Source organism: Sinohyriopsis cumingii, chromosome 2, assembly GCF_028554795.1.
Source record: "Sinohyriopsis cumingii isolate HCF-2022 chromosome 2, ASM2855479v2, whole genome shotgun sequence".
Classification (NCBI taxonomy): domain Eukaryota; kingdom Metazoa; phylum Mollusca; class Bivalvia; order Unionida; family Unionidae; genus Sinohyriopsis; species Sinohyriopsis cumingii.
The window spans coordinates 144,112,281-144,256,459 of NC_142962.1; the positions used below are offsets into that span (position 1 = coordinate 144,112,281).

The following is a 144,179-nucleotide window of genomic DNA, read 5'->3' on the forward strand; positions in this document are numbered from 1 at the left end:
AATGTATGTACTACTAGGCAGTACTGTTCCTAATGTATGTACTTCTAGGCAGTACCGTTCTTAATTTATGTACTTCTAGGCAGTACTGTTCTTAATTTATGTACTTCTAGGCAGTACTGTTCCTAATGTATGTACTTCTAGGCAGTTCTGTTCTTAATTTATGTACTTCTAGGCAGTACTGTTCCTAATGTATGTACTTCTAGGCAGTACTGTTCTTAATGTATGTACTTCGAGGCAGTACTGTTCCTAATGTATGTACTACTAGGCAGTACTGTTCCTAATGTATGTACTTCTAGGCAGTACTGTTCCTAATGTATGTACATCTAGGCAGTACTGTTCTTAATTTATGTACTTCTAGGCAGTACTGTTCCTAATGTATGTACTTCTAGGCAGTACTGTTCTTAATTTATGTACTTCTAGGCAGTTATGTTCCTAATTTATGTACTTCTAGGCAGTACTGTTCCTAATGTATGTACTTCTAGGCAGTACTGTTCTTAATTTATGTACTTCTAGGCAGTACTGTTCCTAATGTATGTACTTCTAGGCAGTACTGTTCTTAATATATGTACTTCTAGGCAGTACTGTTCCTAATGTATGTACTACTAGGCAGTACTGTTCCTAATGTATGTACTTCTAGGCAGTACTGTTCCTAATGTATGTACTTCTAGGCAGTACTGTTCCTAATGTATGTACTTCTAGGCAGTACTGTTCCTAATGTATGTACTTCTAGGCAGTACTGTTCCTAATGTATGTACTTCTAGGCAGTACTGTTCTTAATTTATGTACTTCTAGGCAGTACTGTTCCTAATGTATGTACTTCTAGGCAGTACTGTTCTTAATTTATGTACTTCTAGGCAGTTATGTTCCTAATTTATGTACTTCTAGGCAGTACTGTTCCTAATGTATGTACTTCTAGGCAGTACTGTTCTTAATGTATGTACTTCTAGGCAGTACTGTTCCTAATGTATGTACTTCTAGGCAGTACTGTTCTTATAGGCAGTCCAAATTTATGTATTTCTAGGCAGTCCTAATTAATGTTGTCCTGTATGCAGTACCATACCCTCCTTTCAGCCTTGAATACAATCGTCTGTTATTTTGTATTGGCTTTGTATAGAACATTTCCTACTCAAATGCATTGTTTTAAAAACAGACTTTAAGCAATGATTTCTAATAAATACGACAATGTACGTACGATTTCTTGGAAGTCGCGCTGGAAGTTGTACTTGGCTGGGTGATGACCTTGAGTCAATCCTTGGGGTGCTCGATGGGTTCATCTGAAAGAAAATAATTATGTGTTCAGTCCGCCATTCAAGTCAGGTATATCCACAGGAAGAAGTGACCAGAAGGTTTGCGTTACAACAGATGTAGAATCAAGTAAATGAAAATTATGATTTTGTAAATATAGTGCACGCCAATGAATATCATTTGTGTTTTGAATGCAGGCTAGCACTCATTTAAATAAATGAAAATATAATTGCATATTGGTTTTGAATTGATCCGTAAATTTTGCTTTTAACGTTCATCATAGTACAAATGCCCGGACGTTGTGATACAATGAAATATTATAAGACTAGTAATTATGGTTGTGATACACCGAAGTGATGTAAAATTATTTATTATATCGGTTGTGACACATTAAAATGATATAAGATTTGCAATTACATATTGGTTCTTCTAATTTGTGTTTGATCGTGACTCACCAAATGTGGTCTGGGTATCTGTGGTCCAGATTTGAAAATATTATCATGGTCTGAAAATAAATTTTAAAAGAAAGAAAATGAATATAGGCACAAGTAATTAACTAACCATTAGATACTCAGACGAATATATATATAGAAGTTACATGGAATAATTCTGTCAGGAAATTTTTCATTAGATAAAACGACGAAAAGAAAGACAAAATAAAAAATGAATGTTAAAGGCAGTTGGATGAGTATAATATTATCGAGCTTACCAGGAACAGGTAACGAGGTAAAGGAATAATTATCACTACGTGAAGCTTATAAATCTTTTAAAAATGGACAGGATATACTTTATACAGCAAACAGACTTACATGATATAGGTAAAGGGAACCATAGATGGCATGAAATACAAAAGATAATTTAGAAATATGACAGGAATGTTATTAGATAGCGGACACTTTGGGGGCACTTAAACTAGTTTTCCTCACAGAGAGAGAGAGAGAGAGGGAGAGGGAGAGGGAGGAAGGGAGGGTGGTTGCATAAGAAAGTAAGAAACTCCCCTTATAATATTGAAAGAGAAAAAACTATACTTTTTCTTGAACAAATAGATCATATTGTACGTTCCATACCTTTTGATTTTACTTCAACAGGCGATATTGGATTATCCAAATATATGGGTTCTGAAAATGTGTAGAAAAAAGTTGTAAGTTCTAAAAGCATACATTTATAAATGAATTATATCCTGACAACGAAAATGAGAATTATATTTGCATTAGATACGAACATTACTGATCAATTTTGTTCTTTTAATGAAATAGTATATACAGTACAGTACGTGTGTTTCAGCTTTGAAACCATTTTCATATCCATTACAAACTTTAATCACTAATGGGTAACACCAAGCGTCTATCAATGCTATAATGTTCAAACCATTTCTACATTGTACTTATGTAATACTAGAGTAAAATTCTTCCAAAACAGCATTATCAAATAACGCGTTAGTATCTTACCCTATATTTTCTTTTGGATTTCAAGTAAAATTAAGAGACCGATTTCACACTAACAAATCAGTAATAAGGTCATCTTGCCCTTCAGAACGCGTGTCTTGAAGTTAGATAATGTATATTTACTTGGGTAAAAGTACTACTCAGCGTTAATCAGTCAATGAATGAATCTACGAATGACCCATTCTTCTCAGTGCAAATCAACGACTATGAAGAACGCTATTATTAAAAATGCAATTAACAATATTTGGCCTTATAACTATTATCATAAAATAATACACATAAAATATACATACATTATATATGTTTCGCATTATTTTTACTGTACTGTTACTGTTATTGCTATTATTATTATTATTATTGTTATTATTATTATTATTATTATTATTATTGTTATTATTATTATTATTATTATTATTATTATTGTTATTATTATTATTATTATTATTGTTATTGTTATTATTATTATTATAGCTATTATTATTATTATTATTGTTATTATTATTATTATTATTGTTATTATTATTATTATTATTGTTATTATTATTATTATTATTGTTATTGTTATTATTATTATTATTATTATTATTATTATTGTAGTAGTAGAAGTAGCTGTTGTTATTGTTGTAGTAGTAGTTTTATTATTAGTTGTATTCAGGTTCAAACAAGTGTAAAATCTCTCTTGCCGTCTCGTTTAGATAGGTTGGGAGATTGAAAAGACAGATTAATAACCTTTCACGCTATGCAGCTTCTTTGCTGATGATGAGCTGATTTCTTTTGCTTTCTAAAGCGACCAGGCATAGCGATAATACTTAACAGGCTGTATTATTTTAATATCTTAGCTCAAGCTCGACAATTTATCGATCTCGAAAATATTTATAATCTTTGGCTCTCGGAAGCTAGATGAGGGATCCATCTTAATGCACTAGTTATATCTTTAAAAAATATTTTCTGTTACGATCATTTACCACTGACTTGCAATGCTTATCAATATTTGGTGTCTTCTCTCATACGCCCCCACCCCCACCTCCCCCCAAAAAACAAATCGGGTAAAATGAGGCGTTAAAGTCTGTTGTCAATATTCATTAATATTATTATTATTATTATTGTTGTTGTTGTTCTTAGCAGCAGCAGTAGTATTATAAGTAGTAGTAGTAATAGCAGAAGCAGTCGTAGTACAGTGATGCTTTTTCGTTGTTGCTGTACTCGAATCATGCTAGAATTAGCATCGAAGTTAATGCTAAATAGTTTTTTTTAAAGCAATCAAGCAATATGTGTACTTACCCTTCTTGCTCTTTTGAAGATCCTTAAGAAAATACATTGTTATTGTAAATTTATTTTATAATGACATTATATAAATCATTCGAGATATTGATAATAAATAATTCAAAATCCTTTTTAGTAAGTTTTAGAAATTGTGTGGGTAAAATTAAAATCTTTAACTCTCTTGTGATGTAAATGTATGCTGAGAAACGAAAGAGGTGCTATCCTTAAATTGACTTGCTAGGGGGAAAGAAATAACAAAATAGAGTATGTTGTTGGAGATTCATATTGATAGACACGTTATAACACTATGATCCTATACCTTTTGGAATCATAAGCTGAAGTTATGTTTAAATTCTGTAACCTGATAGTGGAGCTGAACTTTAAATTCTGTAACCTGATAGCGGAAGACTTAAAAATATGCAACATGTATAGCGGGTTCCCTTTTTTGCAAACTACGATGCAGAGTTTCAGTTTGGATTCAATTATTATGTAAAAGTATGAAAACATGCTGGAATACAAATATATATGCCATATGTATAAAGCTAAAACTTTTAAGGTAGTACAAAGCAATCAAATAACCAAACTAAGAACATTAAATTATTTATCGGCGAGTGAGAAATAAATGATGACTATACATGATTTGCTTTATCACTACAATAAAATATATCGATAAACATTGATTTGAAAGATTGTCCTGGCCTTACCGAGAACATGTGGTCAAATCCTTCCTTCTCTGCTATCTGGTGCGGAAGCAATCCATCTTTGTTTTTGATCTTTAAGGCATGCTTTCCACCAGGAAGACTTACAAGTTTCATGCAGAATAGCTTGAGCCCATGCTTGGCACCAAAGTGTAACAGTGTAGGGAACTCATAAATTGAATCGGAATCTAAATAATAATAATAATAATAATAATAGTATGATAGGCATGTTGGAGTATTAATTAAGAACAGATAAGATAAAGACTCGTCTTTACAAATAATCGACTTTGTTAACTGTTTCTGTTTGCTTATCCATCACAGCTTCTAAATACGGTTCTAGTTTTCATTTTAATTGGATATACAGACACATTGGTTTCTGACTGTTATATTTTTCAGTTTTACGTCTGATTAAATTATAATAAATGTTTAGTAACTATTCACTCACAGGCATAACATACTCGTAGATTACCTCCAAATCTTTCCCAGTTAAGTTTGTCAAAGATGTGACTGACTGAGCTGGTGTTATTTAACAACAAATCAAGTAGCCCTCTGTCTAGATTCTCTCGAGTGGAGGGTGCAATATGAAGACACTGACAGAGAAGCTCGATGGGATTGATGACACTATGTAGAAGATTCGAGATCTCTTGAATTTGTGGTTCCACGCGCAGCACGGCTTTTCCAAAACTGATATCGTTGACGTACACCTCAATCTTTTGTTCACCAGGTTCTACATCTGAAAATGTTCATCACGTATAAAGATCAATCGTTGATGCTTTAATGATTTCATTGTAGAAAGTATGTTTATTAAAAAAATTTGTGTAGGTAGTATTAACCATTTTGAAAACAGAACACTTTTCTTTCAAGTTATTAAAGTATAATCATTTTTAAGACTTGAAAACATTAATGAAACTTAATATTTTGGTACATCAAGAAAGTGTGAAAATATTTTTAGATTTTGCAACATTAAGTAGTCAAGTCATTGCCAGCTATTTAAAGAAACATGTTCACTGTAATAATTAATTATATTGAAATATTGAACATTATTAATATTTCAAATTACCGCCAACAGTGAAGCTGTATGTCATAGGGTTCAACCGTTCTGCCACTACTTTCAGGCCGTCCCACTCCTGAATGACCTTGACATTTGAATCATCATTGGCCGGGTTGGTGAATACCAGGAGTAGCTGTTTGTGTGACTGTGGAATAAAACCCCATTTGATGTTTTGTATTACAGAAATTTGTCAGTTTGATATGTACTAATAGGCTTAAATGTTTTGGAAATGAATTGAGTATTAAAGTACTCTAAAGAGAAAAAATGACAATGTCTTATTTAAGCATATCAAGAGGATTTCAAACTTAAAAATCGAAAATAATCAACTTGTTTTAAGTGTTGAACTGGTAAAAAAGCCTTACGAGTGACAACGGTTACCAAAATTTACCCAAAAAAGCAAGTAGAGTTTTTACTATGGACAGTTTTGTAATATATCAATACATTACGTGATAGAATTTATAAAAACATATTGCAATTTAAAGCTTAACCATCCAAATAAATTTTCTATAATTTTTTTATGGTTCATTACTACTGGAGATATAAAATTCTACAAGAAAGAAATCATTAACGTGTTTTACCTTTACACCCTCACGCATCCAGACCCAAAACTTTTGCAGAGGAGGAGCTGGGGTCCAGCCTTCTGACCTTTCTACTATCTCCATTATTTCTATGCCAAGAGTGGAAAGACAGCTGTATTCCAGTATTTTCCATTTGTGAAAGTCCCTTATCCGTGACGACAAAAGCCCCGTAATTTCAGTCTTGGTCTTTTTCACTTGAAAAAGGAGTACGATGGAAAATTCTGGATTGGGGAATATTGTTTTCAAATCAAGCTTTTTCCTAGACTGGATGAAAGCATACGATTCAGGTGTCAAAAGCAATATAGAAACACCTGTGTTAGAAACAACTGCGGCATTTACATTTTGCAGTTCGCGGAGATAGAATTGCACGTTATATCTTCTTCTTGAAAAAAAATCTTTGATTAAGTGGGCACACTGTTCTCCATCGAATTGATAAAATATACTGTGAACAATGTCTTCGGACATAGTTGTATGCGATGACTATCTGGAATACAAGAGTGAGTAAAACTTGATTTTCTTGTCTTCTCTATATGAAATGGTTAAAACAGTTGTATGTCACGCAACATTAATGCACCAATATCAGAAGAAAAAAAAAACAACAGATGTAGTTTGTTTGAATGTGAGTGTACAATATTTGCATTATTACTCTTTCTCATTCTCATTGAACAAACATTAGGGAACTGCACAGATGAAACCTGAGTAACTGCGTAAATTTGCACCTGATACGGACAAATAAATACCGTAGGCACTAATTAGGAAAATGCATTTTTGTTTTTTGTTTAGAGCTGTATTAGTGCATTGTTGTGTATCTAAAACTGCATTTATTTACATATCACACAATTTCAGCTTCTATTCAAATGAACTCAAATTTATTTTTCAAACTACGGGGCTCATACAAGTAGTGAGTCTGACTTACGTTTTTCACTTCACAATTCACATCATTCATGAAATAAGAAATGAACAACATCAGATACAGTTTTCGCCATGAGACGAAGCTGGGACCCACAAAAGAATAGATCTTAGAACATTCTTCCTGATATTTTATTCTCTCTTTGAAACTTGTAATAGACAACTGTTCAGAGCAGTAATATCAAATAACAAAATCGACTACATTTATATGACTTATACAAATTATGTATAAATTATTGTTTGTCTTAAGAAAAAAATATTAAGTATTATTTTACATGTGATGGAGGGATTGTACTATCTCAGCAAATCAGAAGCTTTGCATAATTTTGAAACTTTTAAAGTCAGCCTACATGGTCACATGATATTATGACAACCGTTAACAATTGTTTCGAACATTGTACCTATCATAGCCCACTCACAATGATTTATTTCAGATATATGTCTATAGATAGAATGAGTAATCATAACCAGCACTTATTTTGCTGACAGAATGGTACAATAATAATAATAATAATAATAATAATAATAATAATAATAATGTTGGAGTTGAGGTTGTATTTATTGCTGTTGTAAATATTGACATTGACCCGTTTTAATGCTTTCACTTGATATTCGTCGTTCGTCCTTGCGTCAAATAAATAAATACAACGTACTTAAGAAGAACAGTCATAACACACATAGACAGGAGGTACTATTTCTTATTTGTCATCAAGCAGGTTATAAGCAAGCATCAAGCAAAATTGACTGTTAAGTCAAAATTGATAGACTTCTAAACATTGGAGCAGATTCAACAACATGCTTACATTTCAAACAGATTAATATGTTAGACGACGTTCATGTATGAAAGTATGTTTTAATAGTTTCAAAACTAGTGAAATATTTATCATCATTTTGTTCTAAAGTTTAAGAATTATGTTTGAGTAACCCTGTATTTAAATAACGCGAAGGCAGGAAGAAAGAACTGGTGAATATTTACCTTGATTGCTCTTGCGATCTGTGCTTGAGTTAAAATTGCTGGAGAGGTAGGCCTAATTCCGATCCACGAGTCAAGCTTAATAATGTTATTATGACATCACACGAAGGTTTATATAGGTGGTGAAACCTGAGATTTATCTCTTCCTTCACCTAGAAGGAAGTTATGGTACATACCGTAAAGATGTGTACTCGTTATTTTGTCGACAATTCACTTCAGTGAGTGGATCGGGCAGGTCAAGACTGTCATAAATAAGAACGGCTTATCACTCGCACATCTACAACGTACCTGAGTCGATTATAATCGCGTGATTGCATGCATTACTGTACACTGATATCTGAAATGCAGTATAGATTGAATTTTTAATGACACATTAATATAATTATTGTTTGAGTTACTCGTCGTTGAATGTTAGTGGTTTAAATGAAATGAAGAAATAGAAGCAGGATTTTAATTTGGTAAGAAAATAAAAGGCCGCCCTGCAAGCTATGTTTCAAGAAACATACAGTAAGAAAGTGTGTGAAAATATTTAGAATGATGAATGGGAGGGAAAATAAGATTTGTTCATGGAATAAAACATAGTAGAAGAATAATAATCCTGATTTCAAGTTTTCTGGAGGGTGATAGAGATATCAGTGGTATAATATTTTTATTTAAAAAATCATATTAATTGAAACATTCATTCATTTGCCTACCATATAGTCTCAAAATAATGATAACAAGTCCAATGTTATAGATACTCATAAAGTGCACCAGTAATAAGACGCTGATCTCACATAACAATATTGACAGTTGGTGATATGGATGTTAGTTTTCATGAAGTGAATAGCAGTGGTACTTAAATCAGACTACAGAGCGTTGTTGTATGAGTTGTTTTAGTTTTGTAAACAACTGATATACCGTATACCGCAAACACATTAGGGACGGGTTAATGTTCTGTGACAATGACATGACTTTTTTAAATCAAAGTTTCCTTCTGTCAGTAGCTGCAACAAATATCTTGCTCTGATTTATATCAAAATAACACCATATTATATCCGTTAGAGAAGTGAAAAACCTAATTAAACAAAGCAAAATATCGCCGATCGAGACAAAATCGTAGCGCCCCCCCCCCCCCCCCCCCCCCATCGATGGTCAATATTTTATATCAGATGAACTTGCTATGTATATGTTAATTGTTGTATAAGTTGTAATCTAAATACTGTAACTAAAGTAGGATGATTACGCTTACACTAGAGCTGGAGACATGTCATATATATTGTCCTGCATTTAGAGTGTTTATTGATAAAAAATAAGTATTTACAGTGAAGAGTAGTGTAGTGGGATACGCTAGCGACAACGGGAAATACATTACAGACTTTTTTAGCACACCCTGGGACGGTCTAGCGACAAGGGAATTGAACATGGGGAATATTGGGACTGTCTAGCGACAAGGGAAAGTGGCGTTGTTGTATAAGGTCAATAGAAATGGAACAGGTGAGGTGACGTCACGGTACTAAAGATTGGTAACAATGTGGCAAGGGACTGACCTCAATCGGGTCAAACAGCAAACAGTGATGGGGGTAGCGGGTAAGTTCATCTAGCTCAGCGGGTGGCGGGTAAGTTCAGCTTATTCAGCGGGTAGTAGGTGGCGGGTAAGTTCAGTTAGTTCAGTGGGTAGGGGTGGCGGGTAAGTTCAGCTAGTTCATAAACTATACCATTAAAACAGCGCTTGGCGGGGGCGAGACTGGTGATGCACATAACGTCCTTATAGACAGAGACATAGAAATATCGAATCTATGTTGGGGTTTGGACCTAGACAAGGAAATCCCAGTCAAAGGGTTACATTATTTGTCTCCCCACGAGGACAGTTGCATCTACATCGATCGCCTGGGTCACTGTTACCCTAAAATAGAAGGAGACCGTTTTGGAGCCTGGAGAGAAGAGCACTCCGACGACAAAATTCTAAGTTTTGCTAGTGGCGGTCCCAAACATTACCGGAACAAACAAGGAGAAGTGCACACCGAGTGTAAAGTGAAAGGAATGACTCTCAATTATCGCACCAGTCGAGTGGTGAACTTTGGCGTGCTGAAAAAAGCTTTGCAGTCTGGACAGGATGGAAACTTTAAAGTGACCACTTACGAACCACACAAGATTGTTCGTTTATCCACACACCAAATTGTCAATCGGCCTTTGAAAAAGTGTATCAAATCGTGTACCATAAACGTGTTCGGCTTCCCAACCACTTCGCTTTACCGTACGGTCACGTCGATATTGGTCAGCATATAAAAACGGACAACGTCCAAGACCAATAGTTCATTGTAACTACCAAGACCAAGCGAGAAAGATGAATACCTTTAAACAGACACCATTTAAGTTCGGCGATTTTCAAGTGAAGTGTGATGCCGAGCCTTGCGATGAGAGCAATGCCGTACGCTGTTAAATCAGGGATTCAGTACCACATCATGGGAACTTTGCTATGACTACTACTACTACTACTACCATGCCTACCACGGATGGTGATGCTGTGCGTGTCAAACCTGACGGATGCGAAAGCGATGCCACTCGTTATCGTGGACTGTTTACTGTTTTTCATGGTGGATGTCAACCTCCACGCGAGACCATGCGTCTACCACCCTACACATGTCATCCACAAATGAGCAAACTCCTGCGGAGATCACCGTACCCTCATCGAAACGAGCATGTAAAAGACGAATATTCGTTATCTGTGCATTCGCCTGAATACTGCAACTTTGAAAGTCGATTCCAAACATTCCAAGGAAAATGGCCTAACTATCTGGGAGGACTTACCCCCCAACGAGATTTAGACGTTTTTGATTATTAAGTCATATGCTTGCGTGGTATGGAATTCAGCGGGTGAGGACACGTTTAACGACACAGTCTGACAGCAGATGACGATCCTAACAATGTGGGCTTTAATGACCATCGAAAAAAATCCTCCATGGACGTAGTTTAGAACTGTTGAATCGTTTGCATTTGGACATGTGGTTGCAAGAAAAGTATTTGCTGAACGGGGTGGATATCCGCCTGAGACTGAATCGTAGCACTGCCGCTTTCCATTTGATGGCCCATATCAACAAATACAAAAGCATCATCTAAGAAACCAGGCTCTACATGTGAAAGTGTTACCTAAAGTGGGAAACATCAGTCACACTTTGAGCAGAACGACTGCCAAGTATCCGATACGACGTGTGGAAATGAAAACTTTCACCATTCCCACTGGACAGCGATTAATGATCAAAGATCATCTGTTCCAGGGACAATTACCCAAGAGTTTCATCATTGGCATCGTCAAGAATTCAGCCTTTAACGGACTTCACAGTGAAAATCCTTTCGAGTTTAAGCATTAAAACGTGACCAAGATAGAAGTCAGTCGCGATGGCAGGACACTGTGTACCAGACCCTTTGAACCTAAGTTTGGTGATAAGAATTACTTGAGATCGTACTTGTCCCTGTACGAAGCCACCGGACCTATGATGATTATGCAGGAGGTTATGTTTTGCGGGCTTTTGATTTCACTCCAGACCAAGGCAGCGACGCGGGCCATTTCTACCCTATAAAATCCGGCCCAATTCGTGTTGAACTTCAATTTGCAAATCCTCTATCCCCAGATAACACAGTGAACGTCATTCTGTATGCCGAATACGATATAAATCAACAGTTTGAGAGAAGTCATTCTCGACTGTTAGAAACTATGGAAGCCAGTAATCCCTCTTTCAGTAGTGGACAATCTATGGAAATGGAATGGGAGGAATTGATCAAAAAAGATTGCTATGATGTCAAAACGATCATCCCAGTCAAATTCAACAAATGTCTGATGCTGAGTCAAGAAGAAAAATTGAACGAGTATCTGGACGAAGCTTGGAGTCTCATCTCAGAAGAAGCCGTGTTGCATCAGTGGTATAAAGACTTGCGTGATCATTTCTCTCCTCCAATTAATGCCTCTAGAGATCCATCACGTCGAAGCTCTCTTGGCTCAGAGTGCGGAGACGAAACGAAGAAACAGTTATTTGTCAGACATTTTCAATCAAAAAGTTAGAATTGAATTGATGACTTATCAATACATGTGAAAAACCCCACAATAAACAACAAAACAACACAAAATGGATACCTGGGAACTTTATTACCTTTTGAACCACAGTTAGTACACGGCTTCTTGGAATCCAGTCGTGTGTGCTAAAGATGAACTGCTTCATCGCAAACCTGGAGACCATCAATCTTATGTCATCAACACGGACGACAGTCATCTCCCAGGATCCCACTGGGTAGCCGTCTACTTTCCCCGTGATGGTTGTATGGAGTATTTTGATTCGTATGAATTGCCACCTTTGGAGGACGACATCATCACTTTATGAGAAGAAATGCTCAGACGACACGATTCAATTATGTGAAGTTACAAGGCACAAATCCCATGCTGTGTGGACAATAATGTGCGTATTTTCTTCATCAACGCAGCATTGGATATTCTTTAGAACATTTAGTGACTTATTTTGATCGTCACTCTTCTAGAAACGATTACAAAGTAGATCGATGGTTTTGTGACCATTATGGTTATCTTTTGTCTTTAGCTAGGAAACGTAATGTACATCAATGGCCCAATGACTTTCATCAGTGGAAGTCTAGCTTCACTTCACAACTTTGTCAACCTTGTCAAAAATAGTTTATTATTTGAAAAATGTTTGTTTGTTTGTTTGTTTGTTAATTCTTAATTGTTCGTTGTTAGTTATTTGATTAAAAATGTGTTTTGAAAAAATTGTGTCTGTCGTTTGTTTTCAATTTTTATCATGATACATGCTCATTGACTCCTATCTATCCCTCACCCTCAAATCAAACTATCATAGCGTTCCGACTCTAAATATTGTAGGGATGTTTTCTATCGCATCCGCGCTTGAACCGCGTAAAGAGAAGTAGTCTCCAGTCAAACTCCAATATTAATCCAACATTCGAAAATATCATAAGTTTTATACACGAATCCAATCTAATCAAAAATATCTAAGAAAGTAAATCAAAGACCAGTCAAAAATATTACAAATCACTGTTTGGGAATTATGACGGCCGGCTTGGTCTCGTGGGTTCACAGACTGACACAGCCGTTCATAGCCCGAATAATAAAAACCAGTTAAGAACGAATCTAATAAAAAATATAAAAAAATTTACAAAATCACTGTTTGGGAATTATGAAGGCCTGCTAGGTCTCGTGGGTTCACAGACTGACACAGACGTCCATAGCCCGAATAATAAAAACCAATTAAGGACGAATATTACAAAATCACTGTTTGGAAATTATGACGGCCTGCTAGGTCTCGTGGGTTCACAGACTGACACAGCCGTTCATAGCCCGAATAAAAAAAACCAATTAAGGCCACAAAAAAATTAAATAGGAAAATAGGAATTAATTAAAACAGGACTACATAATAACATACAAACAACCATAAAACAAGTTTTCACTCGAAACCAATAAGATAAGGAATCAAAATAAATAAGGAATTCAAGACGAAAATTTAAAAAAAAACAAAAAAAAAAAAACAAAAGTTTAAAAAATTAAAAAAAAAACAAATTACAAAATTTAAAAAAAATATTTTTTTATTTTTTATCTATACTGCCTTCCTGCTCTACTCTTAACCGTTTCCATGTCTCTTAAAGAACATCTGGAATGAAAATTAGCACCTCTACGAAATCACTCACACAAACCCATGGTGACAGCCATCAACAAATACCTAGAGTTACCGACAGGACCAAAGCCAGATTGTATAAGGTGGTCTTGAACCCAGACCATCAGGATCGTCCACACTAAAACAGATTAGGAACAAAACGACCCCAAATTATCAATATATAAGGTGGTCTAAACTCCAAAGACTGTCAGATTCCGCAGCACAAGGCTGCAAAATAAAAAAGCTCTCTGCATAAGGAAGTATAACCCCAAATTAACACATATAAGGTAGTCTAAAACCCAACGACCATCAGATCCAGCAGCACAAAGCTGCAACGAAAACAGCACTAATTAGAATACTAAGACCCTAAAAACCAATACCAATCAAGATGGTCCCAAATACCCAAGACCATCAGGGCCCGCTACACATGGTGGCAACATCAAAACCCATGGCTGTCAACCTGGCCATCTATCTTTAATCTACTCTAAAACAGCACAGAGTTATCCTCCAAACTATGCGGGACGACACTTTTAGAACTATACCCTGGAGCTTAAAAACGCCAAAACTGTGCCACAAACCGCCTCACGATCCATGAGCCTCTTCCTCCTCTACCACGACCGGACATAAAACATCACGCGTGCAGTGCACGCCCCCATAGCCAAATGCACGAGTGAGTGTTGGGTCCAATCCCACTCGTCTCAATCAGCAAAGCAATGCAACCTTAGCAATGTGTGCGTGCTGGGTCCAATCCCACTCACCTCGGCCATACATCCAGATCGCTAGGAACTAAATAGTACCTCGATCTGACGGCCTAATTAATAAGTGTTCCATGAACATTTAAAAGCCTGGGGGATGTGGCTCTCCTTCCTTCCCCCAGGGGTAATTAAATAGCACGCTGTGCGTGCATTAAACAGTGATACATGTTCCATTGGAGCGAAAATCACTTTAATCCAACTAAGTAAGTAAGTCTGACCATTGGTGAAAACACAAGTAGCAATGACGGTAGTAACAGGACAATTCCGAATGTCAGAACGGATAGCCCCCTTAACTTTCATACCATCTTTGGACAGTTTACATCCAGCCGCATCTCGTGTTTAATTATCCAACGACCATTGGACGTGATTTCGCACATACCAGGCGACGATCGCACAGTTACATATACAGCTACTACGCCAGGCCGTGATAAATATACGGAAACAGAAGCGATTATCGTAACTTTTCAAATTCCTTCACCCATACAATGCAACGCAAGACTGACTAATCGGGGCACACCAGCAAACATCACATCCCAAACAAACGTACCAAACCCTAAGCAGCCTGGAAATGCTAAACTTGTCTCCCAACAGGATAAACCCCATGAAAATTGCTTTCAATTATAACTCAATGGCATGCATAGAACGGTTATCATCGGAAATATCCACCCCTCTTACATTAGATATCGGATCACCAAACAAAATGGGATATAATAAAACACTTCCAGACTTACCAGAATTACCAGACTTACCAAAAAACCAGTCAACGCCAGCACGACTCTCTCACTCAACTGAACCACATACTCTCACCCCTTATTCAACGTCCAACCCACACCCGTCATCACCAAATATTTCATCCCAATTAATTTTCCTCCGCAGTGTTTGTCTCCATTACTCCCGTCACCCCGCTAATCACTAAAACCCACAGATAAGCTACATAATACATTCCCCAAACCCTCCCAATACCACCAAGAACCAGGGTAGGAATGACGAACAAAACCTAATGTCTCACATACCACCATTACCACAAGGCAAAAACCAGGACGAACATACAAACAACTCCAAAACAAAGTGCAAAACTAACTCCAGGGCAAAAAGAATCCACTCTAGCCAAATACCAGGTCCCTCCAAGGAAATATGTATTGAAGATATATATAATATACCAGGAACAGAAGAGGAGCGAACTAGCCAAATCATACATATGCTATCACCTGCTAAGAGGAAGACTACATCACCAGCCGAGAAAACATACAAAAGAAAGGGCAAGACACCAATGAATGGAATACTCAAAGGGAAGAAGACCAAAACAGAAAACTCCAAAAAAAAACAAAAAACAAAACAGCGAACAAAAGAGTAAAGGGGAACGCCATAACCCAAAATCACAAGCAGCAAATACTACGAAAGAATGAATTAAACAAAGGACGGAAAATGACGACTAAACTATAAGAGGACTCCAACAGGGAAAAAGTCAATATTGCAGTAAAGAAAACACGATATTCATCACTTGTGGCAGCTCTAAAAGTATCAACATCAGCAACAGAAGCCTAGCATCAATCTTGACGAAAACGTACTCAGGAGCCTTTGAAATCATCAGATCAAGAATAAATTATATAATAGTCAGATGCAACACCCTCAGACAGTTGGAAAAATACATGGAAATCCAACAAATTGGACCAATCCAAGTTAAAAGTAACCAGATATAATGCGCTCACACCAAGCCCCTCGAGCAAGACCCAGCAGGACACGACCAAGAACAAAGTAAAGGAACAAAAGACTGATGTAACTTCAACAACAAAGACCAGACCGACCCAAACAAATGTATGGAAACCTACTGTAGCCTATAAGAAGGTCATACGAAGTACAACTCACATAGCAATAATAACCTCACCCGAGAGTTAATAACCCAAGGAGCCGACATCTCCAGGGCTTCCAGGTTTAGGACCAGTCTCGGACAAATGTCAACAAAAATACTATTGAAATTCAACACAGCCCCACCATTACTTGTCTACTTCCATGGTTATTCTTACCCACTCCTAGAGTACATAAATAAGCCTCGCTTTTGCAGTAATTGCAAGGCATGGTGATATTACGCTAACCAGTGTAAAAATAGGAACCGTTGTGATACCTGTGGCGGTAGCCACACTAGCAAATTAACATTCACAGGCCAGAAATGTGCCAATTGCAACGGACCCCATCACCCCATCTCCAAGGACTACCAGTATACCAGGAGAGAAGATGAAATAATCCTACTCATGAATGAACATAAATTATCATAAGAAAAAGCAAAAGCTTCAACGCACCTGCAAAATACCTCGCAGGTAAAGGAGCTAGCGCTACAACGCTCTGCTATCCCTAACCCTAACCCCATCCGTACCCAGGCCCAACCCAATTCCCCAAAACAGTTGACAAAGGGTCACTCCTCCTTGCCCTGAAACAATAATAGGAAACAGGTAAAAGACCCATTAAAAAATGAAAGCAATGCTAATACCAATGCCATCAAGCCAACCAACCCTGACATATCAACCTTTATTCAGGAGGTACGAACTCAAGCAAAAAGAGAGATTGTAGACAAACCAATGACGAGCAATGCAAGTAACAAAGGCAAAAGCAATGCAGATAACATGAGACCTCCCTCCTCTGAGGTCTTCTCACATACCACCATTATATACTATCTAAGGGACCTACTGAAGGGAATTACACATCTATCTCAGAACCACCAGATACCACGTATCCCATTCTTTAAATCACTGTCAGACATAGTAGAGAAACACCTTGAATTTGCACACTAACATGACCTTTAGAATCTATTAAAAAATTATAACGACATGTAAATGGATACAATCACGAAGAACAAAGTGATAATTTGGCAGTTTAATAGCCGGCGATTAAACATTAACAAACCAAAATTAATGATCAAACTCCAACAATCCAAACATAAACCAGATATAATTTGTATCAAAGAAACTCTAATCCACCAAAATTCGAAACATATACCAAAAGCCCCAGGTTTTTCCACCAGTAAACTCACCATGAGAGATGATCGAAAAAAGGGGTGGCTTAGCCATCTTTGTCAGTGACTCTTGAGTATCAATCGATACTCATCCACAGTTGTCAATTTTCATGTGAAAATTTTACTATATATGACCCTGGCAAGTCACATGCTGTTTCCCCTCTCAAATGTGCCCAATTAACCAGCACAACGAGTGTGTATATGATATGTGGCGACTTCAACGCATATAGTAAAAGATGCAGTGGAAATTATCAAAACAAGAGAGGCTTATTGATTGAAGAATCGGTCCTTAACAACAACCTAGTCAAACTAAATGACGGTACCAAAACCAGAATCTCACCAGAGGATGGTTCTTTATCAGCAATTGATCTAACAATTTGAACACCCAAATTAGCATCTATGACTAATCGGGAAGTAGATAGAGAATCCACATTGGGTAGCGACCACTTTCCTATACCTATCACTACAAACCTTACAAATCCAGTCGCCACCTCCTCAAAAGTACCCAAAGGGAGACTCGACAAAGCTGCCTGGCATACATTCAATACCATACTTACCGGTATAACTATAGCCAATTTACGATAGATGCAACCAAAATATCCTTGAAGCGAGAAATGCAGCCGCCACTCAAAGCATCCCCATTAATGGAACTGAGAACAGACCTAATACAAAACAACCCATTCCATGGTGGAATGACGACTGCATAAGTATAATCAAGGAGAAAAAGAAAGACCTCAATACATTTCATCATACAGGACAATCGACAGACTGCATTGTCCAAAACCAAAGAAAAACAAGCGAAAACTATTATAAAAAAGCAAAAGAAGCATCTTGGCAAAAATATTGCTCCACCCTTGAAATAAAGCAATGCAATTCCAAACAGGTCTGGAACAAAAAAAAAGCAATGCGACGTAACAGTAGTAACAGTATCCCAAATGTGAAAGGTGCATCAACCAACAAAGAAAAAGCTGAACATATAGCAAAATACTTCGCCGGAATGAGCAAGAACGATAACCACTCTGCACAATTCCAAGCACACACAGCAACAGTAGAGTGTAAGTATCCCAATCTCTTTACTGACCTAGACTCCAGGACTTCTTCTCTTAACGACCTTTTCACCTTAGATGAATGGAGATCAGCCCTCAGAAACAAGAAATCCACATCTCCAGGAGGAGGCAACCTAGGATATGAAATATACAAATCGTTCCACCCAATATTGAAGGAATCATACTAGACATGATTAATCAATCATGGCAGACAGGAAAAATACCCGAATAATGGAAACAGGTTATAGTTATTCCGATCCTAAAAGCTGGTAAAGACCCAACAGAACTATCATCCTACAGAAAATCTCTCTCACAGATACAATATGTAAGGTGATGGAGACAACGATAAACAACAGACTTAAACATCACCTGGAAGGTAACAATCTTCTCTCAAAAACTGAAAGTGGCTTCCGAAATAAAAGATTCACTCTGGACCAGCTAATAAGGCTTGAGTCTCGCATTAAACTAGCTTTCAGTGCTAAACGAAAATGTGATCGACATATCATAGCATTCGTTTTAGACCTTGAGAAAGCCTTTGATTTAGTTTGGACGGATGGTCCCATCGCCAAATTGAATCACTATGGAATCAACGGCCAAATGAACAAATGGATCAAAACCTTCTTAAAAGATAGACATATTAGAACTAGAATAGTGGATAAATATTCAGAAGAATATGTATTGAAAATGCCCCCCCCCCCCAGGAAGTGTCTTAAGCCCGACCCTATATAATATCATGATCAACGGCTTAGAACGCTCTGTCGACCTCAGTAAAATCAATATATCGCAATTTTCTGACGACAGTGGCGTATGGAAAACGGGCAACCATAGGATGCACGCTGTACTCGATTCACAAAACAGTGAATCGTAAGATCAAAGCACCGTCAACAAGCAACAAACATCATCAACGGATCATAAACCGAATCAAAACACTAAAAACCCTACTTGCAGGTAGTATGGGGAAATAGGTACTGGCTATTTGAGGAAATGGAGCAAAATGCCCCAATTGCAATTATGATGAAGACCTCCTGCATGTATTCAATATATGCTCGAGATATAGAGAACCAAGGAAAAAACTAACCAGCATGGTTCGGAAAATCGGCTCTTCATGTACATACACCGAATTACTATACCAAAATAAACATAACCCAAACCAAACTAATGAGGCCGTATTAATCTTCATCAAGGGGACTGATAAAACTGGAACGATCTAAACCTGCCCATTATATTCAGACCGGTGTGAAAATTCATTTGATAAACTGACTATACCCTATACACCCACATAGTACCCATCTTATTCAGCCCTAACACCCAACTGCTAATTTCAATTATTGAAACAGGTGGGGAAGTGGGTGCGGAGGTAGTATACGGTTTACCGCCTAAGTAGGGGTGTGCACCGCAAAACGAGCCACTGTGGGTGAATCGAAAAGCAATGCAGTAGAGCGACAGGCGGAAAAGTAGGTCATTTCCCAATCCTCATTTACTAAACAACTGGTAGCGTCACCACCGGACACCTCTCTTGGTACGACTGAGTGGGGAATTAGGTGCGGGGGTAAAATACGGTTTAGCGCCCATGTATGGGGGTGTACCGCCAAGCGTAGGCTGATGCTGCACCTGCACCTATCACCCACTACGGCACCCTAGGTAGTTCGGATGTATGACCGGCTAAGCAATGCAATAGGTGATTCATAGCCAATCCGCCATTAACACATATACTAACAATCTATATCTGCTCTCTACTCACACTTAAGGCATGATGGATCATTTAAATAGTAGGAATCAAATCTGGCCAATGAACTTAGACATTATAAGGTGGCTTAAACCCCAGCCATCAGGACCCGCTGTACAATGCTGCAACGATTTGACCAATAACATGTTAAACTTAACACAGGAACCTATGAATTAGATCTAAGAGGTGGCTAAAAGCCCAAAGCCACCAGGACCAGCTAAAAAATGTGGCACCCAAAATTACATAATTAGGAAATATGTCCCCAAAATTTAGAATTATAAGGTGGTTAAAATGCAGCCATCAGGCCACCCACACAAGACGGAAGAACCCACAATTAGAATATGATCCCCAAAATATTAATTGACGAAATAAATTCCCCTAACATAGACTAGGAGGGTCCATCATGTTACCTCATACAAACAGCACAAATAATGATTTTCCAAATTACAAATACGGCAAAACAACACCTTAAAACATTCGGAAAATGAGGAACAAAAGTAAACGATCCCGTATGTAAGGCGCATCACTGCCACTTAGTCCGACACACCCTTGCCACTGCCAGACATGAACTGTATGAGTGCATGTGGGCCATTCCCACTCACCATGAATCCCGTGAGACATCAATGTCTCGAATATCAGACTAATCAAATAGCACCTCTTAAGTGCATTAATGCATTGGGGGGAGTGACACCATTCCTTTCCCCTCGAAAAAGTTGATCAGTCCAAAACGGGGCATTAACCAGTCATACATGCCCGTATGGGCGCAAACAACTTAAATTAAAACGACCGACCGACCAGTCTGACCATCCATTGTTGACTCATCCTCATATGAAAATGTGTACAAGACTAGCCAAGGTGAACGCAACTTACGTGAATTTCCATCGTGTCAGGCAAAACCTGATACCAAAGCCTGAAGAGATACAGAATGTCCGAATGTTGAAAGTGACCGAAGGTTGAAAGTGACCGAAGACCTAATAGAAGAGCTCTTCAAAGAGGAAATCAAGAACGAACAAGAAAAATGGACTGAGAAGTACAGACTTCACAAGCAGAGAGAGCAGAGAGATCAGCAGCAACAGCAACAACAGCAGGAACCAGACAGATGTAGACACGAAAGAGTTCTCCTCTTTTCGAAGAAGCAGACCCAATCCTGTGGGAAAGACTGTCGCCAGACGGGAACGCAATCTTAGACGATAAAAGATTGCCATAACTCCTCGTCCACAAAATACAGCTCTTCAAAGAGGAAATCAAGAACGAACAAGAAAAATGGACTGAGAAGTACAGACTTCACAAGCAGAGAGAGCAGAGAGATCAGCAGCAACAGCAACAACAGCAGGAACCAGACAGATGTAGACACGAAAGAGTTCTCCTCTTTTCGAAGAAGCAGACCCAATCCTGTGGGAAAGACTGTCGCCAGACGGGGACGCAATCTTAGACGATAAAAGATTGCCATAACTCCTCGTCCACAAAATACAGCCCTTTTCAGGGCTACCCCAATACTCTAGGAAAGATATACTAATTAAATTGTCAATTGCATGTTAGTAAGTTAAAAAATAGAAGTGTGTCTATAAGCACGTCGTTTCCGTAGCTTATCAAAATATAGTCTGTATGTGTTTGTTTGTAGTTAATGTTTGTAGGTAAAAAGTAAGTGAGTGTTTCTTTTAGGTCCGCGCGTTCCATGTTTTTGTGATGATATTGGTCTTGTACGTTTCGATATCACGGAATGTTTTCCTTCACATGCGCGCTTCATAAATATAAAGCGAAAGCGTTCGTCAGTTTGGCTACCCGTCGTTGACCTGTCAACAGTGACAAAATGAGCATAATTTCAAAATTACTAGAACTTCAGATGCACTTGGAGTATGCCAGACGCCTCCTGGACGAGCTAGCCATGGCGGCCATTGCAGAAAGTGCAAGAATAGAAGAAAAGGAGGAGGAAAAGAAGACGGAAGAAGAGAAGGAATCGAAAACAACCACACTGCCTCACCTCATGTTGAGACCTCTGTGTGAGGTCAAGCCTGAGGTGAGGACACCTAAACAGTCACTACCAGTACCACAGCCACAAGGAGAACGTCAACAACAACCACATCCATAACTAATACCAGTACAGTACCAAGAGTATCTGTCCCCCAAACAGAAAACTGGGAGGAGGGGCTGTTGAGACAAGGACAGCATCCCCTGGTGTGGCATAGAAGAAGAGAGAGGGAACAATTCTTCAGAATCCTAGAAACTGAAGATTGGGATTTTGAAGCCACTCAAGAGGCCTCTGCGCTCCCAGCCACAACTGTGAATTCGGACAATGACTGGAGTAGACGATGTGTGTGAGGGGCCGGGCCTGGGGGTGTGTCACCATTAACTAGCTGAATCTGGAGTTTAAAAAACAGCCCTTCTCAGGACTAACCAAATCTCTAGAAAAGAGACTATTCAAGTTGCCGATTTGAGTGAGTGTGGAGCAGTGTGATTATTAAAACTCACTCATTTGCTGATATGATTGTGTGTGTGTGTCTGTGTGTGTGTGTGTGTGTTAGTATTAGCTGGCGTTCGTTTGTGTGGAGAGTAGATTTTGGGGTTTGTAAGCGTTCGTGTCGTTTGTGTGGATAGTTGATATTGTTGTTTTTTCTCCTTCCACTGTGTGGATAGCATATTTGGGTTTGTTTTTTCTCCTTCCCGTATATTGATAGTATATTTTTTTTCTCCTTCCCGTGTATGGATATTATATTTTGATTTTGTCGATAGTATATAATAGTTTTTTTTCTTCTTCCCATGTGTGGATAGTATATTAAGGGGTTTGTTTTTTCTCCTTTCTGTGTGTGGATAGTAGATAATATGTGAAGTGAGTGTAATGGATGCTTTCCTTCACGTTCGTGCTTGACATATATAAAGTCAAAGCATTCGTCGTTCGCGTCTCATTCCATTATTCCATTCCATTCCATCATTCAGCAAGAGGACGCCGACCAGGCAATATCGTAGAGCACTCTGTCTTGTCGTCCGCGTGGAGGCTATGAGATTTACAGTGAAGATAGCGGATAATGATGAGCCACCAGCCATACATGGACTAATTGGTTGCCCGGGACTGCCAGGAATAGTGCAGGAGCACCCTAGGAGATGTCAAAAGAAATAATCATAGCGCCGACCGCCATACGAAAGGGGAAGAGTTAGGAGCGATAAAGCGTGCTGCACATGGGTCATGACGAGCCATTGAAATAGCAACGAAAGGGAGCGTGGCAAATATAAATGTGCAAGCCGCTCGCGGAAACCTGTCTACTTACTTCGTCGGGTCTACACAGAGAAAATTGCTGAGACTTTATGTGTTTGAAGAGGCCACTTTGTGCTGCCCACAAGTGAAGGACATGCCAGACCGTGTACCAGTGGAGACCATATCCGGACACGCTGAGACATTCCTGAACTCGAGATGTATTGCCGAGTTACTTTCAAGTTGCCTGGTCGAATAATCCTGGTTTTCATTTTGGCTTGAGAACCTGTTTGATAATATTTATTTTAACAAGAAACCTAATTTGATTTGTTTCGTTACTGCCATCAAACTTTTATTCTCTTATTTTGACTTTACTGATTGGTATTTAATTAGGGTATTGAATGTATACTTTGTACACTAAATTCCAACTGTAGAATGGATAATTTTTCAACATTTCTGACTCATTTGATTTGAAAAATTACACATGTGGCTCACACATTATTGGAATTTTATTGTCCATTTACATAACTGGACTAGATTTGAAATAAGTATGGGCTGGCTTTTCTGGGAGTACACGACATCCACAGCTGGCTTGCCGAGTTCCTTGCCTTCCTTGCCTCTCTCGGACATCGTACATTGACGGAGATGTCGAACCATTTCCACCTGTAAAAAAAAAAACAGGTGTCCTGATGTGACGTCATCTCTGCCGACCAAATGTAGCGGACGTTACGTACTGCTTGGGTTGACACCAGGTGCGTTCAATCGCAGCTGAATACCAAAGTTTTAGTGCGTGTTGGGTTCATTCGCACTCATGGCGGCCCTACATTCAGGTCGTTAGGGACTAATTAATCCCACGACATGAAGGCCAAATTGATAAGTGTTCTTTGAACACATAAATGCCTGGGGGATGAGACACTAATTTCTTCCCACAGGATAAATGAAAGATCTTGCAGTGCAAGAATAAATCCGTCGTATATGCCCTGATGGGCGAAAACGACGTTAATCCAACTAGTCAGTCAGCCAGTCAGTCGTTCGCGCCATTCAACAATTTAAAAGTTGGTACTGGATGGTGGATGGAGCCTATATGATGGAAAGGCTTGCAGATGAATGGAAGTATCCAGGTAACCTAGACTTTGTGACCAGTCTGAAAGTAGCGAGAGATCTGGTACAAGGCATGATAGAGGAGGAAGTGGAAAAATTAAGAGGCTTCATTCTACCAAAGTATATGAGAGTGGGAAGCTTTAAGGAGGCACTTGATGATGTCATCAAAGTCAGGTGCTTTTTAGAAGACATTTTAAATTTGACAGAGTGGTCCTTTGTAAAGTGGGGATTTTATCAATTAAATGAAGCAGAAGAAATGATGAGAAACGTACTAAAAGAGGAGGTGAAGAAGATAAAATATAACTGGACAAAGTAGAGAAAGGACAAAGACAACATAAAGAAAAAATAGGACTTTGACAGACTAAATCAAAACTGGATGAAGGTGCAGGAAAAATTTAGATCAGTGGGACGTCCTGAATGGATGCCAGAGAAGGAAAAGAAGATGAAAAAAGGGATCATTGAGAAAGTGAGGAAATGATGAAAGAGCTGGAAAAAATAGAAGAAGAACACAAATGCCGTTTTCATGGCCACTCATATGACTCAAAAAGATTGGCTTTCTTGCCTAACAAATGTTTTAGTCTGATAGTTGTTTATGTTTGTATTTTGTATGTTGTATGTGTTATATATGTCTATGTCTCTGCCTATAAAGAAGGTATATGTCCCGCCAGTCCCGCCCGAGCCAAGCGCTGTTTTAGTGGTATAGTTTATGAACTAGCTGAACTTACACGCTACCTGCTGAACTTACCCCCCACCCGCTGAGCTAGCTGAACTTACCCGCTACCCCCAGTCACTGTGTGCTGTTTGGCCCGATTGAGGTCAGTCCCTTGCCACATTGTTACCAATCTTCAGTACCGTGACTTCACCTCACCTGTTCCATTCCTATCGTCCTTATACAACAACCCCACTTTCCCTTGTCGCTAGATAGTCCCAATATTCCCCAATGTTCAATTCCCCTTGTCGATAGACTATCCCAGGGTGTGCTAAAAAAGGTTGTTGCCAGACTTTCCAAGGGGGAGGGTCTGTAATGTATTTTCCCATTGTCGCTAAGGTACCCCACTACACTACTGTGAAGCTCATAATTTACAAGCTACAGTATTGATCAAATTGGCTGAGAAAATTTTAGCGCTATACTACTACTAATACTACTGCTACTACTACTATTACTATTACTACCACTACTAGTAATAATAAAATTTTAATGATAATAATGTGGACTTAGTACAGCGTTTTACATTTTTAGAAGCTCTCAGCGTTTAACAATATTAGATAACACATAAAAACACATACAAGGACAGGATCACAAAAAACAAATACGAAATTAAAAACAGAAAATATGCTGACAATAATTAAGGAAGTAAACAATTTTTAAGTTTTCAGGTTTGTTCCTATGTTCGAAATATGTATACCAACACCTAGGCAAGATTTTATCAGAGAGGGCCAGTAAACATAAAACACATGCTATCCAATGAGAACATATTTCGTGGATTTGAGAAATAATGTAAAATTCAAACAGAAAACAATTGCTTTCCTGAGAATCTTAGGATGAACTAAAGTCGTATAAAGAAATAGGTGAACGTAACATACATATGTGGCTCTAAAACGTTTTTGTGAAACACGTTCATATAACTTTTAGTTGGTATTGTTAAATAAAACTGAGTATTCATACTTAGATGGTTCTGGTCTCCCATGAGACACTTGTTGTTAAAGAATATTTTCGAAGGAGGGTTCCAGAGGGTAATTGATGTGATGAAAGGGTTGTGATTGGTGTAAGCAGTGAGGCTACCATGAGCTTGAGAGGACGTCACGTTGAATATTGTTAACAAAAAAGGAAGTGAAAGTTGTTTTATAGGTCTTTTATACAGACGAAAACGAGGATGGTGATTTGTAAACGAACAGTCATCCTTCTTGACACCAATCGTTAAATATAAATGTAAAAATATCAAAATTAGGGTGGCAAGGGTCAGAGAAAACTCGGACAGCAGTGGTCAATGCTTTGATTGGGCGGAATCGTTCTTTGCATTCCCCATTAGTTTTGACAAACTCTTTGTACATGTATTCCCGCAGTTCTAAAGTTAAACTAGGAATCATCTCCACTTCTAAAGTATCTGACATCAGGATCCTATTTTGAAATAAATGTGTTTTCATACACTACTGCTACATACATGATAGGGATGTGAGCTACAGAAACTTGTGAACATTCAAAGTAAAATGATAAAAATCCGCATGTTTCGTGTTATTCTTGCTCTGATAGTCATTGAATGTCTCCTTGAGTTGATTGTCATATTTTAGAATGTTACACTGATGACTCAGGTCAACACATTTGTCACGAAAGGGACTTGTAATATTCGGTTATTTTTTCAAATAAGATGTCCATAGGTAGAAAACACTGGCAATGATTCGCGAGCACTTTTCTATTCTTGGAATTATTTCATGCAATGTCGCTTGTAACTCAACTGACAAATATTCGTTTGCAAGTAAGGCAGTTAATTATTTCCTTTCGTTTAGAAAAGCAAGGTCTAGAACATAGGTCTCTCCACAATACATATGTTGCTTCCGACTGTACAATCCTTGATCACGTTTGTAGCAATAATATCCGCATCCAAGAAATGATGTGATTCTTGTCATACCCTCGAAATGAGCATGGTGGTGATAACCATGAATATATTTTTCCGTTGGAAAGTCCGGTCCTCGAAACCCGAAAGCTCTAAGAATAGATGGAGACTGTACTTTCAACGGTTAACGATGTGCCAGAACAACTTGAGAGAGAGAGAGAGAGAGAGGCAGACAGACAGACATACAGACAGAGAAAATGTACATTCATTCGATTTCTATTTGGAAATGTGGGAGACACAACATATCTCCCTTCCGGTTAGAGATTTGCTGACAACCGTTCGAAAATACACTTTCAATAAGATATAGAACTATTCGTCTCAAGATAGTAGGCAATATATCTGTTGTGTCTATCAGAAAAAATACTGGACTCCAGGATGTCCACAGTACCAAAGAAAATGAAACTAAGACAAGAGAAAAGAGACACAAACATAAATATAAATTTTATTAATATTGAGAAATTGGCATTCGTCTTCCGAGTTCGAAAGATAAAAGAGAACAATGAGACTGAGTCTTCTTCAGAAACAACAGAACAAGATCAATGCATGCAAGCGAAGAAATAAATAAAGGCGAGACAATCAGAGAATAACAGCAGGAGAAGAAGTGATGCCAGTGAAGACATTCAAAACAGAAATATGATGAAAGAAATATAAAAAGAAGTTTGTGATTTGATATGAAACTTCCTTGTGATTTTTATTGAAGAGAATATAATAATTATAAAATACGTAAGTGAATCCTTTTATTGATTTGTTCTTTATTATGGATCGGATCGTCACGAAGTCATACAGGCATATATTTTATAATGAAATGATTTGAAGTTTGTTTGAGCTGTCAAAACATTGAATACTATCTCCTTTATAGTAAAAATGGGTGGCAATGAAAACTGTCGTAAGTGTTTTCCACGTGGAATTCCTGCTCTAGATGTTGCTGTAGTGGCAGTAAAAGTGACTGCTGCTGTTGTTTGAGCCTCGTCGATGTATTCAAAGAAGGTTTAGAAAGACATAGATCATGCAATTTTCTCGTCATTCTGGCTAACAAAGTTCAATACGTGTTGGAGTGCTGACCCATTGTGTCAACTATTCTGAAGGCAATCCTGCAAAATGTGAATAAAAATCTAAAGTTTCATTTTCAGCATGCGATTTTAATCTAGATTTCCTAGTATATGTCAAGGCATCGTGGGAAATCAGTCGTTTTACATATTTAGCTTGTTGGAAGAGACGAATCTATGTAGAGAGAGAGAGAGTGATGAGGCCTTAAATGAGTCTTTGTCTATGGCCCGTCTGTTTGACGTTGTCTGAGAAGAACTGTGAAGCGATGTGGTAAGTATTAACTTTTTTGGTTATCCCACCAGCTCTTTTCATTATCCCACCACAACGGCTCTTTCCAGTAACACGCACATATCTTCAAGATCGATGAGAGCTACTGCACAGAGTTATTGCCATTCTATGTGTTTCATGTTATGTTTTTTCTGTGTATCCATCTATATAACTGTTCACAACCAAACTAAAACATGAAACCCCTTTCTATATCTTCTTGCGTGAAATAGAATGCTAGTGGGTATAATGCGTATATAAATATTACTAGTCTTAGTTTTGGGTGTGATGTTTGCGTATATGTAAACGTACACACCGCTACCCTCTTGAGTATAACAGTAGGTTTGGCTGATGTCGTCCATTATCATTTACATTTTACCGTTTTATTCGGTTAGTAGGTGTTGGGGTTTTGTTCGCGATAAACGGCGTCTTGGATGTTATATGTTGGATATTTCATAGCAAATAACTATATGGCGAATAGTAGAAAACTAAGTTTTGGACTGGATATTATATATCTAATTACTGATCAAATTACATGGCGTGTTCGATGGTTAATGTAGGGTATTAGATGCTTTGGATACATTGGGTGTTGGCTAGTAGATAGATAAATGATGGATGATGGATAGTAGATCACAAAATGCTGATAGCAGTTACTTATTGCACATAAAGATTTTTGTCTGCATCTTCGGCGTAATTTTATGGCTGTAATGTTGTAAAAATTCTCTAGAAAAACATGAAATCACGTTAATTATAACGCTGCATTTTCCATACAACCCTCAAGAGTCATCTAATATAAACTTGCGGCGTAATGTAAATTACCTTACAGCTCAGAAACATTTCAAATACTGAGGTCAACAAGTTCTAAAAATGTCACAGTATTATCCCAGTATTAAATTCCCAGAGAGCTCTCATGTGCCCGCCAATGACGACCTACGTTTTAATAATAATTCCTGTAGAACAATCAAGCGCAGTATATGACCGCGATAGTGCAGTACCTGTAGAGATGAAATACATCAGGCATATTGAATTTTGCATATATATCATAGAAACTAGATTAAGCATATCTTATTCACACGATGTATACTTTTAATAAGACTTTGCTACGCACTTCGTAAAGAAATCCGTTTGACATTGTGGTAAAATGTTAGAGAGAGAGAGAGAGAGAGAGAGAGAGAGGATGCACTATAACTGAATATAAAGGTTGGTGCTAGGTACTGCACATTATTTAATAAGCACACAACCATTGACAAAAATAATAATATTTATTAACGAGGAAGATTTGATCCAAGCAAACACTGTACTAAGAGGTAAAGATACATACCTCGTGATAAGATCCGGATTGACTAACAAGAAAACACGTAGTATATACTCCAAGGCTTTTAGGTGATCAATGTAAATAAAATAAAATAAATTGTTATGGTCATTATGAAGAATTGATTAGCAGTAATTAATTTAAATCCATTTTAAGTGGTAAAATGTCATCCAATTGTATGGCTGTCCTGTTCAAATTTAATCCGCGGCTCTTCGTGAAATGTTCCGAATGAAGTGCAATAGTACAAATTCCTGGTAAAGTTGTAAATTTCTGCTTTTCTACATGCTACGTGCATTGTGATTTACTCTTAAACGGTAAGAAACAATGAATATTCATAAACTATATCTCGTACCCCCACACATCCACGCACCCCGAAATATTCATATAGATGCATGTATCATTATGGGCGACGTGAATGAATATGGCTATATTGTCTTCGCAGACACAAATGTTACTTGCGACATCACAGCATATAAAAGAAATCCTTCAATAACAATAACAACTTCAATGGTTCAAGCAATGGTCAAAGTTGTCACTAAATCATTTCTTTACGTTAGATAATACTGAAATTATCTACATCATGAATTTGTTCAAGTTAATTTTTGTTGAAGATTACAGTGTGGTAAACACTTGACAGTGAAAATGGTGGTCACCCAACATGATTCGTTATATTAAGCATTAATGTGGTACGACCCTCTGGGTCATTTTTCTTATTGAATCCAATTTGGAATGGGCTGTTTTTATATGTTCTGTCTTTCTGTTATCGAGAGCTTTTACAGACATCTTGCATCATAGGGGCTTTTGATGAACAAAAGAAACATCAATGTATATTGAGCATGAAATACATTTAGAACAGTTTTTGATGCGTAGAATACGTAAAGGTATATTGCATATCATGCTGTTACCAAGATGAGGGAAGAATGAGTACAAGAAACGAATCGTATCATAAAGAAAAATATTGGAGTTTTACACGATGTTATCTAATGCCTCCATCGGATCGCATAACAACACAATCTTGTGCTTAAAAGCCTTTTAAACCGTTTTACATGTCGCAAAATAAACCAGCTTGACTCAAATTCACAATTAACCGGGGGTGAATATTCAATTTTCAATTTATTTATGATAGTCCTTATTTACTCAAAATGTCACTGTGGCCTCAGTGAGAGCTAACATTGCAGCCGCCATCTTGAAATGACGTCACTCTAGTTTCACAATTGTAGTCTGGCCTCGCTGGGAATATAAAATTGATGCACTAATTGTGGGTTCCAAAACTGTGCTGTGGATTCAATAGGAATCGTAATGAGAAAAACTGCATAAAGGTCTACTGACCAACACATATACTTGCTAACTAGGACTCCGTTTGGATTGACCGTCACACTTATTTACTTATTCACACAAATGGACAGATCAAAAACAAAGGGGATGAAGCAGAAGTGAAACCCTTAATAAACGAAACGAAATTTATCTCTATAACTTACCTACCATGCTTAAATGAGCAAAATTAAAACACCAATGAGTGTATAGCCACTATAATCTTAACAGCGAAGTGCAAAATGAGAAAAGGGTAGGGGTATGTACTCATTATACACACAAATACACATATGCTATTCTATCGTATTTATTCTGCTGGCGGAAGGAAACAAATTTGGTGGTTGACTGACCATATTGACATAATTTAGTTAGGGCTTGTTTTTATATATTTCAGTGCTGATTAGAGTTAGTAGAATATAACATAATAATAATAATAATGGGGACTTTATATAGCGCCTAATCTTTAGAAGCTCTAAGCGCTTTACAACATTAGACTACGCCTATAACTTAAAAAAAACATATATCATGATATTTGTGCAGAACACCATGAAATTCGAAAACATAAAAACATGCTGTAAATATTTAAGGTAGGGAACATTATTAGGTCTTTAAGTTTGTTCTTGCAGTCGAAATAAGTGAGGTTTAAGAGCACTCTTGAATGAGATCACCGTGTCTTTTTGTCTAAGTTCTGTGGGCAATTCATTCCACGTTGCTGGGCCCTGGTATGCAAAACAACGTTGTCCATATGACTTCGATTTTATAGTGGGAATAATGAGTATATGATTGTCTGAAGAGGAACGTAAATATCTTGTTGTGTACACATGTGTGTGGTCAGGTAGGTATGTTGGACTGGAGTCCGTCAGTGAAACGTAGCACAGAGAAGAAAATTTGAGTTTGATTCCGGATGGAATGGATAGCCAGTGTAGGGTACAGAGCAGCAGGGAGGTGTGTTCTGATCGTGGTACTCTAAGTATGATCCGAGCAGCTCTGTTTTGAACTTTTTGAAGTTTCTGAAGTAGATATTGAGATGAACCAGACATAACTGAGTTACAATAGTCCAGTCTTGAAAGTACTAATGAACATACATGTGTTTTAGTGGCATCAGCTGAAACATATTTTCGAATGGAGCTGATGCGTCTCAGCTCAAGATATGCAGCCTTGCATATGTTGATGACATGTTGGTGCAACGTGAGAGTAATGTCCAAACTGACACCTAGGTTTCGTACCGACTGTGTGAATTTAATGTTGGTCTTACTGATATATATTTTTTGAGGTAAAGAATGCGACTAAGAAAGTCTTTGTGTTGTGATCAGAATCAGAAAGTCTTATCATCATTCATCTGTAGCTTGTTACATGTCACCCATGATTTCACATCAGAAATGCACCACTCTACACCTTGGATGGTAGCATGAACATCAGTTGGATGGCTAGATTTGTATATTTTGTGTCATCAGCGTACAATTGGTGAGACACAGGATGATAATCTATGCCACTTGAGAGCGGCTGAGTGTATAGAATGAAGAGAACAGGTCCAAGAACACACCCCTGTGGAACGCCACAACATAGATTATCTGGGCTGGAGTGTATTCCATTTGCAGAAACAACTTATGTCCTGTTGACCAAGTAGGATTTGAACCACAGTAAGGCTGTATCATAAAAGCCAAATACATGCTGGAGACAGTGTAGTAATATATCATGGTCTATTGTGTAAAATGCTGCAGACAAATCAAGGAGGTTGAGGACTGTAATGTTTCCGCTATCCAAAGAAGAGAGAATGTCATTAACTGCTTTTAGAAGAGTAGTTTCAGTACTGCGGCAAGGGCGATATGTAGATTGTACATTGCTAAAAAGACTGTTTAAATTCAGATGATATGGAAGTTGGGATGGAACAACTTTTTCTATGAGTTTTATGTGAACGGGAGATTATAATCTGGGCGGTAGTTCTTTAAATCGCTATGGTCGAGTGTTGGTATCTTCAGCACAGGTTTTACAATGGCGGTTTTGTAAAATGATGCGAATTCTCCGGATGAGAGAGAGGTATTAATAACATCAGTTAGTGAAAGCAATACTGGATCTAAGCACTCAAGCAGCAGTGATGTTGGAATTGGATCAAGTTGACATGACTTTGGTGCAGTCTTCATCACGATTGTACGTACAAATCCACAGAGATAGGTTCAAATGCTGCTAATGGTTGCCGCTGAAATTTTCTATCCCATCTGTATGGTGACAAACAATTGAAATTGTATTGTCAAGCTTATCTCTAATGGATTGTACTTTGTCACGGAAGAAATTTGCAAACATGTCCAGAAGGTAGAGTAGAGAGAAGGTAGTTGGGAGTGGTGTACATTTGTTCCTTGACATTAGCTTGATAGTAATCTCGAAGAGCTCTTTGCAGCTGGAAGTTTCCATGGCTGAAATGAAGAATTTTGTTCATGAGAAATAGGTTTGTCTTAAATCTGGTGTAATATCATGATTTCTTATCTTTGCAATATTATTTGCAGGTTCCACCTTGTTCAACGTGTCCAATGTGTAAGTGTACAAAAGACATCCACATGTTGCGTAGAGACATTTGGAACCCAACTTTGCCCATAAACATTACTTGCCATTGTACTTGACTCTGTTTGAAATCGGAAGGCAATTTGGAACCAACACATTTCATACGACAGTCCTGCCGGATGATATGTGCTTGGTGGGGATTTAATATTCACTCCAAAACAAAGCAGCGCTGTGAGACATTTCCACCCAAGTCAACTTTGTGTGGAACTTCACTTTACAGTTGCTCTTTGTAAACACTGAGAACGTGATCTTGTATGCAGGATTTGACAATTCCTTTTAAATCAACGTTCTTGGAGAAGTAAATGTATGTAAAATTGTGCGTTTGCCATTCTTGTCATCCATCGTCACGCTAACAATTCGGAAGAAAATAAACCAGACCATTAGCTACAGATATGTCAAGCTCTTGTTCACATAATGAATGTAATTAGGCACATCCTAGACTGGCTTGAACAAATGGAATTATATTTCAACAACAAGGCTATCAACAGTGACTTTACGTCATTTAACCTGGAAACGTGTTGAAAAAGACTCTGAATAGGAAGAGGAAAAGACACAGAAGAATCATAACTGTTCATTCAATGCTAACAATGCCAGCAATAGTTTCGTCAACCACAACAGGAGCCAGGGGATTAGGAAAGTGAGGCTAACCAGTCTCGCATTTCCCTCTCCGTCTCAATTAACCAAACAGGTGGGGTCAATGGAACAGGATATGTGTTGCTTGCGCCCACTGATGGAGAGTGAATCTGAACAAAAAGTAAAAATACAAATAGAAACCTTTCCAAATCCCCAAGAAATTCAGATACTTCCCAATCCATGTTTTTCTGCATGCGTGCCTTTTGTCTTCAACTAAAATAACATAACAGATCCTCTAACTCCAAAGTATTCATCTCGTGTGATTGTCTCTCAGTGTGAGTCATGATAGGTTTGTGTGAAATGTGTCAGACTACATCTTGATTCTTAAAGCCACGTAACATGTCACTCTAGTTTTCTAGTCTGAAAATGACAATTGATAGCTCCTCCTGCATTCTTATTGGCTGATATAAAACACAACACGACTGAAATATCTGACATGCGTTTTCGAGGTGTATCGTTGATTCATTAAGAATAGCAATGTGGGAAAGTGAGCACAGACCATGAGCGTACTGTTAAGGTGGAAAAATTCATAGACCGCGTCGACCAAATGAAGATGAGTAAAGAAACATAGGAATTAAATAGAGAGTTACATAAAGAGGGTTTGGGATGACGAGAACGGGGACAGGGCAAAAATAAATAGTGAACAGGAGCAGCAATGCTAAACCAAAACTAGGTAGGGTCCAACAGAGGCTAAGGGAGATTTTTGAAGAACAAAACTGGGACGTATGTTTAACCTGCTTTGGGAGTATGGCCAGTATCGACAAAGTGTGGCAAATGAAATAAAGTATTAAAATCCTGCTGAGGCCTAATATCTATTTTGAGACCTGAGTGACATCATTCAAGATAGCAGCCATAATGCTAACTCCTGCTGAGGCAAAGGTAGCATATGACACGCACATACTACTGTTGGTGTAGATAAAAACATTCATAAGTAACTTGAGAATCGATTATTCACCCTTATTAACTGTGGATTGAAAACATACAGGTTTATTTTATGAGATGTCATAAAATGGTCCCCATAGTCGTAAATATAATATTCTGTTCCTATACAATCCGTCAGGATCATAAATAAATTTGTGTAATGCCGTCTATACTCGCATAACGTGCCGGACAGATCTGGGTCTGTGTAGTTTCTTTGGAGTACAAAATAGAATATTTAAAAATAGACTCTGATCAAAAGTCGCATTTTTCTACACGAGATCCGATTCTTTGATGTTTGCAATTTGATTGGGCTTATAAGAAAGTATACACGGTACTCTGAAAATATGAAATGACTCATCGGGTTAGATGTCCCGAGCAAAATCAGTTAGATATTCTGGCCCGGATGTTAGTACGACCTTTATGTGCAATAAACTTTTAGCCATTTTCATTTTGCATATGAAAACGTTATTTTAAATCTAATTTTAAGCTTCAAAAGTTGTGCATATTTCAAAAGGTCCTATCATGCAAAATACTAGTTCGAAGTTTCTCAAAATTCAGGTTGAAAGAATACAATAAAGAAATGATTGAAAAAGTCTCAACCAGCGCGTGATTCCGTTGGATTTAGTGAGATATATGATCTGTAGGGTCGTCCTACGTTAATACCAATTGCAACAACATATGTTCGGAGGATTGTACTTTTTTCACTTTCATATGCTTACTACAGTACAATTTTCACCTACAGTAACCTTTAACAAGTTCAAGGCGTAAATAATTTGTGTATTCTTCTAACTTAAATATCTGATTTTGTGATCTTTTTGGCCCTGGACTGAAAGCGCTAATGTAATTATCTTATTTCTGAAGAACCTTATTCACATATTGTGACGTTGCTTGTGGACTTTGTACTAATTTCCAGTAGTACTGCTATATTCTTGGATCTACGTGAGGACTATACACATTCATACATATCTCCCTTAATTACAGATGCAGCGATATGAATATTTCGTGGTGGTGGTGGCAGGATTTAGTTGGTGAATAGTGGTTCAGCTCTCGATTCTTCCTTGGTTTTTGTTTCACAGGTCAACGACAGTGCACCTAATATTTATGAACTATGTAGATAATCAGAAGGTTCTTCACCTAGGAATTAATACGCTGCTATTGAGCAGCATCAACTGATATACTTCACCTGATTTACAGGAAATTTGCACTATTATAATTTTATCAGGAACATGTAAATTAATAAGTTCCAGAGTAAGCCTTAGAAAAATAGTTCCTGCGGCTGAAATTTAGAAGAGAAAAATCAATCAATAAAACACAAAAAACCCACATGCTTACAATGCATGACATTATTTTTTGAAAAACTAACGTGGAAATGAAAAGTTATTGACGCACCAAACTCTTATTATCACTCAAATGCTAGAAGCGGCAAATTTTAATTTTATATAAAAATGTGGTTAGTTATAAAAAAAATTCCCTAGTTACCAACCTAATCATATGTTACATTAATATAATGTCCTTACAGAGGAATATATATATATATATATATATATATATATATATATATATATATATATATATATATATATATATATATATATATATATATATATATATATATATATATATATATATATATATATATATATATTCATATTCATATATATATTCATATATACATACTCTGTATGTATACATACATACATACATACATACATACATACATACAGAGTGGTGTAGACATTGGTGCAGTGCTAAAAATGAAGTGAGAGTACGAGAAGTGAGGAACTCGTATTAATTAGCTGGGGTGGGGGTAGAATGGCTAGCGTAAAAGATGTATGGAACGCGCGAAAATGTAAGGGAGCAATCTTATATGTATATATTGACCTCCTATTGAATTCGGTGTCTTCGTGCATGTCGTAAGAGGTCACCAGTGGAGGCAACCAGTTTACCAAGGTTTGTGTCCGGTGTCGTTGTAGGAATGGTAGCTTGCTAAATTTAAAGGTAGATGGTTGCCATTCCTATACAAAGCACTGTTTTGGCTTTAAAATCCGTTATATATTCTTCTTGGAACCATACAAAGAACAGCTTCTGATGGCAATGGCGAATGTCTATTGGGTAATGTTTCTTCTTAATTCAAATATATCACCCTAGGTAGACTTGACGCAAAACGTAATAAATGAGAGAAAATTTCCTTCCTACTGATATGCTGATAGGCTGGTGCATAACTGAGGTAACGAAATAATAGTACTGAGTTATGGGGAAAGTACAACAACACTCTAACCAGTAGCGTTCGACCTGATCTTTAAAGGATCTGGAATTATTCAACACGTGACTCTGAAGAGGAAACTGTACTGAGTCAGGGAAATTGCCAAGTGTTTTTCATATTGAACTCAGCATTGAAAATCAAACGTTAATCTAGCTATTACTATTTGTGGTCGCCAAAATACTCCACGGTGTAACATTTTGTTTGTCTTTGTCATTGGCTTATAAAGAGTAATTATAATGCTTTCTGTGATAACTTGTTTTTCTCTGAGTGATTTGTCGTTCTAGCCATGAAAGTATTTCAATACAAATCTCTCAGCTCTTCAAGAGATGTTCTGCGAGCTAGATATCTGGATGGCTGCTGTCAGAATAAGTTGTTCTAAAATCTTATAAGTTGCGCCAAATTATCTACATTGATAGAAGCTGTCTTCTGGAATATTCCATGAAACCCCTTTCTATACCTTCTTGCGTGAAATAGTATGCTAGTGGGTATAATGCGTATATAAATAGTACTGGTCTTTGTTTTGGGTGTGATGTTTGCGTGTATGCAAAAGTAAACACCGCTACCCTCTTGTATATAACAGTAGGTTAGGCTGATGTCATCCCCTTTCATTTACATTCTACCCTTTTCTTCGGTTAGTAGGTGATGGGGTTTTGGTCGCGACAAACGGCGTCTTGGATGTTATTTGTTGGGTATATGATAGCAAATAACTATATGGGGGATAAGAGATAACTAAGTCTTGGACTGGATAATATATAACTAATTACTGATCAAAATACATAGTGTGTTCGATGGTAAATATAGGGTATTAAATGCTTTGGCTACGTTGGGTGTTGGTTAGTATATGGATAGATGATGGGTAGTAGATCACAAAATGCTGATAGCAGTTACTTATTTCACATAAAATATCTGTATGAATCTTCGGCATAATTTTAAGGCTATAATGTTAAAAAATTCTCCAAAAAAGATGATTTCACCTTAATTATAACGCTGTATTTTCGTTACAACCCTCAAGAATCATCAAATATAAACTTGCGGCTTAATGTATATTCCCTTACAGCCCAGACACATTTTAATTACTGAGGTCAGCACTTCTAAATATGTCACAATATGCCCCCAGTATTAAATTCCTATAGAGCCCTCGTGTTCCCGCCAATGACGACCTACATTTTAATAATAATTCATGAAGAGCATTCAAGCGAAGCATATGACTGCGATAGTGCAGTACCTGTAGAGATGAAGAACATCAGGCATATTGAATTTTGCATATATATCATAGAAATTAAGCATATCGTATTCACACGATGTAGACATTTAATAAGACTTTCCTACGCACTTGGTAAAGAGATCCGTATTATATTGTGGTAAAATGTGTGTGTGTATGTGTGTGTGTGTGTGTGTGAGAGAGAGAGAGAGAGAGAGAGAGGATGCACTATATCTGAATATAAAGGTTGGTGCTAGGTACTGCACCTTATTTAATAAGCACACAATCATTGACAAAAATAATAATATCTATTAACGAGGAAGATTGGATCTAAATAAACACTGTACTAAGAGGTAAAGATACATACCTCGTCATAAGATCTGGATTGACTAACAAGTAAACACGCAGTATATACTCCAAGGAATTTTAGGCGATCAATGTAAATCAATTAAAATAACTTGTTATGGTCATTATGAAGAATTAATTAACAGTAATTAATATAAATCCATTTTAAGTGGTAAAATATCATCCAACTGTATAACTGTCATGTTCAAATTTAATCAACGGCTCTTCCTGAAAGGTTCCGGATAAAGTGCAATAGTATAAATTCCTGGTAAACTTGTAAATTGTTCCAATTCATGCTGTTTTAGGCTATTTTTCCTAGGCAACGAACTTTCTGCTTTTCTACATACTACATACATACTGCATAATGTGGTATGACCCTCTGGGTCATTTTTCTTATTGAATCTAATTTGGAATGGGTTGTTTTTATATGTTCTATCTTTCTTTCTATCATCGAGAGTTTTTTTATAGACATCTTGCATGATAGGGGCTTTTGATGAACGAAAGAAACATCATAGTATATTGAGCTTGAAATACATTTAGAACAGTTTTTGATGCGTAGAATAGGTAAAGGTATATTGCATATCATGATGTTACCAAGATGATGGAAGAATGAGTACGAGAAACGAATCGTATCATAAAGAAAAATATCGGAGTTTTACACGATGTTATCTAATGCCTCCATTGGATCGCATAGCAATACAATCTTGTGCTTAAAAGCCTTTTAAACCATTTGACATGTCGTAACATAAACCTGCTTGACCCAAATTTACAATTAATCGGGGTTGAATATTCAATTTTCAATTTATTTATGTTTGTGTTTATTTACTTAAAATGTAACTCTGGCCTCAATGAGAGTTACCATTACAGCCGCCATCTTGAAATGATGTCCCTAGTTTCACAATTGTAGTCTGGCCTCGTTGGGAATTTAAAATTGATGCACTAATTATGGGTTCCAAAATTGTGCTGTGGATTCAATAGGAATCGTAATGAGAAAAATTGCATAAAGGTCTACTGACCAACACATATGCTTGCTAACTAGGACACCGTTTGGATTGACCGTCGCACTTATTTACTTATTCACACAAATGGACAGATCAAAAACAAAGGGGATGAAGCAGAAGTGAAACCCTTAATAAACGAAACGAAAATGTTCTATATGTCTTACCAACCAAGTTCAAATGAGCAAAATTAACACACCAATGACCGATAGCCAGTAGAACCTTAGCAGCGAAGTGCGAGGAGAGAAAAGGGTAGGGGTATGTACTCAATACACAAACAAACATACATATAATAATAATAATAATAATAATGAGGACTTTGTAAAGCGCCTAATCTTTAGAAGCTCTAAGCGCTTTTCAACATTAGACAACACCCAAAAATTAAAAACCATATATAATGATATTATTACAGAAAATAAACACCATGAAATTAGAAGATATAAAAACATGCTGTAAATATTTAAGTTAGGGAACATTATTAGGTCCTTAAGTTTGTTCTTGCAGTCGAACTAAGTGAGTTTTGAGAGCACTCTTGAATGAGATCACGGTGTCTTTGTGCCTAAGTTCAGTGGGCAATTCATTCCACGTTGCTGGGCCCTGGTATGCAAAAGAACGTTGTCCATATGACTTCGTTTTTGTAGTGGGAATAATGAGTATACGATTGTATGAAGAGGAACGTAAATATCTTGCTGTTGTGTATACATGTGTGAGGTCAGGTAGGTATGTTGGAGTGGAGTCTGTCAGTGAAGCATAGCACAGAGAACAAGTTTTGTGTTTGATTCCGGATGGAATGGATAGCCAGTGTAGGGTACAGGTCAGCGGGCAGGTGTGTTCTCATCGTGGTACTTGAAATATGATACGAGCAGCTCTGTTTTGAACTTTTTGAAGTTTCTGAAGTAGATATTGAGATGAACCAGACATAATTGAGTTACAATAGTCCAGTCTTGAAAGTACTAATGAACATACATGTGTTTTAGTGGCATCAACTGAAAGATATTTTCGAATGGAGCTGATGCGTCTCAGCTCAAGATATGCAGCCTTGTATATGTTGATGACATGTTGGTGCAATGTGAGAGTACTGTCCAGACTGACACCTAGGTTTCGTACTGATTGTGTGAATTTAATGTTGGTGTTATTGATATATATTTTTTGAGGTAAAGAATGCGACTAAGAAAGTCTTTGTGTTGTGATCAGAATCGTCTTATCATCATTCATCTGTAGCTTGTTACATGTCATCCATGATTTCACATCAGAAAGGCACCTGTCTACACCTTGGATGGTAGCATGAACATCGGTTGGGTGGCTAGATTTGCATATTTGTGTGTCATCAGCGTACAAATATTTAGACACAGGATGATGATCTATGCCACTTGAGAGCGGCTGAGTGTATATAATGAAGAGAACAGGTCCAAGAACACACCCCTGTGGAACGCCACAACATAGATTATCTGGGCTGGAGTGTATTCCATTTGCAGAAACAATTTATGTCCTGTTGACCAAGTAGGATTTGAACCACAGTAAGGCTGTATCATAAATGCCAAATACATGCTGGAGACAGTGAAGTAATATATCATGGTCTATTGTGTAAAATGCTGCAGACAAATCAAGGAGGTTGAGGACTGTAATGTTTCCGCTATCCAAAGAAAAGAGAATGTCATTAACTGCTTTTAGAAGAGTAGCTTCAGTACTGTGGCAAGGGTGATATGCAGATCAAACATTGCTAAAAAGACTGTTTAAATTCAGATGATATACAAGTTGGGATAGAACAACCTTTTCTAAGAGTTTTATATGAACCGGAGATTATAAACTGGACGGTAGTTCTTTAAATCGTTATGGTCGAGTGTTGGTTTCTTCAGCAGAGGCTTTACAATGGCAGTTTTGAAAAATTGTGGGAATTCCCCGGATGAGAGAGAGGTATTAATAACATCAGTTAGTGAAAGCAATACTGGATCTAAGCACTCAAGCAGCAGTGATGTTGGAACTGGATCAAGTTCACATGACTCTTATGCACTCTTCATCACGATTGTACGTACTAATGCTGCTAATGGTTGCCGCTGAAATTCTGTATCCCAACTGTATGGTGACGACGAGTCAATTGCAATTGTATTGTCAAGCTTATTTCTAATGGATTGTACTTTGTCACGGAAACAATTTGCAAACATGTCCAGAGGGTCGACTAGAGAGAAGTTAGTTGGGAGTGGTGTACATTTGTTCCTTGACATTAGCTTGATAGTAATCTCGAAGAGCTCTTTGCAGCTGGAAGTTTCCATGGCTGAAATGAAGAATTTTGTTCGTGTGAAAAAGGTATGTCTTTTATTGAGTGTAATGTTATGATTACTGCTAATGTAGCAATTATTACTCCAGAGTATAATGACTTAACCATGGATTTGGTTCTTGGAAGTTTCTTATCTTTACAATATTGTTTGCAGGTTCCACCTTGTTCAACGTGTCCAAGGTGTAAGTACACAAAAGTCAGCAACATGCTGCGTAGAGAAAATTAGGAACCCAACTTTGCCCATAAGCAATACTTGTCATTTTACTTGACTCTGTTTGAAGTCAGAAGGCAATTTGGAACCAACACATTTCATACGACAGTCATGCAGGATGATATGTGCTTGGTGGGGATTTAATATTCACTCCAAACCAAATCAGCGCTTTGAACACTGAGAAGGTGATCTTGTATGCAGGATTTGATAATTCCTTTTAAATCAACATTCTGGGAGAAATAAATATATATAAAGTTGTGCGTTTGCCATTATTGTCATCCATCGTCACGCTAACAATTCGGAAGAAAATGAACCAGAACATTAGCTACAGATGTGTCCAGCTCTAGTTCACATTATGAGGGTAATGCACTTCCTGTACTGGCTTGAGGAAATGGAATTATATTTCAACAACAGGGCTATCAACAGGGATTTTATGTCATTTAACTGGAAACTTGTAGAAAAAGAGAAACGGAATAGGAAGAGGAACGGAAACAGAAGAATTATAACTGTTCCTTCAATGCCAACAATGCCAGCAACAGCTGCAACAACCACAACAGGAGCCAGGGGATTAGGAAAGTGAGGATAATCAGTCTCGCATTTCCCTCTCCGTCTCAATTAACCCAGCCGGTTTGGGTCAGTGGAATATCAAATTTACTGCTTGCGGCCTCTGCAGGAGAGTTAGTCTGAACAAAAAGAAAAAATAAAAATGTAAACCTTTCCGAATCCCAAAGAAACTCAGATAGTACTCAGTCCATGCTTTTCTGCATGCATACCTTTGTGTTCAACTATAATAACAAAGCAAATCCTCTAACACCAAAGTGCGTACATCTCGTGTGATTGTCTCTCAGTGTGAGTCATGATAGGTTTGTGTGAAATGTGTCAGACTACATCTTGATTCTTAAAGCCACGTAACATGTCATTCAGTTTTCTAACCTGAAAATGACAACTGATAGTTCCTTCTGCATTTTTATTGGGTGATATAAAACACAACATGACTGAAATATCTGACATGCGTTTTCGAGGTGTATCGTTGATTCATTAAGAATAGCAATGTGGGAAAGGGAGCACAGACCATGAGTGTACTGTTAGGGTGGAAACATTCATAGACTGGGTGGACCAAATGAAGATGAGTAAAAAAAAACATAGGAATTAATTAGAGAGTTACATAAAGAGGGTTTGGGATGAGGAGAACCGGGATAGGGCAAAATTAAATAGTGAACAGGAGCAGGAATGCTAAACCAAAACTAGGTAAGGTCCAACAGAGGATAAGGTAAATTTTTGAAGAACAAAACTGGGACGTATGTATAACCTGCTTTGGGAGTATGGCCAGTATCGACAAAGTGTGGCAAATGAAATAAAGTATTAAAATCCTGCTGAGGCCTAATATCTATTTTGAGACCTGAGTGACATCATTCAAGATAGCAGCCATAATGCTAACTCCTGCTGAGGCAAAGGTAGCATATGACACGCACATACTACTGTTGGTGTAGATAAAAACATTCATAAGTAACTTGAGAATCGATTATTAACCTTTATTAACTGTGAATTGAAACCATACAGGTTTATTTTATGAGATGTCATAAAATGGTCCCCATAGTGGTAAATATAACATTCTGTTCCTATACAATCCGCCAAGGCCATACTTAAATTTGTGTAATACCATCTATACTCGCATAACGTGCCGGGTAGATCTGGGTCTGTGCAGTTCCTTTGGAGTACACAGTATAATATTAAAAAAACAGACCCTGATAGGAAGGCGCATTTGATGTTTGCAGTTTGATTGGGCTTATAAGAAAGTATACACGGTACTCTGAAAATATGAAATGACTCATCGGGTTAGATGTACCGAGCAAAATCAATTAGATATTCTGGCCCGGATGTTAGTACGACCTTTATGTGCAATAAACTTTTAGCCATTTTCATTTTGCATATGAAAACGTTATTTTAAATTTTATTTTAGGCTTCAAGAGTTGTGCGTGTCTCAAAAGGTCCTATCATGCAAAATACTAGTTCGAAGTTTCTCAAGATTCAGGTTGAAAGAATACAATAAAGAAATGATTGAAAAAGTCTCATCCAGCGCGTGATTCCATTGGATTTAGTGAGATATATGATCTGTAGGGTCATCCTACGTTAATACCAATTGCAACAACACATGTTCGGAGGATTGTACTTTTCTCACTTTCATATGCTTACTACAGTACAATTTTCACCTACAGTTACCTTTAACAAGTTCAAGACGTAAATAATTTGTGTATTCTTCTAACTTAAATATCTGATTTTGTGACCTTGTTGACCCTGGACTGAAAGCGCTAATGTAATTATCTTATTTCTGAAGAACCTTATTCACATATTGTGACGTTGCTTGTGGACTTTGTACTAATTTCCAGTAGTACTCCTACATACTTGGATCTACGTGAGAACTACACACATTCATACATATCTCCCTTAATTACACATGGAGCAATATGAATATTTCTTCGTGGTAGCGGTGGTGGTAGGATTTAGTTGGTGAATAGTGGTTCAGCTCTCAATTCTTCCTTGAGTTTATTTTACAGGTCAACGACAGTGCACCTAATATTTATGAACTATGTAGATAATCAGAAGGTTCTTCATCTAGGAATTAATACGCTGCTATTGAGCAGCATCAACTGATATACTTCACCAGATTTACAGGAAATTTGCACTATTCCAATCCAGAGTAAACCTGAACGGCAAAGAAATGGAACTGAATGGTATTTTACCACTGAAAGATGTATTTATATTAATTACTGTTAATTATTGCTTCATAATGACCATACACATTTTTTAATTAAGTTTAGACTGATACTATGAAAGCCGTGGAGTATAATAAGTGTTTACTTGTCACAGTTCTTATCCAGGAGTACGTATCGTCACCTCTTCATACCGTCTATTAGATGAAATGATTGTGTGCGAAACTGTTCATTCCATAATACTGATCGTCCCCTCTCTCATATCACCTACATTTCTTTCACAAGGTGCGTAGGTAATAATAATAATGAGGACTTTGTATAGCCCCTAATGTTTAGAAGCTGTAAGCGCTTTACAAAAGTAGACAACACCTATAACATCAAAAATACATTATAATGATATGATTACAAAAGCAAACACTATGAAATTAGAAAACATAAAAAAATGCTGAGAATATTTAAGGTAGGAAACATTATTAGGTCTTTAAATTTGTACTTGCAGTCAAAATAAGTTAGTTTTGAGAGCACTCTTGAATGGGATCACTGTGTCTTTGTGTCTAAGTTCAGTGGGCAATTCAAGACCGATTTCGTCTAAAGCAAATGTGAACCAGTATTACCCGTTTGACCTATCGTGTGAGTAAGATCTGTTTAAACAAATTTATAGACTATTTATAAGTCAATACACCAAACATCATTCATCTGAACAGGTATTGCACAATCACAATGATATTTGGAGAAAATTTATCGCGCTCAACAAATATGTTATATTTTGGACATCAAAGGTAGCTCGTTGTCACGTTTAATAGCGTTGTCAATTATTTACTTCAAATCAAGCAATAAATCTGAACGTGTCAACTCTTCAGATAGATAAAAGCATGGATGAATGTTAAATTGATCCCAATATTTTGCTGCTTGCAAAATTTATCGCTAAAACGCATATGCCTTAGAAAAATAGTTATTGCTGCTAACATTAAGAAGAGAAATATAAAAAATAAAAAAAACAAAAACTCACGTTTTTACAGCGCGTGACATTATTTATTTTAAAACTAACGTGGGAATGAAAATTTTTTGAGGCATACAAATATCAAAATCTAGAAGCGGCAACATTTTAATTTTTTATTTAAAAATGTCGTTAGTTATGAAAAAAATTCACTAGTTACCAACCTCATCTATGGTGACATTAATATATTGTCAATACAGAGGAATATATATATATATATATATATATATATATATATATATATATATATATATATATATATATATATATATATATATATATACAATGATATAGACGTTGGTGTAGTGCTCAATAAAGAAAAGAAGTGACAGGACGCAATAGAGAAGTGAGGGAACTCATGTTAATCATTTGGAGTTGGGTACAATGGCTAACATCAAAAATTGTAGGGAACATGCAAAATTGTAAGGGAACACCCTTATATATATATATATATATATATATATATATATATACATATATATATATATATATATATATATATATATATATATATATATATATATATATGTGAGTTGCATAATTTCACTTATGCATTTTTATTGACCGCCCATTGAATTCGGTTGCTAGTAGAGGTAACCAGTTTACCAAGGTTTGTGTCCGGCGTCGTTGTAGGAAAGGTAGCTTGCTAAATTAGAGGTTGATGGTTTCCATTCCTATGCAAAGCACTATTTTGGCTCTAAAATCCGTTAAATATTCTTTCTGGAACCATGCAAAGAACAGCTTCTGATGGCAATAACTAGTGTCAATTGGGTATGGTTTCTACTTTATTCAAATATTTCACCCTAGGTAGACCTGACGTAAAAAATTCAACGTAATAAATGAGAGAAAATCTCCTTCGTACTGCTGTGATGATAGGCTAGTCCATAACTCAGGTGACGAAATAATAGTACTGAATTATGGGGAAAGTACAACAACACTCTAGCTAGTAGCGTTCGACCTGATCTTAAAAGGATCTGGAATTATTCAACCTGTGCCTTTGAAGAGGAAACTGTTCTGAGTCAGATAATTTGCCAAGAGTTCTTCATCATTGAACTCAGCATTGAAAATCAAACGTTAATCACTATTTGTGGTAGCCAAAATACTCCACGGTGTAAAATGTTGTCTGTCTTTGTCATTGGCTTATAAAGAGTAACTGTAATGCTCATTATGGCAACTTGTTTTTCTCTGAGTGATTTTTAGAGGTGACCATGAAGGTATTTCAGTACAAATCTCTCAGCTTTTCAAGATATGTTCTGCGGTCTAGATATCTACTATACTGTTGTTAGAATAAGATGTTCCAAAATCTTGTAAGTTAAACGAATCAATTCGCCAAATTATCTACACTGATAGAAGCTGTCTTCTGGAATATTCCAGTCGGCACCTTCATCCTAATCGCATATTTCTGTTTTAAACGTTCTTAACGCTTTAGCTAGTGGATAGATCATTGTGGTGCCTATTGTTTGCAATTGATTCTAAAATGTACTAAAAGAAATGTTTGAATTAAAGTTTTAGTACGCATAACTTTTAAATAGAAACAGAATACTATACCAATTTTGCTGTGAATTCATTATTGTTATAATTGAATCATTCGAGGGAAGACAGTAAATGGCCTCTTCTCTTGTCAAAATATGTACTGCCTTGAAGATGCAATCATATTTCGTGAACATTGTGTTTGCATTTTCATATTGTCAGTTTGGGCATATCCTGAAATGTTGTTAACCTATAACTGCATTTTCCATCCTGTCACTATTAGAATATCCTGCTTTGTTGCTAACCTATGTTTGCATTTTCCATCCTCTCAATTATAACACATCCCGCCATGTTGCTAACCTGCAATTGCATTTTCCATCCTGTCACATTTAGCATATCCTGCTAATTTGGCAACCTACAATTAAAAAAGTGATGTGCTGAACCATTTACGTTTCTCGCAATATGAAATGATCATGATCATGATGTTCACTACGATGATAATTATGAGAATGATAAGCACGATTACATCTCCACCTGCTATTAATAGTAACAATAATAACATCTAGGACGACACCATTATAAAAAAAACCCACTGGAAATGTAAGTTCATTTACGATTTAGACTTTAACAAGTACGCAAAATGACCCACAATTTAAATTTGGAAAACCTATCCAACTGAGACACATTGAAAAGATATATTATTGCTCGCATTAAAATCTAGGAAAAAACAATCTTTGATGTTGTTCACTTCAGTACATTGAAAGACAAAATATAGTAGCATACAGATAAAGTCAATTACCTTATCTGGGTATTTGTAATAACATCAATTTTCATCAGACCCAGAAAAAATATTTCGTACCAATTCAGAAATACGGACCATTATTTTAATATTGTTAAAGTTAATAGTTGTAAAGATATGCATGCAATTCGTAAGAATAATATATTAATAATTACATCAGGACTGAAACGAGGCTATATATTAAGTTCTAAACCAGAGATATGAAAACTAAAAGCAAAACTGTATTCAGAAGCAGTAGAGACTCTAAAATACAATGGTTTCAGTACACAAAATACTTCCCAGAATATTACATGTAAAAGGCTGTTCAAACAAACAAAATAAACAATCCATGAAGTTTTTGTAATGAAAAATATGAAAAGATTCAACGTTTGTTTTGGGAATACAGCCTTATTAATGAGTTTTCGTCAATCCTTTTTGCATACGTAATGCAAATACTGGATTACACATTATATTCTCAAGTAAGCAAAATCATTTGTCAGAACACAGATACAAGAATTTAGAGGCACTGAACTGTATAATTTATGTTGCTAAATAACACAAATATACAGCTAATATTAGAATAAATAAGCACTAAACTGTACAATGTGTTTTACTTATTATCACATGCATACAGCCAGTAAAACAGCGGATATATTGAATTACAAAGCCTGATTTAAATTTTAAAAATGTATTATCTCTCTGAATTCTCTATCTTAATCAATTTTGTTTTGAGATTCTACTAGAAATGGAGCAAATAAAGTAGAATGTTTCCCCAGAATAGAAATAATTTGTAAACAACAGCTGGTCACTCCATTAATCTTGCTCAGGCTAATTGCTTTCGCTTTAAAATAAACAAAACAACAAAAATATCATGTCTGTCTCACATATTTTCTTCATAACTTAATAATTATTGGATTTTTTTCTTCTTTTGTTTGTTTATATTAGATTTCGGATTACAGTGGATGTAAATTCGATGAACAGATTTGCAACCTAATAAGAAGTAAATTTCACCATACTCATTTTGCAAATGTTGATTCCAAGGTTCAGGAAACCTTGACAACGTACATATCTGGAGTGCCCCACCACCAAAATACCCCCGTCAAAGAAAATTAAGGCGCCTTTAAAACAAGAGGTTCACCCACATGACACATATAGAACCCCTCATAGTCTGCAATACAACACACGACTATAAATAACCATCCTTCCGTTTTGCAGAGTGGAATTGACTTCTAGGCATGACATGGTCTCGCTATATCTTGTTTGTTAAACCGTTGGAACAGCTTCGCTGGTTTCCATGTGTGCTAATTTGCATACTTTGTATTTTTACATACTTACGCCATCTCCTGACGAAGTGTCAATACAAATGTGTACAGTATGCAAACTTTTACATGCTAACGCAGAACAAAAAAAGATCTGCACAAGTCAATACTTTTAATAATGTATTAAAGTGTTTGTCCAGGGATTATACAGTTATCATCCTTTTGATCTCTAATAAGGTTTAATTTTGGACGATGAGCCTGTTTGTATATCTCTACGATGTTCTGTTCGCATTTTGTTTTGTCTCTGAATATATAGAATAATTTTTAAAAGTCTGTTTATCCTACGAACTATTGTACCAAGGCAAACTATGGGAAGAACGGTGATTGGCTATAGCCTTTATAAGTATTGTGTCTGGTCAAGATGTGGGAAGAATAGTCATTGGCTTTTTACTACAACGGATTGTGTCTAGTCAAGTTAAGGGAAGAATGGTTATTGGCTTTATACTACAAAGAATTGTGTCTAGGCAAGTTATGGGAAGAACGATGATTGGCTATATACTACAGAGGATTGTGTTAGGCAAGCTATGGGAAGAATGGTGATTGGCTATAACCTTTATAAGTATTGTGTCTGGTCAAGATGTGGGAAGAATGGTTATTGGCTTTATACTACAAAGGATTGTGTCTAGGCAAGTATAGGAAGAATGGTAATTGGCTATATACTACAAAGGAATGTGTCTAGGCAAGTTATGAGAAAAATAGTTCTTGGCTATATGCTACAAAGGATTGTGTCTAGGCAAGTTATGGGAAGAATGGTTCTTAGCTATATATTACAAAGGATTGTGTCTAGTCAAGGTATGGGAAGAATGATGAGTGGCTATATACTACAAAGGATTGTGTCTAGTCAAGGCATGGGAAGAATGATGAGTGGCTAGGCGGATGGGACGAATAGTGATTGGTTATATCCTACAAAATAATGCGTTTAGGAAGGTATGGGAAGAATGGTGATAGTTTATGTGGATGGACGTACTGGTCTCATACAATATTTCATTCTAACTGCAACATTCCAGATCTTAATTTGTGAATCTAGATTGTTCCAATCGAAACGAATGAAACAGCTTAGAGGGGATAATGCTTATGAATTATTGGAAGTGTATTCATAATGAGCACAGTCTATTCGTTCCAATTGTTAGAATTCACTCATTCCGGTTGTTAAAGTTCGCACGTTCCAATTGTTAAGATTCACTACGTTCTAGTTGTTAAGATTCACTACGTTCCAGTTGTTAAGATTCCAACATTCCAATTGTTAAGATTCACTACGTTCCAGCTGTTAAGATTCACACGTTCCAATTGTTAAGATTCACTACGTTCCAGCTGTTAAGATTCACACGTTACAACTGATAAGATTCACACGTTCCAATTGTTAAGATTCACTACGTTCCAGTTGTTAAGATTCACACGTTACAACTGATAAGATTCACACGTTCCAATTGTTAAAGATTCACTAAGTTTCAGTTGTTAAGATTCAAACGTTCCAATTGTTAAGATTCACACGATCGTATTGTGAATATTCACGTGATCTAGTTAAGTTTCACATGTTCCACTTGTTAAGATTCGCACGATCTAATTTTTAAGATTCACACGATCAAATATGTAAGATTCACACGATCCAACTGTTAAGATTCACACGTTTCAATTGTTAAGATTACTAAGTTCCAATTGTTAAGATACACACATACCAATTCTTAAGATTCACTAAGTTCCAGTAGTTAAGATTCACACGTTTCAATTGTTAAAATTAATACTTTTGTTCAGGACAGAACGATGTCTAATTTGACATTGCGTTGTAAATTTAGATCATCAGTGTTAGGTTCAGCTCTACGTCAAGGAACAAGTCGAGTGGACGTATAACCAGTACAAGTCGAATTCAAACGAGGTCAACTTGTGAATTTTTTTTTCATGTTTAATTTTCACAAGGCTCATGTCATCACATCCCTAACGTTTATGTGGCCCATGGATCTTGTAGTAAATCTGCTGAGGAACCTATATCTTATGGTACAGTTGAATTGTAGCTTGCTGACGGTCGGAATTGAACCGTGGAAATAACATTCCTTCCAATATTGGTGAGCGCATCTTGCACCCCAACAGCTATGAGGAAAAAATGTACACCGTGTCGGCAGCTGTCACAAATACGTCTGTAGCTTCTGTAAATGTTACAAACGCCGGTGATTCGCACATGTCATATTTACCGGTGATATTTGTATGCATAGCCCCATACTGCTGACATAAACTCCTGTAAATGTCAGAAACAAAGGTAAATAAACATCACATCTAGACATTCTGACACTTACTGGCGGTATAACACTTTCAATGTTATCAATATGTATCATAGACCCGTAAATGGCACATTTTTCATTAAAGGAAGAGTCTAAAAAGAGTTTTCACAAATTTCCGCCCTTCGCAGCTGGAGCAAAAGAAACGGAATGAATGCTAGTTCTACTGTCTTCTTGTTCTTCCTTACTGAATACTCTTGCACATGTAAACGTCAGCATTTGTCAATTATGTGTTTCCAAAATTCGAGGAAAACCTTTTTATTTTCAGGATTAAATGATGGGCAGAATTGAATTCATCCATAATATCGGAATTATTGTCCTTGAGTATCTCAGGATATGCCATAATTATGCTTATAATCAACTAAGATTTAATATGGTGTATTTTGCTTTCAACCGAATGCTCAAAAATGCTATGTAAAGAGAGTCTCATATGAAATCGAAGACAAGCGGATTCTGCGTGTATCTGGGATTAATGGTTTGTAGTATAATTATGGAGAGAACTAGACCAAACGGGAGACTCGCCGATTGTTCATAAAGTAATATTAACAAGAATGTAATACCTCACACAGATAATTAAAACAATTATAACAATACGCAATCACATATATTAAACATTTACACACAAAATAATAATGGACAAAAATACAGTATATTCAATACAACAGTGTTTATAAACGCGGTTTACTTATTTCATGAGATTACAATAGAAGAATATTTTTTAACTGAATGGAGTTAATGCCTGTTCAGTAACATATTTGAATGTGATAAAAGCGTGGTCAACGTTAGTTGTGTTTCATAATCACATACAAGAGAATAACCTTGCTGATTTGCTGATATCAAACAAAATGTGAAATCTAATATTTTTGAAAATATAATGGTTTAGAGAAAACTTTCAATGATGATAAAACAATGAAAAAAGAAACATCAGCCTTGATAGCAAACGTGATAAAATCGGGCAGTACGATGAAGAAATAAATGCCGTATTTCATGGGAATAAACATACGCATTTATATTACAATGAAGAAATTTATGCCGTATGTTATGTGAATAAATACACGCATTTCTATTTTTATAGCTTTAAAGCAAAGGGAGAAAGTGATGTTGCAACTTATTGTCTTGGATATAATAATGTTTGGCCTGCTGATAACGACTAAGGAAAGGTTATCAACCATGAAATATTCCCTGGATGTTATTAATGCAGTTTAAATGACCAAGAAAAAACCAGTATTTAAGACATCTTTTTCACCCTCCTGAGAGTCCAGCTACAATGAACTAATTGTTGAAACAAATTCAACAGGATAAAAAAGGCTCCGCTGTTGATTTTGCCAGACGTGATTTAAGAAAAATGTTTGCAATTTGTTTTGAATCCATATGGCACCGTGTTTCTAAATCTACATCACTTCCGTCGTCTTCTTATTCTTCCGTGTCAGACAGAACTGGTACAGTAACAAGTTTAATCAATCTGTCTAAAGAAGAGATCGGGATTAATTCCTTCTAAAACCCCGTTTTCTCGTCGTACATGGTCCTAGGTCAAACTAGCACGACGTCCATACCATAGGACTCATATCATAAAAGATCTTTGCACATGAATTGCCAAAGTTTATCTTGACAAGATGTTTTCATCAAAGAGATCTTCATGGCATCGTCATCGTCATCCTTACCCTTGTTGTCAAAAGACTCCTAAATATTCGGAAAAATTCGCCTATCCACCCCTTCGTTAAGCCAAATAGTCCGACGTGTAGTCGTTATTAACCAAAGTGAATGTACTACTGTAAGAAGAGATTATTCAAAAGGCTCTTAAAGAAATCATCGTAACTGCATTAAATATTGTTTAACGTGTTGAGAGGATCCGTTTGATTGACGAGGACACATAAACAGTGAATAGGATGGCAGCGTCACACGATGAACAAACAAATTCACAGCGATATAAACTCCAGTCGCTAAAACACACACATCAACATCGAGTCTGGTCGCCATGTTAACACCTACCATGTATCAAGTATCATCTTTATCAGAACTAGAGAAAAAGGAACTGAAATATTTTTTAAAAGGAAGTGGTCTCACCCATTGGGCTTGATATATTGATTTGAACCCCCTTAACCTCCTAAAATTGAGCAGGTGAACGTAGTCACAGCCATCGCCGTCGTCAACCTACCTTGGATAAAGGTTTCTTATTTCTAAAAACTAAGCAGTACAAAAACATATATACAACTAGACAGCATAATTGTTTCGTGTGACGGGACATGTCTTTGCACTCACACAGATATAAAATGGAAGATTTGAACATAGAAAAAATGTCACAGGAACAATTTACTTGCTACAGATGCAACGAGTGACAAAGAAGGATAGCGATATCTACAGTGTCAAAAACGTACATGACCAACGAACATGCAAAGTAGGAAAATATCGCATCAAAGAAGTGAAAATACACTGAAAGGTTTCTATTCTCGGATTACATAATCGCATGTCTTAGATTATAAACGAAGAATCCAAAGAAACAAAAACAGGAGCCACACTGACCAAAGCATCACAACAGCAATAATTGTATTGTGGTTCTCGAAGACAACAATCTTTTCGTAGTTAGTTTCAAAAGCAAATTAGCTGATCAGATAATATATTCAATGGAATCCTGCACCATCACCTTGTCATAAATGGTTTCAACGGCAGTTGTCACTGAGGAGCAATAGTAACAGCCTGGCGTGAAAAATACGCAATTTTCTGTTCAATGTGTATGATTCAGCTAGAGGACATAACAAGAGAATTACACATATAATCTAAGATGGTCGATTCTTTTTCTTTGTATACATCTATTTACGTTGCTTATAATATAAATAATTTAACATATCTCGATGGTCTTATTAACATAAACGACTGTACCATTTTCATGGTATACGAAAATGTATGGTTTTTGGTCGATTCAATGATAATGAAAACGACTGAAAACGATATTATGAAGAGAAATTGACAAAGCTACGATCAGGACCTGGCAAGGTGCATAATACAGGTACTGTAAATGTATAATTTGTGATCTATGGAAAGAAGTTTAATTGCATTTCAGATATTAGCAGATCATTGTCCATTGTTATCTTTTACACTTCCACGTGAATTTAGATTAACATTTCACTTGCAACAGCAACCGAAGTGATCCAAGGAAGAAGACACCAAAAAATACGAACTTGATTGCAGTTCAATACTAATACCTGTGAATTTATAGCTCAGCCGTTTAATTAAAGGAAAGGAAATGCCATTGCTTTCTTCTATGGCCACACCACTAAGTAGGAAAACACTGATGTAGCATCAAATATAAATTATCCAACGTCGTATTGAGTCTCACAGCATGAACTGTGAAGACTGATCTGATACAGTGCAAGAAGAGTGGACAATATATTCCTGAAAATTTGCACAACTCAGTAATATTATAAAGTCTCGGTAACTATTGAATGTGTGCCAAACATGCCTTATTAACAGGGTATTCAATTGGTGTAACGGTTTGTAGAATCTACACAATATTTCGTCGACGAATAACAAGTTAAGTAAGTGTTAACAATTTTATACTGACAATCTTTGCATATAACCTGACTTTGAGATGCACATATGATAACAAATTAGCAGTCATCAGTTATGCATTTAACATAGAGTATTGGATGATTCTGGAGTAAACATACATAAATATTTCATGCATGAAGTGTAAACATTGTATCGTCACAAGTGCGAAGCCACGAGTGACCGTCCTCTACTTCACGAGTAAAGTTAAAATGTTTCCGAAAGTCAACTAAAAATATCTCGGACTTTCTTTTCAAGTAAAACAGGAATATTTAGTCCTCTACTTGACCTTATATCACAATAAATATATCTTCTAATAAAAACAATTACCTGATGGAACATATCGCTCTAGAAGATTACAAAATAGTTATAACTAGAATATAAAATGTAGTAAGCACAATATCCTTGACTCGAGCATATTACTAATCCTAATAGTTAACCGGTAAACACAGAGAATATTTTATCTATGTATTTGTTGTTTACAGAATAAAAATAATCAATGATTCAGGTCAAGTGGAAAATGAACATGACTTTGGACTAGGGGTTACGTCATTAAAAGCATACAATTAAATAAATATTTATCAAAAAGATAAAATATTACACCATCCCTCATAAAGAAAAAGAAATATTTACGCAGTAAGGCTATGTTTTTACTTAGATATACATGTGATGAAAGATTACATAAGGTGAAATCTATTGAGTTATAGAAAGTATACATGAAACAGTATATTATTTATGTATACGTGAAAGTGCATCAGCAAAAAAACTGTCATTTCCCTAAACGTGCCTGATGTCATGTCACATCAAACTCCACCTTGATAATTTTTCTGACGTTTGCTTTTCATCTTACCAATGAAAGTAAGAAGGATTTGATCACTGAACACAATAATCAGAGAAGAAACTGAACTAATATACACTTCAAGGTTTTGCAATATCAGTATCAAAGCCAAACCTTTCTTCTCGACCGTTTAATAATTTATCTGGTGCTTATTTAATTGCTTAGAAAAATAACGCACTGGGTGATAAACACCATTTTTGTCTTCAACCATAACATCATTTGCACCAGCAGACATTTTAAATTTGGAGCTGATATAACTGGTTACTCTGAAGAATGACCATTGACTAATAAAAAAACCCTGATATTTTTCAGACTAATAAACATGGTTGTCGTACTCAGTTCAGCAATTACGGAAAACTTGAAACAAGATTTACCATAGTTTCCAGCCATTCAAACTGCTTCAATTCCTTTTTAATGATTGGCACAGGAAAATGTTAGATAGCCTTTACCTTAACATACATTGGTATAACTTGTCCACGTTCCACGATGTGTCCTAAAAATGTTACACAAGCACGGAAAAAATTCACTTATGGATATATTAGTTGTCAAATTTACATCAGTGAGCCTGTCAAAGTGTTTCCGAATTATGTTTGTCGTTGTAGACGATGACATCGTCGACGTAAGCATAACAATTATCTAGATCATATGTAAGCATATTCACCTTTTGGTGTTTCCCTGAGCTTTCCAATACTTTGATTTTATCCAGACGTTCTTTAGATTGTCCCATTTCTTTAACATTTTAAATACTTAACTGTGCTTGCAACTTTTAGTTCTATTTTTTTTCCACAATGGTGTACTGCTAAATAAAGAAGTGAGAGACCGCAATAAAGGAGTGGCGAAATGCGCAAAAAAGTAAGTGAGCTATGTTCCCACGCGTTTTAACAGCACTACACCTCTGTATTTATGATCCTATCAGTTCTGAAATCTTTACTGAATAAAAAATATTTTTAGTCATAGTTAAACACGTCTTTTACCTATTTATCTGGGTCAGCTGCTATTCAATATTTTGATGAAGAGATTAAAAACCAAGTAAGTTATCACGAACAATGTTAGCTTCCATCTTTTCAGTCATCATGTCCACCATATTGAAATATAATTAACATGCAAATATCTATTTCTCTTCTCCCACGTCCAATATTTCGTACACATTCGCAGATATATTAAATTCATTTAGAGATATATTACATTCATTTTCAAGTTTCTAAATTCTGGAGAATTTAAAATTGATTTCATAGGATTAAGGATCGTTTACAGTCTTTGGTTTCTACCTAGGACATAGTTCTGTAGTTCGTAATTCATTAGGAAAAATATTGATATAAGTTTCTTTTGTGTGTCTAATACCTAACTGATAAATAATGTTAACTATAACCTGTCCAACACCAATCCTTTACTTTTAGTTGTTTTGCTTGGTCTATAAAATGTGAAATATCTTTCAAAGCCATTATCAATTTCACGGCTATTTAATGTATTTAGAGGCTTCTCTGTTCTAGTGTAACAATTTACATATTCAATTTGCTCTCCCTCTCGCGTGGATCTCTTCCCACTTCAACTCAATAGGTTTCAATGCACTTTTACAGAACCAAATTGTTGCATTTGTCTAATGATGGTCTTCTACATATGTGACTTAGTGACAATGAAAATGAAGATCATTGAAGCATTTATTGCTGACACCATAAAATATGTACTTATTCAAAGAATTACGAAATTAACCTTTATGTCTTTCAGTGATAATTTTATTTAACTTTTGTTATTCAAACGTTTTATTTAGCTTATTTCATGTACAAAACGTTTTAAAGGGGTTGTTTGTTCTCGCATGTTTTTGGGATTGGTAAATAAAAATATCTACGTGATGATTTTGAGCTTTTCTAGGTAAAATGTTCAATAGTATATTTAACTATTTTGCAAGTATATTTAATAGAGAGAAAATTATAAACAATGCTTGTATTTGTTTGCTGTTAGCGTTTACGCACACATTTAATGTTGTTAGCAGTGTCGTGTCCCGAAACGGTTAGTACAAAACTATGCTGCACTTGTAATTAGTATTTGATTATAGTCTTGCCTTATTTCGACATGAATTGGTACTTTACTTCAGGTCTATCCACTGAAATATATACATTCTGTATCGTTTGAATAACTGAATTGGCATGAGGTTACTAGATATTTAAAAGAATGTTAACATGCAGACCGACTTGTTATAATGCTTTAAACAATAATCAAAAGTAGAAATACATTGCTAAAATGTAACTTTTTGGTGAAGAATGTGGGATGTCCGTCTCCCGTCGTTACACTACCACACCAACTCTCTCAATCTTCCCATATTCCATCACACCTGATCGCTCTCTCTCTCTCTCTCTCTCTCTCTCTCTCCAGATTACATACATTCTACATTCTCGATCGACCGAAAATTTGGCTTTTATTGTTTGAGCTTTTAAGATTAAATTAAATTCAATATTCAGTTTTTGTATTGTATGCCTTACGTCTTAGCGTGCAAAGTTGCTGTGCTTTGAGACACACCTCTCTTGTTTTCGATGTAATCAAACATGGCTTTCATTTTATCATGCACCTGACTCTTTTTCTGCAAATTCCTTGAAATGTAGTGACAGTGGGAGGGGTCAATTAATATAAGTCTACATAATGGCGAAGTATTGTAAATACAAGTTGATAACTACGGCACGTACATTAATCCTGTTGTGTGTGTGTGTATATATATATATATATATATATATATATATATATATATATATATATATATATATATATATATATAAGAAAGAATGGATGTATTGATTCGTTGGTTTTCTTGTAATAAGTAGGCTACAAATTTCTCAGTAAATGTTCCTACAAAGGTAGTTTTCATGTTGGTAGTTTCATAGCCCTCGCTTATTAATCTAGAAACATATTTTGTTTTTCACACAATTGGGGCATTTAGAGATTCTACAGCTAACGTGATTCGTAGCAATTTTTAGTTTGTGCTAAGTAAATGTTGCGAGTCTATTATCTTAAAATAAGTAACAGAAAAGAGTGAAGACAAAAAGCTATGCAACATTTAACAAAATAATTTATTTCCCTAGAATACAACGTGAAAAATGGAGAGAAAAAACCACTCGCGGTATTGCGAATTGAATCCAAAAATAATACAAGAATTTAAGACACAAGTAACAGTAATAAAAGGTTCTTTATGAAACTCATTTCAAGTCCCAAAGAGTTCCAATATTGAAGGAGATGACGTGTCTATTATAGCCTACGAAGTACTGATGTGTCAATAGTCTCTTGTTGAATTACATAAATATTATTACAGGTCTGAATTCAGTATTTTTAAAAAGTAACAGACAAACAATTAAATTGAATATACACAACATAAACATGTTCAATTAAAAGAAATGCTCAGGTGCAATTGATGAACGGAATGAAGCTACGGAACTATTTCGGCTTAGTGTGCCAAATAAATGTCTTTATTGTGCATATTATTAGGTGATCTGAACATACATGTGAGAAGTAACTATTGTAACATGTCAGGTTTAAACAGGTTTATGGTGTTTCTTTAGGTGCCTCAAAATCGCACTTCCTGATCGACATTGTGTGTATGTGGGAATTTTATTTTTTCAGAGATATCATATCAGTGCTCGTGTTTCATATCAGTTCATTCTGAAAGTGACCCAAATTCATTTCTGTAATGACATGTAAGATTATGGAAAAATTCTGAACAGATAGAACTGGATGTACGAATCTTGTAATATATCCAAATTGAATATTGCATATAATATAATACTTAGTTGTACAAAAAATGATAAAACTTAATAAAGCATCACCATAAGCAGGTTCTTGCATTGCAATAACAGTTTGATATATGCAGTCCTTTTATGATAATTAGCAAAAAGGTGGCGTAGGGGTGATAATTCTTTTACTAATGGCTTACATCATATTTATGTTCAGTGCAGGTATGGGGCAGAACGCATGTCGCAAAGTGAAAATGGAACACATTTGCCAAAAATTTGGGTACTTAGTGCAGTAGTAGTAGTAGTAGTAATATTAGTAGTAGTAGTAGTAGTAGCAGTAGCGGTTATACTTTAGCCATGGTAATTATGTTATGTTTGCTGGGCATTGTTATTTCGTTAATAAATTGTCTAGCGTTAACTGGATTCCATTCATTTTAAAGTACCTGGTTATACGAACTGCAACATTGTCATAACCATCATTTATTTGTTCGACTAGAATGAATATTTCGAATTTAGGTTTTGGAAAGAAACTTCCGCAAATTTCAAAACCAATAAGACCTTTCTCAGTCTGATATAACTACAGTCATTTAGCTTAATTCTACTATTGAAAGACCGTTATCAGTGTCATGTAATTAAAGGTATTAATCTCAGGTCTGCCATTGAAAGACCGTTACCAGTCTAATATAATTAGTGTTATTAAGCTCAACTCCACTATTGAAAGACTGTTACCAGTCTAACGTAATTAAAGTTATTAATCGTAGCTCTACTATCAAAAGAACGTTATCAGTCTGATGTAATCAAAGTTATTATCAACAATACTGCTCAGAGTAATTTTTTGAATTGAACGATATTGATTAATAACTTTTCATTGAATCATTTCGCAATAACATAAGATATAGCGTCTTATTTTGTTTCACCCGTGTTGCTTTCTTGCCCATCAAGTGTTCTAAAAGACAAGTTCAGGTTTAGCATTAGTTGTAAATGGCGATTCTTGGTTTATGCGTCTTACTTTTTTATACTATTGTTTATGCATTGTCTACTTCCTGAATTGGCAGGTATTAAGAAATGTACCTAAGAAAAGCAACGTGTTTGAGGTCATAGAACATAAAATTTGTATTTACCAACGCAGATCACCAGTACATGTTTTCATTTCATGTATCGTTTTCGAAGTTGTTGTCATCATCACAATTCATCATCATCATCATTATTACTCTTATGGGTTATTAGTATTGTTATTGTTGTTTACATGGGTTCAGTTCTGTGTATTCATTTACATCGTCTCAGTTCTGTGTATTCATTTACATCGTCTAATTTCTGTGTATTCATTTACATCGTCTCGGTTCAGTGTATTCATTTACATCGTCTCAGTTCTGTGTATTCATTTACATCGTCTCGGTTCAGTGTATTCATTTACATCAGCTCAGTTCTGTGTATTCATTTACATCGTCTCAGTTCTGTATACTCATTTACATCGTCTCAGTTCTGTGTATTCATTTACATCGTCTCGGTACAGTGTATTCATTTACATGGGTTCAGTTCTGTGTATTCATTTACATCGTCTCAGTTCTGTGTATTCATTTACATCGTCTAATTTCTGTGTATTCATTTACATCGTCTCGGTTCAGTGTATTCATTTACATCGTCTCAGTTCTGTGTATTCATTTACATCGGCTCAGTTCTGTGTATTCATTTACATCGTCTCAGTTCTGTGTATTCATTTACATCGTCTAATTTCTGTGTATTCATTTACATCGTCTCGGTTCAGTGTATTCATTTACATCGTCTCAGTTCTGTGTATTCATTTACATCGTCTCGGTTCAGTGTATTCATTTACATCAGCTCAGTTCTGTGTACTCATTTACATCGGCTCAGTTCAGTTCTGTGTATTCATTTATATCGGCTAAGTTCTGTGTACTCATTTACATTGGCTCAGTTCTGTGTACTCATTTACATAGACTCAGTCCTTTGTATTCATTTACATGGCCTCAGTTCTGTGTATTCATTTACATGGCCTCAGTTCTGTGTATTCATTTACATGGGCTCAGTTCTGTATATTCATTTACATGGGCTCAGTTCTGTATATTCATTTCCATCGGCTCAGTTCTGTGTATTCATTTACATCGGTTCAGTTCTGTCTACTCATTTACATCGGCTAAGTTATGTGTACTCATTTACAGCAGATTGAGAAAGGCTTCGATTGGTTTGCAGCTTGAGGGAGAAAGTGTTCTTGCTTGATTTAATATATAAGTAACCTAATTCAGGTGCTTGATGGCCATGAAATTGCTTGCATTAAATGTTGTATTAGCTAGCTTTCTAAACAATGGCAGGAGTTTACATTTACAAATGTCGCTTTAGTTTATTGGTAACATTTGACCAACGAGTTAAACAACCTGCCCAGCAAATCGGTTGTCCAATAAAACGAACTCCCAATAATGCGGACGCCCAGTAAAACAGACGCCCAACATAGGATTATTAAGATATTATCATGATAGTTATATAATGGATTGTGCATTTGTGTTCATGTTAACACGAGGGTCGATTATCATACAAATTTTATCATGGTACCACAATGATTTCGGGAAGACGAAATGCAAAGTGCATGAACATATTGGGGCACTGCAGATCTTTCCATAGATCTACACGAAATTGTTTTGGGTTAAGTCTTTAAGTTAACTGTTTCGTTTCACTGTCACATCAGTGTTTATCAAACGTGATTTGAAGGTACTTGTGTGGAGTCAGATTTTGACCTAAGTATATTTACAATCACGAAGAATTATTAATAATAATAATAATAATAATAATAATAATCTAAAGTGAAATCAATACTAGAAAGACTGCTGTGCACAATAATAATTCAAGGTAGTACTATATAAACTGTCGATATACGATCAATATTACCATGGTACGTTGTCAATCAACGCTTTTAAATATTTGTTATTACTATACGTGACTTGCATCTGCTAACCCACAGAAATACCTAACAACATATCCAAATGCAATTCCATAACTCTGTTGAATAATCCACAGTAATACCTAACAAATTATCCAAACGGAACTCCATAACTAGATTGGAACGAAAAGCAGCCTAACATTTGAACTGAACATGATTAATTGCCGTTATTTGCTGATAATGCACGAATATGTAAGAGTTGAAGTATTATATCAAAAATGCCTTACTAAGAATCTATGTCTAAACCTAGAGATTACTAGGGCTTTCTTCATTTTACCTCACATGCGACTGTAGTTTTAGTCATATACTATTCATTTTCTACATCATGAAAGCAATTATACAGAATCAATGTTAATTATCGGGGGTGTGTGTGTGTTGTGAGAGAGATTTTGATTTTTAACGTAGCTTTAACATTTTTTCAGTCATATTGCTGCGATATCTGCAATGTGGCAGTTTATAGGGATGTCTAGCACTGGGGCATCATGCCGCAGACATGTCGCATCATGTCCAAATCAGTCACATTATCCTGACACCAGGTCGACAAGTTCTAATACTAACCTCTTAATGCTGAGCGACTAGCGAGGCAGCTGTTGGTACACTTTTTGTAAGTCTCTGATATGACTCGGCTGGGGTTCGAAACCCGCGACCTCCTGCAGACGCCCTAAGCACTAGGCCACCGGTGCGGTCTAATTATCGGGTAATAAATAGCCGTATCGCAAAATATCACAAAAAGAAAGAAAAAAAAACTAATGCACTATCCATGACATGTGTACTAAATAATTTTATTTCATCAGGTTTTAATTCCTTCGCTAGCCCTCTATCTGTCATTCTGGTACTGGATTACATTTAAATTCATTCATTTTCATGGATGTTTGTACAAGTCAGAAGAATTAATCTAGTTGAATATATTAACAGTATCGCAAAATCGTGTTTTTCGTTGATAAATATTGTTTACCTTTTTAAAATTCGTATGAAATCTCATGATAGCTGTTGTTGTAACAATATGGGGGAAGCATAAATCTCATGGCAGATGCTATTGTAACAAAGAGCTTTCTAAAGTCAATATTCAATATAATAAGACAAAATGTGGTAAAGTATAAATTATTGTCCTTCGTTAATTTATTTTGAAAGTGTTTGTCTCAAAGTTCTAAGGCTAACACAACAGGTCAACAAACTAAATAACCCCCTTTGTAAAACGTGAGTCGTAAAGCTTATCTGCAAATCCTGTGCTCGTACTTTTGAAGAATTAACAGATTAATTAAAAAGCCGATGATTTTAATCTATAGTTAACAGCGACTGCACATCTGGCGATACAATTACCAAACTCTTAGCACTGTTAGCAACTGGTTAAGTAAGCAAGCATTCTCGTTTGGAAAACGTTTGGCATCAGTAGATGAACCGATCTAGGGTCTTATCGAAACCAACTGACGCATAGGTAATATCCGAGGGTGTTATTGAGGAACCGATCTGAGGTCGGATTGAAACCCATTGGTATATGAGATAATATCCAAGAGTGCTATTCAGGAACCGATCTGGGTCGGATGGAAACCCATTGACGTATCTGTAATCTCTGAGGGTTCTATTAAGGAATCTGATCTGGGGTCGGATGGAAACCCATTTAACTATTTGGTAATATCCGAGGGTGTTACAGAGGAACCGATCTGAAAACAGCGTTTGAGTGAACACGTTAATCCTGACAGGCGAGTCTGGGACCTATATGATTACTAGCTGAATGCCGTGTCTGCGCAGAGGTAAAGATGCACTATACTAGCACAGTGACAAACGCGATAAGGCACAAATAACAAACTTATGACCTGGGAAGGTTTGATACTTCACGAATCCACTCCGCCGGCTATTAGACTTCGCTGTAGATATGAACGTCCGTGCAATTCTAATGGCTATTGCACATGCATTCCACGAACTTATGCCCGCTCCGCGGATGATGTGTAAAGAAGGTCAGCTACCAAAGCTAGTTGGCCCCAGAGAATATAATATGTCATCTCCTGCTAATATTCCTGGGCAGCGGGAGTGACATAAATACCGACAGTACCGTGCTTATTCCGAGTTCGGCGTTGTTTCATCTAATCCGGAAGCTTCTTATAAGCAGCAATTCTTCCTGTATTTTTACCTTGCAGTCTCGGGTCATTTGCTAACATTGTTCTGCTGACGCATCCTTGGTCGCATGTGCTGACAAATCCATCATCAGTTGTGTTTGTAATTTCTTGTCGTGTCATTTCAAAATTGGCATGTATATAGGTAATCACGTCAGTTGCAACGTACCTATATTAAAGGTGGCTGCTGAACTTCAACAAAGAGGTTTGATGACTCGATCATTTATAACTCAGTCTCATGAACTTTGTAGTTACACATCAGCAGAAAGTGTCTTACAACTGCTGTATACAATCTAAGCAGAGACAGCCACAGCAAAGCAGTATTCCTGGTACCCAATTTAGCCTTGTTTATATGTTATGTTTTCGCATAAGGTCTCCAAACGTAAGTGGTCGACCTATTTATTTTCTCATTGCTCCAGAAGCTAACAACACAGATAGACGGACTTAGTGCTGTACTAATGTTGATTCATCGAACACGTGAAACGCTGCGTGAGTGGTCGTTGTCGCTACGTACTCTTCTGGGCTGTTAATCCAAATAGTATTTCATGAAGACCCATATCACGTACAGCAGACGTATGTTTGTGTTATGGCTCATATGCTAATGCCTGAATGACGGCATATATAGACGCTAACTGGCATGTCATTTTTCGGAGCCCATGAAGAAACGCTATAGTCCAGTACAAAATAAAAACCATGAACGTTTTAGTGAGTGAACAAAGCACGCTATCCAGATCATATCCTCAGGGTTGACTAGAAATATGGACAGACCTTTTCCTGCAGCTGGCCCAAAACCTGTCATATGCCTTGTTGAGCCGTATAGTAGGGCAGACGCTCATTGTCAATCAATATGGCTCGTAAATACCGATTAGAATAGTTCGCAGGCAAGCACGCGTTTGCCACAGCCACGGCAATCGATACCGATATGACTTGATGATATCAACAAACGCTTGCTGGAACTGCAGACTCGTAGATAACGGAAATGAATTGGACATTTTGTGTGTTCAGCTGTATGATGATACATAAATAAATGTTTATAACACCTGCTCTATGTGTCGTCTTTTCAATTTTAAGCACCATTAATTTTACAGCCTCTCCACAGATGTGAATACATCCTCTGCTCCTGGTCATATATCTAGTTGGAAACGACTTTAATCGTCACCAATTCTTATTAATAAAGGTATTGTAGAATCGATCAGCATGACGATCGAACTCAGAGCTTTTTGTCGTATCTCGAAGAACAGAAATATCACCTTCATGGTCTTCGTGTCATATGTTAAGACTGATATTTCACGTGTTGTCCTTCTTATTCGCCACCATCCTGTGATGGCGCAGCACTCTGGTGTCCCAGGGTGTTACTGAGGAACCGATCTGGGCTCAGATCAAAACCCATTGGCGTATAAGATACTATCCGAAGGTGCTATTCGGGAACCACTCTGGGGTCGTATCGGAACCCATTTACGTATGGGACAATATCCGAAGGCGCTATTCAGGAACCGATCTGGGGTCAGATTGGAACCCATTGACGTATGGGGTAATATCCAAGCGTGATATTGAGAAAGGTGTGTTGAATATCTGTGATTTACATTTTATATGATGTCATGATGGCTACGTTTGCAATTGCATATTTAGTGAGCAAACATTTTTGTATGAAGCTTTGATACCGTACATCAAGCAGACTGATAGATGTAGTTTCTCACGGGGATATAGTTAAAACATCGGACTAGTTGTGGGTTGTACTTATTTCATATTCTTGTACCGTCATCATGAGAAAACTTGCTTTTGCCTAACTGGAGAATACCATCCCCCAACCGCACCCCACCCCCCACCCTCAACAAAATTATCAACCAAAACAAACCAAATTCCCCAGGCCATTTAAACAAGGCAGGCACCTTCTGGTCCATAAAGCTTATATAGAAATAAAAATACCACAAAATAATCAAACAATAAAAGACCACAATAATAATGTGCTCAGGCTGATATTTACATGATGTCCTTCCTATTCACCACCATCCTGTGATGACACAGCACTCGGGGGTCTCATGTTCTGCTGCGTTGATTACAATTTCGTACTCTAGAAAGATACTGCTGAAGACGAATCATGTCTGCTAATTAGTGCTCTATATTTACCCTTTCGTAGTCATTATACGTCAGCTTGAAGGTTATGTTGTCTGAAAAGTTCGGCGGGTAATATGGCATGTGATCATTTGGCACAAATAATTGCTTATACCCAGTCCGTTAATTATATTGCTACCATCGTTGCGAACCACTTATAAGTGGTTCCCAACGATGGTAGCAATATAATTAACGGACTGGGTATAAGCAACGTCACTGCCAGCTCCGACATGTATAGGGGCAGTGTTCGCATTTTGTAAACCCTGAGGGGTAGCGTTAGTCTGCTCCTTTTCCGTCAGCCAGAAATCTCTGTAGACGCCCCAAAAAATTGGGGTTTTCAGTGCAGGCCAATTTGATTCTTTCAAGCTTTATATTGATCTTTTTCATGATAACGATGTTGAGGGTTCTTTAAATTGTTCGGTTGGCGTTTGGCTCCGATGAGCCATCGAGCCAATAACTTGTAAATGCCAGTCGTATTCTGCCAGACACAATGTCATCCTCGCTTGTGAAACTTGGAAATCATACTATAAAGCTGCTGTAATCATGGTTAAATCCAACACGAAGATACGTGTCTTTCTATATCAGGCAAGGGCCGCCGTCAAGAACAAAATCTAGCTTACTCATAGCATACAAATTTCACCTTGATGCTGCTATATTGAATTTTTAAGGTTTTCTCTTTAGTCATGTAAATTTTCGACGCTTTCCAGGAACTGAACTTGGCCTCATTGATTAGCTCGACACCTATTGTGGAGATCTTGGATCGCCTTTGCGTGATCAAGAAATATAAAACATATACCGGAACGCTCTCGTTAAGTCGCACTATACTAGCCTTGAAAACCCATGCAGTCTGTCTAGCATCAGTGTTCCCCATGAACGTATTGATTCAGATTGCTGCGATTAGTGGCGAAATGTCAGGTCAAAAAGCTATACCGTTTCACGTGTGAAACTGATTGCTTCTGGAAATAATCTTTTATGGACCGAACTGACGGCTGTGTCGAAAGTGAGTGGCGTCATCGTGAATAGAGGGAGACACATGTATCTCTGTCGCTCTACTTTTCAAATGGTTTCACCTTTATTGTTATTTAAAACTCCATTCAACAAATATTCAAGATGCTAGAGTTTTGAACGATTAGCCTACACTTTATTTTTTACTGTGCAAGTGGATATTCTGTAAGCGAGAAGTCCTGTTGGATGTACACTACTAGCTAAAGCAAAGAACAACACGGCCGTCGAAAGGGCACACCTTCAACTGGTGACACACGAAGTCATCTACAAAAAGTACCCTGAGTACTACAGTATCCTGTACTCTTGTTCAGCAGTGATATCTCCCCGAAGTCATCTACCCGTGATCGTTCCGTCAAGTAAAACCAACAACGGTTGGAATGTAGATTTTGTTATCGCTTTGCTCATCGCAAATTCACTGATTTGACCTTTGAAAGGTTGATGAATGTCTCTTATGTGCCTCTACGTGTGCCAAGATATACCCCAAGTTACTTTATATTAAGGTATTAAGGTTGATGAATGTCTCTTATGTGCTTCTACGTGTGCCAATATATACCCCAAGTTACTATATATTAATGTATTAAGGATGATGATGAATTAGTTGTTGCAACAATATCAACACAAGTAGTCTCTCCAAAAAGATGCACAATACCATACTCCGAATGCAGTCGCAATCAAGGAAGATATTTTTGTGAAATTTCATGATACCCGAAGAAGCACCTCAAACATATTACTGTTAAACATATCAACATATAAACATATATTGTGTAAGAACAATATCTATCTATCTATATATTTACCTAAAATTAGAAAGATATATAGATATTGTTCTTTCTCTCTCTCTCTCTCTCTCTCTCTCTCTCTCTATATATATATATATATATATATATATATATATATATATATATATATATATAGATATATAGAAAGATAGATATTGTTCTTACACAATATATGTTTATATGTCGATAATTATAGGTACGTTATACCCACCTGCCTTCACACACACACACACACACACACATATGAAGCCGCTAAGAAGAATGTCATAAATATAGTCCATGCAGCGAAATCAGCCCACTACACTACTAAGATCATGGAAAGTTCCATCTGCAAACAGCTCTTTGAGATTACTAACAAGTTAATGTCAAGGAACAAATGTACACCACTTCCAACTATCTTCTCTCCAGTCGACCTTCCGGACATGTTTGCAAATTTCTTCCGTGACAAAATACAAAAAATTAGAGACAAGCTTGACGCCACAATTTCAATTGACTCGTACTTTCAATTCTGATGAAGAGTGTACAAAAGTCACGTGAACTTGATCCAATTCTATTATCACTGCTGCTTGAGTGCTTAGATCCAGTATTGTCTTCACTAACTGATGCTGTTAATACCTCTTTCTCATCTGGGGAATTCCAATCATTTTTCAAAACTGCCATTGTAAAGCCTCGGCTGAAGAAACCAGCACTAGACCATAACGATTGTAAGAACTACCGCCCAGTTTCAAATCTCCCATTCATATAAAAAATGTTAGAAAAGGTTGTTCTATCCCATCTTGTATCTCGTTTGAATTCAAACAGTCTTTTTAGAAATATACAATCTGCATATCGCCCTTGCCACAGTACTGAAACTACTCTTCTAAAAGTAGTTAATGACATTCTCTCTGCGTTGGATAGCGGAAAGATTAAAGTCCTCACCGTCCTTGATTTGTCTGCAGCATTTGACACAATAGACCATGATATACTTACTTCACCGTCTCCAGCATGCATTTGGCATTCATGATACAGCCTTACTGTGGTTCAAGTCCTACTTGATTAACAGGACACAAACTGTGTCTATAAATGGAATACACTCCAGCATAGCTAATCTATGTTGTGGTGTTCCACAGAGGTCTGTTATTGGACCTGTTCTCTTCATTATATACACTCAGTCGCTCTCAAGTGTGATATATCATCATCCAGTGTCTCACCAACTGTACGCTGATGACACCCAAATGTACAAATCTAGCCACCCAACTGAAGTTGATGCTACCATCCAAGGTGTAGAGCGGTGCATTTCTGATATGAAATCATGGATGACATGTAACAAGCTGTAGATAAAACTGATGCCATTCTGATCACAACAAAAAGACTTTTTCATTCACATCCTTTACCTCAAACAATAAATATCAGCAACACCAACATTAAATTCACACAGTCCGTATGAAACCTAGGTGTTACTCTGGACAGTGCTCTCACATTGCACCAACATGTCATGAACATATGCAAGGCTGCATATCTTGAGCTGAGACGCATCGGCTCCATTCGCAAATATCTTTCAGTTGATGCCACTAAAACACTTGTGTGTTCATTAGTACTTTAAAGACTGGACTATTGTAACTCAGTTCTGTCAGGTTCATCTCAATATCTGCTCCAGAAACTTCAAAAAGTTCAAAACACAGCTGCTCGGATCATACTTAGAGTACCACGATCAGACCACACTTCCCCGCTGCTCTGTACCCTACACTGCTATCCATTCGATCCAGAATCAAACACAAAATTTGTTATCTGTGCTACGTTTCACTGACGGACTCTAGTCCAACATACCTTTCCGACCTCACCCATGTGTATACACCAGCAAGATAGTTACGCTCCTCTTCGGACAATCGTATACTCATTCTTCCCACTATGAAAACAAAGCCACATGGACAGCGTTCTTTTGCATATCAGGGCCCAGCAACGTGGAATGAATTGCCTACTGAACTTAGACACATAGACACAGCGATCCCATTCAAGAGTGCTCTCATAACTCACTTATTTCGACTGCAAGAACAAACTTAAAGACCTAATAATGTTTCCTACCTTGAATATTCTCAGCATGTTTTTTTATGTTTTCTAATTTCATGGTGTTTGTTTTTGTAATCATATCATTATATATGTTTTTTATCTTATAGGTGTTGTCTAATGTTGTAAAGCGCGATTAGAGCTTCTAAACATTAGGCGCTATACAAAGTCCTCATTATTATTTATATATCGAAGTATAGGTAGGTTATACATACATATCTAAACACATACACACACACATTATCTATCTATCTATATATCTATCTATCTATCTATCTATCTATCTATCTATCTATCTATCTATCTATCTATCCATCCATCTATCTACATAGATATCTAAACACATACACACACACACATTATCTCTCTCTTTCTCTCTCTCTCTCTCTCTCTCTCTCTCTATATATATATATATATATATATATATATATATATATATATATATATATATAGAGAGAGAGAGAGAGAGAGAGAGAGAGAGAGAGATGATATATAGATATATATGTGTGTGTAGGTAGGTATAACCTACCTATAGATAGATGGATAGATAGATAGATATATAGATAGATAGATAGATAGATAGATAGATGTGTGTGATTAGGATTTTTAACGTAGCTTTAACAAATTTCCAGTCATATCGCTACGTGTCTGCAGTGTGGCAGTTTATAGTGATATCTAGCACTGGGGCATCGTGCCGCAGTCATGTAGCAGGATGTCCCACCCCGTCACATTATCCTGACACCAGGCCGACCAGTCCTAACACTAACCTCTTAATGCTGAGCGTCAAGCCAGGCAGCTGTTAGTACCATTTATGTAAGTCTTTGGTATGACTCGACCAGGGTTCGAACCCACGACCTCCCGCTTCCGAGGCGGACGCTCTAACCATTAGGCCACCGGAGCGGTTAGATAGATAATGTGTGTGTGTGTGGAGGGGGGTATGTAGGTAGGTATAACCTACCTATAATTAGTGACTAACGACATGAATTTACATTCACCAATAGTATGTCTTGTCATTTTATAGATTTACCTGAATTTAGGAGAATCTCCTGGACAATTGCCCTCGACCTTCTCTGAGCAATCTGAAACATAGAATTGCAAATACTACAATGTATGAAGTAAAACAGTCTTGTCTCAGTATATAAGTAAGTTGTATATTTTGCCATTTCAAAAAGTACTGACAAAGAGTTCCTTTCCAACAATTTTTCTTAATAAAAAACAGCTTTTTACAAAGTAGTAATCAGTCTAATAACAATAGTTTAATATTAAATTATTCACATTGTCTAGTATCTTGCATACAAGCAAACAAAAATATTAATCTTCAACTTCATCTGAAGTACAAAGCTTACGTATTTGACATGTATAGTTCTAATTAGCTGCATGTGATTATATGGCATCGGGTGTTGTTCTTGCAAATGAAAATGTAGAGATCATACTCTTGCGAATAGACGGAAAATACAACTACCAAAAGACTTTCAAATTTACTGTTCTTGTAACATTCAGAAAGGCAGCTTAAGGCCAATATGTGTTTCCAATCCAAACCACGTGTTAGAATTTAATAACGAGTTAATTACTGACAATATGTTGTGTGTTTTTTTAAAACATTTTTGTGTTGTGGCCTCCACAACAAGGAAGATATCTATTACAAGCGCGTGACACGTAATAGATGGCGGTTTCAAACCTTACCTCTAAGCATAATATACAAACAGTTAATGAACATAACTTGTTTAACACGTGAGAAAAATTTGTAGACCAGGAAGATATATGAACAGGTATTTAAACGAATAGCATCAGTCTTCGTCATCATTATTTACAAGGCAGTTATTCAGATGGAGTCTACTAAGTTGTGCAACTGATAGAGGTGGACTGGTAGCCACACAACAACCGGTCACTCAGGTAAATAAGGTTAATCCTCGTATTTCACAGTTCTTATACAGAATTTGACAGTTTGACATATACATGTTTACTAGGCATATAAATTAAGCTAAAGAAAATTAAATATATGAAAATCAAAAGCTTACATTGTGACATGGATAACCATCAATTGCCCGTAATTTTTTTTTTTTTTATCTCATACCTCTAGACGGGCAGCGATGATAATAAGCAAATAGATTTTATAGAGTATTTTAAGGCCATATTTTAGCATACCACGTAACACTGCATCGTTGCTATTTATAAATGTTTGAATTCAAAAGAGGTCATTTTTCATTACATTTAACAATTCTCTTTAAATTAGTCAACATATTAGAAATTGATTTGTACCTGTAATTAAATTGTAATCGTAAATTGTATTATTTTACTGATAGAAGCCTCTTCGACAAGCTTCTACATCTGGCAGTTGTTAGTATCATTTTTATAAGTCTTTGGTATGACTCGGCCGGGGATCGAACCCACTACCTCCCTCGTCTGAGAAGGACGCTCTAACCATTAGGCCACCGGAGCCCAGCAAGATGAAAATAGATTTGCTTGACAAATCAAGTAGCTCTGAAATACAAAAGAATGAAACGAACTCTAAACTATAAAATTAAAACCCATACTTAAGAGTTTTTAAATCGCTTTAAAATGTTTATGTAGAGATACAGACAGTTTAAAAAACAACAACATAAAACTGTTGTGATTACAACCTTTCTGAGAGCCGTGCTATAGAAAATCAAAATTTGAGACATCTGAGTTAAAATGTTATGCTACAACAATTTAGTGACTAAGAAACCTAATGCGGATTGGTCCAAAACTTGCTGGATATCACAGAAAGCAAGGGCAAACAAAGATTTATTTCAAGCACAGTCCTTTATCATATTCATAGCGATGCTGATTTAGTGCCAGCTCAAGTGATTCGAACATTTTTTTTCTGTCTCTTTGGTCAATAACTACTTAGTGCTCATTTTTGGAAATTATCAATTTACGCTAAACTGCAGTAATTCGCTTTGGATTTTCAAAACTAGACATGGAGAAAGAGAGTTTCACTTTCTTATTGTTTAGTTTTCATTACAGATTGTGAACAAACTACAGAAATGTCGCAACAAATAGTGCACTCGATCTTTTATCAGCCTGATGGAGAGAGTTTCGCCTTTGACATCGAAGACTTCTTTTGTAGCCGGTTCAATCTACAATTCCAACTCAACGATTTAGAGACGGTCAACTCAAAAAGCGTTCCCAGTTTGGGTGTCTCTATTCTTTTACTTACACCAGAATCATACGAATGTATCCGCTGTGGTAAACGTTCCGATCTCAGAGAGCTTTTCCCAAATCCAGACTTCTCCATTGCCTTACTGTATTTTATAGATAAGAGTCACCATGAAATAACGCAGATATTGGCACCCCGAACAAGGAACTTTAAAAGATGGACAGTTCTCGAATATCAGTCACATGACCAATTTATTAACCTTTGTAAGGATATAATGGCACTAGTAGTCACATTAGAAGGTCTAACATTACAGACACCCCCTCTGCAAAGCGTTCGAGTCTGGCCGCGTGAAGGAGTCAAGGTAAGTCGCTTTGATGAATAATATTCTCAGAAAAATGCTTGTACGAGATTTTTTTTGTTTCAATTAGGTTTTCGTCGCATATATGGATTAAGGAGAACTAAACCTTGAAGTAAACTTGTTGGATAATGTCATACATTTATGAAAATTAACTTACATTTGGCGCAATATATTGAACTGCTCCAGCAATGAAAACATAAATATAACGGTGACATTTTCCCAAGTTATCTGGATGTGAGCTTTCTGCATTATAGTTATACAAGAGTATGCAATAACGTCGCGAGAAATACAAATACGTAGAGTTATGCACTATGTGTGTCTTTATCTAATTATTTAATGTACGGTTTATGGCCACCCGATTGATGGAAGTATATACCTTGATATTGGTATATCAAATTGTGATCCGCCCATGGCGTAATAATACGCACATAATAAACATTCTAGCAACCGATGCTGTTGATTCTAGATCAATGATGAATTTCCGCACATTAATCATTAGGGACGTATGAAAATAATGATAAAAAGGATTAATAATCCCCATTTTCTAAATGAATTTAATTTGGTGCACAATTTCATCGCATACACACACACACACACACACACACACACACACATATACATATATATATATATATATATATATATATATATATATATATATATATATATATATATATATATATATATATATATATATATATATATATATATATGTTCTTTACGTCCAGGCCAATCAGCAATTGATGCTCATCTTTAGCAAGCCGATTCATGAAGAAGCAAAGGTCAGTGTTGGTCAGACATGGGATAATGTGAAAAAAGAAACACAACGCTTCAGTGCCATGAATTACAGTTTTAGTATTGGAGGTAATATCCTTTTTTTTATTGCATTTAGGCCTTGTTTAAGCAACAATAGTTTTGCATTGTTACAAGTAAATACTATCCAATATCTTCCACCATGTTGGACTATTGAGACCTTTTATAGTTTCTGCCAATTCTATAAATTGTAAATCCTTCCTTTACAGGAGTAAAAGCGAATTGACATAAATGCAAGTGCCTCCATCCCGTCATTATTAGCAATAAATTTACAAGTAAGCATTGCTAAATCTTAGGGAGAAAAACAATTTTGATCATATCCTGTTAAAACGAGTAGCTTATTTTTGTTGTTTTGTATTTTCATTCAAGTCTTACCGTAATGAAGTTTTGCTTGCATCGGGTATGTTTGTAGCAGATAGTGAGGCGACGAATCCTACCCTCTCTTTATTTTACACATTGAATAAGAACCAAACCATTTCCTTTATAAGTTGAGTCAACAGCATATCAGTGTAAACTCAAAATATTTTCAGATGTCGAGGCAGGGCAAAGACACCTTGTTGTATTTGTCAATGATGTCATTTATGGGAAAGCCGTGTTGCACGTGCTGCAGGATGAACCAAAGATGGAGGAGATCGCGAAGCTGGTGCATGACGTCATCAACCCATTAGAGCTCCTTTGCCAGGTACTTCGTCTCGACCCCAGCAGCAGAGAGGACCTAGACAGGGAGCTGATAGACCTGATGCCCGACAATTTAGGTCCTTCAAGCATAGTCAGATATGGAGGTTAGATTTAATCTGCTATAATTAAATAGCAACCAGCAGTATGAGATGCAATTTATTTCGTTATGTATCAGCATTCACAATCAGTTATAAGATAACAGTGAGACGCAATGTATTTCATAATGTATACATAACTGCACAGTTAGTTATAAATTTCAGAATGGTATAAAGACAAATGCTTGATATATGTCAGTTCACTAAAATATTTTTAGTAATGAAAAACTAAATGAGAGAGTATGGCAAAGATAAGACGAACACTTCGAACATATTTTGCCTTACTACTAGCTTTGGTGTCCAAAAGCAAATTAATGGCTTGAACGGTTGCATATGGGAATATTATTAACAATGTGTGGTACACATTATACTTATGTAACCATCGGCTTTTTGTCTTGTTTAAGAACATAGTTCCAAGCACGAGATTCCGACTCTTGTACACTTTGGTGCCAAATTTGGGCTACATCATTTCTGTATGCAACTTCTGAGACTTCCTGGCGGCAAACAGACCCTGCAAATTAAAAACAAGAATGGATTGGTTCCGCATGAGATTGCAGACAAGGAAAAATTTAAAGATCTGGCTTTTGTAAGTTTTTTCATTCAGAAGAATGTAGTTAGACACATTAAAAACAAATAGGTTCCTTCTACGACCATGAATTTCGTTCGCCTAACTTCGTGGTATTGTCAGAAATTATATCTATCGACTCTCAGACGTTACCAGTCGCCTTCGTTACATAAGACCGAAACTGTCTTGGATTATTTTTCGGCATCGACACTCAAACTTTGCAAAGTGCATACCACAAACCCCAGATTTACGTAAAACGATTTTCTTCAAATATTGAGTGTCTTGACCTTTACTAGTTTGATACCATTTTCTGTCATGGTTTTGAGAAACTGTCAGAATTATGCACAGTCATTCTTTATTGGTGGTGTCTAAAATATCACATCAACAAATACAACACCTAATTCAGGATATTTAATTGTCAGGAAAGGCTTTTCAAATGGTTCGCTCTGTCTGTGAGAAGGAACATAGAGATATCTGTATAAAATACCAATCTCACTTATTTAAATCAGATTTCCTAAAATTAAATATCACGACGGAATTTACTGTCAATTTACCTTACACACACACACACACACACACACCGCTCCGGTGGCCTATTGGTTAGAGCGTCCGCATCGGATGCTGGAGGTCGTGGGTTCGATCCCCGGTCGAGTCATACCAAAGACTTACAAAAACGGTACTAACAGCTGCTTCGCTTGGCGCTCAGCATTAAGAGGTTAATGTTAGGACTGGTCGGCCCGGTGTCAGGATAATGTGACTGGGTGGGACATCATGCTACGTGTCTGCGGCATGATGCCCCAGTGCTAGACATCACTATAAACTGCCACATGGCAGACATCGTAGCGATATCACTGAAAAATTGTTAAAGCTACGTTAAAAATCCAAATCACATCACAACACTTCACATCACATACATACATACATACATACATACATACATACATACATACATACATACATACATACATACATAGATACATACATACACTTTAGTACGATTACACATATTACTGCATTTCATTTCCCTCGCTCTATCTAATTTTCAACACTTTGATTGTTAAAAGCGATGACGTACGAAAGGGATAAAATGACAACACATACCAATGAAATCGAGACGATGTGGATATGCAGTTCTACTGCACTGTTGTTATTTTGTAGTTTCAGTTTTGTAGTAGTGATGCCATATTTATTCTCCTTGGCGTTATCTCTATAAACCTTTTTGCTGTATGTTCTGCAGGCAAGTTGTCGTTTTGTTGCGCCATTTTGTCGCTTAATATTTTTTTTTGTGCCGATTTGTTGTGAAATGAGATTATCCTTCTTTGTTTTCGCTACGACTGTTTCCCTAAAGAATTGTTCATTTTATTCGAATCCACTTTTGCATATGTCTTCCAAAACTTTGAAATATTTTGGAAATACATATCTCTCATTTTTGTTCCTACAGGCTCTCCAGTCGGCGGATGGTACGTATATCACACATCCAGTCATTCTCACAAATCGCTTTAATAATATAAATGTGTAGTGCAGTAAATATCATACGTACTAATCATAGGTAACCAGACACAAGAATAGTAAGCTTTAGGAAAGATTTTAATTAACAATGTTTATTGCATCAATATCAATGGATCTTATATATGAATACTCACATTAGTCTTTCTGTGCATAACGCTTGCCAAACAAGTGGTCGCGAGATTGAAACAGGCATCGGCATCCAAAGTTTTAACATAATTTTGTATTCTAATGTTCAGACTTTCTTTTAAACTCGCTAATCCCAATTTCTTTTTCTTTAAATGGGGGGGGGGGGGGGCTTTTTTATTCCTGTCTTATAACGGGCAATTACACTAGTTAAATTAGAATATCTTAACGCTGAAAAGCTGATGAGGAAGGACTGTGATAACTAATATAATTTTATGTCGTCATTCTTCCTCTTTTTTTATCTTAATGCATGTATTTTATGGTCATGGTAATTTTGGTAATAGTTTGTTTTTATTATGCTTCATTGTGCCAAAATAAAAACGTAAATATAGAGAAGGATGCTCTTATATTCAGATGGATTGTATTTTGCATCAACTATTGAACATGAAGTCGAAAGCATGGCCCATAAAAACAACTTTTCTTTCGTAAAATGTATATTTCTCCATAAAATACTAAAATTGTTTCTTCTAAAAAGGAAACCATACAGGTGATTTTAATCTTGAACTTCGGTAGCTACGTTTGTAATTCGACGGATTCGTTATCCATGGGTGTTGGAATCGATATCGGCCCAAACCAGCCCGATTCGTCTTACTCCGTGTGTGTTTGAGAAATACACAGCTTCCATTACCTCGGCATATTATAGGTATGAATGTGTTAAGGGTTCCGTTAAAACCAAAAATAGAGATGATAAAAAGGGCACTGCAACTTTCTTTTAACAGAATATATCTTAATAATGGAGCTCTATGAACTGATAATTCTGCGCATTGTATGTCTTTTAATTAATTCATTAATTTATTTATTTTTTTATTCAGAAATAGGGAAAGAGATTCGATTGGGAAGAAACTCGGTAAGAAATGATTACTAAAATATACATATTAGGGTTAATCCTTTTATAATCTTATAAAATACTCATATTTAACATGTTTTAGCTCTTCTAGAACATTACAAATTAAAGTATATTTATATTTTGGATGATGTTTCTAATTCTTTAGCTTACAATACACTAGTTATTTTTCTTTTATTTATAGGTAATGTCCTTCAGAAAGTAATGTCCTTGTCCTTTAGAAAGTAATGTCCTTAGCAATGTCCTTCAGAAAGTAACGTCCTTGTCCTTTAGAAAGTAATGTCCTTGTCCTTCAGAAAGTAATGTCCTTGTGCTTTAGAAAGTAATGTCCTTGTCCTTTAGAAAGTAATGTCCTTATCCTTTAGAATGTAATGTCCCTGTCCTTTAGAAAGTAATGTCCTTAGCAATGTCATTTAGAAAGAAATGCCCTTGTCTTTTAGAAAGTAATGACCTTTAGAAAGTAAAACACTGTGATAAGCATAGTATCTTATTTTGAAATGACAAATATCCAGAAATCTTCATTAAAAAAAATGATAAACAAAGATCATTTAAAAACATGATATTAATAAAATATACTGCAATTTCTCTGGATTCCAATGCAGACATTAAAGAAAAATACATTGTAGACCTTGAAATAATTTATTTTCCAGGGATGTGATGAGAAAAGATACAGCGAGTTTTCAGTTCAGAGAAGACCTCACAAACCGTATGATGGTAAGTTCAACAAATTTTATTACGACCATAACTTTGGGGATCAAGATCATATGTACACCAGAAATAATAACTTACATGCCACGCACGTAAAACACTAATGGCACACCACAATATTGATATTAGACACTCGACAAGTATTTAGTTTATGTTGATTTGTGGCATGTGTTTTATGTTCCAGGAGAATGTTCCAGTTATGACATGAAAAAGACATCTAAGGACAGTGGGATCAGTGGAATCAGCCTTAGGGTAGGTAAAGTTATTAAAATTTAGTTAAATTAATCCGTATTAATAGACTGCTTCTCGTTTAAATCTACTAACCTTGATACCATAGCTCAATCAAGTATAAATTTCAAACTTTCAACGGAGGATGAAATGACATCGCATTTTTAAAAAATAAATATATAACATTGCTTTCTCCTTACTAACATTTGCACCCAAGACTAATTAAAGGTTTTAAATTTTATTGAATATATTATACGTGGCACCTCATTCCTATTCGAGAAACAGGAAAGAAATAATAAATACTGTTAATCCTAGGGATCTACTAGTTAGTATTTAATCTCGTTACTCTCTCTATCACTGTCCTATAAGGCCCATCTTAATTTCATGAACGTAGACTAATATCTACTATCGCATAATACGCCTGCGACTCATACTCTGTGCTGTTAGTTCTATCCATGAGATTAATCCGCAGCAATGGCTCTGACATGACAGCACTATGTATGAGATTTTGTCCTTATCGTTTCCAATTGTGTGCGCTTTGTATGCCGGTACCTAAGGCAACTTTTAATGTACCATATCTTTGCTCCTTATTAAAAAAAGGAAATTACTGCGGAAGATGGCAGGTACATAATACTATGAGGCTTGCAATATTTTTTGTTGTTTTTTGGATAATTTTATTTTATAATAGGAGTTTTGTTTTCCTTTGTAAATACTAAATACTTAAACCATTCGATAACCCCCCCCCCCCCATATATTAATAGCTGAAATGCTTTCTGTTAGAATACATTTTACAAAACACTGACCGCTCCGGTGGCCTAGTGGTTAGAGCGTCCGCATCGGATGCGGGAGGTCGATCCCCGGCCGAGTCATATCAAAGACTTCCAAAAATGGTACTAACAGCTGCCTCGCTTGGCGCTCAGCATTAAGAGGTTAGTGTTAGGACTTGTCGGCCCAGTGTCAGGATAATGTGACTGGGTGGGACATCATGCTACATGTCTGCGGCATGATGCCCCAGTGCTAGACATCACTATAAACTGCCACATTGCAGACATCTTGGCGATATGACTGAAAAATTGTTAAAGCTACGTTAAAAATCAAAATCACATCACATCACAAAACACTGAGGGGCCCCCGAGTGGTCGAATGGTCTAAAGCGCTTTCCGTTACGGATCACTGCCATCTCACCTTTGTCTGCGTGGGTTCCAGTCTAGGATTCGGCCAAAGTGGGTATGTGAGAAAGCTTGCCAGTAGCTTCTCGTGGGTCGGTGGTTCTTCCCGGGGTTTTTCCCCGGGTTCTTCCTCCACCAATGATACTGGCCGCCATGTATAGCATATCGTGTGCTGAAAAATGGCGTTAAACCCTACAACAACAACAAAACACTGAAAATTCCTTTCCATTTTATATACATAAGTTACTTCAAATTAATCATCACCTATTTGATCACTAAGTGATGATCCAACAAGACATTGAGACAAATGACAATGCTAAATTTGCATGCTTAACAGTCAAGCATTGCATTGCAATTCGAAAATAATATAATTTTTTTTTTGGTATTATTTTATCCCGAAACAGATATCAGAAGCTAGTACGGCTCAATCATCTAAGACGAATAAGGGGTGCAGAAGTCCATCTGATAGAATATCATGGAATAGACAACACCATTACGAAGAATTATAATCTCCGGGACATCATGGAATAGACAACACCATTACGAAGAAATAGAATCTCCCCGGACATTATGGAATAGACAACGCAATTACGAAGAAATAGAATCTCCCCGGACATCATGGAATAGACAACACCATTACGAAGAAACAAAATCTTCCCGGACTTTATGGAATAGACAACGCCATTAATAAGAAATAGAATCTACCCGGACATCATGGAATAGACAACATCGTTACTAAGAAATAGAATCTACCTGGACATCATGGAGTATTTCCAATCCAAACGAAGATGTAGGCTGTTCTGAAACAACTATGAGGACATGAATACGAGAAATATGAAACATCTACTTAATAAATTTGTTGCTAAGAACGCCCTACAGTGTATACATAACTATAATGCAAACGACAAAATATCCAGTATTGATGGGGAAATAATCATCACTATTTAATATTTGCAACATTTGTTTAAAAAAATTATTGTTGGTATTAAACTTTACAAAACTGCATAGGCATTGCCATTGGACAATGTGGACGGCTATTTTCCGTTAGGACTCAATCACAGTCAGGGACTTGCAAGTTACGTTTGGGAGTGTGCTTCAAAAGCACATGTGTTGATTAATATTTTGTCATCAAAAGGAAATTAGATTTTATAAAAGTGCATACTTGTTTTAATCTGCGGAACTGAATGGTTTTCATGATACTGTAATACACAGGAAAAGAGAGAAGCAATAGAGAGCATGAGAAGATTGATGGATGAGTGTCAGGAATGGTTTGCTAGCTTATATCCTGTCTTTTCATAGCACATGCTTTAGTTTATAAAACCAGAACTCTCTATATTATACTTAACATTCTAATAGATGAACATCTTAAGTAATACGATCCTGTATATGTCACGAAATAAAAGGTTCTCTTTAAGTTCTTGTCGATTAGATCAGATGCCAAAGAAATTTATATTAATTAGAGAAAAAAATAAAACTTTGGCTTTTCATGTTCATACCTATGAAATAAAAGGCATAAGGTACAAACAGTCCCCTAATCGGCATACAAGACAATTTTTATAGCATCATAACAAGTTCATATATATCAAGAACAAATCAGATTTCCTTTATTACCAATACAGACATAAAAAGCAGCAATCCTAACTGACGTCTTGTCGCACAATATTATTAGACATATCAAATTTCTCGCGTGAATATCACAATTTTAAAATTGTAATTTATGTTGAAAATGAAATTATATATATGTGGATATAAATATGCTTGCATACCCACTCTGAATATTTCTTTATTAATTTTGTCACCGTCTTGTTCCCGCATTTTCCTTAGAAGGAGACACTGTTTTCGTACGTGCGTGTACAGTCTATCTTGTCTCTCTATCTGAATAAAACTTATAAGAACCGTAATCAAAGCGCTTGAAAACGTTGCATGTACGTTGATTTTGTTTCACCGATTTGGTGAACAAAACTTTTGAATAGAATGTATACAATTGTATGGCCGCTTTAATTACAACAGGAAGAGGATGAATATGTGCTTAAAAAGAAATTCGGGCAAGCTGCCAAACTTTAATTTTTACAAATAGTCATCATCACATGATCAATTCTGAAATTTAGATGCAATGCTTGGTTATACAGAATGTGGTGCACAGTAAAGATATAATGCTGTATATGCCAAAATGTAACTGACGATAGCCCTGGCGGCTGAACTAGGTACTGTGCGTCACCATCTATTCAGAGCGCCATCTATATTAGTGATGTGCTACGTTCATGCATACGTGTAAACATTGCATGTATATATTATCACGTCACTCCATCTGCAATTAAAATGTTAAAGACACCATCTGAAAATCATGAGAAGGTTGCATTTCGCAAGTAGATTTACTCAACTATTTATTGAAATAAATTTAAAAAGCATTTTATACAGTTAGCAAGAGCGAAGGATTTGTGACCACTTACATTACAACAAGAAGAAGAATATGTGCTGAAAAAGAAATTCGGCCAGATTGCCAAAACGGAAGTTTTCAAAAACTGTCAACGTTATATGATTTCTTCTTAAGTTTAGATACAATGCCTGATTAGAGAGAGACCGCTCTGGTGGCCTAGTGGTTAGAGCGTCCACCTCGGAATGGGGAGTTCGTGGGTTCGATCACCAGCCGAGCCTTACCAAAAAATGGTACTAACAGCTGCCTCGCTTGGCGCTCAGCATTAAAAGGTTAGTGTTAGGATAATGTGACTGGGTGGAGCATCAAGCTACATGTCTGCGGCATGATGCCCCAGTGCTAGACGTCACTATAAACTGCCACACTGCAGACATCGTAGCGATATGACAGAATTTTGTTTAAAGCTACGTTAAAAATCTGAATCACACACACACACACACACACACACACACACACACACACCTGATTAGGCAGAATGTGGTGTTTAAGAAATAAAATTTTGGCTTTTTCCCGGATGCAATACGACGGTCATGGCGGCTGAATTCAACAACGTCTGAGGGCAAAAATATGAACTTATACTCAAAGTGTAAGCATTCATGTTCTCGATTAATTTACATAGTTATAAATGTAATTATCACATTTTCTAAGATAAGCTTTGTATTCCTCTAAACCTATCCAGTTATCTTATATATGTGAAAAAGTCAATTATGAGTTCAGCTGATATGATCAGAGCATTGCAAACAAACAAAATTCCTATGCCAGGTATAAATGCTAACAATGTAGCAGATATTGTGTGCTACGTTATAAGGTGGTCATTATGATATTATGATAATAAATAAATAAATATACAAAAAATTCTTGAATAGATAAATACATAATGAATACAAATTATTAGAGGAATAAGAAGAAAAACTTTCACGCTATAATAATAATAATAATAACGATGATGATAATGATAATTATTATTATTTTATTATTATTATTATTATTATTATTATTGCTGTTGCTGTTGTTGCTTTGTAAAGATTTAGCATAGATTTCATCACGTCTATTTCCTTTTACATAGATTTTCATGTCATGTGCTTGTCTCTTATTATGGAGGGTCATAAATTGTGGCGCATGTCCTTCATCTTGTAGATGAATTGGTCAATTTGTCGCACATTTCCTTTCCTCCAATAATTTGATAAAATCTAAACGGATTCAAAAAAATAAGATGTGTCGCTAACTACAAATGCGACGTATACCATCGTTTTTAGACGCTCACCGATTTTTTAAAACCAATTACAGGGTCCATTTAAGACCGAAATTAGGGTTCGATTTTCACATTTCAATCTCATGTACATTTAACTGAGATGTGATTCCTTGCATTTCCGCGTAGCTAAATCATGGTTGATTCAATTCTGCTTCATTATGGGCACTGGTGGAGACCCCTTTCTCTCTCTTCCTTTTGTGAATTTTATTTCATTTTCCAACATGACTACGGAATACAGAACACGACATTTCATTCAAAAATGTTCGTTTTAGTAGTCCATAAATTTAAAATTTCTTGCTGTTCATATGTTTGTTTTGAATAGCAGTTCCTGGCTGTATCGATGTATCATCAGAAATTGACATACAGTCTGATTGAGAGGGATATAGAGATTGAAAGAAAAATATATACATAAAAAACAGACAGACAAAGGAACATAGTGATATAAATGTATGAATATGAACATACACGCATACATACATACATACATACATACATACATACATACATACATACATATATTCATACATACATACATACATAAACGCATACATATATGCATACATATATACTTACATACATACATACATATATGCATACATATATACATACATACATACATGCATACACGAATACATACATACATACATACATACATACATACATACATACATACACATACATACATAGACACACACATACATACATACATGCATACATACATACATACATACATACATACATACATACATACATACATACATACATACATACATACAATTAATTTAATTGTTTGTTTGTTAGTTTTAAATGTCTTTATTCCATTACATGATATTGTAAATTGATATTGTTTGCTGGACTTCACATTGTCCAAAACTAAGTTCACTTCTGCTTGATCTGATTTACATTTCTTTTTATATTTCATTTATGGAGACAACTAATAATAGCTTCATTATTCTGTATGTGTTTGAGCTTTTTAACCGAATTATTAATCAGGTAATCAATCATTCCTTTAATAAGTTGTACCTGAACATTTCTTTTGATCAACTTGGTTTTGTTCTGTATATTTATATTCATTTTTTAACTGTTATTTTATTTAAATTTCGTTACATGTTATTGTAATGTAACATTGTTTGACTGACTTGACTTTGTCCAATAGAGAGTTCACATCTACTTGACCTGATTGACCTTTTGTTTTTGTTTTTTTAAATTTCAAATTTGTGTACAACTAATAATAGTTTCATTATTGTCTATGTGTATGAGCTTATTAACGGAATTATTATTCAGGTAATCATGTTGATCTGGGTCAGGATTTTAGAGATTCCTAAGTGAACTTTATAGGCTATTTTGTTGTAAGTAAACAAGGCTCATTATTCATTCTAGAAGGTAATTTTCCATTAGGTAATGGTTGTTTTTAGAAAATGCTAATTTTTGACCTGTGGTCAAGCAGAGAATTATATTATCTTGTGAATGTTAAAATTTTACTGGTCGTGCTTTAACATCTAGCACTTTAAATTGTATTTTGTTGTGACCAGTTTGGGCTGAATTTTATTTTCTTCAAATTATTGAATTCAAGTGATTATTTTCTCTGAAATAAAAAAAAAAAAAAACGCTTTGATAAAATTCCTGGATAAAGACATTCATTGGAATTTATTCTGAATTCAAACATGTAATAGTATTTATGTGATTCAAATAAAAGAAAGTTGACACATCATTTCTTCGCAGGTTATAATAGACACATCATCGCCTGGGTCTCTTCGGGACTTGAATCGATTTCTATTCAGGACTTTTTATTACTAGAACTAGTGTCTTTAATGCTTTGATTATTTTTGGATTTAATTCGTATTACCGTATGTTTTTTTTTCTTTTTTTTTCACTGTGTATTCAGTGGAATTAAATTATTGTTAAATTTTAAAAAGCTTGTTGTCTTCACTCTTTTCTGTTACTTATTTTAAGAGCATAGACTCGTAACAACATACAATACAATACAATAAATACAATACAATACAATACAATACAGTACAATACAATACAATACATATACCCATTAAACCATCTATTTACGAATTCGTTTAACATTCACAGGCGAGGATGTAAAACTACGTGCGTATTTAAGAAAACCTAATAAAATAACTAACTGGAGTATAATAGAACATTCGGAACTCCTACCATTACTTATTCATAAAATTACACGTATCATTTGTGCTTACATCCACATGACCTCTTTTCCTTCTATCTCACTTTTAAATGTTTCAAAATCGTATTTCTACTTCTCTCTCTGGCTTTTCTTAAGCAACAACATCGTCACTTTTATAACATGCTCTAATTTCTGATATAACAAAAAGGTTTTTGATTTATTTGTTACTTATTTGTGCATTTGTTGTTGTTGTTGTTCTAGGGTTTAAGATAGGCTATACATGGCGGCCAGTATAACTGGTGGAGGAAGAACCCTGGAGAACCCAGGGAAGAACCACCGACCCACGAGAAGCTACTGGCAGGCTATCCCACGTACCCACGCTAGCCGAGCCTTGGACTCGAACCCACGCAGACAGAGGTGAGATGGCAGTAATCCGGAACGGTGAGCGCTTTAGACCATTCGGCCACTCGGGGCCACCTGTGCATTTGTAAATGGTGATGATACTTGCAAGCTTTCTATTTGATTCTATCCTTTTCCAGTTCTGGGAATACGCTCAAGATTAATTACAGTTTATATGTTTTAGTGCTTTCGTTTATACTTTTGACTGAACTTATATAATCACAATTTTGTTTTCATAACAAAAAAGTGTAGATGAAGGCCTATTATTCATTTGTACATGTTATTAAGGCTATGCATGATGTATGGCATCACTATCGTTAGCTAAAAATCGTTTATTGTTATCATTTTAAAAAAGCCACCTATTCCATTTCATTACTATAGCTCCATTGATGATAAGACTTAACAAACTCCTTTACTTGGATTTTTTTTTTCGTGATTGAATACAATTTTCTTCTACATTTATAATTTTAAATGTTTTTACCACACACTTTTGTAAAACTTTTGTATGTCTTGCTTTTCTGATAATTCCCAAAACAAATAGTGACTTTAAATCCACAAAGGTTTTTAATAGGTATGCCGTTTAAATGGTCCTTTAAAACTGCCCATTTTTTCGTTTATTTGTGGAACTGTGGAATTACCAATACATCTTCATTGTTCAAGTCTCAATGCCACAAAACTTGAGGAATCCACTGGATCTTTATTAAAATTTTCTATATTGGATACAATAGCATACATACAAATCGACACTGGTCATAGGATAGGCTTATAACAAATTTAATTCTGTTATCGTATTCGTGTTTCAACTTGCTGTAGTAATATGCGTACAAAACGTCTTTCATAGGTCAAACACTGTGAAACCAACATAAATAGATTTGGATACTATTCTATTTTCTTTGTATGATTTTCGTGCTAAAAAAAAACAAATATTGGATTTTCTCTGTGCAGATATTATGTCTTTCTTGTATTAAAATTCATAACAAAAAGCCTCTAGAAAACATTTTCAGCTGTTTCAAATTTTATAGCTAAATCTTATATCTGATTCCCAAATAAAATGCTGTTAATCAGTTTGCAAAAACTCCTACTGAAATCCACATACGCTTTATGTCATTTAATTATATTAAGTTTAATTGTTGGATTTAACTAGTATATTTAAACTCAACGGTATGTTAAGCCTTAGGTTTCTGTAAATAATATACATCTTTATCTTTTTTTGTAGATAACTGTTTTGCAGCGTTGGTTTTGTTCCCTTTTTTGTTCCTTTGAATACTTTATGCGTCATTAAGACTTATCGTAAGATCTCGAATAATTTTTCTTGGCGAAAATTAAAAGTGATGTTTTTAAATACAGCTAGACTTGACACACTTGCAAATAGTATGAAACCCCAATCAGAATCTATCTAAGGCTTATGTGTAATCTATTCATGTATTTGTCGAACCATTTAGCAGAATAATGGTAGACTGTGTCGGTCCCATACCTAAGACAAAGCAAGGTAACCAATGTCTCTAACTTAAAAAAATAAGCCGTCATAGGCTTGTGGAGTAGCAAGAACTAATATTCACCCTACTCAATCAGAACTGAAACTGAGGTATGAAAAAATACAAAGGAAAGGATAAGTCATTCATTTTGGCTTTCTTGCCCTCACCTCAAAATCCTCTTTTTGCTAGTTAGTATGGTCCATATACAGTTGTAAAGAAAGGACGTAACTAAAGCTATATCATTAACACTCTAGGAGGCGAAAAAGAAACAACGTTATCGCATACATGTGTTAAAACGAATATCTTGATAAAAATCGTGCTGTTAATGATTCAGTCAGTTTGGTTGTACCCGTCCTACACCCTGAAGATATAAATGATGGTATGCAATTGGTCTGTGATGACTTTGATGTAACCAATCTTTGGAATTCAGAACTATTCAAAAATCTGGACCAGAAGCTTTCATATCTGCATAAACAATAGGATAATGAACTAAAGCAGCAATTATGTGGTTATGAGCACTTGTTTCCAGATGTTACAATACGAACAAGTAAAATCTACCATGACGTTAAATTTGTAGGTTCTACACCTGTAAAACTGGATCCTTGTTGGGTACGTTCTCTCAAACAGCAATGTTAGAAAAAAAGAAATTCAATATTTCATAGAACCAGGTAATAGTGACTGCAGTTCACCGTGTATTTTAGTGCCGAAATACATAATACTTTCAGCATGTGCACCGATGATAGAAAAATGAACAGAATGACCAAAACAGATGCATTTCCAAAGCCAAAAATTGAAGATTGTTTTGACAAAATTGGAAATGAAAACTATGTCAACAAGTTTGACGTTTTAAAAAGATTCTGGCAAATTTCACTCACGAAAGAACAAAGGAAATTTTATTATTAGTAACACTTTATAGACTTTATCAATATAAATAGTGCCGATTGGTACGAAAGGCTGCCTGTCAACTTTCTAGCGTTTAATGAAATTTTAGCAACTGAGCTAGATAACTGTAATGCTTGCATCGATGATGCAATGATGTACAAGCAATATTAGTAAATATCACCTTGAAACAATTCGAAAAGCCTTTGATCTACCTCGTAATGTAAATTTGACAATAAATTTAGGTAGAAGTAAGTTTTGCCGCACTTAATGTCAGTCTTGAGAGGATTCAGTTTCAGTTAAATTGGGTCATTGGTTAATTTTCGGTCTAAATCACTATTTTGGGATTAATTGTGAGTTTATTCAAGGACATTTTCGATTATATAATTGTGATACATCAAGAATGTTAGCACATCGCTACTTTCTGGGCTATTGATAAATCAGCATTTTCAAGACTGGAATTCATTCGAAACACCATTGGAATTCATTCGGACCACTCTGTACTTACTGAAGATTATATAACTCTTTTGACTATGTGGGATCTTTTTCACGATACTGAAAGTTCTTTTTAAAGTTTCAGTTTGTTTTCTAGGAAAGAATTATTAACTGAATTTCAATGAACTTTTTGGTTTTCGCTCTTTTCTGTTACTAACTTTAAGACCACAGAGTCGGAACAGTTATACTTTCATTGTCTCTGTGGAATTCTTTAAGCTTTATAGAAGAAGGATTTGTTATTATTTTATACGTCAAAATCAAATAAAACTGACCCTGATCAGTGCTGGATTAAACCATGTGGTGGCCCTTAGGCAGCTGAAATATTGGGGCCTCCCTCGCAAATTATCTCCTAATACGTTTTTAATTTTACCAACCAACAATGTTAATAAACCAATTTTATTACACACAAAAAATATTAACAGTTATTAAAGTTATTAAACAAATTAACTTTTAATGTTATTAAACAAAAATTATTAAATATTATTTTGATTCCTTCTCGCGGGGACCCTACTAGTTGATGTTCATAGCCAAGTATTCAACCCTGCCGAATATAAACATTTTACCGTCGGTACTATCTTGATCGAATTAAGTATAATTGTCTTCAATCAGGATGTCGATAATTAAATTATTCTGTTTTTTGTTTTGTTTCGGACAGATTTAATGTTTGTTGAATAGAAAATCTTCTAAATGAATTTATGTTTACTGATGAGAATACTGTTCGAATTCTAACCTCAGTTCAAGCTGAACGAGTACTGAATCAAGGTTTATGTAGTTTCCTGCGAATAAGGTTATTCGCGCGTGGTTCAATAGTAGGCGTATTGATCATTAACACCAGAAAATGTATTTGAGGTAACCACATTCATAAAGTATATGCCTGTTAAGTCTGAAATTGAATTATACGTAATAAGTAATGTATTTTCAACTGTCTCCTTTGTTGTTAGGCTCAACTTGGGAAGTAAAACTACAAAGACTTTCACGCATCCTTCTAACACCAGTAATGACGATGGTGGGGACGATGATGTCATTGGAAAATATTGATTTATTACAGGTCAAATCTTTAAATGTTTTAGCGATAATTTATTTTGCACTAGAAGACATTGGTATGTTAAATGTAAGATATGAGATCTTTAATAGTCTATTCTTTTACCATAGTAATTTAACTTGCTGGCAAAATTGATAGTATTGTCATTTTCCAGACAAAAATGACAGATTATTAAGTTTTCGGTGCTATATGAAATTCTTGCATTTCACTTGAAACAGTTGCTACTATGAACACATAATCACATTTCTTTATCAGGCACCCATACTTGAAATGTCTGTAGAGATTGCATGGTAGATTATCTTGTTTACGCTTGCCTAGAAGAGCTATACATAGTTTTTGGAGGGTGGAAAGATGATCTCTACATTGGCATTACAATAAAGTCCATATACGAGTGTCAAAGGCCCGTGATAACAAAGGCTTAGTACACTCGTTTTGACTCGTCTCATTGTGGAAAAGATGGAAGACTGACAAGTGTGGATTAAGGAACAGCACATTAAAGTCAGGATGCTTTCTATACTGGATGAATGGGGATGAGTGACAATATGGAGATGCTTAGATTGAAAACCCTTATAGTCTTTACATCCCTCCTTAGAAACGGGGAGTTGTCGAAATAGCAGTGAATACGACTTTACGAAGTTTCATATCTGATTGAAGCGGTAGAAAATGATCCACGAAGGTTTTATATCTCAACAATAATAAAATCTCTCAGTGACGTTAGAAGGATGTTTTATTCCTAGGGTTTCCAATTTATATAATCATTAATTGAAGCAACAATACCGCTCCGGTGGTCAAGTGATTAGAGCGTCCGCCTCTGATGTGGGAGGTCGCGGGTTCGAAACCTGGCCGGGTCATGCCAAAGAAAGATAAAAACTTATAAGAGGTTAGTGTTAGGATAGGTTGGCCTGGTGTCATGATGATGTGACTGGGTGGGACATGATGTTACATGTTTGCAGCATGATGCCCCAATGCTAGACATCACTATAAACTGTCACACTGTAGACATCGTAGCTATATGACTGATAAATTATTAAAGCTACGTTAAAAGTCAAACACACACACACACACACACACACACACACACACACACAGAAGCCACAAATAAGTTTCGATGAACAATAAAAGTAAATAGATCTCTACAATACCGGTAATTTGAAAAGGATATCTGACTTGATTTAAAAAGTATGCATGCATCAATAATTCATGACAATATTTTTAAATTAATACATTTACAAGAAGGTATCCTCAGTCAAGTCGTACATTTTGTAATAAATTTGGAGTATGGGCGTTTGGTTATAGCGCGCCGTTTTACGGAATTCTTAGACTTTTGTGATTGCTTATTGGATTATTGGATATCGGTCCAGTGGAAATATTACTTTGCCCGAAATGATTAAGCCAAGTACAAGAAGCAAACGTAACGGTGTGAAGCGTTAGTGAGTTTCCATGGTGCCATGTTTTACGTTTGATGAATCAAGGTCAGAGTCACATGTATTCCCGTCATTCCATAGTCCCTATTAAATCTAGAGGTGTACATTCGTTGTGTGAATGCAGGTGCTGTATTTATGGTTGGAGACTGGTAAATTACACAATGGAATAGACGAGAAGGGACTTGGCAGATACTGTTATCTCGCTGTGGTGGCAAATGTGATGCAATTCTACAGGTTAATGTGGCTCAAAACCATGAATTGACTGGCCTAGGGTGGCATAGTAAAAATAAATTTCCTGTGTATAGTTTTACGTCGTGAACTGCTGAGGGTACGGAAAGTTGATGAAGAGAAACCATGCAGATGTGTGGTTGATAGACAATTGGAAAGTTGTGAGATATGTGGTCTTTCATTTATCAGAGTAATTCTTTTATACAACGGACACGTTTGGCTTTCAAATTTACAATAGACATTATATAGAAGTCTTTGGATTAGGGGAGACTTATGACTTCAAGCGGCATCGCGCAAGTGTTTGACACCGCTCGGTCAAAGCAGATACGCCTGGTTTTTAACAATATATTCTATCATGTACTCTTGCTTATAAGGCGAATCAAAATGCAAAGAACAAAAGATTCCGATCTGCCGTTTGTTCTACTGATTACTCCTAACAAACTACAGAGAACCAGATCTGCCGGTGCATTATGCGACGGCAGATCCTAGTCTTTGCACTTTGCCGTTGGACTCGACTTTTAAGCTAGTACGTACGGCACTTCTGTTTCATTTTTGTGTCATACATCTTGTATGAACTGAATCAATGCTTTCCTGTAATGTTTACTGTGATGGAATAAATAATCTTTGCAGACTTCAAATATTAAATTCTTTTCAATCGTCATATTTGTTTTTCTGCAAAGGTTTTGATCTTAACCAACCGAAATTTCTAACTGGATTACCATCGAACTCCACTTTAAAAAGTCCAGAAACTTTCTTAACCATTTGTGTGGTATCAGATATGTCGTTGTTTTGGTAGTCGCTAGTGTCAGCTACCTTTTGTGTCAGAGTAAAGGTTATGTGTCACCTCAATATAAATGCAACACTGACAGTGTATCAGTCATTAGAAACAACAAATTATTACCACATTTGACTTTCAACTTGTACTTCAAATTATTTATTAGCCACTTAGATATCTTTAAGAATGCTAATACGTTTATAGAATGTAATATCTGTTGCACATATTTTATTTGATTCTTTATTCCTAACAGCTTTCGGTGATTTTCAAAGCACATTGGTTACTCAACAATTTAAAGAGATCCTTCTCACAGTCATTTGTTACCAGCTGCTTTCAGTTCGATAAAAGATTTAAACAACTGTGTTGTTTAAACAATACAGCTATGTGCATCATTTTTCAGTTTTATGACCCAATCGTGTGTAAAGCTTCATACTTACGCCGTGAGTCACCTATTTTGTATTTTGTTATAGTTGCAATTTACTAAATAGCTTTGATATATGCAGTTTTCTACCCTCAAAATTAAGTATTAACTTGCCTTGTAAGAAAGATGAATTAGTTTCATCTGCAGTTAATTTATCCGTAGGTAAGGGGCAGTCTTTGAAACAGACATGCTAATGTAAAGAAATATCCAAGTCACATCTAAGATATAAACCCTTGTTACATTCGTCAGATACATGAAGCAAATTTTATTCCATCCACGTAACTTAGATTTCAATTGCGTATCTTAGGTTTTAAAGGGTTTGTATTGGTTCATGCCTACTCATACGAATTGTGGGAATCTAGGTGCATAATAAATGACTGTGCCTTGAACTTTCCTACTCACCATCAGACTTTTGTCCTATTTGTATTGATTTTTTTCTTTGGAGTATCTTTGCGGTATCTTGTCTTTGATTCCAAATGAGATACTAAAACTTATCAGTGGGAGAAAATTGATATCTATTAGGTGGCTATACATCTTTTATGGTCACAGTGGAGATATCACTTGTGGAACTATTTTAATTTCCCATGTAGGAAATATCTGCCCTTGTGTATGTTATTCGTATATGTATTTGCAAATTTACGGGGGCCCCGAGTGGCCGAGTGGTCTAAAGCGCTCTCCGTTACGGATCACTGCCATCTCACCTCTGTCTGCGTAGGTTCGAGTCTCGGATTTAGCCAATGTGGGTATGTGAGAAAGCTTGCCAGTAGCTTCTCGTGGGTCGGTGGTTCTTTCTCGGGGTTTTCCCGGGTTCTTCCTCCACCATTAATACTGGCCGCTATGTATAGCCTATCGTGTGCTGAAAAATGGCGTTAAACCCTACAACAACAACAACATTTGCAAATTTACGCAAATTCCATCTTCTCCTTCTTCTGTTACTCTCTAGCTCTCTCTCTCTCTCTCTCTCTCTCTCATGATGAAAAGATCATGATATATATCAGGACTGTAGAAGTCCATATATTTAAGTAAGTATTGTTATGGTGCCCTATAAAAATGCACCCCCCCCCCCCGAAAAAACCCAAAAGAATGAAAAGAACTCGAAACAGCAGAAAGCAGGCTTCAAGTATGTAACTTTTAAAAATAGTTTTGCACCAATGAATGAACCAAAATATAAACAGGTACGAGTGAAAGACTGAACAAAACCACCTTTGTGTGTTAAAAAAGACTTCCTTCTGCATGTTATCAACTAATCTGAACATAAATGTAACGTATATCAAGTGTCGCGACGTGGGACTTAGGTTTATTTCGTTTCAAATTGTTTTTTTCTGGCTGTCAGTCAGGTGTGTATGGAAGTTCTATTTCTCCTGATAAATTATATTTGCTCAGAGTTTTAAAAACAATAAAAAGTGGTACTAAAAGGGAGGTACATTTACTTATATAATGACAAAAAAGATTCGAACAGAGATAGAACAGGTGGGAACTACACTGAATCAAAATCGATTATCAAAAATTATAATGCTTATTTGACCACACTTTTATACAACTTGCACAAAGCATAATCGTGAAAACGTTAGTACGTTTTCCTCCTTGTCAACAATAAAGTTATTGTTGGTCGATAATTAGGTGTTTGGCGGTTTTTAAATATATAATTTTGGTTTTATAGTTAAATAACGTTTCATATTACTTGTTAACAATAAGTTCAAGTATCGGGCAGGGTATGTGCCTGAAATTAGTCAAATGGATTGTTGAAAAACTCCGATTTGGGCACCATTAGCAATAATTAGGCCCATAGTACGAGTAGAGCACCATGAACAGTAATTTAGGCCCTTAGTACGAGAAGGGCACCATTAACACTAATTTAGGCCCTTATTACGAGGAGGGCACAATTAACATTAATTTAGGCCCTTAGTACGAGGAGGGCACAATTAACACTAGTTTAGGTCCATAGTACGAGGAGGTCGCAATTAACACTAATTTAGGTCCATAGTACGAGGAGGTCGCAATTAACACTAATTTAGGTCCATAGTACGAGGAGGTCGCAATTAACACTAATTTAGGCCCATGGAACGAAGAGGGCACAATTAACACGAATTTAGGCCCTTAGTACGAGGAGGGCACAATTAACACATTAACACCTAGCGACGAGTTTACGTGGCAGGAGGTAGTAGCCTACAGCCGAGCTTTGTAGCATCATGGTCATTCATGATACACTAAAATTGGTGGTATTATAGAAAGGTAGATAGATGTAGCTCTACAATGATACCAAATAATCTGAAACTTCTAGTTGCACTACAAAATACAGAGGGAAAAACCTCAATTTTTGGAATCGATTTTTTTTTATTAAATTGGCCCGTGGTCGGAATCCGATTTTGTGTCCGGATTTTAGACTTTTTGGTCTCAGATCAAAGGCAAACCGGTATGAACTGCAAACAGACAGATGAACCTTTGCCAAAAATAGGATAAGATGTGCATTTGGAATAAAGAGTGGTCTCGAGACAAAAATAATGGGTCCGTTTAGCAAAATAAAAAAATAAATAATTAAACATCCAACTTTTACCCTTCTGTTCATGCACGAGCCAAATAGCCAATGAAAGACGATGTTTCTAATACAGCTAGGCAGTATGTTATTGAAAGATCACCTGGGATTTGGTTTTTCGGATGCATTCAGAAATTGCTTACAAAATGTGTTTCCTACTCGAATTTCAGACGAAAATGACCAACAAAAAAAAAAAAAAAAAAAAAAAAAATTACTAAAAAAACATTCAGGGAATAATGTGTTAATACTTACTTAGGCCCATATTAGTAGCAATACAAACTGTAGCGGTAGTAACTATTCGTTTTATGTCGTAGTGTTCTTTTGTAAGCAGTTTGTTTACTCTTTGATAAACTGTTGACTTTAATATAATATCTTAGTTATATATATATAAATTCCATTCATTTGAAAGTATCAGCTGATATTCACTGTAGGGAATGATATATCCACCATGAAACCAAAATCCTTATTTTTGGTAAATTCCTAAACAAGTTTCTCTCAAATTTCAAAATCACTAACGGCCTTTTTTAATCCGACGTCATTTCTCAGTTATTAAACTCACCTCCACGATTTGCAGTACTTTTCTAGCCCAAGGCAATGATATGATCCATTTTAATGAAATACTTTATAATGATGAATGATAATAAATGTATCTTGATCTGTTTTACCTGGGTCTGCTTTCTGTCTCAGCGCTTTGTCTGAAAGCAATGTTCTAGTATCAGATGTCAGTAACAACCTTGGGTTTTCCCTTCTTACTAACTATAGCTTGTTTTATCCCTTTAGTACTTCCTGAATTTCCATTTGTTGTGGGGATTTACCTAAGAAAACCAGTTTTTATAGGTCACCAAACGTTTACGTAGTATTTACCACCATTAAGAAGTAACACATATATTCTCATTTCATATATTATTATGGAAGTTAGTGTCCTCATCACAATTATATTCATCATTATTATATTTCTTAGGGATAAACTATTTTTATTAATATTATTAATGAAGAAATATGATTTGATTTGGAGAAAAGTATACGTATATATTTCTACTGACGCAATATTTGAAACTCTTTGTTATTACTCTTAATTTTTTAAAATTTGTCTTTAAAATTTGTCTTTAAGCATCTTATTCTTCAATTACACTTTGTTCCTTGCTTTAAAAAATGGAAGCACAGATCGTAAACAAAACAAGTTTCATCAATCCAAGCTACAGTGCTTAGTGGATGACGCTAAGTTACGTGTACCTTGAGATATCTTGTATAAAAAATGTATTATTTATAGGCAATGTTTAAGGAATGATACGATCCTCTGAGAGAGATTGATTGATTGGTATTCTTTGATTCCTCCATTTTCTGAAGATTTTAAGACAAAGTATAGAAATGCAATGTAATACATAGAATTACAAAAATAGTGGAATCGTTACTGATGAAGTCATCAGAATTACTTGCAATAGCAAAGTACGAAATACATTAATAGCATTACTAAACTAGACAGATTACAAAGTGCTTCTACTTTTAAAATTATAACTACAGAGAATATATATATATATATATATATATATATATATATATATATATATATATATATATATATATATATATATATATAATTTGAAAATAGAACTACACAACACAATTAGTTAGTATCCTAACAGCTTTTCTTTCTTTATATTCTGTTTAAGGTCTTTATTGAGACGAATATATAATATCCTGCATCTTAAGAATAGTCTGATCCCATAAATTCATGCCACAAGTTCCAGTGGAATACTTGGTAGATAGTCTGATCACGTTAATCCATGACTCAAGTTCTAATGAAATACTTGGCAGATAGTCTGATCACTTTAATCCATGACTCGAGTTCTAATGAAATACTTGGTAGATAGTCTGATCACGTTAATCCATGACTCGAGTTCTAATGAAATACTTGGTAGATATTCTGATCACGTTAATCCATGACTCGAGTTCTAATGAAAAGCTTGGTAGACAGTCTGATCACATTAATCCATGACTCGAGTTCCAATGAATTACTTGGTAGATATTCTGGTCACATTAATCCATGACTCGAGTTCTAATGAAATACTTGGTAGATAGTCTGATCACGTTAATCCATGACTCGAGTTCTAATGAAATACTTGGTAGATATTCTGATCACATTAATCCATGACTCGAGTTCTAATGAAATACTTGGTAGATATTCTGATCACGTTAATCCATGACTCGAGTTCTAATGAAAAGCTTGGTAGACAGTCTGATCACATTAATCCATGACTCGAGTTCTGATGAATTACTTGGTAGATATTCTGATCACGTTAATCCATGACTCGAGTTCTAATGAAATACGTGGTAGAGAGTCTGATCACGTTAATCCATGACTCGAGTTCCAATAAAATAATTGGTAGAGAGTCTGATCACATTAATCCATGACTCGAGTTCCAATGAATTACTTGGTAGAGAGTCTGATCACGTTAATCCATGACTCGAGTTCTGATGAATTACTTGGTAGAGAGTCTGATCACATTAATCCATGACTCGAGTTCTAATGAATTACTTGGTACATATTCAGATCACATTAATCCATGACTCGAGTTCTAATGAATTACTTGGTAGATAGTCTGATCACGTTAATCCATGACTCGAGTTCTAATGAAATACTTGGTAGAGAGTCTGATCACGTTAATCCATGACTCGAGTTCTAATGAATTACTTGGTAGAGAGTCTGATCACATTAATCCATGACTCGAGTTCCAATGAATTACTTGGTAGATATTCTGATCACATTAATCCATGACTCGAGTTTAAATGAAATACTTGGTAGAGAGTCTGATCACGTTAATCCATGACTCGAGTTCTGATGAATTACTTGGTAGAGTCTGATCACGTTAATCCATGCCTCAAGTTCCTAACGTTCTGAGATGACATTTAAACTACCAAGTAGCATAATCATTATATCATCATCGATCAGATCACAGAAATCACGGTAAATCACGGAAGGCATACACGACAATAGACTTTCCATCTAGTGGTTTCTGTCGTCTAAGGTTAAGGGACAATTCATCGAAATGTGCGAAACACAGTCATAACTTATTTTGCCATATAGGGGACACAGTCCATATCTTGCTTGCATTCCTCCAATACGAAATAATGTCCCATATTTCATTTTTCTGCTTGATGAGTACAAGTGACTTTCCATAGATGGTGCAATTTTAGTCCTGAATTACTTTTTAAAAATCTACCGAATCGCTCTGAAGGATTTATGATACTCATTTCATGTTTTCTCTCCTCAAATACATGTATCTTTATCCCAATTAAGTTTTTCCATGTTATTTTGTCTTTTCACTTTGCTAATGTAGACTTATAAATCATACTTTTTGAGTACGGTATTTATATCATATATAAAAGAATTGTATCTATGTTGGGGGTCAAAAATAATATTCCCAACAGCCCAGTGGAAAAACTTTTTAGCAGTTTAGTTGCCGATGTTCTACATATGCGACCAATGGATGCGAGTTTTTGCTTATCTATGCGAGGTTCCATTGAAATCATCACCAAGCATGATTTCGTAGATCCAATAGGCGATCTTCGAGGGAAACCTGTGACTCTCAGGGCGAAATATCGTTGTATTTTCTCGAATGATTCAGTTCCCTGATATGACATATTAAAACAGAGTTTTGAGCGAAACAAAGCAGACGGCAATATAACTCTTTCGCAGACTTTCACAGAAACTACAGGATTAGTTCCATCTGCATTTATTCTAACTCAGTATAATGAGTTTATTACACGTGTAGCTTTATCCTAGGAATAGTCTATACAATCAGTAATTTTCATTGATTGTGAAAAAGTAACTCCTGCATATTTCACTTTGTTTGCTCTGGGAATATCCTGTAATCCCAGAGTAATTCCATTTGATGAATACACTTCATTTTTTCAACAGAATATCATCCAATTACTATTGTTAGGGTTATATTCAAATTTCCACTTCTGTGTCTACTGATAAGCTGTATTCACGAGCATCTGTAATCTATTTAGCGTAGAGCTTAGTAGAGTAGTGTCGTCTGCCAAAGCATGCCAGGTATGTTCATCTGATTCATTGTTATCCCGCAATTAGTCATTACTAGTTCATTCAATAGGTCATTTATCTACACGAGAAAAAGAAAAGCGGACCTTACACGCCCTTGACCAACGCCTCTCCGTACACACTACACAGACACTTGACTGTGTGTATGAATCGGCGATTATTCTCCATATTTTTGAATTAATTCCTAACTTTTTATATAAATAAAATTAGTAGTCCACAATGCCACAGTCTATCGAATGCCTTTTCGTTATCCAGAAAAACAACATATACATTAGAATTATGATTAATATAGTATATCAAACAATCTTGAAGAGTAAATAATGCAGAGATAGTTCCAGTCTCCTTACGAAATCCAAATTGATAAGGATGTGGAAAGTTTGTCTAAATACTTTTGAATTCTGGTCAACAATATTTTTTCAAACAATTTTCCCAAACAAGATGTCACTGTTATACCACGATAATTCAACGGAACACCGCTCCAGTGGCCTAGTGGTTAGAGCGTCCGCCTCGGATGGGGAGGTCGTGGGTTTGATCCCCGACCGATTCAAACCAAAGACTTATAAAAATGGTACTAACAGCTGCCTCACTTGGCGCTCACCATTAAGAGGTAAGTGTTAGGACTGGTAGGCCTGGTGTCAGGATAATGTGACAGAGTGGGACATCATGCTATTATATATGTGCGGCACGATGCCCAAGTGCTAGACATCACTATAAACTGCCACACTGCAGACATCGTAGAGATATGACTGAAAAATTAATAAAGCTACGTTAAAAGTCTAAATCACACACACGCACACAGAGACACACACATTCATTGGATCCTTTGTATCTTTACCATTCTGTTTGTATATAGTTATAATCAGCCCACATCTATATACATCAGGCAAATACTTGTACTGGATTATGTAAGTAAATAGGGCAGTTAAATGTCTGATTAAATATTTTCCACCATACTTTAAATACCCATTCGATATGCATTCAGTGTCTGGTGATTTTTTTAATTTTAGAGGCATGATATGTTGCAACACCTCTTCCTCTGTAATAGGATCAGATTTTATGTCATCAGTCTCTAGTTTGCTTTCTTCGTACATTTTCTTCATCTTGACACAATTATTATGTTCCACACCTGTTGTACCATTTAATTCAGAAAAAAAAATAGTTTCCATATATTGACACATTCATCCAAATTATTCGATTCTACTCCTCGAAATACAATATTACCACAATCTGATTTATCTTTCCTATTTTCCCCTACGACTGCATATAATTCGTCTATTCCCATTTATGCACTCTTTCCTATCTCTTCAAATCTTGTTCTTGGCATCCGTCCGTCTACGAGAGACGATGGCATAGCTCCAAAGTACGCTTTTGCTTATCCTTCTTTTTAGCTCTCTTTTCAGCTTGCTTTATTCTTCGCTTTTCCTCTGCGTTTTGAACTCCCTGCCTGACAGCTGGAACGGTTGTTTGCACAGCTCTCCCAGTCGTTGACATTGATGTTTGCTGTCTTCATATCCTTTTTGCAAACATCTTTGTAGCGCAGATGTGGTCGTCCAGTTGGTCGTGCACCTTCTGCTAACTCCCCATATAACAGGTCCTTGGGAATGCGACCTGGGTCCATTCTCTTGACATGGCCGAGCCAGCGAAGGCGCCTCTCGCTGAGTATGGAGAACATGCTGTTCATGCTGGCGCGTTCTAGAACCTCTGTGTTAGGTACTTTGTCCTGCCACTGGATGTGCAGAATGCGCCGCAGACATCTCAGGTGGAAGCTGTTGAGTTTCCTCTCGTGTCCTGCATAGGTGGCCCATGTTTCGCTGCTGTAGAGAAGTGAGCTGAGCACGCACGCTTGGTAGACACGCAGTTTGGTCTTCTCTGTGAGGTTGGGGTTGTTCCAGACCCTCTGGTTAAGTCTGGCCATCACTGCTGCTGCCTTGGCAATCCTGCCGCCCACCTCAGAATCAATGGAGAGTGAGCTGGAGATGTTAGACCCGAGGTATGTGAAGTTCTCGACAACTTCCAAATTGTACCCATCGATGGAGACAGAGGGAGGGGAGTCTGTGTCCTGTGCCATGACATTCGTTTTCTTCAAACTGATGGTCAGTCCAAATTCCTTACATGCATGGGAGAGACAGCATACCAGCTGCTGGAGTCCACCTTCCGTGTGTGATGTCACGGCTGCATCGTCGGCAAAGAGCAATTCACGGATGAGTACCTCTGTGACTTTAGTCTTAGCACGGAGACGGGCGATGTTGAACAGCTTGCCGTCAGCCCTGGTATGGATGTACACTCCCTCGCTGCAGTCCTTGAATGCGTACTGGAGAAGCATGGAGAAGAAGATGGCAAAGAGCGTCGGTGCAAGGACACAGCCTTGTTTGACTCCGCTAATGACTGGGAATGCTTCAGATGTTGCGCCATTGAAGCACACTGTGCTGTGCATGTTCTCGTGGAATGACATAATGACAGCAAGCAGACGTGGGGGGCAGCCGATCTTCTGCAGGAGTCTGAAGAGTCCACTCCGACTAACCATATCAAACGCCTTCGTCAGGTCTATGAAGGCAATGTAGAGGGGCATCCGCTGCTCGCGACACTTCTCCTGCAGCTGACGTAGTGAGAAGATCATGTCTACAGTTGACTTGCCGGCTCGAAATCCACACTGGGACTCTGGGTAGACGCGGGAGGCTAGGATCTGCAAGCGCGCCAAGGCAACACTGGCAAAGGCCTTTCCGACGATGCTGAGGAGGGAGATGCCCCGATAGTTGTTGCAGTCGCTACGGTCTCCTTTGTTTTTGTACAAAGTGACGATGTTGGCGTCACGCATGTCCTGTGGGATGTATCCCTGTTCCCAGCAAAGGCAGAGGAGTGTATGTAGGGGCTGGAGCAGTGCTGGTTTTCCGCTCTTGAGGACTTCAGGCGGAATGCCGTCGCTTCCAGGAGCCTTCCCACAGGCAAGGCAATCGATGGCTTTTCCGAGCTCTTCCAGGGTGGGCTGTGTGTCTAGCTCCTCCATGACAGGCAGGTCTGGAATGGCGTCCAGGGCAGTTCCAGTGACATTGTTTTGGGTTGCATATAGCTCGAGATAGTGCTCAACCCATCGCTGCAGTTGTTTCCCCTGGTCTGTGATGACTTCGCCCGTCTTGGACTTGAGGGGGGCGGTCTTGTAGCTGGGGGGGGGGGGCCTGTCGCCTTTTTGATACCCTCATACATTCCTCTTGTATCCCCGGTGTCAGCAGCTATCTGTATACTGTTGCAAAGGTTCAGCCAGTAGGTGTTGGCACAGCGGCGGGCGGTCTTCTGGGCGTTATTCCTTGCAATCCTTAGGGCTTGTAGTGTTCTGGGGCTAGGTGCAGCCTTGTATGCCAGGAGGGCTTTCCTCTTTGCCTCAGTCACGGGCTCCATCTCCTCCCAGTTTGCCTCATACCAGTCGACATTCTTTCGCTCCCTCTTCCCGTAAGCTGTGATGGCTGAATTGTACACAGAGTCACGGATATGGGACCACTTGGAATCAATGGTGTCATCAGGTGTCACTTTGGTGAGGGCTTCCTTCAGTTTGCTGATGAACTGCTGTGTTTTCTCTGGGTTGCTTGCACAGCAGGTGTTGATACGTGGGTGACCCTTCTTCTTGGCGTGGTGCAGCTTCTTGGGTAATATTCGCACCTTGCTGGCCACGAGGGAATGGTCCGTGTCACAATCGGCACTGTGGTAGCTGCGGGTAAGGAGGACACTGGCCAGTTCTGCACGCCTGGTGATGACGAGGTCTAGCTGGTGCCAGTGGCGTGAACGTGGGTGTCTCCACGACACCTGGTGGATCTCCTTGCATTTGAAGAAAGTGTTGGTCACACATAGGCTGTGGGAGCAGCACATCTCCAGCAGTCGCTGACCATTCTCGTTGATCTTGCCCCTTCCGTAAAAGCCGAGACAGGTGGACCAGGCCTCATGGTCAGCTCCCACTCTAGCATTGAAGTCTCCTAGTAAGTAAAGGCTTTCGTTGTTGGGGATACTGGATATTGCCTGATCCAGAGCCTCATAAAACGTGTCTTTCTCCTCGTAGGTGGAGTAGAGGGTTGGGGCGTACACACTTAAGATGTTGACCGGGCCTAAGGATGTTGACAGCCGGAGGGCAAGGATTCTCTCAGTACCTGATGACGGAGGTTCAATGAAGGCGATTAGCGTGTTCTTGACAGCAAAGCCTACACCATGCTGCCTACGTTCATCCAAGGGGTTCCCCTGCCAAAAGAATGTGTAATTGGCTTCCCTGATGGTGCCGCTGTCAGCCAGTCGGGTCTCCTGGAGGCAGGCAATGTCGATGTTCAGTCGGGAGAGTTCTCTGTCAATGACGGCAGTCTTCCGTGCATCGTCGATCTGCTGTAGGTCAGTGGTCAATCCAGGACACATGGTCGTGATGTTCCAGGTTGCAAAACGAAGAGTTGGAGTCTTTTTATTTCTTCTTTTAGTCTTTCCTGGTGCAGAGTTTTGTGGCCCACTTGTCGAGATGGTTCTCTAAGCTCCACGCACCCAGTGAAGCAGGCAGGCCATGGCGGGCAGCACCTTACTGACTGGGGGCTGCCCAGCTTGAGGCGGGCGGTAGCTGTCCAGTGAGACCTGATGATCTCTCCCACCGTCAGAAGTAACCCTTGGCGCCAAGCTCTATGCCAATCGAGCTTTGACTTAGAACCGGTAAACTGCTACTTCTCGTGTTGTGCCGACGCCGTACGACGACGCTGGAGTGTCCTCTCCAGTGGAGCTATGAAGCCTGGGCAGGGTGGTATGGAGAATCAGCTGTTGCCCATGCAGCAGATCCCCCCTCTCCACGCAGCTGGTGTGCCCAAGGGAACGACGAATGCCGATACAGCTTGGCACCAACGGCGTCGCAGGAGTTGCCGGAATGACGTTGCAGTCAATGTCATACCGCCTTAGGGACTCCATCTCCGGATTTTCTGTCGGGGTTTACTCCCTTAGCCTTTCCCATGAGTGGGTATAGCCACAAGGCAGCAGAGGTTTGGAATCGAAGTTTTCCTTCTCCTAGATGAGCTACCATCCAAGGTTTACGAGTCCCATCTACCCGAAGCAACTGATTTTAAGGCGCCAGTGGGCCGCCTTCACCCCTTCTCCTGTTAGTAGAAAACATGGTCTGCCGGGCTTCAAATCTAAGCCACTCGCGAAGGCCAGGAGCTGGATTTTAGTTGACAGAGGCAGTAAGAGACGCAGGCCGTATGGGGCATTTTGGAGGATTGGGGCGCTTGTCTCCCACTCCCACCCCGGGCAATGTCAACCTTAGACCATAAGGGGTGCAGATCTCTTCAAATATGCACTCTTTATATACCTTTTTCTCTAGCTTGTGTTTCTTTGTTAACTCTCTTTTTGCGTCCTTGTATTTTCTTTTGATGTTACAGTCTGTGCTTCTTGTTTTTCCTGCTTTGATACATTCTCCGCATGCTTTTCTCATACCCTGATGTAATTTTTCAAGGCCACTTTTCATCCAATATGGTTTCAAGTGCGATCTGAATTCGAACTTTGGAATATCTCTGTCTGATGCCGTTATTACACCCCTTATTTATCTATTTAGTATACTTCTCTATATCTCCTACCTTTTCGACTCATATGTGAACTTCAAGAATGCACTAACGTCATATTTATACATGTTCGTTTCTAATGGATTCGCCAAGTTCCATTTCATTCTTAGAAATACATGTCTTCATATTTTCCTTCAGCATATCTTTTGCAAGTGCCGCCGTGACAGGTAGGTGATCCGATATTGAGAAATCAATTTTGTCGTTTACTATGTATCTTTTTACACCATTTCTGATTATTTCAGGTGTTAATATATAATTAAGTGTGGACGTTCGTGACATGTCTTTTGATCTATACGTGATGTAATGTTTATGACGTTTTATCATTGACGTAGCGACTTTGTTTCTCTGTTCTATTCTTTTCCTGAGAGCAAGGTCTCTTCTGGATGGATTTTTACACACAAGATCTGCATTCATGTCACCTATAATTATGTATATATTTTCAACAGAATATATATAATATACATTAAAAAATATTTTCACAAAATATGTCATATGCGTCATCAATTCTAGTTGTCTATTAAAAGTAGGTTGCATTCAAAATTATATGTTCCAACTTCCTCACCAAGACTTTCACTGCCATAATATTTGTCAAATCAGTTTGTAATGTGCCTACTTTGGATAGTGATGATTCATAAAATACGGCAACCCCGCCACTACCTCTATAGCATTGTGGTATCTCTTCAGCAGGAAGCGCAACTACTTTGAAGCCATTATGTAATTTATCGAAATACTTTAGATTCTCTGTACAAAGCCAATGTTCAGTGATAACAAATATATCTAGGTGTGGTAACAATTTAATTAGTTTCTGCATGCTAGACATTATACCACGTACATTCTATGTTGAAATGATGAGCATAATTACAATTAAGAAGCAATTACCAGTCATATGACTATGCTCATTAGGAATACAAGTTTTATTTTTCATGAGTTTCATCAGGTGGGTAACCTTCTCTCCATTTTCTGCCTGATATCCATTCCCTACATTTTATTCCAGAACTCCAATAAATGATTCATTGACCATTAACAGTTCAAAATTTTGGTCCAATACATCTAGTCCATATATATATATATATATATATATATATATATATATATATATATCCATTGATTGAGGTCTTTCCTAGATAAGGCGGACGAATTTTATTGTCACACCTTCCTCCTTGCAATGAAGTGCAATAGCTGTCCTTACTACATCTATATTCTTTCTCAGTTTGACATTGGATAGCATAATGCGTCTTATTTTGTTTCTTATGACTGGTTCAAACACATCTGATTCTATATCCCTTTCATTGGGTCTGGTAATGATTGTCTCAATATATCTATACGATGTATCTTTCTTTTCCTGTCTCTCCTCGTCATTCGGAAGCATTCTTTGACCTGTTGGTGATTTGATGTGCCCTAACTGTGCTTTACTTATGTTTTCTTTTCTTTTCTTTTTATGTTAGTTCTTTCTTCATATTTTAACCTCTTTTGATGATTTTCAGTTGATTTAGTATCTCTTGCGTTGCTATATGTTACTTCTGTTTGCTGATTATGACTTCCATTTTCCGTTATGTTAATCCGATCATTCCGTGAAAGTGGCGGGGAATTCTTCAATGGAAACGTAGCCGGACCATTTCTTGGCGAATCTGCTGGAAGAGCTCTAGCAGGCTCTTTGTGTATCTCTTTGTGTCCATATGCTACACTTTCTTGGCCAATAGATGGAGAGGTACCATATTTACTCTCCTTGCATGCTGACAGATTATGATTTTCATGATTTTCTTTCACTTGCAAGTTTACGTTTCGTCCACTTCCTTTGTTAGACTGATTGTATAAATGTATGTCTTGTACAATTGTGTCTAGCTTTCCCTCAATACAGTTGATCCTTTTCATGATCATATCTAGATGTTGATCTACATGAGAAGTGATTCCTTTTATCTCGTTTTCCCGGGTTGCCATTGTTGACATCTGGATATACGTTCCTCTATTATCATTGATTAGTTTTTCCTCTTTTAATTTCAGTTGTTCTATTTGAGCGTTAGCTTCTTCGAGTTTCTTCGTTGTTTCAATTAAATCTGACTTTAATTTTTGAATCTCATTTTCCCTCTGTGTGGCAATATCACCTGGCTGGTTTTCAAATCTAGACATTTTTTATTCAAACTTATCATTCACTGTCGTTAACTGCGCAAATATTGTGCTCATTATATCCCCATTATCATCTGTTCTTTTTAAGACGTAATCATTGACTGAAGCTTCCGGACTTTTTTTTATATACAATCGCTACGAACGGAGTTCAAACGCTGGTAGCATCTTGTTTCATAATTATGTTTCAGTGCCCATTTAGATATGCATGCTTTCAAATCACCGTAATTATTCTCTCCTTCAATGAAATGGAATATAATATAAATATATTCCGATAAATTATCCTCTACAGGAGCACTGTTCGTTCGAGGTAAAAGTTCTACTAATCGACCATCAGGACAATTATATCTCTTCCTTATTGCTAGATCAAAGAGAGCTTGCCTAGTTTCATTGAGACCTTTGATATCAAGTGTTGAATTAATTTTTTCTTTGAAGGCACTTCTATTAAGAGTTCCAAATTTGGCTTTGATTTTGCATGTATATGCCGTCATCAATTTCTTCTATCTCTGAATCTTTTTTCGCTTGTTATATCTTTTAAACACATACAGCATCATCATTGGCATCATCTCTGATAACAGCATCAGTGACATTTTCAATTTTCATCTCATTTGCCCATATGGGGCCCCGAGTGGCCGAGTGGTCTAAAGCGCTCTCCGTTACGGATCACTGCCATCTCACCTCTGTCTGCGTGGGTTCGAGTCCAGGATTCTGCCAATGTGGGTATGTGAGAAAGCTTGCCAGTAGCTTCTCGTGGGTCGGTGGTTCTTTCTCGGGGTTTTCCCGGGTTCTTCCTCCACCATTAATACTGGCCGCCATGCATAGCCTATCATGTGCTGAAAAATGGCGTTAAACCCCACAACAACAACAACAACAACAACATTTGCCCATATCATCCACCTCTGGTGAGTTTAAATCCGGCCTCGAATTGATGTTGTCCTCAGTTTCATTATCTAACATGTCTTGAGCAACATCGAAACTATTTTGAGACTTTCTATCAATGTCCACATCACCTATAGAATCAGACTGAGAGAACATATTTGTTGTTTTCTAAAGAATATCTCCCAATGCATTCAAGAATATTTTTGTAAGTAGTATATTTTCATTTCAGTCACATTGTCAACTTTTGTCTAACTTATTTCCTACACTATAGATCAATCATTGTCATTTAGTGTTCTCCTTAAAAATTATATTTCTTTGTCATGTTTAAGATACGTAATTTATGTTACACACATTTTATTTGCTTTTTCTTTCTAAAATGTTTTCATTGATTTACAAAGCACGTATCTTATTCATCAATGTAAAGAGATCGCAGTCATTTATTACCAGCTGCATTCAGTTCGTATAAGATTTAAACGACTGTGTTGTTTGAGATCCTTATCGTATTCATTTTTTACCAGCTGCATTCAGTTCATATCAAATTTAAACAACTGTGTTGTTTGAACAATACAGCTCTGTGCATCATTTTTCAGTTTTATGACCCAATCGTGTGTAAAGCTTCATACTATCGCGGTGAGTCACATATTTTTTTAAAATTTGTAATTTACTAAAACGCTTTGATATATGCAGTTTTCTACCCTGAAAATTATTTATTGACTTGCCTTGCAAGAAAGATGAATTAGTTTCATCTGCAGTTAATTTATCCGTAGGTAAGGGGCAGTCTTTGAAACAGACATGTTAATCTAAAGAAATATCCAAGTCGCATCTAAGATATAAACCCTTATTTTATTCGTCAGATACATGAAACAAATTTTATTCCATCCATGTAATTTAGATTTCAATTGCGTGTCTTAGGTTTTAAAGGGTTTGTGTTGGTTCATGCCCACTCATACGAATTGTAGGAATCTAGGTACATAATAAATGACTGTGACCTTGAACTTTCATACCGTCAGACTTTTGTCCGCATCTTTGTCCAAGTTGTATTTATGATTTGCTTTGGAGTATCTTTGCGGTATCTTGTCTTTGATTCCAAATGAGATACTAAAAGTTATCAGTGGGAGAAAATTGATATCGATTAGTTGGCTATAACACTTTTATGACCACAGTGGAGATATCACTTGTGGATCTATTTCAATTTCCCATGTAGGAAATATATGCCATTGTGTATGTTATTCGTATATGTATTTGTACAATTATGCAAATTACATCTTCTCCTTCTTCTGTTGCTCTCTCTCTCTCTCTCTCTCTCTCTCTCTCTCATGATAAACAGAATTTTAAATGTTTCAGGACTGTAGAAGTCCATATATTTAAGTAATTATTGTTAAAGCTGCCATATAAAAATGCATCCACCCACCCCGAAAAACCCCAAATAATAAAAAAGAACTCCAAACAGCAGAAAGCAGGCTTCAATTATGTACCTTTTAAAAATAGTTTTGCACCAAAATATAAACAGGCACACGTGAAAGACTGAACAAAACCACCTTTGTGTGTTAAATAAAGACTTCACTCTGCATGTTATCAACTAACCTGAACATAAATGTGAACGTATATCAAGTGTCGCGACGTGGGACTTAAACAGGTTTATTTCGTTTCAATGTGTTTTTCCTGGCTGTCAGTCAGGTGTGTATGGAAGTTTTATTTCTCATGTTGAATTATATTTGCTCCGAGTTTTAAAAACAATAAAAAGTGGTACTAAAAGGGACGTAAATTTACTTTTATAATGACAGATAAGATCTGAACAGAGATAGAACAGGCGGAACTACACTGAATCAAAACCGATTATTAAAAAGAATATCATGCCATTTTTATATAACTGACACAAAGCATAATGATGAATATTTTCTACGTTCCATTCCTTGTCAACAATAAAGGTATTGTTGAATGATAGGTGGTTGACTTTTTGTTTTAAATTTTGTTTTTATATTTAAATAGCGTTTTGTGTTACTTGTTTACAATAAGTTCAAATACCAGCAGGGTATGTGCCTCGAATTAGTCAAATGGATTGTTGAAAAACTCCGATTAGGGCAACATTAACACGAATTTAGGCCCATAGTACCAAAGGGGGCACAATGAACACTAATTTAGGCCCATAGTGCAGGGGGGCACCATGAACGCTAATTTAGGCCCATATTACGAGGAGGGCACAATTAACACTGATTTAGGCCCATATTAGTAGCAATACAAACTGTAGTGGTAGTAATTATTAGTTGTTTTTTTTTTGTCGTAGTGTTGTTTGGGAAGCAGTTTGTTTAATCTTTGATAAACTGTTGACTTTAATCTAATATCTTATTTATAGATATATATTCCATTCATTTGAAAGTGTCAGCTGATATTCACTGCATGGAATGACGTATCCACCATGAAACCAAAATCCTTATTTTTGGTAAATTCCTAAACGAATTTCTTTCAAATTTCAAAATCACTAAAGGCCTTTTTCAATCCGACGTCATTTCTCAGTTATTAAACTCAACTCTACGATTTGCAATACTTTTCTAGCCCAAGGCAATGATATGATCCATTTTAATGAAAAAATTTACAATAATGAATGATAGTAAATGAATCTTGATCTGTTTTACCTGGGTCTGCTTTCTTGCTCAGCGCTTTGTCTGAAAGCAATGTTCTAGTATCAGATGTCAGTAACAACCTTGGGTTTTCCCGTCTTACTAATTATAGCTTGTTTGTTCTTTTATCCCTTTAGTACTTCCTGAATTTCCATTTGTTGTGGGGATTTACCTAAGAAAACCAGTTTTTATAGGTCACCAAACATGTGCGTAGTATTTAGCAACATTAAGAAGTAACACATATATTCTCATTTCATATATTATTATGGAAGTTAGTGTCCTCATCACAATTATATTCATCATTATTATTTTTCTTAGGGATAAACTATTTTTAATAATATTATTAATGAAGAAATATGATTTGATGTGGAGAAAAGTATACGTATATATTTCTACTGACGCAGTGTTTGAAACTGTGTTATTTCTCTTAAAATTTATATATTTATCTTTAAGCATTTTAATCTTTAATTACGCTCTGATCCTTCCTTAAAAAAAACTTTGGAATACTGCGCATACACAAATCAAATCAAGTTTAATCAATACGAGCTACAGTGCTTAGTGTATGACGCTAAGTCACGCGTACCTGAGATATCATGTTTTCATGTATAAAACATATTATTTATAGGCAACATTCATTCTAAGCTCTGAGAGAGAGAGAGAGAGAGAGAGAGAGAGAGACCCTTGGTGTTGTGGTTGAATCAAATAATACTAAGTCTAGTTTTCCAATGCAATGCCAATCCAAAATACAGATGTTTTAGTAACTTATGTTCACATAGATGCAGACAGATGTTTAAGCTACACTATCCCAATTACTGTGCTAGCAAGAAAAAATATTTAATTTGCATGCTAATTTATATAGAGAAAACAGTTTTCATTGTTGTTGATGATGATTATGATTATTATTGTGTTTGCCTGAATTTAAATACCGCTATGTCTCGGAAGTTAAACTTTAGTCGATGACATTTTTTTTATTATCTGAAACCGCAAGGGACCTTAAAATTTAAATGCAAATCCAGTAACTGAACATTTAAATGAAAACACGATATACAGAGAGAGAGAGAGAGAGAGAGAGAGAGAGAGTAAAAAGAATCATATATAGCATGTCTTTACATTGAAATTTCGATTTTAAATTAGCCAGTACTGAATATGGTACAGAAAGAAGTAGCACATATACGAAAAAAAAACAACAGCCGCAAGTAGTGAAGTGGGATACCCTAGCGACAATGGGAATTAGCATTACAGAGACCCCTGGGACACTCTGGCGACAATGGAAAATTAACATGGAGAAAAATGGTGGGACACTCTGGCGACAAGGGAAATTAACATGGAGAAAAAAGTGTGGGACTGTTGAGCGACAAGGGGAAATTAACATGGAGAAAAATCGTGGGACTGTTGAGCGACAAGGGGAATTGAACATGGGAATAAATCGTGGGACTATCTAGCGTCAAGGGAAATTGAATATGGGATTTTTTTTTTAAATTTAAAAAAGGGTGGGCAATTGAAAGTCATTCTCTTTTCGAGAAATATGGGTGGCCCTGAAAAGGGCCTTTGGGTTTTTTTTCTTCTTGTTCTAACTCCTTAACTTCTTCCACCATCCTCTTATTTTTTCCATCATTCCTTTCTTCTTCTTCTTTTCTGTTTCCGGCATCCAGTCCGGGTGACCCATGGCTCGGAACTTCTCTTGGATTTTCATCCAGTTAGCGTTTAGTTTCTCTAGTTCTTCCTTTTTCTTTCTATTTTCTTCTTCTTTTCTTTCCTTTGACCACTTTTCTTTGATCTTCTTGACCTCTTCGGTCAGCACATTCCTCATTACTTCTTCCGCTTTCTTAAGCTTGTCTAAGCCCCACTTCACAAAAGACCAATCGGTCCATTCTACAATGTCTTCTAAAAAACACCTTACACTCGTCACATAAACTATGGCTTCTTTCAACTTACCCACTTTCACATACGGTGGGTTAATTAAACCTCTGATTCTCTTCTCCTCATCCTCTATCATTTCTTTTACAATATCGATGGCTAAGTGGAGGCTGGTTACTTGTCTTGAGACGAAGTCTTTTGTCACTGCATGCCTCCATTCCTGTTCAAGCCTTTCTGCTACATTCAATCCATCCACCATCCAATACCACCTTCCCATAAGGTTGTTATACAAAGCTGAAGCTGCTGGCATCTTCTTGTTTGCTTATTCCGTAGAATGGGCTCCAATGGCAAACACTGTTAGTTTTATACTTAAAGCGCGGACGTGATTGAAAACATCCCCCAAGACATAAAATTGATATTACTTAGATCATGACCAAACAACGCGCGGACGTGAAGGAAAACATCCCCCACTTTCTCATTTCGTATAATAAAACCCAAACTATGCTCTTCACATACGCTAAGAAACAATAAACAAACCCATAATCTACTATTCACATAAACTTACGTGAGCAGTTACAAACACAAACACAAACACAAACACACATACACTCACACTATAAAAAAAGAGTCAGTGTTTATATTCACACTACTCTACCTACACACATTGGTAAATTGATGGTTATTTCTTTTCTAGAGTATTGGGTAGCCCTGAAAAGGGCTGTTTTTTTTTTTGAACTTCATGGACACCTGGTTAATGATGGCACCTTCCAGGCCTGGCGCCACATACACATCTTGTTCCCCAGTTGCTTTTTACTTTTTTGGGGGAGAGAGCAGAGGGAGGATAAATATCTTCAGAATCCCAATTTTCTGTCTCTGGGATTCTGAAATTTCTTCTTCTTCTCTCCTTTTCCTCCTCTTCTTTGTTTCTTCTCTCCTCCTCCTCTTCTTTGTATCTTCTCTCCGCCTCTTCTTTGTATCTTCTCTCGTCCTCTTCTTTGTTTCTTCTTTCCTCCTCCTCTCTCATTCTTCCCTCTTCCACAATGGCCTCCGCGGCCAGTTCGTTCAACAGGCACCTGGCATATTCCAGATGCACATGAAGTTCCAACAGTTTCGCTAGTCTGGTGTTCATTCTGGTGTTGATCAATCAACAAGGGTAGCTGGACTGCCGAACGAGTTTCAATTTATAGTGAAAGCGCGGACGTGAAGGAAAACATCCCCCTAAAAACATAAAATTGATCTTGCCTAGATCATGACCAAAAAAACAACACGCGGACCTAAAAGAAACACTCACTCACTTTTTTATACTACCCATCACTATTCTAAAAAATTTTTTTCATTAATCACTTCAATATGCTATCCACATACGCAATCCAATCAAACCCCAAATCTACTCTCCCCACACCTCAAACAGCCAAAAAAGACATGATCTTAATCTACTATCCATACCAACGTACGTGAGCTCTTACAAACACATACACTCGCACTATTAAAAAAGAGTTAGTGTTTATATTCACACAACTCTACCTACACACATTGGCAAATTGATGGTTATTTCTTTTCTAGAATATTGGGGTAGCCCTGAAAAGGGCTGTTTTTTTTGGTTTGCTATGGCAATCTTTTAGTTTCTAAGAATGCGATGTCCTCTGAGGATAGACTTTCTGGCGATAGGTCTGCTTCTTCGGAAAGAGAAGAAGAACTCCTTGGTGTCGATACGGCAATCGACAAAGCCTCTGTCAGGTTCAGGTTGTTGCTGCTGCTGTTGTTGTTGTTGCTGCTGTTGCTGCTGTTGCTGCTGTCTCTGAAGTCTGTACTTCTCTGTCCATTCTTCTTTCTCCTGTTCACCTCTTCTCTGAAGAGCTCTTCTATCAGGTCTTCAGGAACTTTTAACATTCTCACATTCTCTATTTCTTCTGGCTTCGGTATCAGACTGTGTCTGACCCTATGCAAATTCACGTAGGCTTCGTTTAGCTTAGCTAGTTTGGAGCACATCTTCGTAGGAGGATGAGTCGACAATGGATGGTTAGACTGGAAACTACCCCGGTTCTTAAAGTCAAAGCGCGGACGTGAAGGAAAACATCCCCCACACGGTTTTCGAGCCGCAACGTTCAATGAGTGACATGAGAGGGATAGTAAGAAATTAAAGAGCATGAATCAAACATTCTTATAGCCAAACAAACCACAAAGGCATTTTTTTCAAAACACAACATTTTTTATTCAAAAATCACTTAACACTAAACAACAACAACTCTAACATTTTTTAAACAATAATCCAACATTATAACATCAAACATTTTTTTCTTCAAATGACAAACATTTTTCAATTCACAGTCTACCTTAAACAGGGCTGACAACGTTGTGAATGAAATTGTGATTTCCACTGTTGGAAATCATTAGGCCATTGATGGACACTACGTTTCCTAGCTTGAGACAAAAGATAAGCATAATGGTCACAAAACCATCGATCTACTTTCACATCGTTTCTAGAAGAAGAACGAGGATCAAAATGAGTCACTAAATGTTCTAAGGAATAGCCCAGGCTGCGATTATGCAGAAAATACACACAATATTGTCCACACACCAAGGAATCTGTGCCTTGTAATTTCACATTATTGAATCGGGTGGTCTGAGCATTTCTTCTCATAAAGTCAATGATATCGTCTTCCAAAGGAGGCAATCCGTACGAATCAAAATATTCCACACATCCTTCTTGAGGAACGTAAACGGCTACCCAGTGGGTTCCTGGGAGATGACTGTCGTCCGTGTTGATCACGTAAGCTTGATGGTCTTTAGGTTTGCGATGAGGGAGTTCATCTTTAGCACAGACGACAGGATTCCAAGAAGCCGTATACGAACTGTGGTTCAAAAGGTAATAAAGTTCCCAGGTATCCATTTGTGTGTGTTTTCTTCTTCTTCTTCACAGGTAATGATAAGTCATCAATTCGATCCTGACTTTTTGCTTGAAAATGTCTGACAAATAACCGTTTCTTCGTTTCGTCTCCTCACTCTGATTTAGGAGAGCTTCGATACGATCGATCTCTTGAGTGGTTAATGGTGGACAAGAATGTTCACGCAAGTCTTTATACCACTGATGCAACACGTCTTCGTCCGAGATGAGACTCCAAGCCTCGTCCAGATACTCGTCCAATTTTTCTTCTTGGCTCAACATCAGGCATTTGTCGTGTTGAATTTGACTGGGATGATCGTTTTGACATCCATAGCAATTTTTCTTGATCAATTCCGTCATTTTTTCGACCAAGTGTTTGGCAAAACAGCAGACTAAATGGGCTTCTTGTTCTGGCCATCTTGACTTCATCATGATCACTTCTTCTTTTTCCATGGTCTCCTCACATTCCATCTCCAAAGTTTCTCCACTAGGTAAAGAGGGATAACAGTCTTCCATGACTTCTAATAGTCTAGAATGACTTCTCTCAAACTGTTGATTTCTATGGTATTATCAAATTCTGGATACAGAATGACGTTCACCGTTTCATCAGGGTCTCGGGTTCCAAACTGAATTTCCACACGAATCTGGCCTGATTTTAAAGGGTGGAAATGTCCCTCATCGCTGCCTTGGTCTGGAGTGAAATCGAAAGCCCACAAAGCATAGCCTCCTGCATAATCGTCGTACGTAATACCGTGACTGGTGTTGGTTCCTAACTGTCCCGTGGCTTCGTACAGGGACAAGTACGACCTCAAATAATTCCCGTCACCAAATTTAGGTTCGAAAGGTCGGGTACACAAGGTCTTGCCATCGCGACTGACTTCGATCTTGGACACGCCAAAGTGTTGAAAGTTGAAAGGATTTTTATCGACAGCTCCGTTGAAGGCTGAATTCAGGACCATACCAAGGATTAAACGTTTGGATAACTGTCCTTGGAACAGATGATCTTCGATAATGGATCGCTGTCCCCTAGGAATGGTGAAGGTTTTCACTTCCACTCGTCGGATCGGATACTTGGCGGTCGTTCTGCTCAACGTCTGACTGATGTCGTTACCTACTTTAGGCAACACTTCCACACGTCGCACGTAGAGTCTGGCTTCTTGGATGACAGTTTTGTAATCGTTAGCATTAGACAACAGATGGAAATCGGCACTGCTACGATTGAGTCTCAGGCGGACATCCACTCCGTTCAACAAATACTTTTCTTGCAACCACATGTCCAAATGTAAACGATCCATCAGTTCTAAACTACGACTTAGTGCAATTTTCTTTCTTCGTTCTATAAATCCCGATAAATTTTGAGCATCCCCATCAATTGTAGTGCTGTCGAACTTTACACCTAATGCGTCAGGCTTCCATATCACGCAAGCATCCACATGAGTGTTTTTGGCTTCTTTTCCGTACGTCAAGAGATTTTCCAGGTACGCTCGGTAAGGGTAAGTATCCATGCTGCTGCTGACCAGTTTGTTATTCAAATACAAGTCCACTCCACTGAACAAGGAATGCATGAAATTGTTGACGGGAGCTACTCTGGACGTATTAATGAGAGCGTCACCGTCCACTTCGGTTACTTTGACTTTCAAGTACAGGTAACTGCTATTCAGATCGATGTAATCTTCGGGCTGTCCTTTGATTTCAAACTCGATGGGAGCTGAATCTGTCAATGAGGAAACGGGATGAAATTCCACCCACTGGGATTCTTGCATGGTCATCATGGTGGGGGGCATGGCAAACATATCCAGTTCCGTCTTGGAACAAGCGCAAGACTCTCGGTGCATCATTTTGTTCTGTGTCTCAATAATCGAAAACGTCTAAGTCTCGAACGGTTCTTCTTTTCTTGGCCTTTCTAGCTTGAAGTCTGGTGAAAGGGTGTTTTCTTCGTCGTCTCTTTCTGCCTTGTCCTTGCTGAATGCCTGACTCGGTAGCGTGCAGGGCATTTATAGGTGTGTCTCGGCGGAACAAAAGGTCTTTGCCCGTTTGCAGCAAGCCTTTTTTGCCAGCCCTCATGAAGGATTCTTTAGGGTTTTGTTTGTCGACGATGTGATTTTGGAGAAATTCTTTGCCTGGCGCCAGTGCCGCATCTTTCAAGGCGTGCAATCCGCGTGTCACCATCGGTTTCAACACCGGGGCCACCGAACGAAAGGCCGATTTTAACATATCTCCTAAACCGTGTCCTCGCTATCGTGCAACCCCTCGGTACACTGGATACATGACTTACGAATCGTGAGAAAACCGTTTTCGAAAATGGAGTTTCACCGTGACTTTTCCTTTGGTGAATGGAATATTTTGTCCCAGATCTCCTTTTATAGCAATGTTGACCGTGTCCAAATACGACTTGCTGACAGGCAAATAATGAGGATGTACAAATTCTCGGTGGACGTGATAGGTGTTTCCACCTTCCTGGTCACTGATTGTGGTACTATCCACTTTGAAAGGAATGACACGCAGTAACGGTACGGAGGTGTGTCCCACCACGTTATACTCCACCACATCGGAGTACACAAACATCAAATTCAGTCCTTGGTTCAGTTCTACCGGTTTTCCAAAAGCTCTGTAAAAATCCATATTACTGTTGATCTTGGGGCTCCAATTGTTTGCGACCATTGTTGGATGTCCACCCAAAATTTCAAACAAACTACCATTGAACCTGAAGGACAACGTTTGGGTATCCGGAAATTTCATCAGTAAACGACGAGCCACTTTATGGTAGTCCAGGGTGACACGTTTACTTTGTTTATTCAGGGCTTTGCCAAAGGCTAACTCGAACCTGTCCGCAATAGTGTCCACCAAATGTTGGCCACTAAAATAAAACCCTGCCGGAATTTTCAAGGTGAGGATACTGAAGGCTGGATTGCTGGCTGGTCTTCTGTCCCCTGAAAACCCGATTTTGTTGATTTCTTCCTCCAATTGGGCATTCAGGATTTCCACCTCAAAAAAGTTTTGCTTTTCAGTGATGTTTTTGATTTGTGTAGGGTAAATGATTTCTACTAAAGCCACTTCCCAATGGGCTTCGTGATCTAAGGGGATGGCTTGAGGTAATTTGGCCGTGTAACAGCACAACGTGTTGTGGGGAAACACCTCCATGGAACTGTCACTGGGTAAGGTTAAGTAAAATTGGTTTTGGTGACTCATAATTCCAGAGTTCTGTGGCTGTCCGAGGGGTTACTGGACGTCAGAAGCGTGTCTCCGCTCAAAATGGGGTTGTTGTTGTTGTTATTATTGGACTGGTGACTGACACTGGCACTGGACACAAGGTTCCCGTGGTTCCCGTTCGAGGTGAATTTCAGGGAGGGATTGGGAAGCAGGTAACCGATGCAACTGCTCAATAAAATGGTCCACAATTGTTTGTCTCCTTGTTGCAAACTCAAATTGGCAATGGCTGCCCCGATGACACAATACACCACGAAGATTTGGCAGAAAAAGACGATTTGCGTTTTAGGCACACGTTCTCCGCACCACACCCACAAGGGTTGTTTCTGTAAATCTTGCACAGAAGAACTAGGTGAAGGAGTGGTCGACGTAGCTGCGTCTGTGTGAAAGGGCATGATGGTCACTTCTTTTTATAGTCGATGACTTGCGAAGCGTCGATCCAAGAATCAAAACTGGGTGGATATCCTTTCCAACGTACTTTGACTTCTTTGACACGTCGTTTGCCCACTTTACGGGTTCTGCGTTCGAGAATGCTTTCGATGTCGTACACGTCGTCTTCTTTTTTGGTGACACGTTGTAACTCGGGCAAATAAAACGTTCCTTTGAGCACTTCTCCGTTCATATCTTCCAATTTATAGACGGTAGGATGATGGCCATGCACTCGTCCAGTGACGCGAAACAATTCGGTCGTCCAGTTAGGTAAGTAACCTTTGTCGAAAGTGCGTTTGGTTTTGCCAATGCGCACCCAATCTCCTACGGCCAACTCTCCACTTTTCTTGGGGACAGCCCTCATCGGGGAAGTACCAAACAGGCGCTCAAACACCAACACTTCGTTGTCGGGTGTCACGTCTTGCGGGGCACGTCCGATGCTTCGATGGTAAGATTGGGTGTACGCTTGCACCAGGTGCGGTAAGATGTCGATGTACTTCAGAGTGTGGTGATGCGTAAAATATTTCCACATGCGTTCTTTCAAAGTGCGTTGAAAACGTTCCACGATGCTGGCTTTGGTTTCGGGATTCTCGGTGGTAAAAAAATGAATGTCACGTTTCTTTAATTCTTTTTGGAAAGTTTGGTTCAGAAATTCGGTGCCTTTGTCCGTTTGCCATCGAAGAGGGTGACGACCGCTTTGTTTCAACACTCGTTGCAGGGCTCGCACTAACTCGCTGCTCGATTTGGAAGTCAAGGGCACGACCCAGCCAAATTTGGAAAAGACGTCGATGACACAAAACAAATATTTGTAGCCACGATTATAGCTGGCCAAATGAGAGACATCGGCTAAATCGGCTTGCCATTGATGATCGATGCCTTCCACTCGGGTGCGACTTCTGGCAAACTTGCGTCGAATGGGTTTGTGTAAAGTGTAGGTAGCTTGTTCTTGTAACCATCGTTGCACTTGAGGTAAACGGAGACTTTTCAGTCGAGTTTTGGCAGCACGATACAATTTTTGAACTCCTGCGTAACCTGCAGGAGGCGAGGGATCGTAAGTAGTGAATAGGGCCACCCTACGGACAATGGGAATTAGCATTAAAAACACCCCTGGGCCACTCTACGGACAATGGAAATTTAACATGGCGAAAAATCGTGGGCCACTCTACGGACAAGGGGAATTTAACATGGCAATAAATCGTGGGCCACTCTACGGACAAGGGGAATTTAACATGGGATTTTTTTTTTTTTAAAAAATTTTTTTAAAAAAGGGGTAGGCAATGGAAAGGCTATCTCTTTTCGAGAAATATGGCTGGCCCTGAAAAGGGCCTTTGGGTTTATGTTAATATGCCCTTAGCATAAAGGGCATTTGCGACATCTTCTTTTCCTCAAACTTCGTCTTACAGCAGGGCCATACATCAGAGTCCTCTTGAGGCAACCTTGTCTCTCTATATAGACTCTTCTTATCCACAGGCTGCTGTTGGTCCTGTGGACAACGGTCCACTTGGATCGGACATACATGAGCATGTCCGTCCTGAACATCATTGTTGACACAAGGGTTGAAGATTCAACGTCAGTCCACATGTTGAGGCTCCGAGAATAGGTGAATCAATGCAGTTAACTGCGCTTATTTATAGGGACAGAAAGGATTGAAACGGATTGAGTTCATTCACCAATCCGAACACGCGTTACAGAATTCAGTCAGCCCGCGTCCAATCCGAAGAGTGCAGTCTGTGACGTCAGGTAGTCAATATAGATTCGCTAGCGCTTGTGTGCAGTCAATCTATGCGACAGTGATTCAACATGACGGAAACTCAGACAACGATCCAGTGGGGTGCACCAGCAGGGGAGACCGCCCAAGGGAACCCGGACTTACTTTCAGAAGAGGTGAATTGGGATTTTGTGGATTTTCTCTCCTCGCAAGAATTTGTTCCGGAACCTTCGTTACCTTCTTCATTACCGCAAGTGGAGAATTTTAGACAGAGACAGAAAGAAGAATTGGAGAAATTTATACAACGACAAAAGGAAGCGGAACAGGCTTTTCTCCTACAGCAACAAGAAGAAGAGGTAAGAAAAAAACAACAGCAAGAAGAAGTAGCAGCAAAGAAACAAGAGGGTGAAAATCAAACGGTCACGGTACTGTTGGACATTTTAGCGGAGTTAAGAAGTCTGAAACAAATGTATCAGACTTCTTTATCACGACCGAAGAGAATACGACCTTCCCGAGCCAAACACGTCAACCCTGTGACTAAGCCTACCGTACCACCCTTAGTGATTTCAACCCAATCATCATCAACATTACGCAGTCCAGAAGTAGGCCTTGGCCGTGGCAAAGGCTTAAGGCAGTTAAAATTGATTGCTTAAACTCACCCCTACACCATGAAGAAAAAGGCCCTTTTCAGGGCCACCCACATTTCTCGAAAAGAAATACAATTTCAATTTGCCAATAACTCAAAAAAAACTCAACCATGTTACCCTTATAGTACGTGTCTGTGTATGAGTGCGTGAGTGTAGCTTCTTATTTTAAAATCAAAACTCAAAGACTCTTACCTTATATCATTCATTTATCCTTTTCTCCATTTTTTACAATCCAATTCACAATTCATAACACAACACTTTAATAAAAAGTTCATTGATTTCTCCTTGTTTAGTCTCTCTGTTTTTTAAATTTCTTCACCGTCTTTTCCTCATTTTCTTCCCTTCTTCTTTTCTTCTTCTCCTGTTTCTTTGCCTCTTGTAAATAGAATTGTCTTTTTTCTTCCTCTTCTTCCTCAGAAGAATCCCTCTCTTCCTCTGAAGAATCCCTCTCTTCTTCTGAAGAATTCCTCTTTTCTTCTGACTCCTCTTGTTTCTTTTTTGGGCAATCTGGAGACCAATGTCCTTTTTCTTTACAATAATAACAGGTAACTTGACTTTTGTCTTTTTTAGTCCCTGTTTTTGTTCTTTTTTGACGGTCTGGACACTCTGAAGACCAATGCCCTTTCTTCTGACAGATATAGCAAGTATCTTGACTTTTATCTCTAAAGGAAGGAGAGTAGTCCGTAGGCTGGTCTGAAGAGAATTTTCTAATGACCCCTCGCAAAGCTCTGACGAAACGTTCCATCTGGTTAGTCTCTTCCATCGTTGTGCTCGGCTTGAGAGTGAAATGAATAGTGAAAGGACAAGACACACACCCTTTTATATACGCTGGTCTGCTATGACTATAAAGTAGTTTATGGTGTTTGAACTTGAGTCATTTGACTTTTTGCTTTCAAGATGAAACGATCCCATTCATTCGAGAAGAAAGAAGAAAGTAAGAGGCAGAAACGTGATCTATCGCCTCGAACCAGGGCTGAAATCTTGGCACAAATTCATGCCAGTGATTTTGAAGAGGACATGAGTGAACCAGAATCCCAACCCTCTAAACCAAGTTCACCACCCTTAGTCAACCCTGAAAAGTACTATTCCATTCGAGAGACGGAAAAGCGCTCCTCTAGAAAATTTAGAACCACGGCTTACAAATACACGGTGAAGTTTAAAGATTTCAAGGCTGAAGTGCCGTTAGAGAAAGCAGAAGTGTTCATCACCGAGGTGTGGGATTCTTTGCTCACTGCACTCAAGCGACAATGTCAACCCAAAGAAGACGATCGCTTGAGACTTTCCATACAACACGACGGTTTGAAATCCCCTGTTTGGATCGAGTTTAGCACCCCTGCAGAATTGACTGCTTCCAAAGTCATGGACAAGATTCAACACGTACAACAATCTAATGATCAGTTTGACATTACCGATGGTAAAGCCACACTGGACATGACCCACGTCTCTCCTCCTCAAGGGACAGGACGCAAAAAGATGTTATTGGTGGACGTCCTTCGCAACACCAAAACGAGTCTCGTCCGAATTAACAACCCTCATGACCAGATGTGTTTAGCTCGTGCCATCGTGGTGGGACGAACCTATGCCAACAAGAACGACACGGTAGAATGGAAAAGAACCTGGGACACTATTCAACGTTCCGACCGAGCCAAACAACGAAACGAAGCAGAACTCCTGTTACAACAAGCCGGACTGCCCAAAGACACACCCTGTGGCATTCCCGAGATGCAAAAATTGCAAGATGCCCTAGCTCCACGCTACACCTTGAAAGTGCACCCTCAAGAAGTGCGCGGACCTCTGTTGTTTCGAGGCCAAGACTTTAAGGATGGAAAATACATTCACCTTTATCATCACGATGAACATTTCGATACCATTACCAGTATCACTGGATTCCTGAGATACAGATATTACTGTGAGAAATGTGACCATGGTTATAATAATCGAGAGCAACACAAACATTGTGGATCGAAATGCTCAGGATGTTTGGCCTCTTCACCCTGTCTGAGCGAAGAACCAGTGCCTTGTTCCACTTGTCTGCGCACGTTTGTCAGCCCTACCTGTTACCAACAACATCTGAAAACGCAAGGTTCACAGAAGAAATGTGCTTGTCAACTCCTGAGATTGTGCCCTACGTGTGAACAAGTCATATGTACCAATGCTGCCAAGGCACACGTATGTCGAGGAAAGAAAAAATGTCACATTTGTCACCACATCGTGGACTTGGAACACCAATGTTACGTGCAAAAATACCAACCCCCACCAGAGAAAGAGGACGGTCACAAGAAGAAAGGCAATTTCATCTTTTTCGATTTCGAATGCATGCAAGAGACCGGCATTCACATTCCTAATTTCTGCGTGGCTCATCGAGCGTGCGAGAAGTGCATTCAAGAACCTATCTTCAGTCATTGCCCTCACTGCAGCAAGATTCCTGGAGGGCGTGAAAAAATCTTTCGGGGACCGAACACGTTAGCCGATTTTGCCCAATGGGTCTTAGACCCCGTCGACAAGACGTGGAGCCAAGAGGACATCGAACGTTACGGAGATTGTCATCGTCATGCCACAGTGATGGCTCACAATTTCTCCGGATACGATGGACAGTTTCTTCTCAGATACTATACGGAACATGGCACCGAGCGTCCTAAAGTGACTTTGAACGGAGCCAAAATCATTTTCATGCAAGTGGGACAAGTACAGTTTAAAGATTCGATGAGCTATTTGGCCATGCCTTTGAGTCGAATGCCTAAAACGTTTGGAATGACAGAAATGGCTAAAGGGTACTTTCCACACTTTTTCAATACGGAAGCCAATCAACACGCCGTTCTACCCCATTTGCCCGAGGCTCACTATTACGACCCCGACAACATGCGTACCGAACAACGAGAAGCTTTCTACGCTTGGTACCAGGCTCACGCCTCGGACCCTTTCGACTTTCAGGAAGAAATGCTAAAGTATTGTCGTTCCGACGTGGACATTTTACGGCGTTGCTGTGGAAAATTTCGAGAACTGTTCATGGAACACGGAGGGGTCGATCCTTTGAAAGAAGCTTGCACCATTGCCAAAGCGTGTTCCTTAGTGTATCGACAACGATTCATGCTTGAAAACACCGTGGCTGTCATCAGCCCTCAAACGACCCACTTTGTCAAACGTCAATACTCGGTCAAAGCCCTACGTTGGTTACATTACTTGTGCGACAAGGAAGACAAGTGGATTCAGCATGCCCGCAACGGAGGGGGTGAAAAGACCATCGGAACGTATTCGGTCGATGGTTGGGACTTAGAAAACCCCAAGATCGTGTACGAGTTTAACGGTTGCTTATTTCACGGATGTCCCGTCTGTTACCCTGATCGTAGCACTAAAAATCAGTTTTTACAACGAACCATGGAAGACTTGTACCAGGACACTTGTCAGCGACGCCTAAAGTTGGAACAGGAAGGATACCAAGTGGTGGAAATGTGGGAACACGAGTACGATCACCGTATGAAAACCGATCCCGAGTTTAAACGCCTCGTGGAAAGTTACCAGTTCATGGACCCCCTGAACCCGAGGGATAGTTTGTACGGAGGAAGGACCAATGCCACCTGTTTGCTGTACCAAGCCGACGAAGAGAAAGGAGAAGAAATCAAATACTTGGACGTGTGTTCGCTGTATCCCTACGTGTGCAAATATTGTCGCTTTCCTGTAGGGCACCCGCAATTGTTCACGGAACACATCGACCTGAAAAACATTCGACAATACGAAGGCTTGATCAAGTGTAAAGTTTTGCCTCCCACGAACCTATACCATCCCGTCTTACCTCACCATTGTCAAGGCAAACTGATGTTTCCCTTGTGCCTTACTTGTGCCGAAACGTGCAACCAAGATCAACCTTGTCAGCACACCCAGGAAGAACGGGCCTTGACGGGAACCTGGGTCAGCGTAGAATTGTTCAAAGCTTTGGACATGGGATACCAACTGTTAGAAGTGTACGAAATTTGCCACTTTCCCAAGACACAACAGTATTGCAAGGGTGATCCCAGTCAGAAAGGCATTTTCGCAGACTACGTGGATGCCTTTTTGAAACTGAAGCAAGAAGCCAGCGGCTATCCTTCCTGGTGTCACACTCCCGAAGACCAAATACAATTCAAAGAGAAATACTACGAACAAGAAGGCATCACTTTAGACCACATCGAGAAAAACGAAGGCAGGCGATCGTTTGCCAAAGTGATGTTAAATTGCTTGTGGGGTAAAATGGCACAACGACCGTGTTTACCCAAGACGGAATATTTGACAGAACCTTCCCGCTACTTCCAGATGATTCACGACAAAACCAAATACATGAAACACGTGGACGTCGTTCGAGAGAATTTGATCTTGGTCAATTACGAAGAAGATCTGGACTTTGTGCAAGACGACCCTTTTGGAAATGTCATCATTGCGGCTTACGTGACAGCCCATGCTCGCTTAAAATTGTACGAAGCTTTAGAACTGTTAGAAGAACGCGTCCTGTACTTTGACACGGACAGTTGCATTTACATCCATCACCCGATTCAACATCACCCTAACATCGAAGGAGACCGTTTAGGAGCCTGGACAGACGAGCATCCCGACGACAAGATTCTAAGTTTCGTCAGTGGCGGTCCCAAAAATTACGGCTACGAATACCGGGACAAACAAGGAGAAGTGCACACGACGTGCAAAGTGAAAGGACTGACTCTGAATTATCGTACCAGTCGAGTGGTCAACTTTGGGGTATTGAAAGAAGCCTTGCAATCGGGAGAGGATGGAAACTTTAAAGTGACCACTCACCAACCGAACAAGATTGTACGTTTACCCACTCACCACATCGTCAGTCGACCCCTGGAAAAAGTCTATCAAATCGTGTACCAGAAGCGAGTGCGACTTCCCAATCATTTCACCTTACCGTACGGTCACGTCGGTATTGGTCTGTATATAAAAAAGGAACCCTAGGCAAGATCGATAGTTCATTGTGACTAGCAAGACCGAGCGAACAAGATGAATACTTTGAAAGAGACATCGTTCCAGTTTGGGGATTGTAAAAAAGCTGTATCTTTCTCTAGTGTGACTAATACTGGATGGATAAGACCCAGACATTGCGACGGAAAATGTCCGGAAGGAAACTGCGATTGTCCATGTGGTTACCATTGTAATTGCGTAACGGAGTTTGCAGACGAGTGCGATTGTGAGCCTTGCGATGGGACCGATGCTGTACCTTGTGACCTGAGCGATGCCGTAAAGCATCATGGGAACTTTAGTGCCCCTACCCCTGTCATGGAAAGTGATGCTGTGCGTGTCAAACCTGTGGGATGCGAAAGCGATGCTGCTCGTCCTCTTGGACATTTTACTGGGTTTCGTTTTAAAGGGGAATGTCGACCTTCACGTTTACCTCCCTACGGATGTCATCCAGCCCTGAGCAAACTCCTGCCCATTTCACTCAACCCTCATCGAAACGAACCTGTGAAAAACGAATATTCGTTTCCTGTGCGTTTGTCGGAATACTGCGACTTTGAAAATCGTCTTCAATCGTTCAAAGGAAAATGGCCAAAGTATCTGGGAGGACCGATCCCCGAAGAATTAGCCAGAGCCGGATTTTTCTACTTGGGCGAAGGAGATAAAGTCAAGTGCTTCAGTTGCGGTGTGTCACTTCACCACTGGGAACCGCAAGATTCAGCCTACGTAGAACATGCTCGATGGTCACCGAATTGTCATTACTTACCTTTAGTGGGACCGAGACATTGAAGTAACTTCTTACCATAATAATCTGTTCATGGATACTTTACAAGAGAACATTCGTGCTTTGCCTGTGGAGTTGAGAGAACGCATTTATCGAGAACTGGTCAAAATACAAGTGAAACGTAAAGAACAATTGCATCCGATACGTCACCGGTGTTTGAACCACTGGTACCTGAAGGCTATACAAGGACTGATTCAATTGAAAGTGTTCCATCGGACAGGCATTGATCAACGATCCTCTAGTTTTAAAAAGGATTGGTTTGGTATGGACGATTGTAGTTACATCATTGTAAACGTACTGCATCGAATTCCAGAGGAAGAGTTAACGAATTACCAACATCTTGAACACAATGTCAACTTGGTGAAAGAGGAAACTTCTGAACGAATTGTAATGTGTAGATTAGTGACTCAACGATTTAAATTCGACACTGAAGTGAAACCATGTTTGTGCAAAGAGTACATTTCTTGTGTCAGACCAAAGAGGATTTAGTATGACCTATTCATGGATACTTTACAAGAGAACATTCGTGCTTTGCCTGTGGAGTTGAGAGAACGCATTTACCGAGAGCTGGTCAAAATACAAGTGAAACGTAAACTCAAAGTGATTCATCCGTTTTTAAATTATGCTCTGTTCCAAAGTACAAGAAGACTGATTATGAGTGGATATTACATTAGGCACATAGTTAAACGAGGCTATTGGCTACCACCCAACGATTCCAAAAACAGTGTATATACTTATGGATACTTTACAAGAGTACATTTTGGGCTTGCCTGTGGAGTTGAGAGAACGCATTTACCGAGAGCTGGTCAAAATACAAGTGAAACGTAAAGAACAATTGCATCCGTTACGTCACCAGATCTTTAACCACTGGTACCTGAAGGGTATAAGAGAACTGATTCGTCAGAAATTGTTTCAGTGGTCAGACCTTGTTCAATACTTCCAGGCCCCCGATGATTCACGTGTTGATCATTTTGATTACTTCGAGATTCACCTAGAGCAACCCATTGAGGAAGACGAGGTAAAGGATTACCAACATATTTTACGTGGAATCTACTTAGCGGAAGAGGAAACTTCTAATCGAACTCTGACGTTTCGGTTACAGTATGCAAGATTTACATTCCCAACTGGAGAACGAAGATCACTGGCTAGAAAGTACGTGTATTCTTTTCGAAACAAAGAGACTATAAAAACAGGCAGTTATGCCACGACTTATGTCGTATGTCATCCAACAGATTCCGTGGAAGGAACTCAATGACCATATTCAAACCGTGGATCATTACCATCGATTATTACAAGAACTTTATCCATTCAATTTGGGACGACAAGTGGTGTGTGTCTTAGTGACTTGTTTTTTGGGATTTCGTTTACCATCCGATTCTTTGTGGACTCTTTACGATCAGTACTTACCACCTCCATGGCCTTAAATGGTCACGAAAAACTCCTTTTGCTCAAAGCCTTGCGTTTTCATCTGGATACTTCTCGACCTCAACAGGAAAAAAAGATTCGTCAACTTTTATCTACCCAAGACGTGTATGACGATGTGTGTGTAGCTTGTGACTTACATTCCCACTGGACAGATGTTCGTGACTGGAAAAAGGGGGGTTTTGAGGCTTGGACCCAAGAAGTGGCCCAGTATGCACAAGAGTTGTTCAAGGAAAAAAGTTACTTTTCAACCTGTGTTAGTGACGGTGCCAGAAGAACCCGTCACCGAGAACAACCACTCGCTTCAGGACAGGACTGTCATGGACATTCCTGAAAGGTCATTCCGGGAGGACACTTGTGTGACAATACCTCATGTAGAGACTGTAAGAACATTACACACTGTCCCTAGGACATCTTCGTTACCCAAAACATGTTGTACAGACACTTGTTTATATTCCACTTTGATCGCTTTGCTGTGTTTTATATTCCTGTACATCACTATTTGGGTTGTATGTATTTTTGTCTTTCGTGTTCATGTTTGAAACATTCAATAAACGTGTTCTGAAAAAGTATATAAACTCTTGTCTTGTTTGTTTTTCGTGTCACAAGTGACATTTCTCATACCATGGCTACCTCTGCTGTCTCTGCTCCCTCTTCCTCTACTGTCAAAGTCATCGACGAACACTTAGATCGTGCCAGTTGGGAGGCTTTGTATCTTCGCCATCCCTTTAACATGCTCATTGCTGGACCTAGCGGTTCTGGCAAAACCGAATTCGACAAACGTTTGATCGAACATAAACATCATTTGATCGATCGGCCCCCTCAACGGATCGTGTGGTGTTACAAAGAGTGGCAATCGGCGTACAACCTCTTGCGTGAAAGTCAAGGCGATTCCATCGTGTTTGTGGAAGGCATTCCTAAAGAAGACGATGGCATCGTCTCTGACTCCCGTCTAACCCATTTGGTCATTTTCGACGACATGTTAGGAGAAGACGAAGAAGAAATTAAATTGTGGTTCACGCGCAAAGGGCATCACCGTAATGCCAGTGTCGTTTACATCACCCAAAATTTGTTTCAACAAAGTAAAGCCCATCGCACCATCAGTCTCAATGCGCATTACGTGGTCTTGTTTAAAAGCCCTCGAGATAAATCGCAAGTGCAAGTCTTAGCCAAACAGTTAGGAACGCCTTGGCTGACTCAGGCGTACGACGATGCCACTCAAACGCCACACGCCTATTTACTCGTCGATTTGAAACCTACGACTCCCGAGGATTTGCGATTTCGTACCCACTTGTTTCACCACTGGTGCCAAGACGGAGGGCCTGTCCTGTACACGTCTCCGTCCTCGACTTCATTTCACTCCCCATGAAAAAAATCTATAAAAACCTCAGACCCTTTTTCGTCTGTCTCACACAGTGTGAACATGACGTCCCTTCAGTCGCATCTTCCCGTCAAATTGATTCGTGCCTTGTATGGCATCAGTCGAGAAAAACATACACAAACACGAACTCGTGTCTTAGAAGCTAGTCTCAAAGAAGTCTTACGATGGTACACGGTGACGGCACGTCAAATACTCCAAGGAATCATTCAGATTCCTCATCAAACCCAACGCTTTTTCGATCGAAACAAAGTCGCTTTGGTCCAACTGGCCGATCCCCGCATCGACACTCAAACCAAAAAACAAATCATTTTGAAACCTGGAGGGAGCGGTACTCTAGGAGGGGTCATCATTCGCTCACTCTTAAGATGGGATCCTAATGCCCCCAAAGTTATCCCCAAGACAAAAGTCCAACGAAGCCCCAAGAAGAAAAAGAAAAAGACCAGGTCCCCAAGAAGAATAACTTCTCCAGTGGCAGGACCCTCCTCTTACCAGACACCACCACCATCATCCCGGAAAAAGAAAAGAAGCCCCCAGAAAAAGAAACAGAGAAAAAGTCCCCAGAAAAAGAAAAGTCCACAGAAGAAGAAAACTAGTCGCAAGAGAGGCACTTCGGCCAGGACGCAACCTTACACTCGCAAGCCACGACCTGCCACAGCGTCTCCGGCAGCCTCACGTTTGTCCACTTCTCCGTTGATGTCACCAGGAACTGAAGAGTACTTGGAGACGTTGATTACACCAAGAACTTCTCCGTTGATGACCCCCAAAAGAACTTCCCCAGTGGCAGGACCTTCCAATTTAGCGGCAGTGGCTGCTGCTCACAAAGTACCTTCTCCCAAAATCAAAGTCCATGAAAGATCGGGCATGTTACAAAGTTTACCGGATTTGTCCAAGCAAGAACTGGCTCGATTTAGTCCGTTGCGTACCCCTGCACGACGTGTCATGCCTGTCCTCAAACTGATAAAACGTAAAGACAATCAGTGGCGACGCGTTCCAGTATAAAAAAGGCCTGTGACCGAGTAGGGTATCAGTGTTTTTAGGTGCTCCTAAAGACTCAAAGATGTCACCCTCCAGAAAACCCCAAGGAAATAAAAGGAAAGGACTACCACCACGTTTAGCCAAACATGGGGACCTGTTATCTGTCCTGTCCAAAGCTTCTCCACCCCTACGAAAAAAACTCATTCAAACGGCCTCCAAAGAGGTCATCGATACCGTGTGCGAATGTTGTTTGAACGTTTTGAAAGGCACGATCCCTTTGTCCAAACACCAGAAACAATGCTTAGGCAAACATCGTCACGTTCTTCGGAAAATGGTTCAAAAGAAAGTTCCCATTCGTCAAAAAAAGAAGATGTTGGTCCAACGTGGAGGCATTTTACCTCTCTTGTTAGGCCCCATACTGAAAGGAGTCTTGGGAACCATGTTGGGAGGACTGATGGGAGCAAGATAAAAAGGCCTTCGGAAGTCCCAAGATCTCAGAATCGACCCCTGACAACCCCATGGAAGGACGAAAACTAGCTTTAGTGCCTTACAAACGATGGATGGAATACCATCGGTGGCAAGAACAACGCACCCCGCATTTACCTCCCAATCCCAATTTGAGCGAGATGTCCCAGTTACAACACAAATTGCAATCCTTGATGGATCGCCAAGATTTGTCCGAAACAGAAAAATCGCAAAAGTACGGTCAACTCTTGCAACGACTACAACTCTTTCACCAGAAAGCTTTAGACGAAACAGCTCTACCCACTTTGAAAGATTTTAAGACCTTGATGAAAAGTCCAGCACAATCACCAGTACCAGTACCAGTACCAGTACCAGTACCACCAGTACCCGTGACCAAGACAGAAAAAGGAAAAGAAGAAGAAGAAGAAGGGTTTCAAACTCCACCAGAAAAAGTACGCAAGTTAACAACACCACCTACCTCCAGAATTGGATGGATCAAAAAGATGATGGCCACCCCTTCTTCCTCACAAGAGAAAAAGAAGGTGAAGACAGAAGTGAAGACAGAAGTGAAACAAGAACCGATATCCCCCGCTCAGACATCCTCCTCCTCTTCGACACCTATTGCTGGCCGCACACGCAAAGCCTTGCAATCCAAGAAAATACCCCAAGAGAAAAAGAGTAGCCTCTTCCAAGAGTGGGTACCTTATTAACACACCAACACAAAAAAAATGGAAAAAGTCTTAGCTAGCATTTACTACGATTCCTCCCATCCTGCAGGTTACGCAGGAGTTCAAAAATTGTATCGTGCTGCCAAAACGCGACTGAAAAGTCTCCGTTTACCTCAAGTGCAACGATGGTTACAAGAACAAGCTACCTACACTTTGCACAAACCCATTCGACGCAAGTTTGCCAGAAGTCGCACCCGAGTGGAAGGCATCGATCATCAATGGCAAGCCGATTTAGCCGATGTCTCTCATTTGGCCAGCTACAATCGTGGTTACAAATATTTGTTTTGTGTCATCGACGTCTTTTCCAAATTTGCCTGGGTCGTACCCTTGACTTCCAAATCCAGCAGCGAGTTAGTGCGAGCCCTGCAACGGGTGTTGAAACAAAGCGGTCGTCGCCCTCTTCGATGGCAAACGGACAAAGGCACCGAATTTCTGAACCAAGCTTTCCAAAAAGAATTAAAGAAACGTGACATTCATTTTTTTACCGCCGAGAATCCCGAAACCAAAGCCAGCATCGTGGAACGTTTTCAACGCACTTTGAAAGAACGCATGTGGAAATATTTTACGCATCACCACACTCTGAAGTACATCGACATCTTACCGCACCTGGTGCAAGCGTACAACCAATCTTACCATCGAAGCATCGGAGGTGCCCCGCAAGACGTGACTTCCGACAACGAAGTGCTGGTGTTCGAGCGTCTGTTCGGTACGTCCCCGACGAGGGCTGTCCCCAAGAAAAGTGGAGAGTTGACCGTAGGAGATTGGGTGCGCATTGGCAAAACCAAACGCACTTTCGACAAAGGTTACTTACCTAACTGGACGACCGAATTGTTTCGCGTCACTGGACGAGTACATGGCCGTCATCCTGCCGTCTATAAATTGGAAGACATGAACGGAGAAGTACTCAAAGGAACGTTTTATTTGCCTGAGTTACAACGTGTCACCAAAAAAGAAGACGACGTGTACGACATCGAAAGCATTCTCGAACGCAGAACCCGTAAAGTGGGTAAACGACGTGTCAAAGAAGTCAAAGTACGTTGGAAAGGATATCCACCCAGTTTCGATTCTTGGATCGACGCTTCGCAAGTCATCGACTATAAAAAGAAGAAGTGACCATCATGCCCTTTCACACAGCAGCAGACGCAGCTACGTCGACCAGTCCTTCTTCCCCTAGTTCTTCTGTGCAAGATTTACAAAAACAACCCTTGTGGGTGTGGTGTGGAGAACGTGTGCCTAAAACGCAAATCGTCTTTTTCTGCCAAATCTTCGTGGCGTATTGTGTCATCGGGGCAGCCATCGCCAATTTGAGTTTGCAACAAGGAGACAAACAATTGTGGACCATTTTATTGAGCAGTTGCATCGGTTACCTGCTTCCCAATCCCTCCCTGAAATTCTCCTCGAACGGGAACGTTGTGTCCAGTGCCAGTGCCAGTCACCACTCCAACATCCACAACCAAAACCCCATTTTGGGCGGAGACACGCCTCTGACATCCACTAACCCCTCGGACAGCCACAGAACTCTGGAATTATGAGTCACCAAAACCAATTTTACTTAACCTTACCCAGTGACAGTTCCATGGAGGTGTTTCCCAACAACACGTTGTGCTGTTACACGGCCAAATTACCTCAGGCCATCCCCTTAGATCACGAAGCCCATTGGGAAGTGGCTTTGGTAGAAATGATTCACCCAACCCAAGTCCTCAATGTCATTGACGATCAAAGTAAATTTACGGTGGAAGTTTATGACGAACCATTGCAAAAGTGGATGAATGACAATAACAAATATCCCCATAAAACAAAAAACAAAGTCAATCCAAATTGGATGGACTATGAGTTGTTCATTCCCTCAGGCTATTATTTTAGTGGTCAACATTTGGTCAGCGCCATAGTCTCCAAGTTTAATGGCGTGTTTGGGGAAGCTTTTAAGACTTTCAAGTCCAAAGCTGTCGCCCTGGAATACCACAAAACAGCTCGTCGCTTCCTGATGAAATTTCCTGATGAAAAAATCATGGGTTTCTATTTTAATGATGAATTGTTTGACATGTTGGGTGGTGACGTAAAGATGAGGAAGAAAATAGAACTAACACTAAAACAAAAAACCGTCATTTACGACAACGATACTTTTGTCAAGTATTTTCGTACCCCGGTAGAACTGAACCAAGGACTGAATTTGATCTTTGTGTATTCCGATGTGGTGGAATACAACGTGGTGGGACACACCTCCGTGCCGTTACTGCGTGTCATTCCTTTCAAAGTGGACTCTGCCACAATCGCTGACGAAGAAGGTGGAAACACTTACCACGTCCACCGCGAATTTGTCCATCCTCACTATTTGCCCGTCAGCAAGTCGTATTTGGACACGGTCAACATTACTATAAAAGGAGATTTGGGACAAGATATTCCATTCACCAAAGGAAAAGTCACGGTGAAACTCCATTTTCGAAAACGGTTCTCTCACGACTCGTAAGTAAGTAAGTCATGTATCCAGTGTACCGAGGGGTTGCTCGACAGCGAGGACACGGTTTAGGAGACATGTTAAAATCGGCCTTTCGTTCGGTGGCTCCAGTCTTGAAACCGATGGTGACACGAGGATTGCACGCCTTGAAAGATGCGGCACTGACACAAGGCAAAGAATTTCTCCAAAATGTCATCATCGACAAACAAAACCCTAAAGAAGCCTTCATGAGGGCAGGCAAAAATGTCTTGCTGCAAACGGGCAAAGACATTTTAGGCCGACGAGACACACCTATAAATGCGCTGCACGCTACCGAGTCAAGCATTCAGCAAGGACAAGGCAGAAAGAGACGACGAAGAAGAAAACACCCTTTCACCAGACTTCAAGCGAGAAAGGCCAAAAAAAGAAGAACCGTTCGAGACTTAGACGTTTTCGATTATTGAAACACAAAACAAAAATGATGCACCGAGAGTCTTGCGCCTGTTCCAAGACGGAACTGGATCTGTTTGCCATGCCCCCCACCATGATGACGATGCAAGAATCCCAATGGGTGGAATTTCATCCCGTCTCCTCATTGGCAGCCTCAGTTCCCATCGAGTTTGAAATCAAAGGACAGCCCGAAGATTACATCGATCTGAATAGCAGTTACTTGTACTTGAAAGTCCAAGTTCTAGATCAGAATAATGATGGAGTAGATGCCACTGAGATTATAGCTCCCGTCAACAATTTCATGCATTCCTTGTTCAGCTCAGTGGACTTGTACTTGAATAACAAACTGGTTAGCAGCAGCATGGATACTTACCCTTACCGTGCCTACCTGGAAAATCTCTTGACGTACGGACCAGATGCCAAGACAAGTCATCTCAATGCCTGTGTGCTGTGGGCAGATGACGAAGCGGGCAAGTTTAAGATAGCTGACGCAGAAGACAATGACGGCTTTGTGGCAAGACGAAACAGAATCACAGGCAAAAAGAGTTTAGAACTGATGGATCGTTTGCATTTGGACATGTGGTTGCAAGAGAAATATTTGCTGAACGGTGTCAATGTGCGCCTGAGACTGAATCGCAGCAGTGCCGCTTTCCATTTGTTGGCTAATGGTGATGCTACTAAGACTGGCAATCCTAAAAGCACAATCCTACAAGCCAGACTCTACGTACGACGCGTGGAAGTGTTACCCAAAGTGGGAAATGACATCAGTCAGACGTTGAGCAGAACGACCGCCAAGTATCCCATACGACGTGTGGAAGTGAAAACGTTCACCATTTCTTCTGGACTGCAATCCATAACCGAAGATCATCTGTTTCAAGGACAGTTACCCAAACGTTTGATCCTTGGTATGGTCTCGAATGCAGCCTTCAACGGAGCCTTCACTGAAAATCCTTTCAACTTTCATCACTTCAACGTAAAGAAAATCGAAGTCAGTCGTGATGGCAAGACCTTGTGTACCCGACCTTTCGAACCTAGCTTTGATCCCACACAGATGGATTACTTGAGATCGTACTTGTCCCTGTACGAAGCCACCGGTCAGTTAGGAACCAACACCAGTCACGGCATTGAGTATGAGGATTATGCAGGAGGCTATGCTTTGTGGGCGTTTGATTTCACTCCAGACCAAGGCAGCGACGAGGGACATTTCTACCCTATAAAATCCGGCCAGATTCGTGTGGAACTTCAGTTTGCAAGTCCTCTGCCAGCGACAGTGAACGTCATCCTGTATGCAGAATTCGATAATACCATAGAAATCAACAGTTTGAGAGAAGTCATTCTAGATTATTAGAAAGCCATGGAAGACTGTTATCCCTCTTTACCTAGTGGAGAAACTTTGGAGATGGAATGTGAGGAGACCGTGGAAAAAGAAGAATCTCAAGACAAAGACGAAGAAGATATCATGATGAAGTCGAGATGGCCAGAACAAGAAGCCAATTTAGTCTGCTGTTTTGCCAAACACTTGGTCGACAAAATGACGGAATTGATCAAGAAAAATTGCTATGGATGTCAAAACGATCATCCCAGTCAAATTCAACACGACAAATGCTTGATGTTGAGTCAAGAAGAAAAATTGGACGAGTATCTGGACGAAGCTTGGAGCCTCATCTCGAACAAAGACGTGTTGCACCAGTGGTATAAAGACTTGCGTGAACATTCTTGTCCACCATTAACCACTCAAGAGATCCATCGTATCGAAGCTCTCCTGAATCAGAGTGAGGAAACTGAACGAATAACCGTTTATTCCTCAGACATTTTCAAGCAAAAAGTCAGGATCGAATTGACAACGTATTATTACCTGTGAAGAAGAAAAACAAACACAAAACAATGGATACCTGGGAACTTTATTACCTTTCGAACCACAGTTCTTATACGGCTTCTTGGAATCCTGTCGTCTGTGCTAAAGATGAACTCCCTCATCGCAAACCTAAAGACCATCAAGCTTACGTAATCAACACGGACGACAGTCATCTCCCAGGAACCCACTGGGTAGCCGTCTACTTTCCTCAAGAAGGCTGTGTGGAATATTTCGATTCATACGGATTGCCCCCTTTGGAAGACGATATCATCGACTTTATGAGAAGAAATGCTCAAACCACCCGATTCAATAATGTGAAATTACAAGGCACAGATTCCTTGGTGTGTGGACAGTACTGTGTGTATTTTCTGCATCATCGCAGCCTGGGCTATTCCTTAGAACATTTAGTGACTCATTTCGATCCTCGTTCTTCTGCTAGAAACGATGCGAAAGTAGATCGATGGTTTTGTGACCATTATGCTTATCTTTTGTCTCAAGCTAGGAAACGTAGTGTCCATCAATGGCCTAATGATTTCCAACAGTGGAAATCACAATTTCATTCACAACGTTGTCAGCCCTGTTCAAAGTAGTTAGTAATTGAAGAAAAAAATGTTTGATGTTATAGTGTTGGATTATTGTTAAAAATGTTGTTGTTTAGTGTTAAGTGATTTTTGAATAAAAAATGTTGTGTTTAGAAAAAAATGCCTTTGTCTTTTGTTTAGCTATAAGAATGTTGGATTGATGCTCTTTGATTTCTTACTATCCCTCTCATGAACGTTGCGGCTCGAAAACCGTGTGGGGATGTTTTCCTTCACGTCCGCGCTTTAACTTTAAGAACCGGGTTGTTCCCAGTCTAGCCATCCATTGTCGACTCATCCTCCTAAGAAGATGTGCTCCAAACTAGCTAAGCTCAACGAAGCCTACGTGAATTTGCATAGGGTCAGACACAGTCTGATACCGAAGCCAGAAGAAATAGAGAATGTGAGAATGTTAAAAATCACTGAAGACCTGATAGAAGAGCTCTTCAGAGAAGAAATGAACAGGGAGAAAGAAGAATGGACAGAGAAGTACAGACTTCAGAGACAGCAGCAACAGCAGCAACAACAACAGCAGCAACAGCAGCAACCTGAAGCTGACAGAGGCTTTGTCGATTGTCGTATCGACACCAAAGAATTCTTCTTCTCTTTCCGAAGAAGCAGACCTATCGCCAGAAAGTCTATCCTCAGAGGACATCGCATTCTTAGAAACTAAAAAAGAATGCCATAGCAAAAAACAAAAAAAAAAAACAGCCCTTTTCAGGGCTACCCAATACTCTAGAAAAGAAATAACGATCGATTTGCCAGTGTGTGTAGGTAGAGTAGTGTGAAAATAAACACTAACTATTTCTTAAAAAATGTGAGGGTATGTGTTTGTGTGATTGTGTTTGTAAGTGATAAAGTAGGTTGGTGTGGATAGTAGATTAAAATGATGTTTGCTTTTTTTGGCTGTTAGAGGTATATATTTTAGGTTAGATTGGATTGCTTTGCGTATGAGGATAGTCAATTGAAGTGATTCATAAAAATTTTAAAATAGTGATGGGTAGCATAAAAAGTGAGTGAGTGTCTCTTTTAGGTCCGCGCGTTGTTGTTGTTTCTAGGTCATGATCTAGGTAAGATGAATTTTATGTTTTTAGGGGGATGTTTTCCTTCACGTCCGCGCTTTCAGTATAAATTGAAACTCGTTAGGCAGTCAAGCTACCCTTGTTGATTGATCAACACAGTCAGAAGAATGACTAGCAGAATAGTGAAACTGTTAGAACTCCAGATGCACCTGGAATATGCCAGGCGGATAGTAAACGAACTATCAGCAGAGGCTATAGTAGAAGAAGCAAGAGTAAAGAAGGAAGAGGAGGAGAAGAGAAGAGAGAGGGAAGAAGAGGAAAAGAAAAGAAAAGAGAGGATGTCGTTCAATATTCCCGAGACAGAGGATTGGGGTGTTGAAGCGAATCATCCTCCCTCTGCGCTCCCCAAAAGAAAGGTGAAAGAAGACTGGGGAAGAAGATGCGTGTGCGGCGCCAGGCCAGGAAGGTGCAACCATTAGATAGGTGCATCAGGAGTTCAAAAAACAGCCCTTTTCAGGGCTACCCAATACACTAGAAAAGAAATAACTATTAATTTGCCAATGTGTGTAGGTAGAGTAGTGTGAAAATAAACACTAACTCTTTATTAATAGTGGAAGTGTATGTGTTTGTGTGTTTGTAAGAGCTCAGGTATGTTTGTGTGAATAGTAGATTATGGGTTTCTTAGCAAATGTGGAGAGTATAGTTAGGGTTATATTATATGAAATGAGAAAGTAGGGGGATGTTTTCCTTCACGTCCGCGCGATGTTTGGTCATCATCTAGGTAAGATCCATTTTATGTTTTAGGGGGATGTTTTCCTTCACGTACGCGCTTTTCGTATAAGAACCCACAGTATTCGTCGTTCAAACCATTCTGCAAAGAATAAAAAGAAGATGGCGTCAAACCAAATGGACAAATTACAAACCTTGCAAGACGTTTTAGACAACTTAGGAATAATGGAACAGATGCTAATAAGACTCGTTGAAGACCATTATTCCTATAGTCCCCATCGTGTAAAGATGGAAATTAACAATTTAAGGAAAGCAAAGGACAAGATTAGTGGTGTCATGAAAGAGATCAAGGAGGAGAAGGAGGATGAAGAGGAAAAGATAAGAATAAGAACATGGAACGAAAAAATTGAAAAAGAAGAGGCAAATGAGAAGAGGAAGAAAGAAGAAGAGGAGGAAGAGAAGAAAGAAGAGAAGGAGAAAAAAAAGAAGAGAAAGAGTGTTGGAGATAAAATAAGAAGTTGGTGGAGGAAAAGAAGAAATTAGAAGAAGAAGAAGAAAACCCAAAGGCCCTTTTCAGGGCCAGCCATATTTCTCGAAAAGAGATAGCCTTTCCATTGCCTACCCCTTTTTTAAAAAAATTTTTTTAAAAAAAAAAATCCCATGTTAAATTCCCCTTGTCCGTAGAGTGGCCCACGATTTATTCCCATGTTAAATTCCCCTTGTCCGTAGAGTGGCCCACGATTTTTCGCCATGTTAAATTTCCATTGTCCGTAGAGTGGCCCAGGGGTGTTTTTAATGCTAATTCCCATTGTCCGTAGGGTGGCCCTATTCACTACTATCGTAGTAAATGCTGGCTAAGACTTTTTCCATTTTTTTGTGTTGGTTGGTGTGTTAATAAGGCACCCACTCTTGGAGGATGCTACTCTTTTTCTCTTGGGGTATTTTCTTGGATTGCAATGCTTTGCGTGTGCGACCGGCAATAGGTGTTGAAGAGGAGGATGTCTGAGCGGGGGATATCGGTTCTTGTTTCATTTCTGTCTTCACTTCTGTCTTCACTTTCTTTCTCTCTTGTGATGAAGAAGGGGTGGCCATCATCTTTTTAATCCATCCAATTCCGGAGGTAGGTGGTGTTGTTAACTTGCGTGCTTTTTCTGGTGGAGTTTGAAACCCTTCTTCTTCTTTTCCTTTTTCTGTCTTGGTCACTGGTACTGGTGGTACTGGTACTGGTGATGGTGCTGGACTTTTCATTCAAGGTCTTAAAATCCTTCAGAGTGGGTAGAGCTGTTTCGTCTAAAGCTTTCTGGTGAAAGAGTTGCAGTCGTTGCAAAAGTTGACAGTACTTTTGCGATTTTTCTGTTTCGGACAAATCTTGGCGATCCATCAAGGACTGCAATTCGTGTTGTAACTGGGACATCTCGCTCAAATTGGGATTGGGAGGTAAATGCGGGGTGCGTTGTTCTTGCCAACGATGGTATTCCATCCATCGTTTGTAAGGCACTAAAGCTAGTTTTCGTCCTTCCATGGGGTTGTCAGGGGTCGATTCTGAGATCTTGGGACTTCCGAGGCCTTTTTATCTTGCTCCCACCAGTCCTCCCAACATGGTTCCCAAGACTCCTTTCAGTATGGGGCCTAACAAGAGAGGTAAAATGCCTCCACGTTGGACCAACATCTTCTTCTTTTGACGAATGGGAATTTTCTTTCGAACCATTTGGCGAAGAACGTGACGATGTTTGCTTAAGCATTGTTTCTGGTGTTTGGACAAAGGGATCGTGCCTTTCAAAACGTTCAAACAACATTCGCACACGGTATCGATGACCTCTTTGGAGGCCGACTGAATGAGTTTTGTTCGTAGAGGTAGAGAAGCTTTGGACAGGACAGATAACATGTCCCCATGTTTGACTAAACGTGGTGGTAGTCCTTTTCTTTTCTTTCCTTGGGGTTTTCTGGAGGGTGACATCTTTGAGTCTTCAGGAGCACCAAAACTCACTGATACCCCCGACTTGGTCACAGGTCTTTTTTATACTGGAACGCGTCGCCACTGATTGTCTTTACGTCGTATCAGTTTGAGGACACGCATGACACGTCGTGCAGGGGTACGTAACGGACTAAATCGTGCCAGTTCTTGCTTGGACAAATCCAGTAAACTTTGTAACATGCCCGATCTTTCTTGAACTTTGATTTTGGGAGAAGGTACTTTGTGAGCAGCAGCCACTGCCACTAAATTGGAGGGTCCTGCCACTGGGGAAGTTCTTTTTGGGGTCATCAACGGAGAAGTTCTTGGTGTGATCAACGTCTCCAAGTACTCTTCAGTTCTTGGTGTCATCAACGGAGAAGTGGATGAACTTGAGGGTGCCGGAGACGCAGTTACCGCCGTGGCAAGTCGTGGTTTGCGAGTGTAAAGTTGCGTCCTGGCCGAAGTGCCTCTCTTGCGACTAGTTTTCTTCTGTGGACTTTTCTTTTTCTGGGGACTTTTTCTCTGTTTCTTTTTCTGGGGGCTTCTTTTCTGTTTCCGGGGTGGTGTCTGGTAAGAGGAGGGTCCCGCCACTGGAGAAGTTCTTCTTCTTGGGGACCTCGTCTTTTTCTTTTTCTTCTTGGGGCTTCGTTGGACTTTTTTCTTGGGGAGAAGTTTGGGGGCATTAGGATCCCATCTTAAGAGAGAGCGAATGATGACCCCTCCTAGAGTACCGCTCCCTCCAGGTTTCAAAATGATTTGTTTTTTGGTTTGAGTGTCGATGCGGGGATCGGCCAGTTGGACCAAAGCGACTTTGTTTCGATCAAAAAAGCGTTTGGTTTGATGAGGAATCTGAATGATTCCTTGGAGTAATTGACGTGCCGTCACCGTGAACCATCGTAAGACTTCTTTGAGACTAGCTTCAAAGACACGAGCTCGTATTTGTGGATTTTTTTCTCGACTGATGCTATACAAGGCACGAATCAATTTGACGGGAAGATGCGGCTGAAGGGACGTCATGTTCAAAATGTGTGAGACAGACGAAAAAGGGTCTGAGGTTTTTATAGATTTTTTTTGTGGAGTGAAATTAAGTCGAGGACGGAGACGTGTACAGGACAGGCCCTCCGTCTTGGCACCAGTGGTGAAACAAGTGGGTACGAAATCGCAAATCCTCGGGGGTGGTAGGTTTCAAATCGACGAGTAAATAGGCGTGTGGAGTTTAAGTGGCATCGTCGTACGCCTGAGTCAGCCAAGGCGTTCCTAACTGTTTGGCTAAGACTTGCACTTGCGATTTATCTCGAGGGCTTTTAAACAAGACCAAGTAACGCGCATTGAGACTGATGGTGCGATGGGCTTTACTTTGTTGAAACAAATTTTGGGTGATGTAAACGACACTGGCATTACGGTGATGCCCTTTGCGCGTAAACCACAGTTTAATTTCTTCTTCGTCTTCTCCTAACATGTCGTCAAAAATGACCAAATGGGTTTGACGG

The 144,179-nt window shown here is 38.2% G+C and overlaps 2 protein-coding genes and 1 long non-coding RNA gene across 6 annotated transcripts in view; 1 reads left to right on the forward strand and 2 right to left on the reverse strand.

Annotated features, from left to right (window-relative positions):
- The window catches only part of LOC149806003 (phosphoinositide 3-kinase adapter protein 1-like), a 14,716-nt gene extending 6,330 nt beyond the window's left edge, over positions 1–8,386 (reverse strand). The window contains exons 1-9 of one of the 2 annotated variants that reach the window (XM_089950831.1): positions 8,166–8,386; positions 6,281–6,474; positions 5,712–5,847; positions 5,121–5,384; positions 4,658–4,839; positions 3,972–3,993; positions 2,313–2,363; positions 1,701–1,750; positions 1,193–1,274 (exon numbers count right to left, since the gene is read on the reverse strand). In XM_089950831.1, the coding sequence (XP_089806957.1) occupies positions 1,193–1,274; positions 1,701–1,750; positions 2,313–2,363; positions 3,972–3,993; positions 4,658–4,839; positions 5,121–5,384; positions 5,712–5,847; positions 6,281–6,364 (871 nt within the window). In that variant the 5' untranslated portion in view covers positions 6,365–6,474; positions 8,166–8,386. Of the gene's footprint in view, positions 1–1,192; positions 1,275–1,700; positions 1,751–2,312; positions 2,364–3,971; positions 3,994–4,657; positions 4,840–5,120; positions 5,385–5,711; positions 5,848–6,280; positions 6,765–8,165 lie in introns of both variants that reach the window. The other variant, XM_089950830.1, reaches the window with a different exon arrangement.
- A 38,466-nt stretch (positions 8,387–46,852) lies between these two features.
- On the reverse strand, positions 46,853–72,666 carry LOC149806004 (uncharacterized). The gene is made up of 3 exons (XR_016415057.1): positions 72,573–72,666; positions 72,254–72,305; positions 46,853–48,177 (listed from the first exon to the last, which is right to left on the reverse strand). It is a non-coding gene; the product is annotated as an uncharacterized LOC149806004 (long non-coding RNA).
- Positions 72,667–72,974: 308 nt separating this feature from the next.
- LOC149806005 (uncharacterized) lies at positions 72,975–83,273 on the forward strand. 3 transcript variants are annotated; one of them, XM_089950832.1, is made up of 11 exons: positions 72,975–73,128; positions 74,215–74,708; positions 75,434–75,569; positions 76,049–76,300; positions 76,696–76,877; positions 78,298–78,316; positions 79,361–79,395; positions 80,043–80,106; positions 80,285–80,352; positions 81,902–81,969; positions 82,017–83,273. In XM_089950832.1, exons 2-11 carry the CDS (start codon positions 74,235–74,237, stop codon positions 82,183–82,185), a joined length of 1,467 nt encoding a protein of 488 aa, XP_089806958.1. In that variant the 5' UTR covers positions 72,975–73,128; positions 74,215–74,234; the 3' UTR covers positions 82,186–83,273. The 3 variants fall into 3 exon arrangements, with proteins under 3 accessions (XP_089806958.1, XP_089806960.1, XP_089806959.1); XM_089950833.1 differs by having other exon boundaries at positions 72,981–73,119; XM_089950834.1 differs by having other exon boundaries at positions 72,976–73,128; positions 81,902–82,160.
- Positions 83,274–144,179: the final 60,906 nt, after the last annotated feature.

Bases quoted from the DNA above. Each gene is read 5' to 3' on its own strand.
- LOC149806005 (XM_089950832.1), top strand. From the start codon at position 74,235: ATGTCGCAACAAATAGTGCACTCGATCTTTTATCAGCCTGATGGAGAG. The intron at 80,107-80,284 runs GTAAGTTCAACA...TTTATGTTCCAG, and splicing joins ACCTCACAAACCGTATGATG to GAGAATGTTCCAGTTATGAC. The intron at 81,970-82,016 runs ATCATGGAATAG...AATCTCCGGGAC, and splicing joins AGAAGTCCATCTGATAGAAT to ATCATGGAATAGACAACACC.